The sequence below is a fragment of the Amphiura filiformis genome, chromosome 1 (genome assembly GCF_039555335.1).
Source record: "Amphiura filiformis chromosome 1, Afil_fr2py, whole genome shotgun sequence".
Lineage (NCBI taxonomy): Eukaryota > Metazoa > Echinodermata > Ophiuroidea > Amphilepidida > Amphiuridae > Amphiura > Amphiura filiformis.
Window position 1 is genome coordinate 4,543,548 of NC_092628.1, and position 139,456 is coordinate 4,683,003.

Here is a 139,456-nt window from a genome sequence, read left to right on the forward strand (position 1 = left end):
ATTTCTGAATTTTTGAATTTTAAAAACAAAATTTGAAACTTGTCATCGGCTGTTGACACCAGCGTGGAGAGGGTTAAATTCTAGATAGAGATCCACTAATGAGTCAAAGTTATAATGAGTGAAACTAACATTGTCATAACCATAGGGGTGGGCAAATTGCCCACATGGAGGAAAAATATGAAGAAAAATGGGGATGTAAAAATAGAAGGGAAAACAGAACATATATGGATCGAGAGAAAAGGGGGAAAGAGAAGAGACAATGGAGGAAAAGGTTCAGAGTAGAAGGAAAAAAGAGGATAGAGGAAAAAGAAAGGAGGGGAAAGGAGGAAAGGGAAGATGAAGACAAAAATATAGGCCTATCTACTTTGAGGAAATATACCTACCAGGAGCCCCTGCAAAGTAACATCATCTGTAGTTGATGAATAGCATAACAATATAGCTTGACTCTTTCAGTGATGTTTTCAGTGGCAGATGTCAAGGAAGAGGTCCTAGTCGCCAACCCAATCCAAGCGTGAAGACTGCTTGGTCCAAGTGTGAAGGCACATCCTTCATGGTAGCGTCAAGCACTACGCTGAAGCGTGTGATTGGCTGCTTGGGCTTGGCTGAAGTAAATTTTGAATGTGATTGGCTAAGCACTCCTTGCTCCTACCTTGAAGGATACTTGGTCCTACCATGAAGGATGCTTGCTCCTACCATGAAGGCTTCATGCTTGGACCAAGGGATTTGTCGTATTTGGCCAGCGATACCCTCTGTAAATTTGCAAAATCACACTCAAACTCAGCCTGTTACAGCCAATCCCGGTAATTTGACATTCTTCTGATCCTCAATCTGCCCCTGTATTTTTCATGCAACAACAGGGTGGCATCATCCGTATCAATTAGGTACCTGTAAGAATAAATGGTAGGAAACAGGGCCATTTTAGTGACAAAAGTAGTATCATTTGGTGATTTTAAAAGTTGTACATTTTCATTACCATATTTTGAATCAGCATGAAAAATGCATTAAAATGAGTACAAACAAGGCAAGTATTGGTTCAGTGCTGTGGTTCTTGAGATAGCTCTTGATATTTTGAGAAAGTATCTCAAAACTTGGACTTTTTATGTTGAAGCCTATGTCGAGCATGCAGAGCATTAATGACCGTGGATGACATACTGATAACATTTATAATTTTGTTCCACCCCCTGCTCCAGTGCCCACTGCACTGGTGGACATCTGATAGTCAATAATATTCTTTTTAGCATGAAAGAATAAATAGCAGCAATAGCGATCAAAGCTAAAATCACTTCACTTGACAAATTCATCATTTGAATTAATTTATTCCAATCTGTCTCCAAACTCAAACCAATTTCCTTTGATATCTAACAATCATGTCACTGTTGTAATGTGAGCTACCCATTCCATCTATGTCACTAACCATGCTAACTAAATTCATTAAAATTTAGTCTATTTACTCCTCATGAGAGGTAAAATCTGTTATTTTCAGAATTACTTGCGGGAGTTATCCACACTGAAGCGCATTATAGATTGACAAATTATCTGCCTGTAAAGCAACCCATGTGTTTCAAACGGGCATTTTATAATTCAAAAAAACATTTAATAATACCATACCATATGGACAATGTAAGTTATTAGTGAACTAATGCATGACATACATCTATGTTTGAAAAACAATATTACATTGTTTGAATTCAAATGAAATTGGGTCTAAATTCAAATATCTTAATGATTTCATCAATTGACGATGTCTAAAACATAGAAAGTGCAATAGCATATCTTACTATTCAACTTTTGCTCTTTCAGATGTAATTGAGCATAATGTTCACATAAAGACATAACTAAGCAACTGATATTTGATGATAAATTTGATACACTTATGTTTCCTGCAATTTATGAACAAGAATGAAATCTAAGAATCTATGAATAAAATCAGATATATAAGACAGAAGTGAGAATGAGTTTCTACCACTGTGTGTGGATAAAATTTGCTGCTAGCTATTTCAGGGAGAATGAGAGAGAACTCATTTTGGAGCTTAAGGTGGCTGTGTACTCTCAGACATGCATGTAGTAAAAGTGCAATAACTTTGTAATTATTCGCGCAAAACATATAAAAGTATACATTTTTATGAAGGCAAGACATCAATAAATCTTAATATAAATACAGATTTGGGGTAAAAACAACATTTTTGAAGAAAATCACAAAAAGTGAGTTTTTGGCAATATTTGTTAGGTACATCATAACAAAAAACACTCTTTCCAAAATATTTTATTTTGTTTTTAGCTCAATCTTGAGGCTCCATTTCAAAAACGGTTTTTTTTTTTTTTTTGTCTTATTTTTTTTGATATTGACCATATAAGGCATCAAAATGAACTTTTTTTTTTTTTTTAACGCCTATTTGCACAAAATGATGCCCAAAATCGGAAATAGACCAAAATATAAAAAAATGAGAAAACCGTTTCTTGAGTCGATCATGCTTTTTACGATGATCATATTTGCTTACCTATAGATGCTGTATTTATTGAGTTATCGTGTACCTAAATCGTCATTTTACCGAGAAAATGAACATTGAAATAATGACCGTTGAAGTTTAAAGTGGTCACATTTTGCACTTTCATCGAATCTCACAGGAGAATGCGACAGTTTTCGTTTTTGTAACTTATATTACGTGAACATCGGGTAAATCCACAGCCCCTTGAGAAGTTTGAGCGAAATCCATTCATAATTTGATATTTAAATCGGGGAAAGAACTTGAAAAACCCACATTTTATCAGCTAAAACGGAGCCATTTGACCACTAGGTTTTTGTGAAATCAGTGCTTCCGTGGTGTTTCCATAAGATGCGCCGCGCATGCAGATAAGCGTCGCGTATGCGTCGCGTATTTGTGCGTTAACAAATTGCGCGATACGCAACGCGATGAGTTGTTGCGCGCGTGTACCTTGCTGGTACAACAAAGATTTTCTTTCCTTTTCAATTTCAAACACGAGTGGAATAGTGAAATAAAATCCTTAAAATATTGCAGTTGGAGTTTACAAATCTGGATTTTCATTCCTTGTATTTATAAAAAACATAACAAGGTACAAACATATCATAAAAACTCAATTTTGAGAAAGAAACAATGGCTAGAGTACACAGCCGCGTTAAGGGTTTGCTATTTGAATATGACATCAACATTCTATATGAATTGCCTTCAAAACACAGACAGGCTGATGGAGTAATTTAGTGCTTTCATCTTTGATATACTGAACTGGAATAAAAAAAGTACAAGAAAATAAAAGAACTGGATTTACAATTGAACTATAGGCTTACACTGCTAACAGTATAAGATTAAGTGCTTTTCTTGGACATGTAGTTGAGGAATTGGACCAAAAATGCAAGCAAGAAATGAATTAATAATGATATTGAAGATCGCTTTCCTGTTTATCCATTTTCCAATTTTTACTGCTTATATATAAGTGATTTTTGCAGTGTTGTATAATTAAGAAATAAAGGGTAATGCATTATCCTTTACACGCAAATAATGTGTCCGAGGCAGTAAAAACGTAAATAATTTAAACGTTTTTACTGCCGAGGATACATTATTTGCGTGTAAAGGATAATGCTGCACCCTTTATTTCTATTCTATTACCAGAAAATAGTGCGATTTAAAGAGAAAATATCATTTTTTGGCACAAATATTTTAAGTTGTTTACTTCAAGGTGGAGCGAGTACGCGTAAGTGACAGCGCGTATCGAGGAAATATTGCACGCGTAACCAAGCGTAATGATGTGTTTAGAACGTGTTACGGCGCTCGACCCATTATTGCAGAATAATGGGCTCTCACGTGACGCGTTTCAACAAATCACAGTGCGCGATTTTGAATAATGGGTCGTGGGGGTAATAGAATGTATTACACAAAGCTCATGTTGCACATTATGAAATACATAGAATGGTACTTAGCTACATTGTATATCTGGAAAATTGCTTTGATTATTTAAGATTGTACATTTACTTTTTGCTTCATTGATTGGTGATCAGATTTATAGATCAAGTTTTACATCAATTGGTTATAAAACCTGAGATTGGCACCGTCACCATGGGCGTCAATCCTTTTGCCAAAATCTCCCATGAAGGATACAGATGGGCACTATATATGGGCTATTCCAGTTGAAATCCATACACCCCCTATGGAAAACTTAACCGTAGCCTCTCACACAGGGAGTGTGAATTTCATATGGGGCTACCTGAATGGGCGACTCCATTTGAAATCTACAACCCCTGTGTGGGAGATTAAGGTCATGTGTTCCATAAGGGGTGTATGGATTTCAACTGGAATAGCCCTATAGGCCTACAGCTGGGGAAAATTGTAGTGGGGTCTAAAATGGTAATTGAGTCAGAGCAGACTAACACCAATGGCACCCCCTGCTTTTACCCCAGGGGAGGCTCATGCCCCAAAGCCTCCCCCCCCAAAAAAAAATAATGATACGTGCATGAACACCCCATCCATCAAGCCATGTTCTGATCAGCTGATTTTGTTGATCCAGTTTATTTCACCTACAATTTGTTAAATTACAATCTCACCTTGCTCAATATCTCAACATAATACCAAAATCCTGACTGAAATAGATAACACAGAATTGTGCAATAATACCTACCCCCATTCACTAATGTAGGGCATGTTATTAGTTTGATGTAGGTCTGCGGATGTCACTTTGTTGTAGTGTACTTGCAATTGAAATCAAATCTCAGGGATTTTCCCTCTACGGACATGAGGCAGGTACCGATATCATGATTAATATGGCTGCCCAATGTAAAATGAGAGATTATGTCATCAATATGTGACCTGATCCCACAAAATCCAGAACATGTAAAAGTTACAACTTTTTTCAGATTTTGATCAACTATAAAGGTTAGGAGTAATATATACTTTTTGAATTGAAGATAAAATAATTGCCAAGAGCTTTATGGGTATTTAGTGATGTCATGCAGTTCAGAGCTAACAAGTAACGAATTTCGCCTAGCACAGCATGGGTGTCAATCCCGGGGGACAGGGGGGACTTATCCCCCAACTTTTAGCAAAATGGCCCATTATTTGTTCTTTTAAGCCATTTTTGACAATTGAGGCCAATTGTTTCCTCCACATATCAAGACGGATAATAATACTGTACTGGCAGTAGGAATTAATGGGTAACATAATCTTTTTTTTCTTTCCAGATATGGTGATGCACAATATGTGAGGGAAATGTGGACTTGAACTGGCAACCTTGGATTATAAGAGCAACCCTAAAATAGAGGCCCTGCACATGTGTTCCGATAACTCTGGTGGCAGCCTGTGGATGGCCCTTCTGACTGCTCATGTTCATTGATTGATTTGAGTTCAAGTGGTAAAAGTGCCATCCCAATAATTCTAGTATTAGACGTACTGTACCAGGTTTTGTGGGAATGGGACTGTTCATTTCTCAGCTTGAGTTCACCATCCTTCACCAAAAGGCAGACAGCCATATCATAATCCAATAGCTGATATCCATAGCAATATCCGTGATGGAATTGAAAACCTAGCCATCAAATTGAACTACATCCCCCAAAACACCACTGACAGCATGAACGAACACATCTTTTGATAAAGATGAAATAAATTATAGGCTATAATGTTTACACTTGATGCATGCATGGAAGGAGTAGTAATGGGGATACATCAGTGTGCAGAGGATGATTTAAGGAAGCCCCATCATGCACTGTAAAAGTGTTATCACTAGAGTTTCAACTGCCACTTTACTTTTCAAATCCCATTGAACTCTGTGCAAAAGATGTTGTTTTAGAATTGCCCGTGTGTCATTATTACTTGGTCGATTTCAGATCTAAAGTGATGTATGCATGAAGGATAATTCACCCCTTCTGTAGATAACATAAAATGTGAAATCGACCAACCTTTTGAAGGTGTTTTTATTGTAAATATATCTGTCAAAATTCAAATTTCACCATGCACGTGTGTATGCAGTGGGCGGGCAGTGGTGTCATGATCACTCACACAGCTGTGCTAACCGCAAGACTTGCTGGGAAGTGCTTAAATCATCCTCTGATCAGTGTGATACATATTGAGAAGAACACAATGTCACAAAATTAAATATCTCATCATCAAGCATCCTCATCATAAGTCTTCACTTCATTATCATGTTTTGTCATAAATTGAAATTTTAAATTAAAGGCAAAGAGTAGTGATTTGCTAAACAAGAACATCCTAATTCGACCTAAATTCATCAAAATTCAGATTTTGTCAATTTGTGAGCACATAACTCCAGGACACAACCATTTTAATAATGATCTAAAGATCATATGTGACCCAATCTGATCCACTCAGGCTAAAGTAGGAAATTTTGACAATTGACTTACTACCATTACTAACTTGGTCAGTACATAAAATTACTGATGTTGAATCCCCGGGTCTCTTGAATACTTGGCGACAAAGTTATGAACCTTCCATTTTCTTATGTTTTTTCTCCACCCTCTCTCCTCACATTTCCAAAAAGGTGGGGACGTGAACAAATTTTTAATTTTATGTGGCCTAAACATTAATTTTTACGTTTAATATTGTACACGCAATTTCATGATTTGTCAGTCAACATGGTCAAAAGCCTATGCACTGAATTACATACTGCTTGTAAAAGTGCACTTGGACTTCATTTGTTGCATGGTTGTTCTTGAGATTTGCTAGAAATGCCATGTAGAAATTTAGATAATAAAAAAACATATGAATATAGAGGTATATTTATGTGACGTGTCATGTCAAAAGGAGACACTTTTGGGCATGTTTTGAATTTTGAGGTTTTACTTATCTTAAATATAGAGATATTTTGCTCCACAACGCCGTTTTCCCCAATTGAGATATCGGCCTTTAAAAATATTATTGACAATGTTCAGAGTAGGAATTAACTTGAAAAATGTCTCACAAAATACAAAATGCCATTTATATTCCGGTCTGAAACTATCAGACAATATTTTTAACATTAATAACATCACAAATTTGCAACAAACCCAAATTGTGAAAAAATCCCCCACTGGCAGATTTTTGGCTATATCTCAGTTTACGATTCTGCCCAAAAGTGTCTCCTTTTGACATGACACGTCACATATAGTTGCCTATCTGCTCTTTCAATAAAGAGTTTGGAGTCAATATGCAACAAGTCTTATGTAATTGAAACAAGTGAATTTGTACTGGTTTGTCATACAACGTGAACATAAAATAAATTATAAAATATGGCGTTTTCTGTCTGCCATTATTAATTATGAACATAAAAATCTTAATGTTTTCAAAGTCCATGGTCATTTCAAAATTTCATACTGACTTTAATAATAATTGCATAATTGATCAACTTTATAAAATATTAACTAACGCACCTGTCATAGTGACCTAAGCAGTGGTAAAAATCTTTTTAAAATTACAAATTGATGGCAGTTGAACACTTAATGATATTGATTGTTTTAATTAATTAGTAATCAATGCAGGTGCATATCCATTCAGTATTACTGAATCCATGATTTGACATGTATTATACCTGTAGGGTGATGTGAGAGGATCTTTCTCAATTCTTATAATACTGGGAATATTTAACGCAATGTTGGTCCAACTAAACTGTGCACATTATTATTCACTTAAAACAAAAGCAATATAACATATAAAGTAATCAATAGATGGAGAATATTTTTCTATGCATTTTGATAACAGTGCTTCTTATAACACACGTTGCTATCTTCAGTAGATAGCACATATTCGCAACATGTAGATAATAACACACATTGCTATCTTCCGTAGATAGCTCCTATTTGCAACATGTAGATAATAACACGCATTGCTATCTTCAGTAGATAACACCTATTTGCAACATGCCGACACTAGTAACACACATTGCTATCTTCAGTAGAGAGCACCTATTTGCAACATGCAGATACTAACACACATTGCTATCTTCAGTAGATAGCACCTATTTTCAACATGTAGATAATAACACGCATTGCTATCTTCAGTAGATAACACCTATTTGCAACATGCCGACACTAACACACATCGCTATCTTCAGTAGATAGCACCTATTTGCAACATGCAGATACTAACACACATTGCTATTAGTATAATAATATAATATTCATACACCGAACTTAAAACAATACTCGGACCAGACACTTTACAAACACTGACTGGTGACCACTTGGGAGCTCCAGATATATGCCTGGTGAAACAAGTGAAGTCAATGGTGAAACGATCCCAAGCCTGAATGCTGACCAATAAAAAGTAGAAATAACAAAAAGACAATAACATCAGGTGTGACGCTGATGGTACTGTGACAGTGATCCCTGTAAGCACTCAAATTTAGCAGTGTTGAAGTTAAAAAATTCTTCTAATCTAATAAAACATGTAAAAAGTAGGATTGCATCTGATAAAGGAAGCATTAAATGACTTAGCGGGGTTTGCACTAACATATTGAGACAAATGAAGCTGACACACAAGAGGAATAGTATGGATTCTATAAAGGAGGTCCCAAAGCTTGATATAATGGGATGTCATTTCCGCTCCATGTGCGTGGTTTTTCTGGGGAGGGGGAAGATGCCCAAAACTTTTATTTGGATATATGTGACCCGGCAGCACAAATGAGCCGTAAATTCCCTAAATTGTATTCTGAGTTACGCTGTAAAATGTGTACGAAGGTCATATTCATCGGTAACTTAAGCTGGCCCGACATCCGTCTCATTTCGATAGTCAAAAAATAATCAATAATCTTATTGTTGAAGTGGATAATAAGCTTCTACCTTATAGCTATAGAACTTTTAATAGCTCTGGTCTTTGTTTGCTTATTGCTAAATCCTGTTCAAGTGGTGGGTTACCAGGCATTGTATTTTGTACAGGTATGCATAACCAACAATTAACAATGAGAGAACTTTCTTCAACCTCGTTGACTTGGGGATGATTTGAAATGACCGCCAATTATGACTGTTTGATATTTATTGCCAACAATGTGGAAAAAGAGACATAATTATGTAAAAACATAAAAAGCTATAATTTTGTTGAAGGAGCAAAGTTTAACAAACCATAACCCCGCTTCTGGATATCGTTTGAAGTCAAATGATATACCATTTTAAAGTTTATGATGTTTATTTTTAAACACGAAATAAAACAAAATTGACCGGGGGAGGAATTTACGGCTCATTCGCCGTGGACGGTCACATATTATTGGATTTAGAATGCGAGGGTTAAAAATTTGCCAACATAGCAGAAGAGATTCTTCTGAACATTTTGATATGTGATTTGTCCATTTATTTAAACATGTGCCCTACGAAACTGTTAAATAGAGTACTTTTGGATGCATGGCCTTTATACTGCATGTATGCAAATACCGCAGGAATCAAATTTAGGTACCATCTGCCATGGTTTATCCTTATGGTTAGGGCTAGGGTTAGGATTAGAGTTAGGATTTGTTTTGTGCTTTCTTACACATATACCTGTACCATGCCCTCCACATCCTTGGCCAATTGAATGATAATTTAATATTATATAGTCCTCTTCTCCTCATTATAGCTTCTTGTTTGCTGATGGAACACATTTGCTGCAGATTTAGGTGCTTTGAAAATGAATGAATCAACATCTCTCATTCAAATCAAAGTAATGTGGGTGTGTAATATTTTCTGATTTAGTAATTACTGATCAAGAAATATGATCTGCTTTTTGAAGCATACCGACATGTGGTGTATATATATACATTAGTATAAGAAGGGGTTATGGAACTAACCCAAGAATGCTTTCTACTCAATAATAAGTTTGTAGGCAGAATTATGAAACCCATGCAAGAAATTTGCAATGCAAAACAAGACCTGAGACTCACATCTAACCAGCAGTGCCTCTAACCATGAAATTTATAGTCATAATGCAACAAAATTGGTTTTAAAGCTACCCTAAGCCTGGCACTGATTTAACTAACCAATACCCTGCATTATGTCCATGTTTCTGTATTATTCAGAATTTCACTAGAATTTTTCAAAATGTCAATTTTGATATTGTCATGATTATAATAATATTGGACTGTCAATGACAATGTATTTATATGAGTGCAAACATGCCTAGTATTGGTTCAAAGGTTATTACCATAGAATTTTATGACCAGATAACCCCAATCTATAGTTTGCAGTAATTCTTAACCTCATACTCATAATGATGTTCAGAGTACATGGAACTGATGCATATTTTGAGATGCAAATCAATCTGCATCAAAGCCCTCCCTGTGTGAACCTAACCTATTCTTAATAATCTCTCACTCTCTCTCTAGTTCTACTCTCTTCAATCCTTAAAAAGAGTGAACCAAGAGAGTAATGCATTCCAAAAAGAGTGAGTTTCACTCCAAACGAGTGGAATTCCACTCTTGTATTGAGCCACATATAACTGACCACTCTAAAATGATTTTCACTCTTTTTGGAGTGTATTAATACTCACTCTTTTCGAGAATAGATTTGGGCAGGTCACTGCCTTCCACCACCAAGCCAATGTCAAATGACTGCAAAACTCAAGCCAAAAGATGAGATTGCTCTTTATAACCAGAGTCAATCACTTTGGTATAACTTCTGTTGTAGACATGGTACAAACTTATTTACTTACAAAATAAAAAAAATATCATGATGATCAAGATATCTCAGTAGTTTTGTTATTTATACTGGGAATTATTGTAAGATTGGTGGAAAATACCCTTGTTGAGGTTCCAGGGATGAGGCTTTTGAGGTTATAATACATAGGCCTAAAACATAAAGGAATTCCCCAAAAGTCATATAATGTCTTTCTTGGGGTCTGACAGATCATTATTTTTAATAATAAAATTACACTCTGGCAAGGGCTGCTGCTTGTCCGTGCTATCCCATGTGGCACAATACCTAGTTATAATGGCCATGAAACCATTGGCTGTATCCCATCAGTAAATGTTCCCCGATTTTATCCATTTCTGAACCAGTTGAAAAGTCCAGATTAGTTTGGAATAAAACCTCCACCAAAGACCATCTAAAACATCGCACGCTCAGCCTCCAGCATGCCATATGTTACTACACTAACTAAAACATTTTACAAACATACATGCCCAACTGTTTTATTTTATATCTTACAAACATGCTGTTTGGGTAAATAAGTGATTTAATATTAAATGCATTGGTTTTAGTAAGTAATGGATAAAGTACAATAAGCCTATGATCCTATTTGCCAATCTCACACAAGCCTATGGGTTCTGTTTAAGAGCTTTTATTTTTGTTGCATTTTGTCTTCGTGGAGAGGCAAAGTGCTTTATTTGTGGCGATAAACCTATGTGAATCCAACCTGTTCTTTCTATCTATAATCTGTACTTTTTACTACTAATTGTTATAATATTACATTTAAATTTTATTTAGTGAACAAATTCTTTGCTAGATTTCATAAAATTAAACTACACAGTATTTTAGACCGGATAGTAATATATAGATGTAGCTTATTGAAATGTTAGTGAATTGAAGGATTTGATGTTGAATTGATGCCTGCATCAGCTGGATTTGGTCAAAATAGTGCTCTAAATGACGACGGGAAATGTTGATAACCAATATGGAAGCTTCAAGGCTTTGGCCATGAAAAAATATTGTTTGCTTGTCCAAACCCGACCGACCATGATTTTGGAAATCTGGGAAAAAGTTTTATCTATACAAACAATGACAAACGTCCATACCGACCCTAATTTTGAGAACCCCTTTTGTTTTTCCTTTCGCAATACAGACATTCTAAAATTGTAACATAAATAGTGTCAGAGTAGTTTCTTAAAACATGTTAGTTGGTTCTGTAAAGAGCAAAAAGGCATTTTTGAATTGAGAATTAACTTGTTTTAAACATTTTAACACTTTTTCACTTTAATTTATTAATACAAACATGTACATATTAGGGTGGTTTGCTATTGACAAAAAGAATTAAATTTAAAAAAATCTTTCCCGGCCGACCGACCCTTCTTCTGGAGGGGCATATATGAACAGGCAAACAATTTATTTTTATGGCCTTAGCTATTTCAGTTTTACTTTAAACAAGATTTCACTACACATGATAAAAACGTGTATGTGTAGCAGCTTCTGCATGTTAAAGACTCATGGGTTTTAAATAAAATAAGTTAACTTGAGGAAGCATGCTTTTAGTAAGGTTTAGTAAGATTTTAAACAGTTTGTTTATCGTTCTGATACCATCTTCACGCTGAATATGAATATTTGTGCAGTTTCTACACGTACATGTCGTCGGTAACTTGTAGCCAAGTCTCCCCTACTATCAGTGATTCCTATGAAGGTTTGTAAATTTGCAGAGTTGGCTAAATACACATGAAGTACGCCCTATGTAGTAAAGGGGGGTGAACAGGAGCTGACTACAAGGCGACATGATATCTCAGATATGAATAATTGTAGATGCTTTTCTTCCATGATAGGAACGCATTCAAATGACATTATCAATTGAATTTTAAATTTTATTTAATGCTTTATAGTGTCTAAAAGACACAGGATAAATGAGAAGGTAAGGTTACCTTCAACGGGAAACGGTTTTCGCCTGCGCGATAAAGCCAGGCTCATCAGCCGCACAGTTTATAATTGGATGAATTATATTAAAAGCATAAAAATCTCACACAAGCAATCCCTGAGTTTTTTTGATATATTTTGTTCACAAGTTTCCTTGTGAAACTAATTTGTAAAATTAATCTATAGGGTAGTTACTTGTTTTCATTATATTTGACAGCTAATGGCTTCTGCGGATGTACCGTCATGAGTTATTTTGGCAACAAATTCTTTCTACATTGGATATTTCTATAAGTTTTTCAGAAATCATTGTCTCAACGAACCAATTTTCAAGTCATCGATTGATTATTTTATTAAATTATGGGATATCTGACTTGTATAGACCATTGGTTATTGGGATGATGTTATATTTCAACGTTCATGTACCCCGTTGCTCCACTGTGATAAGTTTTGGTCTTTTTTATTCTTTTGGTGGCTCTGAAAAGAGCCGTTTGATTGGTGTGCAGTGACTGATTATTTTCTTTCGGGCGGCGCGGTCACTGGACTTTCGCGATTCGTCTTTCTTGCGCCATAGATATGAGATGGTCATAGTCTGAGCTGAACATTGTCTGGTAAATAGAAAAAAAGGTCCTACACGTCGGACTAATGTTGACTGACAGTATTTCCTCTTCATTCAAATGAACACAACCGTTATTTCTACTTCAACAGTCAATCATTTACTATCTACAGAAGACTTCTTTATAATTTACCAAACACTGCCATGTATTGCTGTCTACATGTAGACAGCAATGTCTTCTGCATAATATAGTATTCCTTATTAGCCAATAAGTTTGGTAATCTTCTGTGTTTGATTTCAGAAGCATGCATTATTTTCTCTAGGGAAGATTAAAACCCAAATATTTTCGAGCTAATTTGATATGCAATGCAAGAGCAACAACCTGTGTGATATGACTGTCATTCTCTTCGACTGTAAATGGCATATCAATGAATAAAACTATTACATAAATACTCTGATCCGTCTGCTTTCAAAAGAGACGAAAACCTGACAGAGACAAAATATCCAAATGATGTTTGTACTGTTTTATAAACGCAGCCCGTATAATGTACAGGGTGACATATAAGTGACAATGCAATCATTTCTATGCGCGTGTAGGTGAATTGTAATGAATTATAGAGTGTATATTAATGCATCTTCCTATTTAAAAACAGCATCTTTCAATCACCCTTTCCCTCTTATATTATTCATAAAGTGTTATTGGTGTATGTATAAGCTGAGAGACTGTTTTTGTTTTCAAAAACTACATGAGGCCGAGCACTGGGGCGAAGACAAGTCGCATACTTGACAGTGGTGTAACCAAAAGGGGTAACAGTGCCGTAACAAGTTGGCAAGTTTCCCCCTCTTGCCCCTTGTAGGATGTTGACCGATAGGATATTTAAGATTTGGAGGCATTTTGTTTTGTACTTTTTAGCCCATTTTAAAACCATTTTCGTCAAAGTTGGCCCTCCCTTGAAATTTGCATTGAAAAAGTCCTGTGGAAAGAGCTGCAAGTGAAATAATAGTTGCTCGGCAGAGAGTGTTAATAAATTTCATAGTCTGAGATGTTAATTTAAGTATTATACCACACATGTTAGCTCATATTAACACGTTAAAGCGTTTTTTGCTAATGGCATTGTCTCCAGTCTTCATATTTTCATGGTTCCTATCATTTTAAAGGAACTATCAAAGCAATCAGAAACATTTCGTCGTCCTTGTAAAGTCGTCCTGGTTTTGTGGTACATATCTGTGTAAAATGAACAAAATGTTTAAGAATAATATTTTAAGTGTTTTAAAAAAGGTGTTATTTGGTTATATTTACAGAAATGGTGTAAGAGAGATGGAAAATTAGTAAAATATTTACGAATTTCAATTTCGGTTGCTTGAGAAACTAAAGAAATAAAACTGATTATGACCTTTTCCTAAAGATTGCTGTTCTGTAGTTACTTTTGATTAGTCCATACATTTGATATTGTTCATCTCCTTTGCCTGCCTTAAAAGCCCACTCAGAGATCCCAGCGAAAGTGTAAACAAATTATAATTGTTTAGAAATTGTCGAAAAGCTAAGGTATTTTTTAATTGACAAAATTGGCAAAAACCAAGGAAAACAGCACTATTAACAAAGTTAAAGCCCCATTCAAATACATGTAGCTAATTTCTCTACTTAAGTAAAGAAAATACAGATTCATGTAAAATGTCTTATTTTGTCTTTAATTCTCGGCTTTTGGCTTAACCACTAGCAGGCCATGTTAGCAATTTTTTATGCCAAAATAGGTGATAAGATCTGAATTTACAAATGAGCAATGAATCACTGGATAGGCTAATGTTGATTAGCTGTGCAATAAAGTTAGAATATTCTAATTTAGTAATATAAATACATTTGAAAATACTTTCCTTTCTCATTTTGAAGACGTTTTGATCAGTTTCTTATGAAGAAAAGGATAAAGTGTTATCAAGTACAAGAAATGTAAACTTATCTGTGTCAAGTACCGTATCTCCTTCAGTAGATGATATAAACCCACCTACCACACAGCCCACTTGACTTCAATTCATGTGCGATGAAATTCCCTATCGCTTGTGTGTTTTTTCGTTTCTTATTCATTTATTCTAGCATTTTCTGCCGGAATATGTTACACCTGGAACAGCTGAAACCTACATATGTTGATTTGAATGTTATCAATGTACAATTGTTATTATGTTTATCACATTAGTTTGAGGTACCAACTAAGTTATGAAGTAGTCTATTCTAGTTGAAATCCACATCTCCCTGTGGAAGACATGACTTTAATCATCCACACAGGGAGTGTGAATTTCAAATGGGGTTACCTAAATGGTTAAACCTAAAAGTTAAAAATAGGCCTATATGTAGAAAGAAGTGTTCCAGATACATTAAACGCGGTTTAAAAAGTTAAGTATATAGTAAATTCAAGAGAAGAAAAAAGATCCGGATACTTCTTTTATTTGACAGAAAGAGGAAACGGAAGCCGGTATAAGTTTGATTTGCTTATTTTCAAGATAGCAGCACACAATATAGTGAAACGGTGACAAGAATTTCGTGTTTAATATTGAGTGGTCCTAATTTGTAAGCAAATCCATCCGCACTCGGTCGCGCATACAAAGCGAGATTTTGCATATGGTGCAAAATGAGGATATATATATACGACGTCTTTATAATTCTCACATTCGAAGTAAGATGCATAACCATAAGCACCTCCTCTCTATACTCTCAAACATCAGAAGTAGGGTATTTCATGATTTTGCCGCCTCGCTTTGTCCTTCGGTTTGTCAAAAACCTTGGTTTGTTGGTGTTTTGCTAAACACACTTCCTCTCTCTGATAACGATCATCACCAGTGATGCAAATGGCACTGTGCAAATGGCAAATGCTTATTAAAAATGACTGCTATACCCCAAGAATCAGACCACAAACACTTGGCATGTTTGTACTCGTTTAGTACATTTGTCATGTAATTTTACAAATATGGACATTAAGATGACCATTAAAAACATTTTGTAAATGTTTCACAAAATGCCGACAATGCGCTTTAATCAAACTGGTTGCATGCCTATCATCGATATTAAATAGACTTCGGTGATGCCTATACACTCTAATTTCGTACTATTCATTTTTGAATAGAATCCCTACTCATTTATTGTTGATCCCGTAACTATATTAGTTTTGATGAAATATACTGTTCATTTTGCTTAGGTATATTATCACTTTGAACCGACAATGTTATCAAATGAATAGTTTCCGTTTTATTTTAACAAATAGGCCTTTATAACTATTCAAATTGACAAGATCTCCAACTCATTATTTGATAAGATTACCCATTTTGGCAAGATGCTGTCAAGCCCCCCCCCCCTCTGATAAGACAAACTATTAAAATTTGAATGGTGTGGTCATTTTGACAAGACAAAGTATTCAAATTTGATAAGCTGGGTCATTTTTTACAAGAACCTATTCATTTTTTCAAATGGCAAGGATCTTATCACGTTTGATGATTTTTTTCATCATTTTGATGAGAATATCCGACCCATTTTGAAGAGATGTCCTCATCTAAATAGTTTCCCTTATCAAATTTGACATGTTTCTCTTCAAAAATAAGTAGATCGTTTTAAGAGTGTTTGATCGAGGTGTTTTAGTACGCCTATCAATCAGAAACGATGTCAATTATTTGAGTTACCTCTAATATTATCTGTAGTGAAATTTGTACGTTTTAAAAGTCTCATAGTAACATTTGCTTTTTCGACAAACGCCAAGCTCCCTCGAGTGCTACTTAAGACAGGACGTGACTCAAAACTTAAAATAGTATTTATCTTGGTTTTCTTTAAAGCACAACAAAAAATATATGAGTTTTTCCATTCTGTTCACAAAAAAACTACAACTTATCTTGGTTGGGTGGTTTTAGTTTGTAAGACTTTATCTCAAGCTCCATTTCCTATCCACTTGTGCATAATGTCTTGCAAGCACGGAAAATACAGTAAGCCAAAAAATTAAGGTACCAGTTGTGTTCACCCCTGTATATCCTATATAAAGAGAAATGTGTCAAAATTAAAACAAGCAGCCAATACCTGTACTCTTTAGCTCTGATTTAACACCTCATTTGTTGAAATTGGTTGAAAATTAAAGAAACGGTGGTCTAAAACCTAATAAAGCAACGAAATCAAAAGTTGCACTTTTGTGTTCTAATCAATGAAAGCACGACGCTAATTTTAACGTGGAAGCACGGCACTGGTTCTCTTGTTCGTGAACGCATTGTGTGCAAATCAATAGGGCACGCAATGTAGCAGCAAACTGCAACTTTTACATTGGCATCTTCCTTGGGTTTTTGGATCGCCATATCTTTATTTCTTAAACAATTTCAACAAATGAAGTCTTAAATTCGAGCTAAAAGATGTAGCTATTGGCTGCTGCTTCCAATTACGACATACCGTATCTGTCTTTGTTTAGGATATGCAAGGGGTGAACATATCTGGAACCTTAATTTTTTGGCTTACTGTAGAAGTATATAGAACATATTGCTGGGGATGTAAATACTTTTTTTACAAAATATGCAAATGAACTCATTAATATTCATTAATATCTTAATGAGCGCAAACTAAACAAGCAGGACTCATCATGCTTCATTGTTTATAACCAACTCTGTTGTTAAGCTAATGGTGTAAAATTAAAGAGGTGAAAATTGCCCTTAGAATATTGTCATTTTTGCAAGTTGGAAAACGTTGTAAGATGTATTAGGATAATAACAAAATAATGACAATTCAATACCGGTATTTGAAATTCGCTCTCCATGTGTGGCAGATTTAGATCATGTCTTCCATAGGGGGTGTATGGAATTCAAATGGAATACCTCATATCTAGACTGAACAGAGTGGATAGGTCTATTTGAACTCGAGCCGCTCAGCTTAAAACTTGCCAGTAAAAACTTTTAGCAATATTTTGTGAGTTTTAGATCTATATTATATAATCTGTCCTCAACCTCTGGGTAAAGCAGGTTGAAAGCTCATATGCTGCATTGTTTCCTGTTTCACCAGACTACTGCTAACTCATAAAACCTTTCTATTCACACACTTCACATATTATAACCTGTGAGGATCCCACATGCCCCAATCTAATTTCCTTTTTCAGAATAAATTTCCAAAATAATCCTCTCACGTCTTATTGATTTTCACTCTGCAATATTATGAAGCATTTTCCATAGTTTGTGCAAAATAAAAAGTGCTTTCCAAAATAAGAAGTACTGTTATATTTTCATGTTCTTCTTCAAAATAGCTTGAAGACATAACTTCTGCTGTTTATACCATTGGTACACATCACTTAACCTCAAAACACATTATTTTTTTAGAATCAAACTTCAGAAGAGATTGTTTATGCTACCATCTCTGGCCATCATTTGGGGTTTCCCCTCTCCAGAGGACAGAATTAATATTATCTTCAGAAAACAACATCCCCATGCCTTCTTATATAGTATCAGCGTTATGATATATTCAGCTTCAGAAGACAAGAATGTGATATCTTCATAAACAGCACTGTGATTTCTTCAGAAGACAGGATTGTAATATACTCAGAAGATATTATGTATGCTATCTTCAGTAAACAGCATTGTGATATCTTCAGGAGACATTATGTATGCTATCTTTAGTAGACAGCATTATGATATCTTCAGAAGACATTACCGGTATGTTTTCAATAGACAACATTGTGATATCTTCAAAGGACATTATGTATGCTATCTTCAGTAGACAGCATTGTGATATCTTCAGAAGGCATTTACATATGTGAGTTAGACGGCATTTTGATTTCTTCAGAAGTCATTTACACATGTTATCGTCAGCATTGTGTTATATTTAGAAGTGAAGATAGCATTAATGCTATCCTCAGTAAACAGTATTGTAATATCTTCAGAAGATAGTATTAATACTATCTTCAGTATAGACATCATTGTGATAACTACAGAAGATATCATTAATGCTCTCATAAGAATATCGCATTAAGTATAGACAGTATTGTGACACCTTCTCTTCAAATTCAAATGTTTTTTATTTTCAAGTACCAGAGATTTATTAGACTTTAAAAAATAGAATAAACACTAAAAAAATGTCCTTTAGATTTTGAATTACACATTTTAAAGTTTGAAGTTGAATTTGTAATTCAATTGGACTTATTTTTAAGTTTTTCTCTATATGACAGTCCGTGAAAGACTTAAAAATAAAACTTTGGAATTTAGTGAGTTCAGATGATAGTATTAATAATAGATAATAATGTCTTTAATAGACAGCACAGTATTTATTGTCCTAGCATAAATTGGCTATCTTCAGTAGATAGCAAGTTGTATGCATGCAGTGGACAGCAATTTTGCTCTATACTAAGAACTAATAAATACAAAATTGGGATTGATAATCATGATAATGCATGGCATATTATCTAATTATAGATCCCATGGACTCTGTCGTGAAGTGCAATTGTATCACAGACTAGGCTAAAATTTGTAAAAAGATTTGTTTCATGGGTTCGTGTAGACGCATTTGAAAAGTGGTGAATTTATACATCTTAAATTTCAGATTTTTGTCGGTATGTCATAAACAAATTCTAAACAAAAGTGGACTAAAAACGTAAGACCAAAAAAAGAAAGAGAAATATGAGTAAAAATACATCAAATACACCGACCTACATCTGGTGAACTTAACGGAGAAAAAGGAGACACCTTACTGGATTTGTTTTCATTTTTGTCAATTTTTTAGAAATTGAATATTAATGCACTTTTAGAATGGGTGAATAATTTTTTACACAACACGCGCTGTTAATTATATGAAATACACGTTTTTACCCTACTTGTCTTAAATTTTAAAGGTTAGGTCAAGTCTTAAATAACAATAGTTATAGGACTATATCGTAAAAAGTGTTTTTCAACATGAGAAATGTGTCAAGAAACGTGACACCATTAACCATGTACGGTCAGAAATGTCCGGTGTTTAAAAAAATAAAATAAAGTCTATATATTTAGCGATTTTGCTCATTCAGAAAATCGTAAAAATCATCAACATTCAGTTTTTTTGCACATTTGTTAGTAAAACAGATAAGCTAGCCTATCATAGCTTGCTAGTGGTTAAACCGAAAGCAAAAGACAAAATAGGACACTTTACATGAAATTGTAATATCTCTACTTTTAAGGAGAGAAATTAGTTCAACTTTGTCAATACTGCAATTTTCCTCGTTTTTTTTTTTTTTTTTCAAAAATGACAATATTTGTTTCAAATTTATTCAGAACAGGGTCCCCAAGCTACTATACATGTGGTATCACCAAATGGTCAAATGTTACAAGAAGAAGAATTGGGCTAATGTCATGCACACTGTGAATGCATATGTGGCATGAAATTTGTCCAATCAATTAGTATGCAAATTATGCAATTGTATCTCCGTAACCTTTCCACAATAGTCATTATAATTTGATCAATCTAGTAAGGAGTCAACCCCCTTAGATCATACGTAAACAATGGGTCTATGCTCTGAATAATAGTTATCTAATTAATTACATCAACATACACTCCTGTCAAGCAAACCCTAGTGCTATGAAGATTTTAGTTAAGTGCCCTGAAAGAAATATTAACTGTTAGCGGAAGCACTGAAACATATTAATAATTTTTATCTCATACCATATTCGATTCTCATTATGTCTCAGATTGAAGTTATACATTTGAATATCCAAATTTGAAAATCAAATCGGAGCATATTCGGTGGCGCGCATCCCTCAAAAAATTGTAGGGGGATTTCAATCGGATGAATTTGGTCAGTCGAGGAGAAAGTCAGAAAAATGATCGGTTGGGGAAATTAAGAAACCCGATTTTGTTTCAAGAAGTCGGTAGTAAAAAGTCTAAATAAAAAGTAGTTTTTTACTAAATATGATCATGGATTAAACATGTTGGCTATGTTTACCCCTCAAAATAGCCAACTTTTAAGGGTTTTGAAAGGCCAAATTCCAGGAACTTCAGGGCGGGGTCGCTGCCCTTTGGCCATCGGTATAGGCACCCCACCCGTTAAGGGCTTCGTCAGGGTTGTATAGCTATTGGTCACAATTAATTTTCGTACACTGCAAAAACGAATGTTTATATTTAAGTTGAAAGACATAGAAATAATGTCCAAACGAATTAAATTATTCTTGTTTATACCATGATATTGTAGTATCTTATAATATTGTCACAACTTCGGCTGCATAATAAATTGCCGCTAAAGAGCAATTATTTTCATTTTAGTAAATAATTAAATTTTCTCTATACACTTTGATATAGATCACACTTTACACTGTAGAACTACCTTTTTTTATTTTCTTTCCAACCAAAAATGAAAAAGTTGTGAGAATATAAGTTTGACAACATGCAAAACTTGGGTGCTGAGTGATTCAAAGCGGGCTGTTTTAGGGAGTTTAGGTATAAAATAAGTTTCTGCCCTCTGTATTGTCTGTTAATTAATATGATACAAAACCAAGAAAATAAATGAGAGAGGGCAGCAAGATCTGTGGAGTAGTTCTATCATAAAGGCTTGCTTAAAAGTTGACGGTGGCGCACTTTTGTTTGATGCACGCTGAGTCGATTAACTTAAAAACACCTAATTAATGAGCTTTAATGTGTGCATTGGTGAATTATTTCAGGCTTTCAGAGGTATAAAAAACATCATGGTAACCTTATGTCTATTCTTTTTCTTTCCTTTTTTTCAGTCCTTTTCTTTTTTGGTCACTCTTGCTAATCGTCTGTTGGTAAACTTGTCATTTACACCCCCATCTGTTTTAAATGTCCGGATAATTTTTGGGTGCAGTAAATACTGTAATAAATATACGTGCTATCAGCAGTAGAAAGCACACACAGGGAAGTTAACAGTCGTGGCGTTCACCAGCCGGTATGGCACACGAATATTATTACCAGAAAAGGAAAATGTAGTATTTTAATATTTTATCAGCCTTCCATGCATAGCCTATTTTTACCCATAGTGTAATGGCTATTGATTACCCTACATCTGGCCCGTGGATAATGACTGGTAATGTAAACTATATCATCATTAACATGATGCAGTCATGGTCCGTGGCAAAGGCGATTCGACCTTTGTGGCATTAAACCCAGTTAACAGGAAATTAATCCAGTAAATCGATTCAGTAAAGCAAATAAGCTCATGCATTCGATCACTAACGGCAACAAGCTTCGGTCGATTACCCCAGCTGCAGCGTGTGTAAACTCTAATTTGCATAGAGGCTGTACGTGAAATTATTGATTGGCTCCAAACAAAGGATTTGAACCGGTGCACGTAATCATGGCGCAGTGCAGTCCATTCAATCAAATGTTGTCATCAACCTATTTGATCGCAGTGCATTGTTATGTGTGTGAGACGAACTGTCGCGGTTGATTGCAATCAAACAAACGATGTCTTATGTATTACTTTGTTCCGTGATGAAAATCGTGATGTTTTATTCAATCACTCTTGAAAAATGTATTTCTTTTGTAGGCCTATTACTTTGTTTTGTGATGAAAATCGTGATGTTTTATTTCATCACGCTTTAAAACAAACGATTTCTCATGTATTACTTTGTTTCGTGATGACGATTTTGATGTTTTATTTCATCACTCACGAAAAATTGATTTCTTATGTATTACTTTGTTTCGGGATGAAAATCGTGATGTTTTATTTCATCATCACGCTCTAAAACAAACGATTTCTTATGCATTATATTTGTTTTGTGATGAAAATCGTGATGTTTTATTTCATCACGCTCTAAACAATAATTATAGTTACATGCATTTCAAGAAAAAATCTTATTAAAACGGTAGGCCCTATGTTGTTTAGAAAAAATGTAGAAAGTGATGATGATGATGATGTCGATAATGATGATGATGATGATGATGATGATGATGATGATGATGATGATGATGATGATGATGATGATGATGATGTCTCCAAAAGTGTCCCGGTTTGTTTTTCTTGCCCTAAATCGTGCGTATCTATTAATAAGGCACTTCAATAATCAATAATCAGTCCCGTGACGGCCTCCACTAACTAGCTACTAACTTGGGTTTATGGGCGCTGATATTTCATGTTCACTGTCACTTATTTATCAGAAAAGTGCGACCATTTGTCAATCACCTACAGTACCCAATTTCGGCATACTATATAAGAAACTCATCATGATGATTGCCAGAGAATAGCTAAAATGTAGCTTGTACCGTTTTTTGTGGCATCCTTCAGAAGTGAGCGGTCCGATACCAATATTTTCGGTCAAATCTCCATTCAATTAACACGGGAGTTGGCTAGCTATGCCTTGCCCTCACTCATATTTTACAAAAGTGCGACTATTTCTGAACATCTAACCTAGCTGTAATTTTAGGTCATGTTAGAGAAATATATTTGCTAGAAGTTTGGAGAATAGCTAACATATTGGCTGGTTATTTTTCACACAGTGATGTTAACTAGGCAAGTGCCCATTCGTCCAACGTAGGTCATTTGTAGGGGTCACGCGTCAATGGTGAGAGCACTGTGTATTGTGTATAGGAAAACGGACAGTAACTGCAGTATGATCAGGTCGGAGTGGTTTTAACATTTTTGCGCTCAATAAAACGAATGGATTATTATCCCCTCCGAAGGACGGTGTACTCACACGGTTCATTTATCCAAACCTAATGCGAGGGTAGAGTAGGAATCAATAATAGATGGTATAGATTCCCAGTTAGGGTTCAATTTATATACAATATTTTTTGTACTTCCCAATATTACAGATATAATAAATAAATAAATAAATAAATAAATAAATAAATAAATAAATAAATAAATAAATAAATAAATAAATAAATAAATAAATAAATAAATAAATAAATTAATTAATTAATTAATTAATTAATTAATTAATTAATTAATTAATTAATTAATTAATTAATTAGCCCCCGTGGGAGCGGCCACGGTACGCCACTGACCACGTTATAAGAGATATGACAAGGTTCTATTCACGACGTATGACATTGACTGATCACCTTTGACCTATTCAACATTTTAAATATCAAGAACTTCGTAGGCCTATCACTAGAATCTTCCCAGCATGCAATTTGTAGCTGATCATTCATGAGCGGCTCGCCATATTGAAGACCACTGGAATAATTTCATATGGCTCGAAATTAATGTGAGCAGTGAAAACTAACATTTAAACAGGAATAATTATATTCTTTATGCAAATCACACATTATGGCTTTAATCTAGAGACAAAAGTCTAGTTATTAATTTATTTGAATTAGGTCCTCAAATTTGTTTTGCAAACTAGGACAAAGTGTTAGAACATCAGTGATTTTATTTTATCAATCAGTACGCTAATTCTCTTTCTTTCTGGTATTTTGTATTTTAATTGTAAAAAGACCCCGGGAAAAAGACTTCATATTTATGAACAAGTTGCCAAATGATCTTGCCAAGATCATGGCAATAGATGATATACCCAGTTCTTTATTAAAAAGTTGACATTATATTAAGTAAATTGTACTTTTCGAACAGTGGCTTGGTGTGGCAAAGGTACGATAATTCTTATTTCTCTTTTTTGGAGCTTCACAATTCTGTTTAAATATTATTATTCTGTTTAATACTTATTAGCAGAACTCCATATTAACATAAATAACTGCGCCCGATATTGACTTTTCAGTGCAACAGCTAGTGCGGTCTCAACGTTGTATACATGCTTTTTGTATCCTAATTCAGTTATGCACAAGTAGAGGGCGTCAAGCAATGAAAGCTAATAGTCAGGCGGTGGATGCCACGATATCCTAGATTTGAACTTGTCGCTATTTATTTTTTTATGTAACTATGGCTATAATAAAAATATAATACATGTCGGGTCGCCACACTTATTGTATAAATCTAATCTAATTGTGTTAATAGAATAATAGTATCTTATAATATTGTCGTTTAGATCAGCGACCATCCCAACAGCTCAATTGGTAGAGCGCTGGTCTTGCAAACCAGAGGTCGTGGGTTCGAGCCCCATACATGCCAAAAACCTCGTGTTTTTGTAGCTCAGTGGTTAGAGCACTGGTTCTTGTAAAATCCAGCTATGTGAAAATTTAGTCACATTTATGGGTTGGAAACGTTCTTTTTTTCTCTGAGTATTAGTGATGGTGTTTCTAGAAGATGTAATGTTTCTAGAATTGTTCTGGATCAAATGGTCATGTGACTGAGGTTGATCTACATCTTCTAGAAACACCACCAGTGTTACTGGATCAAGTCATCACTAATGACTAGGAAACCAGACAAGTAGGTTTCGAAACGTCGAGTCTCCATAAAATGTATTTTGTACATAGATATGTTCTATAGAACTTAGCTACAAATTGAACATTGAACTATCCAAATGAGCCTCTTCCAGAATGTTGCTACAAAACATTCTAACATGATGTTAGGCAAAAATGATATTGTGTTGCCCTCAGGTTTTATGAGTTTATTATAATCCGACATTTAAATGTTAATAGAAAATATTATAAACGTTTTAATAATAGTGTTTACAATGAAACGATAATATATATAGATGATATAAAAGTACCACATTGGCCAGTGACCAACTCAATAGCTCAATTGGTAGAGCGCTGGTCTTGCTAACCAGAGGTCGTGGGTTCGAGTCCCAAGCCAGCCAAAAACCTTGCGTTTTTGTAGCTCAGTGGTTAGAGCACTGGTTCTTGTATATACCAGATATGTGAGAAATTAATCACATATATGGGTTGGAAACGTTCTTTTTCTCTGCAGAAAAGTTTCTTGTAAATTAATACCAATAAATGATGGTCTCATAACGCGCTTCCGAGAATTTGGAATTGGCACCAATATTTGAAGAGCTTTCTTGCAAAAGCCCTTACACCCACCTCTAAGTGAAATTGAGGTATTGGCATGCCATTATAGTGTGGGTAGATCTTCATCCCTTCCGGAGATATCGTATATTTCAGGTTTTGGAAATCTTACGAAATTTTCGGAAATCTGAACTTAAAATGAGTATAGAATATAGTTTTGTTTTAATTTTTTTGATGTATAATAGTAGCCTTGAATGTTCGTTAATTATTAAAACCATAAGGAACTTTTTTGGGGTCACTATGTTTCAAAAAATCATTTTAATTAACAAAAGTTGTCGCTTCGGAAATACTCAAAAAATGCCATTTTCCCGGAAGTGATTAAAAATTCATAATTAAAAAAGCAAATGAGATATTTCAATTTTTCTTTTTGATTTTGAAAACATTAGTCAAGTTACATAAAGTAGTGCAAAAAATCGGCTCGAATTTGATTGCAAAGGTGGTTTCTAGAAAAGGGGTAAATTTATTTTTACAGCCACAAAAGGCGCGACATAAAAGAAATAATGAAATAAAATGTAAGGCTTGAAAATTTCTATTCATCAATATTTTATTCAAAAACAAAATGAATAAAATCGAACAAGTAATAATTGCACAATTAAAAAAAAGCTGTTTTTCTCAAAAAGTGAATGTAAGGGCTTTTGCAATACAGTACGACAGCAACTTCGTGACCTCTTTTGTTCGACAGAAAATTTATACGGGTTGGTGAACACGGGTTACGTAACACAATGTTGAAATTTTAGCCGGCAAACGCTTTTTATCAAAATAGCTCCAGAAATGGAAGACACGGGTCGTATATTGCGCCATTCATGTACCCTGACCACAGATAAGACATCAAACATTTGTTATAAGCAACAAATAACGTGTAAAAGTTGAATTAAATGGAAAAAAAGAAGCTTGAACATGTCCAAAGTAGCTCGGAAAATGAGAAAAATAGCATGTCACGAACACAAAAATGTTCATATCATCAAGCAAGAAAAAGCGCCGGAATCAAAAATGGGTGTCATGTTATAGAATAACTTAAGTTAGCTTGCCTGAAAATTTCGTGAATTTTGGTTGGGTATATTCGTAGTCGTATATTGAACATGTTGAAATGTTTATCTTTGTGCGTGACTACTGTCACGCCATATATTGTACGGCCGATGTTTTTCCTGCAAAGAAACTTTCATTGTCAATTGTCCATTGTTGGTTATTTAACTTGAAAATAATACTCCCAACGTTCAAACTATTTTAAAAGTCAGCATAAAGGTTTGTGTTACATTATTTGGACGGTGTTAATTCACTCCAGAAATAGAATGCACGAGTGAGCCACTGATTGGGAATAACATTGCTATTAAGTATTATTGTCACCGAATTAATCATATCTCAGGTATGGCTTAGTGGTAAATACATGTATTTGGAAGTTCGATCTTGGTTCGAACCCCGCAAGCACCTCTCTTTGATTTTTGATTTGATTTTAACTCATATTTTTTAATCCTAGTTTTCATATTTTTATTAAAGCCATAATATACGATTTCGGGCAAATTTGAAGTTTTGTTATTCCAAAAATTATAACAATATTTATAATATTAGTAAATAACTGTCAGGAAGGTTTTCACGTTACATTTGAAGCATTTGTAGCGAGATAAAAATGAAAGAAAACACTTCATATCTTGACCGCTATAACTGTGGTGTTCTATGGGGGATTAGTCTTAATAAGACATCAAAGTTAGTTGCTCTATCTAGACAACGAACTTGACTGATTCCAATTAGGTGTAATCCGAGGTGTAAGTTGGACATTGTGTAAAAATTACAAATATGCCAAAATATTAGGTTTGAAATTCGTGCATCTCATGATTTGATATAATGTAGGCCTATGCATAAAAGCTCATAAAATATGTTGCCGATAGGGGAGGGGTCTAGTCCAATTAAAAAATCGTGAAAATCTGTGTTGACGTTCCTTTATTTGATAGGCCTATATATATTCTTGAACTTTTAAAAATTACTTAAGTTTGACATGTTTTATTTGATTATTTCATATTGAAAGCTACTGAACTTCAATGCATTTTTTTAAAAAGATATGAACTCGAAGGTAGGATTAGGCTTAAACATGAACAAGAAATAAATCATGAAAAAAGTGGGCCTTCAAGCTGACATTCATTAGGCCTATATTATTAAAGACAAAAGGGAGAGGAAAAAAGAAAAGAAAAACGAACTGAAAAATTCCACATCATCGATAAGATGACATGGGAATCGAACTCTCAACCTTCCGCACTGCACACCTTCGCTCTGTCCACTAAGCCATCGCAACTTGTTCGGGTGAAGCGTATTCTTTTGCTATCTTATTTCTCGTTCAACATGTTCAAGGATCTCACTCAACAACAATCTTTTCAAAACTGCTTGTACTTCAGTTAAATGAGATGATACTACCTTCTTTGACGACTACAATATTTTGTTACACAATAGAGTATTTTGCATTCATAAAATATATAACAATAGACGTTTTTAATTGCTATATTAATCAATATAACATGTATAATAGACAGCGCCGGCTGGGATCCATTTCGTGAAGCATCGTGACACTTGCAACGTGCGCTTACCGTCACGCGGACTCAAAGAATGCAACTTTTCAACCTACGACTAGGTTGTTCCACCGCTCATTTTTGCTGAAATTTTAATACAAGCTGTGATTAATTAATGTTTATCACAACAGAAAAGCATTAGACCGGCGTTTCCTCAAAGCTGTAGATATAACCATTTTAGTGATCGTGACATGCATTTTCTCTCATTTTTTAGGCTACTTCGCGCACCAAAAGTATTCATTTTTCCACAATAATTCAACTTTTACACGTTATTCTTTGCCTTATACTCATGTTTCATATCTTATCTATGGGCTCAATATGGAAATGAAGGGAGAAACGACTGTTGTATTCCATTTTTTTTAATGTTTTCTGAAAAACCGTATTTGCCACCTGATTTTCAACATTGCGTTACGTAACAGCAGAGGTCACGCCGGTAAAAAATACCGGAAGTGAGCTAAGTTGCTGTCGTACTGAATACCTACTTCGCCAAAAATGTTACCCGAGGCCATGTTTGACACAAATCGGAGAATAAATTGCGTACTTTTTCGGATTTTCGTTTTCATAAAGTAGTCTGATAACATATTTTACTATTGTTAAAGCATAAAACCACGACCTGAACAAAATTATGTGAAAGTAAAAAAATTATATGAACGAATTTGAAAGTTATAAAAAGTTTCAGGAACAATCTGATATATTTTCCATAGAAGCCTGCAGTAAAAGTGGGAGACAACGCCATTTTTTGCTTAAAATCTAAATCATTAACCAACTTTTTTATTTAAGATTTGTTATCAGCGCATATGAAAATAGCAATGTATTAGCTCAAATAAAGGTTTGAGAAAACTTGGATCGCCAAAAACGCTGCATTTCACATTTTTTGTAAACATAGGCGTTTTATTAGGCCTAAAAAATGTTTGATTGGCGTAACATATAAAAAGAAAAATAGGGTAGGTCGGCCGGCAATTCTTTTTACACACATTTTATACTGTAGATTGCATATTCTTAAAGTTTTGGAACTTTTTAAAAAAAAATTTGCAAAAAATTAGAAAAAAAAGTCTTATAAAATAAATGCGCTTTTATAAATACGCACGTGACATCTACAAGTCGCCATACCATAGTCGATAACTCAATATTGGAAATAAGATTAAATCACTGAACTTAACATGCAGCAGGCAACATTCGTAACATGAAGGTGATCAAAAGCTATTACAATGCACACATCAACTATATCTTGTCGTATGTTAAAATTGTGTGCTAATTCCATCAGCCCTGTTCTTACTCGTATTTTTAACATGTCTATTTCCAGTGGTACTCTTCCTTCTTGTTGGAAGACAGCAAATGTTGTCCCTGTATATAAAAAAGGTAATCGGTGTGATCTTAAAAACTATCGCCCGATTGCTCTCACATCCATTGTTGTTAAAATGTTGGAGAGCATTGTTTCCGACCATATTCGCAGTCACCTTTTGAATAATTGCCTTTTGTATTCAGACCAGCATGGTTTCTCTCCGGGTAAATCGTGCACCACTGCCCTGAGTGAGGCTGTCTGCGAATGGAATAAGATCCTGGACCGTCGCACAAGCCCGACTCCGCGAGTTGATGTAATTTCTGTTGACTACAGTCGTGTTTTTGATTCCATCTCTCATGCAGTTCTTTTAGAAAAACTCCACCGCACGTATGGTTTTAGAGGTCCACTTTTGAACTGGATCTCTTCTTTTATTTTAAACCGCAAGCAAAGAATTGTTTTTCGTGGCCATATGTCTGATTTTGTTCCGGTTTTATCTGGTGTGCCCCAGGGATCAGTCTTGAGGCCACTTCTTTTTAACATTTACACCAATGATCTTCATCTGCATTTAAATTCCAAAGTTAATCAATATGCTGATGATAGTTTCATTTCCCGCACAATTACTTTGGAACTCACTTCCCTATAATCTGAGACAATCAATTTCTGTTGATCAGTTCAAATCTGGACTCAAAACTTTCTTATTCAATGCTGCATATAATGTCAACTAATGTTTGATTTATCATGCTCATATACTGCTATGTATTTTGTTTAACATGTATTAAGGATTTTTGGTTCATGTTGGTTGTATTTTGTACATGTTGTATGAATTTGTATAGAGCTAACAATTTGGATAGTTGATTTGTTTTATTCAGCTATCCTTTTGTTAACTCTGTTTCATGCATACATGATTATGTATTCTTGCTTGTAATTTGTATTTGTGTTTTTGCGCCTTGGATTGGATTTAATTTTCTAGATAAATGGCGCATTATAACTGCTTATTTATTATTATTATTAACAATGATTCCGATGTTGCTATTCTCCAAAATGATTTGAATACACTCGATTGGTGGTCGGAAAACAATGCTCTTCAGTTAAATCCTCTGAAATGTCAAGTTATGTGTATTTGCCGTCGCAGAAAAAAACCATCACCAGTTTATTATGTTTCAAATACCCAGCTTTCAGAAGCTTCTAGTTTACGTCTCCTTGGGGTTCAGGTATCTTATGACCTCTCTTGGAATGAACATGTGTCCAATGTTACAAAAAAGTGCAATAGACTCATAGGCTTCCTCAGGACTGTTGTTGGTATTAAAACAAAATCAAAACATCCTGCTCACACTTTATCGTTCTCTTGTTTTACCGGTCATAGATTTTTGTTCACCAGTTTGGTTTGTATATCGTAAAAATCACATTAATAATTTGGAACTTATCCAAAGGAGGGCATCAAGATTTATTTTGGGTCAGAGAAGGGGGGATCAATCTTACAGGGAGCGTCTTCAACAACTCAATCTTATGGATCTCAATAACAGGAGGAAATATTTATCTATTTGTTTTGCTTGCCAGTGTATTTCAAATTCAAATTCTTATGTCTTTCATTTCAGCAACTGGATTGTTAACATTCGCCATCTTGACAATTTGCTTTTTAACAATCACATCACCCCAAAAACCGATAGTTTTAAATATACCATCAGTGTCAATTTTCCCCGTCTTTGGAATGCACTTCCAGTGTCCATCAGGGATCAGTTTATTTTGCATAAAAATATGAGGCCATTCAAAAGCCACCTTAAAACACATTTTATTGAAATGACTATGCAAGAGCTGGAGCTGGACTCCTAAATTTTATGTTATTGTTGATGAAATATGTGTAATGTGTAATATGTAACTTATTATAAATGTGCAATATTTAATATTTAATATTTATGTTTTAAGTTCACTTGTCTCGGTGGATTGGAGGGGTCACACCCCTCGGGTGATAGTGTTCACGCTCATGGCTCCTCCTGGCTAGCCTACCAGGACATCTTTTATAATTTTTATTTTATGACATGCTTTGTATGTGTATTTTAGATGTATTTTAGCCAGTTATGTAAATAAATAAATAAATAAATAAATAAATTCAAAAATTTGGATCTATTTTTATGATGACATGAATGTTAATGCCTGTAATGATTTGGTTATGTTACTACGTATATCATCAGTAAACATTCACTTCTTGGTTTTAACCGTGCAGCAAAATACAAAATAATAGATTCAGAAATGGTTAAATACCACTAATTATGTATGTTTCAATGGGAAAATGGCTAATTTCAGGTGGAAATTTCTCATATTCAGAACTCTCACAGTTCAATGCCACTAATATGAGGTGAAACTATATGATTTAGATGCCAAATGATCAAAAGCTCAACATAGGTTGACCTGAGACTTTTCTTGTTTTAACGCACTGACCCGTAATCACCTTAAAATGGCAGTGCGCCCTGGAAGCTGAAAGCTACAATATTGTAGGGCGAATATTTACTAAAAACCGAAGCCGTGCGTATGAAGTTTGGTACTATAACAACAAAAATGTCATATAATGAGAGAAAATATACCATTTTGAAGCATCAAACCCTAAAAAGTACTTTTTTGGCTATATAACTTGATCAATTTCAGCGATTTTAATGCAGTCTTTTCAGATGCCATGCAAACAAATAGTTACTTGTCGTATTTCCAGGTCTATTAGTGGTATATAACCTAATGACGCACTTGGGCTCCTTTGTGTTGGAGAGAGCTCCCTCCTCTGAAATCCCAAAAAATAAGGCTCCGTGCCTTTATTTGCTAGTGGGAATTTTACGGGAGAGCACTTTTAGGTTGTGCCTAAAATTCCATTTATGTCAAGGGAGCCCATAGCGCCATTGGACGAACCTTTACGGTACTATTGTTTTGGTTTTTATTTATGTGTAGGACTGTAATATCATAGGTTTGTTTTATTTGTACTTTTTGAAAAATAACATTTCTCGAAATTTTGCTTGTTGTTTTGTATACTTTCATCTTCAAAACAGTTAGTTATGCATTAATCTATAAGTTGCGAACGTCGGATGTGTTTGTGGGCCACCAGACCACATAGCAATCCGTTGCATGTGGTGTGTATGTGCGGGGTGTTTGTGTAACCCTAAAAGTATTATTAGTCATATATGCTTCCAACAACCTCATGTCATCCAAACTGGTGTAATAATATTTGAGTATAGAGACAACACGTGAGTAGAGATATTTGAGGTCAAATGTCATCTAGGAGTCAATGAGGTCATTGTTGATTTAGAATCAGAGATGGAAAATGCTTTCCTTTGATATTTCAATGTCAACCTTTACTCAGTGATAATAATTTCTGGGTATAAGGGAGCATCAGGTTCATAGCAGTGAAGATGTTTTAAGGTCATAGTTCATGCTAGGGGTCAAGGTTGACTCGAAAGTGGTCAAATTTTTAAATTGTTCGTATTGGACTTGTGATGTGGCCTGAGTAATTTAATGTAATTATTTAACGTTGTTTACAAGCTGAAAGTATGTCATGAGAAGTGTGAGACAAGGGGAAACACCTTGGAAGTTATCATGCAAGAGTTTGTGTGTTACGACATGTTTTAGGGGGAAAACCTTAAATGCTGTGAACAAACTGAATCAGAGTTATTGATATCATAGGGGATTTTCCATATTGCTCAATGCTCAGTGCATAGTTGCACCATCAGGGGAATCCCTGATAACAGATTGTGAAATAGACATAATTTTGGAAATTCCCCAGGAAGTAAATGTGACAGAATGGTCTATTAATAGATTGTGTGTATAAAAGGTGAAGATTTGGAGTTTGGTTTTATAGAATGTCATGGGAGATTGTAAAACTCCACATGTGTGTGTTGGTCTTCGTTCTTCAAAAAAGAAGTACATTTTAACCAGTTTCCATAGCCAATAATTGAGCTATATTAATACAGCAACGAAGGAGATTTATGAGTACGCGAATGTGCTCCTCCTCATCAAAGGATTAAAGTTCTTCTGTCGACTTGCTGGAGTGTGGTATTTTAAAACAACACATCTGTCAAATACAGCGGAGCAGTGTTAAAGAAGCCTGTTCTCTGGAGAAAGAGTGATTGGTGAAAGAAACACCATTTTTAGAGAAAGCAGCGAGGATTTTATACGCAAGGATAAGTGCAAGTGTACAGGACTTCGCTGATTTTGGCAGGACGAGTGATTAAGGATATTTACATCAGCCGTCTAGAACATTGCAAGAACTCTGTTATCTTCAAGGAGAAGAATGCTGACTAAGTAATTATAGTTAAAGGAGTGATTACTATTATTTGATTATTTTTGTATGTGCATTTGTTGTCATATATTGTACCAATCATATTTTGCTTTCAATTAAAGACTTAGATTTTTTTAGCTTAATCAAACAGTGTATTTGTGTTGTGCATTCGTGTGAGTTCGGGTAAAAGGTGATTTTTCGCCTTGAGTCCAGTACGACTCGTAACAAAAATTGGGGGCTCGTCCGGGAAATACACTGTAAAAAAGTTGACGTTAAATTACTGAATCTTAAAAGTGAAAGTACCCTATGGCAGAGTTCAATGCAGATTAGATATGGAGAAACAAAAACTAGCAATGGATGATAAGGCGCGCCAAGAAAAGATGGTGCTTGAACAACAAAGATTGGCTACAGAAGAAAAGGAAAAGGTAACAAAATAGGAAGTTAGAAATGGAAGAAAAGGAAAAACTAGCTAAAATTGAAATGGAAGCACATTTGAAAGAAAAAGAAATTGAGTTAGAACAAGTTAGCAAAACTAGGTGACAAATACTCATCAAGTTTCTCCTCAAAGTCAAAGTCAGGCTTTGATGTTACAAAGTATGTAAAGCTTGTGCCTAAATTCAAAGAAAAAAGAAGTTGATGAGTACTTTCAACATTTTGAAAAGGTAGCTACAAATTTGCATAAAGAGCATTGGACCCTACTTTTACAAAGTAGTTTTGTGGGGAAGGCCAGGGAGACTTACTCAGCTTTACCAATAGAGAAGTGTAATAATTATGAAGAAGTCAAACAGGCACTCTTTAAGGCAAATGAACTAGTGCCTGAAGCATACAGACTAAAGTTCAGAGATTCAAGAAAGCAAGCAGATCAAACTCATGTAGAATTTGCCAGAGTAAAAGAACAAATGTTTGACAGGTGGCTTGGTTCAAAAGAGGTCAAAGATGATTTCGGCCAACTTAGGCAATTTGTTCTTATAGAAGAGTTCAAGAAATGTGACCACGCTGACATTAAAACCCATTTGGATAAAAGTGCTAGCAAGATTAAAACACTGAATGATGCGGCGACGATGGCTGACGACTATGGCTTAACTCACAAATTGAATGCGAGTAAATTTAGTCATAACAGAAGTTATTCAAACAGATTTGGCCATAACCAACCTAGAGCAAGGGGAACCTCAGTCTAATTCACAGCATAGTGCTGGTGGTAGAGGGACCTCAGGAAGTTCAGGTAACAAATCAAAAGTTGGGACTGAATTTAAAACCAAAGTAACTTGCACCTATTGTAAAAGATCAGGACATACAATATCCCAGTGTCATTTCTTGAAAGACAAACAAGACGCACAAAAACAGCAGCAAACTGCTAGTAATACTGTAGGTTGTGCAGTGGTACTTGGGTCAAAGAAACAAGTCAGTCAAGTCAAGAAACAAGAATTCCTACAAAAGGGAAGTGACATAGACAAGGTGTGTGAAGAATTTGAACCATTTGTGTTAGAGGAAGTAGTATCACTTGGTGATAATGGTAGTCCAAAGCCCATTAAGATTGTGCGAGATACGTGTTGTGCACGGTCTATGATTCTGGAAGGAACTTTGCCCTTTAATGAGGATATATAGTTCAGCTGGTAATGCTTTGATCCAGGGTATTGGGATGGAAATACTTAATGTACCTCTCCACAAATTTAACTTGCCATCTGACTTGGTTTCTGGTCCGGTAACCATAGGAGTTAGACACGAATTGCCAGTCAAAGGAGTGTCCATGTTGCTAAGAAATAACTTGGCAGGGGGGAAGGTTTTTCCTGACCCAATAGTTACAGGTAAGCCCTGTTTACAGGATGATATTACTGAGGAAAAGGAGATATTTCCTGCATGTTCAGTTACACGGACAATGAGTAAGAGGGCCTCTGTAGAAACAATTGAGGAGAATGACCCTCGTATCAAGAGGGTTGAGGCACAGTTTTCAGAATGTCCCTCGTATCAAGAGGGTTGAAGCAGAGTTTTTGAATGACCCTCATATCAAAAAGGTTGTGGCAGAGCCTTTTGAATTAACCTCGTATCAAGAGGGTTAAGACAGAGCTTTGTGAATGACCATGATATCAAAAAGGTTGTGGCAGAGTTTTTTGAATGAACCTCGTATCAAGAGGAATCAAAACATCAACTAGAGTCAACAGACGCTGAGTACAAGCCGCAATTTGACCCCTCTAACTTGACCCCTGGGTCACGGATGGGGTCAACTGCTCTTGCATTGTGCTTAGGATGTCATAAGAAATATTCCTGGTCAATTTCAGCTTAATCGGAACTTATACATGGATTTTGATTTTTTTAAATTTTTGATTGACCTTTTGACCCCCTTAATGACCTTTGACCTCAATGAAAAAAAAATCTTATGTACACCGACAAAATGCATTGTTCCAATTTTAATTAAAAAATTCTAACCTGTTCAGTTCTTGAGATAAAAATTCTTGAAGTTATTCAGCTAAAAACAGGCAGTGACCCCTTAATGACCTTTGACCCCCAAAATGAAAATACCATGCATACATCAGGGAACACTAATTCATGTATGTTGGTTATATTATTCTGGTCTGTTTACATTTTGAGATAAAAATTTTTGAACATTTTTGATAATTTTGGTTTTTGACCGGAAGTAACCCCTTAATGACCTTTGACCCCAAAACTGTAGGCATCCTAAAGACCCTGGCTAGTAGCAATGCATGTGTGCTAATGGCGACTCTCTGATATGTAATTTGTAAAGACAGTGATTTTTTGAATATTTTTTAGACTTTGACCGGAAATGACCCCTTGATGACCTTTGACCCCTTATCTGAGCACACCCTATAGACACCGACTGAAGTCGAGTCACATGATATAACCATGTCCTCATCGCATGAAATTTGTGGAAGGAGTAGCATTTTTGTGAAATCACATTTTGACCATTATAGCTAGGTCAAAGGTCACAGCAAGGTCAAAGTGAAATGGAAGGTTTGGCCTAGCCCAGTGGTCTTTTGGGTAAGTTTGGTTGAAATATGTCAATCCCTTGCGGAGCTAGATGCAGTTGATTGCGGTTGCCAGAAGAAGAAAGAAGAAAGAAGAAGAATTGGAAAGAGACAGCACAAGCCGACGTTTGACGTCGGCTTGTAACAAAATAAACAAGTTTGTGCATTAGGCTATTTAATCGTCACTGAGCGCAACCTGTTGCACATGTAGAACAAGCTTCGAAGACAACAATACTTGAAACCATCTTGTGGGTTCAAAAGGGGTCAGCAGAATACAATGCTTAATTTGATATGTATCAAGTAGCCCCATTGAAATAAAAATTTTGATTTCAAATTGATTTAAATTTGACAAATTGATTATAAATGTCATCATTTTAAGCGGGCGCCGAGTTTAACTTCAATATTCATTTGACCTTGGTTCAGTGTGATGCAGACTGTTTTGTTCACAGATATTTTTTAAACCTTTGACCCAATCCACTAATGCAATTCAATGTATGGATATACAAAATGTGCAGTCAGTGGTTTTGTTTTTGTTGCATGGAAAGCTTGTCATGCATTAATGATATAGGTACCTGTGTTAAGTTGAGTGTAAAACTTCCTTCGGAACATATTTAATAACTATTACATTCTGAAATTTCATGCAGTTGAGATCTGTATAATGTAATTTCTCTACTTAAGTAGAGATATTAGCTCCATGTATTTGAACGGGGCTTTAACTTTGCTAATACTTGCTAATATGCTTTCGTCGTTTTATTTTGCCCATTTTCCATTTTAAAAATACCCAATGACAGTCTTAATGACCTGTCCTTCATGTTTAAGGGCTCGGATAGCAAAGTTTGCACAGTATGTTTTCTGGGACATGAGAGCACAATCAGACATAACGAACTACATTCTGAATACGAGGGATGTCCTTCTGATATCAAATAAATTTGATTTTTGTTTAAATTTATGATTTAATACAAATTTTATGGTAAATTATTAAAAATTTACATTTGTGATATTTAACAGTCCTCAAGGTAAACTTAATAAATGATATGTACTTAAAGTGTATGTAGCTGGGAGGAAAAGCCGACGATCATTTAAAAATGTGGACCTTTCGTATAGAAGAAATTTATGATTTAATACAAATTTTATGGTAAATTATTAAAAATTTACATTTGTGATATTTAACAGTCCTCAAGGTAAACTTAATAAATGATATGTACTTAAAGTGTATGTAGCTGGGAGGAAAAGCCGACGATCATTTAAAAATTTGGACCTTTCGTATAGAAGAAATTTATGATTTAATACAAATTTTATGGTAAATTATTAAAAATTTACATTTGTGATATTTAACAGTCCTCAAGGTAAACTTAATAAATGATATGTACTTAAAGTGTATGTAGCTGGGAGGAAAAGCCGACGATCATTTAAAATTTGGACCTTTCGGATAGAAGAAATTTATGATTTAATACAAATTTTATGGTAAATTATTAAAAATTTACATTTGTGATATTTAACAGTCCTCAAGGTAAACTTAATAAATGATATGTACTTAAAGTGTATGTAGCTGGGAGGAAAAGCCGACGATCATTTAAAAATTTGGACCTTTCATATAGAAGATACACATTTTTTCCCAAAAGACCTGACATTTGAATTGAGATAACTTGGTGGCAGATTGTTGAGACATTTGAAAATAGAACAATACATTGCAATTTTCCATGTTTTGTTAAGTCTAGACTAGTTTAGACCATTTAACATGTCATCAAAAGGTGTTAAATTATCTGCACCAAGTATGATCATAACAAGTGTATTATGCTTAATTTGGGGGAGAAGATTTACAATAATGAGAGGAACCGAAAACCATTATTTGGTTTTTTAATGTTTTATGTTAATTCATTATTAATATTAGAGAACCAATTTGCAATATTAGATTATTTGGATCATTAGATTTACAGAGAAAAGACGTGTCTTCTGCATAAATTATGACATTACAATCAACAGAGCTGAGGAGGGAATTTATGTATATCAAGAAAAGTACATGTCCTATGATGCTTCCTTGTGGAACACTAATTTCAACATTTCTAAAACTATAAAGAAAGTTCAACTCATGGAACCTGTTTTCTGTGACTATGACTGAAACCAGGTCTTTACCATTTATACCACAATTGTAAGTTTATTATTTAAGAGGTTGTGGTTTACCGTATCAAATGTTTTTTTCAAATCCAAAGAGATAACAAACGTAGCAAAACCTTCATCGATATTGTTAAGAATGCAATCATAAAAAACAAGCAAGGTTGTAGAAGTGGATTGGTTTGCTCGAAAACAATATGACAATCAGTTAGAAAATACTGTGCAAACGTTGCTATCCGAACCCTTAAGTAATTTACCCAGGTAATTTATACTTAGTTTTAATTTTTTTTACTGGGATCACTGAATGGGCCTTTAACATGTTTAAGCATGTTAAGCAAAGTAGTTGTACGCATGCCCTTGTTAGTGTGCGGTGTGACGTGACGTCAATGTCACGGGATATCAAGATATCTAATTGTTATATAGATTTTTTACCTCTTCTGATCCATATAGCTCGGTGGGCCATCCATATTGCACATCACTGGACAGGTCTATCTGCAGGGAATCGGTTGATACAAGAGTGTATCGATACAACTTGTAGTTTCATCTGGAAGGACGTGTAGGACAAACTTTAAGAATCACAGGTATGTATGATTTATATAACTATAAATCATGGGCATTTCAAGAGGAGCCAATGTTGCATAATTGAAGAAGCAGGCTTGTAAGGCCTACCAAAAACTGATAGGAACCAATCATATTCATACAGCTTGTATCTGACCAAACCTACTACTTAGTTCATGAGTTAGCCTCTCAGCCACGCGCAATTGGGAAAAGGTGTTCACTTTATGTTTGAAGTCGATTCTAGACCAAAATTTTCCGAGGAACACGATCCCGGTGGGCCTTTTTTGAAAAAATGTGCCCAAAGTGCCCTTTTCCGGGGGTGCTCCCATTTTGGGGGTCAAAATTTGTTTTTAAGCATTCTCTGGCCAAATATGGTATATTTGGTGTCTATTTAAATGTTTTCGAGCATGAAAAATCTATTCTGATAGTTTTTAAAATCAAAAATAGCTGCCTTATGCTCAAAAATCCAAAATGGCTTCCAAAATGCCTTTTTCCGGGTGCTCCCTTTTGGACGTCAAAATTTGTTTTTGAGCATTCTCTGGCCAAACATGGTATATTTGGTGTCTATTTATGTTTTCGAGCATAAAAAATCTATTCTGATAGTTTTTAAAATAAAAAATAGCTGCCTTATGCTCAAAAGTCCAAAATGGCGCCTAAAATGCAATATTTGTCCAAATTAAAATATTTCCCCATGTAGGAACATTTTTAAAATGATTTTAGTACCTATTTGCATTGTGTGGGCTACAAAGATCACAATCAATCTATTTTCAAAATTCAAAATGGCTGCTGCATACCCAAAACTCAAAATGGCGGCCAAAACGATGTAGTAATATGGCCAAAAGAAAACAATGTTTAGTGTCGAAAATTAAGTGTTAGTTTAAATATAATTATGTAGAAATGTGTTGGCAGCAGTTTATGAAAGCTCAAAATGGTTGGTATTGGCTTGAAATCATACTAGTAATGTCCGTCACATAGCTCATAATGACTGTTTGTACTAGTATATGATAATGATCTTAGGTTCAATTTGCATTTTCTTGATTTAAACTTATATTACAGTACCCTTCATTTTGGTCGCCCCTGCTGTTACGCCGGGGTACGCGCATGAATGCTGCAAAAACAAAAATTTTCGCACAAATGGCCACCATTTTTTGTTGAAGTTGATCAAAATTCAAAAACATAAGAAAACGAGTCCTAGATATTTATATCCAGTTTTTTTATAATTTTTTTTGTTGTTGCCAGAAAAAATTTGGGTACAAACTAAACTACGTATTTTCACCCAAATTTGATCTCACAAATGGATTTGTTAAGTCTTTGCCATTTTAAATAGGCATATCTTTGCAAGCACACATCATTACCATTATTACTTGAATTTATTGATGTTTAATATTTAGGAAAGAATTTTGTCAAAAATAGCAACACACGATTAGACATTTATGTCGTCTGCGAATTTACAACAATAGTGCAAAGTTTACTTTATGCCAGGTGGAAAAATGAGTATGAGTATGAGTCACCAGTGAAGTATGATTTAAACAAAGAAGTCAGCCAAGAAGTCTAAACAAAACATAACAAAATGTATTTGAGTCTAGATTTTCCCACACTTGACATGCTTGACTTGTCGCGATTTGATGTGTTCACTTTGCACTCTTATTTCATACTATTCATTTTTTTAAATAGAATTCCTAATCATTTATTTGTTACTATTCGTTTTGATGAGATTTATTGTTTAGATTAGGATCTTTATCACTTTGAACCAACAATCTTATAATTATAAGTATTATAATAAGTACCTATTCAAATTGACAAGATGTGAAACTCATTATATTTGCCTTGTCATTTAGACAAGATTCTGTTATATCTCCTCGGAAAAGTCCGAATGTTTAAAAGTTTGAATAGATTCTATTCATTTGTGAGAAGTTACTTTTAAGAGTGTGTATCTATTCATTTTAAATAAAATGTATATCTGCGCTTAAAGGAAGTCTCCGGCAATCACAATATTATTCCTTAAATGTAAGATAGATAATTATCAAGCACGAATCTCGTGGTTTTATATAAAAGCAAACGCATACCCAGCAAACACAAAACGTTTTCGACATCATTCGCAAAAGGTTATAAAAGGTTGTCAGAAAACGTTTAAATGTCGGGTTATATAAAGGGTATATTAAGGGTATAAAACGTTTTCATAACATTAAAAATCATTTTTGATAATCTACTGCTCAGCAAACAAAAATGTTTTAGAGAAAACGTTTAAATGTCGGGTTATATAAAGGGTATAAAACGTTTTAATAACATTTCAAAAACATTTTTGAAAACTTGATACAAAACATTCTAAACAGAATGTTATTTTGGGGTTGAAAAAATATTTTGCGAAAAATGTTTGCCCAAAATATTTGCAATAACGTTTTAAAACGTTTTCATAACCTTTATATAACCCGACATTTAAATGTTATTAAAACGTTTTGAAAAGAACATTTTAAGAACATTTCTGTGTTTGCTGAGTGCAAATATTTTAACATAATGTTATTTAAGTGTTGACAAAATATTTGGCAAAAAATGTTTGCAAAAATAGTTTACAATAACATTTTTGAAAACATTTTAAAAATATTGTTGTAGTGTGTTTTCATACAAAACGTTTTAAAACGTTTTCATGACCTTTATATAACCCGACATTTTAATGTTATTAAAACGTTTTTATGTAAACCAAAAGCCAAAATATAACTTATTAAAAACGTTTTTAAACGTTTTTGTGTTTGCTGGGTAGTGACCATAAAAACGAATAAAAACATCCGTTTCTAAACACGCGATATTCAAAATTCCCGGGCGCTGAAATTGTCTAGTGCAATGATGTCACAGTAATACAATGAAGGCTGACGACAATTGAGCACAAATAACCATTACGTCATTTCGGTGCGTGAATATTTGAATATGGTATAAGTTTGTTTTAAAGAAAACCATGCGATTCGTGCATGATAATTATTTTTCTAACATATAAGGCATAATGTTATGATTGCCGGAGACTCCCTTTAATGAAAATCCATTTCCTTCTAGGCCTATGGAAGAAGATTGTTTAGTTAATATTTTTGAGTTTTAAAAATGAACCACTTAAAGCCGTATTGTAACATTTTCAAACAAAATAGATTAGCATTTATTTGCCATAAAATGTTAGCTTTTACTGTCAGATAAATCCCCTTTTATTTTTGAGCCGAACAACTACGGCAAAGCAAAGAAAATTGAAATTTACTCCCAGCGCACATGTCGCCAATACGTACCACTCCTTCGGTCATGTTGTGGTACGACACTGTATTGTGTATATCACCGTCCCGCACGCCGTGTACGTACTGTGTGTTAGGAACATCGTGTATGCGTTCGACTAATAATTCCATCGTAATAATAAAGCGCCGGTTCCGGCGTTTTATTCAAAATCTCGGATTTTGACAAAACTACAGCACCCAGAGTCTTGATTTTTGCAGGGTATATTGGTTTAATAAAGTACAATTTAATCGTGTAAAAAAAGGAATTTTAGTGAGGGCGTCTTCCTCAGCCAGCAAATGTTATAATATGGCTTTAACTATCAAATAATTGACCGAGAAATGTAATGGTATGGTGGAACTTCGCACAAAACAAAATTTGAAGATATTATATAATATCAGTATTTAGTTACACTTATACATTTTTTGCAAATTACATCTAGCCTATAAGATTAAAACATGTTCTTGTAGTAAATGTCTTTCAGAGGTAACCCGGAACAGTTTTTGGAGTAATAATAGAGGTGGTCGAGGATGAACGTGGTGATGGACGTAGTAGTAGGGGTGCTATTAGTAACACTCAGCTTACTCGCAACACAGCCCTTAACTCGTGCACAAGGTATGTTCATTACTTTCTTTAGATTTTCCTATTTCTTATATTTCAATGGTCATACACAGCCTGTCCAACAGCCAGTTTGGCGTGACCTATCCCTAGATATTTGAAGCCGAGCGTGGGGGTACATTCGCTTTTCGGGTATGGCGCATGGACCAGTGGCGTACCGTGGCCGCCCCAACCCCGGGGGCTGAAGAAAATTCAAGTTTGCCGTCCCTTCCTCAACACTAGCCCGAAAAGGTTGACCAAATTTTTTTCTCGGTCGTTTGAAAAAGTGAAGAGCAAAAAAAAAAAAAAAAAAAAAAAAAGACAGGCGCTAGCGCCCTAAAAGCAGTATATTTTGATGTATAGTACCATTTTTACCAGAATTTTTATGCTTTATCAAATTTTTCCGCCCTTTTTTATTTCCTAATTCTTTTTGTCGCCCTCTTCGTTTTTGACGCCCCTGTTTTTTCCGTCCCTTCTTCTTCCGCCGCCCCTTCATTTTGGCCGCCCCCTGGCTCTTACCCCCCCAAATACGCGCATGAGGGATTCCTAGATATTTGAAGCCGAGCGTGGGGGAGGGGGTACATTCGCTTTTCGGGTATGGGGTATGGAGGTCTTGTTTGTTTTGTTTGTTTTGTTTTTTTGCCGCCGAAGGTATTGACATTTTTCGATCATTTTGTGATATAATTTTCTCTCTTTCCAATTTCATTGTATTTCTTTACAGTGGGTCAGTGGGGAAATATTTGTCTCACTAGTAGGCGGAGTTTTATTTTCAAAATCTCCCACGTCCCACTGCAAATCAAATAGTGTGCCCCTATGGTCTTTCCATTCCATGTCCTTATCCTATGGGTGTCACTGTGACTACATCTATTGCATTGAAGGGATGCAGGCAGTACCGTCTGGGTACGCCCCTACCCTATTGATTACGCTACTGAAAATCACCTAATGATTTTGCATTCAAAGAGATTAAAGATGGTTAAAGATGGTTATTTCGTCACTGGGTGGGAAAAACCTCATACTTTGGGCCTTTGAACATGGATAAAGCCTTGCAGGGGGGGCCGGCCAAGATTGGCTGAATTTTGACGTTGTCATTGGTTTTACACGTAAACACAAAAATGTCTCAAATTATTCCAAAACTGTACGTATGTTATTAAGCACTATTTTATCAGTCTAAATCCGTTGAGGTTCGCCAGTGAACCTCATTGTAAAAGTACTGTTTTTGAATGTTTTGTATGAATAACGCACGGTATGTTTATGATATATACCTAAAATTTCCCCCATTGTGTATCACGGTTCGCGTGGTCTAGTGGTAATGGGTCTCGCCTGCGGTGCATAGGGTCCTGAGATCGAGTCCCGCTCACTCCCGGCTATAATTTTTTTTTTTTTTTTTTTTTTTATTTTGAATCCAAAAATATTTATTTTTATGTGAAAATTTATACATTCACTGAGAAATATATTTTGTGCATTTTTTTTCTGTAACGGGGCCAATAGAGCTAAAAACACAACTCAGCACGGGGCGTCCAATGTCCAGGCAGTGTTGCCGTCATATTGTCTGTTTTGTTTACGATATTGGCTGTTGCCACAGTGAATAATGTAGTCCACCATCGTCTGAAGCCTTGTAGGTGTCGATTCTATATTGAAGAGGATGCTTCATCCATGTTCAAAGGCCAAAAGTACATGCAGGAAACACGTCATATTTGCTTTTGGACCTTGACAATTGATAAAGCTTTGTAGGTGTTGACTTTATTATTGAATGGTTTACTTCATGCATGTTCAAGGACAAAAAGTACATAATTTATGAAGTTTTCCCAGCCCAGTGTTATTTTAAATTTATCCTTTTGGTTTCGTTAGATGTAAACCCGTGTCGGTCTCAACCATGTCTTAATCAAGGACGTTGTGTGGATAAAAGCCGAGGCCGGTACAGGTGTATTTGTCGACGGGGCTGGACTGGAAGAAGATGTGGAACGGGTAAGAAAAATAAGCAACATTAAGGACAATTCACGCTCAGCTTATTCTTATAAACGTGAAATTCAAAGTACAAGAAGCCTTTGTGGCATAAAGGGCAGCTTCCGTGGTCTATCATGACAATGGTCAGATAGCTACAAAGAAAACACAAACATTCAGCCTTCCCCTTGTAACACATAGGTCAAGACATTAGTACAATACCTATTTTTAATGCTGCTGGAAGTTAATGTATAGTATGGTTTTGTTTATATTTCAGTTGCTGATGTTAATCAATGCTTATCCAGCCCTTGCCTTAACGGAGCAACCTGTAATGATAGAATAGGATCGTATACATGTACCTGTGCGCCTGGTTGGACTGGAGTTAATTGCGAAACGGGTAATTTACACAGAAATTTACATTTTTTAAAGGTTAAGATGATTAAAACATTGTTTCCTGATTATTTTCTCATAATTGTGATAAAGTGTCAGTTTCACCAAACTGCTGGTTCTGTCAATTCTTACAGTTCATGCAATGTCCAATACATCAGATCTTACATCTAATCAGTGAAGTGTCTTAATCTCAACACTCGTAGTACCAAGAACGAGATTTAGTTCATGGTCTATATTTAAGGGACATTTATTCATGTACATTGATACCGGATGATAAAAAATAAATCAAGAAATATGTAAAGTTAATATATATACATGTAATTTAAAAGAAAATAAACGTTGACAGAAAAATTCAGTTTTGGGCCTTACAGTAAGCCAAAGAATTAAGGTACCAGTTGTGTTCACTCCTGTATGGCCTATTATAAAGACAAGTATGTCAACATTAAAACAAATAGCCAATACCTGTACTCTTTAGCTCTAATTTAAGACCTTACTTGTTGAAATTACTTGAGAATTAAAGAAACAGTGATCTAATTCCTAATGAAGAAACGAAATCTTTTGTGTTCTAATCAATTAGTGAGGCACGGCGCTAGTTTTAACGTGCTAATCAAATGAAGCACGGCGCTAGTTCTTTTGTTCACGAACGCTTTGTGTACAAATCAATAGGGCATGCAATGGGGCAAACAAATCGTGTAAGATAGGCATTACAGACATCTTCAAAGTTCAAAACCCAGTTTAGATTACGAGCCTAAATTTAAGGGTGTGTCATTTGATGTTTATATAACTCATACAAAGATTCTTATTATTTGATTGGTCAATTACTATTGAATATTTTTCTCTTTATAGAAAAAGACTAGTACAATAGTCCATTTTCCTTTGCACTGGCGCGCAGCTACTATGGCAACGCTGACAGACGCGCGAGTATGTCGCGAACGGTGACCACCATTTTCTATAAAGAGCAAAGAGAAAAAATTAGTGCTCTCTATGATTGATAAGTGCCGTATTGCAACTAGGTATATGAATTCGACAAATGTTTCTTTCCTGTGCATCATTCCTTTCAATGTTGTATTACATAGTAACTAGTAATTAGTAAACTTACTTCTATTACTTCAAGATATTGATAAGTGCTCTGCAGAACCATGTCAAAATGGAGGGACGTGTGAAAATGGAATTCTAGAATACTCCTGTCAGTGTGTTCCAGGTTTTACGGGAACCAACTGTGAACAGGGTAAATATGCAAAGTACAAAATCAAAAAACAATACAAAAATTCGATATAATAGCCATATTGTTGTAAATTTAAATTCTAAAGAATTTTAATGTATTCGAATACAGTAAGAGGATATGAGACCTCGACCATGATGGAAAAATGGAACAAACTTGTGTATTATGGATCTCGTTGAAGTGTTAAACAAGAAAAGACTTTACGGTTCAATTGACATCAACACATCTAAATACAGGCTACTTCTTAAAGTGAAACGAAACGCAGTTAGTAAAACTGTATCCTCCATACATAAACTCCCATGTGATTTTTTGATTATTTGTAGAAATTAACGAGTGCATGTCTCGACCATGTTTAAATGGCGGCAAATGCGTTGACGAATTAAATCAGTACAGCTGTGTTTGCCAACGAGGATGGACTGGAATTAACTGCCAATCAAGTGAGTCAACGGATATTGAGTATTATCTGATAGGTTGAGGTATCAGAAAGACATAATTTATCAGGAGAACCATTTTCTATTGATGCACACCGAATTCATTATTACCAACCCTTAAAACAACACAGGTTTAATGACGTCATTAGATGATTCCAATATCTATAATGAAAGACAGAGATAAAAAGACTAGTTTGCGTCTGACGTCACTGTCAATCAAATTCCCTACGATCCATGATTGGGTAATAGCGCGTAAAAGGAAGGTCGATTTATCTGGCGCCGATCGGAGAAAAGGAATAGCAGAACATGGCGAAAAATTACGTACTTTTACAAGGCAAAAAGCAACTTTTCTAGGCATTGTTGACATGGTGCCTTCGCAATAGAAAGTTTCCTACTATAAAGACCTAACTTTTGAGACGGTTTGTATGTTTCAAAGTGCAAAATTAACAACAAGGCGACCGGTTTTCAGCAACTCATATCATCACGAGATTTGTAAACAAACCGTGCTCGAGTTTGATTGACATATGACGTCAGACGTAAACTAGTCTTTTTTTATTTTTATCTCTGTCTTCCAGTATAGGAGAAAGTAGTTATTAATGAAGCTGCTGCAGAGTACAATTTATCTACGGACATGTGTAATCCTTTTTAAATCAAATGACCAGAGTGATTAATCACGTGATTAATCTTACTGTGTACCATACTTATTTTTTAAAATTTATTTGTCAATACGTTTGAATATGTAAGTGAAACAATATTTCTGATGTCAATTTTGAATAATCCTTTTATGTTCTGTTTTCCTCTTCAAAAGTTACTTGTGAAGAAAATGAATTTCTGTGTGATGATGGCGTTGGCTGTGTACTGGAATGTTACCGATGTGACTATATTCCTGACTGTAATGACAACAGTGATGAGTCCGGATGTACTTGTATCCCAAGCATACAGTTTCAATGCTTAAGTGGTGGTTGTGTGCACAACTCGTGGTTATGTGATGATTTCGAAGATTGTTTTGATGGAAGTGACGAATCAAATGATACCTGCCACACTATTGACAGTAAGTTATTATTCATAATTGTTTATCACTATTGGGTGATGCCAATTGTCAAAACAATATTTGTGATGATTGGAAACAACACAACTGTCATCCTCTTAAGTATAATTTATATATTTTTCCTTTATGGGGATATGAACCATTACATTACGCCGAGATGCAACAATATCAGATAGGCCTAATGTTTAAAGTGCATAAGAAGTATGATAATACCTTTGTTATTTTAACAGATATTGACGAGTGTGCCGCAGAACCCTGCTGGAATGGAGCAAGCTGTCAAGATTCAATTAATACCTTTGTATGTCTGTGTCCGCAAGGGTATACTGGAACACTCTGTGAACAAAGTAAGCCAAGTATGCTGGATGAATGCAGCTGAATGTCATGAGATTGTCAGACCAGTGTTTAATTCATAGTTACACTTTCAAAACGGTCACTAGAAAAATGATCAAATCAGATTTGCAATTTGCCTTAAGAGTGCTCTTAACCCTGGAATTATGGAAAAATGTGGGCCTCACAACTGCTAAATTGTTGGTATAAGAATATAAAAGTATACATTTTTAGAATGGCACCGGATTGATGAATTCATCTGTGAGGTCAGATTTGGGCTAAAATGGTCATTTTTGAAAAAAAAATCCCCAAAACATTTTTTCCGGTCAACATAACAAAAAAATTCTTGGCCCGAATTTTTCTTTTTTTTATTAATTTTTAAAAACTAAATAAATTATCTAGCAACTTGTTTTATTTTTGTAAATTTTGACCAACTTCACCAAAATTGTTTGAAATTTGGGCTTTTTAATGATTTTTTTTTGAAAATTGAGCATTTTTGAACATTTTTATTTATAACAATCTACGAGGTTGATGTACTACGCAATAGCCCCTGGAATAGTGCATGATGGGAATCAGGAAAAAAGTTTATATAATTAAAGACATAATTAAAAAGACTAGTTTGTGTATGACGTCCTTTCAGCCAGACCAAAAATGCCTAGCTGCGCCGGTCAGCAACCAATCATGCTGACGTCAGACGCAAACTAGTCGTTTAATTCGATCTTCAGTTATAAAGAGTAACAATTCCAGGGTAATAGCTTGCACTGAGTTAATGTGTTTGATTTATACCTATAGCCCCTACTTTTAGATTCACAAATTTCAGCAGATTTTAAAAGAAAATAAAACATTTACAATTTACAATGTGATTAACCTTTAATATTTGGCACTTATTTTGACCCCTCTATAATGGATTTACCCACTCGTAGAATTAGCCTATACTTTTGGTAGGGGAGAGACATAGAAGCTATTTTGTTCTATTTTATTTTATCGCAAGAAACCGATATGAACCCCAATCCTTCCTCTGCTTTCGCGGTCACGAAAATCTTAAACATGGACATGCTATTTGAAAACTTATTCATATATTTTTTCAATTTAAATTTCGCATCACTAAATAATAATTTCAGACATCAACGACTGTGCCCCAGACCCGTGCCTTAATGGAGGAACTTGCGAAGATGGACATAATGAATACCAATGTCGCTGTCCTGTGGGTTACTCTGGTCCAAATTGTGAACAAGTACAAGGTAAGTACAGGAACAAAGCACACGGTCGATAACTACAGGGTGACCAAGGATGATTAGTACCGGTCAATGCCCAAGTTTCAAAAAAGTGAGCCGAGGTGGGGCTTTTTAAACTTGCTGCATACTTTACGTTGTCAACGTTTTTGTGGATTGAAACAGACGACACGCCGGCACTGTCTGTTTGAGATTTTCGGTACCCTCAATGCGCGCAAAGTGAAGGCATACTATTTTTTGTGAGGTGCATTTTGGCTCTCTTACGCAACCATCATGACCATAAAGGAAAAAGGCACAAAACATTTATAGTGTGCTAGGCTCAGGCACATTCACTCCATAACCTAGCCATTGATTCATGTGTCTAAGCACACTTTACAGGTGACCACTACGGCCAAACAATGCCATATACACTCTCATATGAAAATAAACAATGTTGGGTTCAAAAACCGATGACGGGAACTCTCGCGAGAATTTTAACACTTAGAAATTCAAAATATATATTCTTTCTATCGACACAAAACATTCAAGAATAGTTCCGACTCCCGTCTCCAACGGATTTAGAATATTGTTTCATAACATACTACATACAGGGTGTCCCAAAAAAAAGAGGCCCCACATTGCGCCCTCTTTTTCTCCTATTTCTGAAACGTTGATCAAATATATTTTGGTATGTAAAGAAACCCTAAATCGTTAGCTTTAATAAACCAAAACAATTCTTTCAATCGGCTCACAATTTTTGAAGATATGCCCTCTTTAAGAAATGTACCAGTTTTTCACTCTGTCCACGGATGAGGTTTGGCTACATCAAAGATTTAAACGAAACACACGGTTAATGACATGGGTAAATAATAGCATTAGTCTTGGGAAAGCATTCACTATAAGCGAGGATCACCAGCTAGCTTCAAACATCTTCGCAACCCCGTATTACTGCTGCATTCGCAAGTATCCGGCGCATAAGGCCTTAAGGATGGTACGCAACGCAATTAATGCAATGAGAACTAGGGCTGAAACCTGTATTCGTCACGGAGGCAACCAGGTAGAGGGCAGAGCAGCACAGTAAACTCACTTCAAAAGCCCCAAAGCCAAACTAAACAGCCCTTTTCAGGGCTACCTTTAAAACAAAAAGAGAAATGACTTATGTTGTCAATAAAAAGAAAGCAAGAAACGAGAAAAACATAAGTAAAGAAGTCCCATCCCACATCAATTTTGCCCAAATTAATGACACTTAACAAAATCCATAACCCATAAGCCCACCGGTAAGGCCCATTCCCTTAAATAAAGTTGTTATTTTATAAAGTTATCATCGAGGAATGTTTTATATTCATGAATGGTATATGCACTTTTCAATCTTTGAAGTAGCCAAACCTCCTCCGTGGACAGAGTGAAAAACGGATACATTTCTTTAATAGGACATATCTTCAAAAGTTATGAGCCGATCGAAATAATTGTTTTGGTTTATTAAAGCTAACGATTGAAGGTTTCTTAACATACCAAAATATATTTGATCAACTTTTCAGAAATAGGAGAAAAAGAGGGCGCAATGTGGGGCCTCTTTTTTTTGGGACACCCTGTATTAATAATCAAATTAATGACAAAGTCAATCTTGGCCGGCCCCTGTTAAAATAGATAGAGCCCTGAATGTTCTTATTTAATGGCACACGTTTCGATAGGATCAAACAGTGGTTTAGGTTCCAGATCACTTAGTATATCCTCAAATATGCTGCAATACGAAGAAAAACCACTGAACAACTACGCCACGTGATATTAAAGCTTGAGGCTCAAAGTTTGGCCACAAATGATGACATTATAATTCATTGAAAAAGTCAAGAATGGGCGTTTGTAAGATCTTTAGACATAAGAACATTAGACGCTGCTGCGCGTAGCTTTGTTTGGTGCGAGAGGTTGCGGGTACGAAGCCTGGCACTGGTTAGTACGCTCTCGTGAAAAAATGAGTTAGCTTGCAATTCCCTCGACAAGGAACTTACTACTAATTGTTTCGATGTAACACGGACGAAACATGGGGAGCTAATCATGGCTGCGAAGGTCAATTATGGAATGTCCAGGGCGTGCGCTTCTAAGCTGCAAGTCTGTGTGTTGTTACGCGTATTTAATGGTTTGTTGAATGATATGGGGCCCGTAGTGGCCAATGGCTAGACAATGGGGTGAATGTGCTTGAGCCTAGCACACTATAAATCACTGCGCGTTTTGTGTGTTAAATTTGGGGAAACTCTGGGGTCTGTTGGTGCAGATTTGGTCATAGATTGATGAATGCCATGCTAAGTGATATTTGTTGTTGTTTTATATATCGTTGAATTATTTCAAATCAGTTTACTTCATTGTTCTTTTTCGTTTTTTTTAAAATTCAGTTTGTCCTCTAGAGCCTGAACTCATTATACAAAGAGATGCTAAGATCAATGTGATGTCTTCTAGATATCCTAATAATTACATGAATGATATGCGATGCTTCTGGACAGTGCAAGGCCATGAAGGTGGCAGAATACTGGTGCAGTTCATAGACTTCAATACAGAAAGGTACAATGACAACTTGTACATTGGAACTGCTCAGAATGGAAGACTTTTGAAATACACCGGCAATTCCCTGCCTGATCTGGATGTTTTGTCTCCAGCTGATGCAAGCGCCCTCTATTTTGAATTCTACACAGATGAAATTGTACCATCTCGAGGCTTTCATATTTGTTTGACGAACGTAAATGCAGAAGGTAATGCTAGGATAAAATAACAGGGATTAATAAATTGTATCTAAAAACAACGTAATAACACACTTGGTTCATTATGTACAAAAGTGGCCATTTTAAAAGACCATAAGAGTCCTTCAACTCTCAAACAATACAGTAGGCCACATTTTCATGTTCTTTTAAGGAAAGTTAACTCCTATGGACTCGGGTGCAACTTATATAACAGCTTCTTTGTAATTTTCAGACTTAGTGGTGTGTCCTGGAAATCAGCTTGAAGTGATTGATGTGTCAATGTTGTGTGATGGCTTCAATGACTGTCAGGATAGAAGTGATGAGGGCAATCTTGCAAATTGCTGTAAGTAATATGTATTCAAGAAAATACATGCACACACCCACACCCTCTTGAAGTCCAGTACACTATTCGGTTATTTGATGTGGATTATACTTCATCTGGGACTACGTCCCTTCTCTCTGTCTCTTCTTCCAGTCTCTCCCTCTTTCTTTTTTCGCTTTATATTTTTGTAGACTTTTATAGAGGTTTCAATACCTGTTTTAAAATGGAAACATTTGTATGTGTTATTCATTGTCTAACCATCCGTTATCCATCTAAGAAGACCTTTGTTCGAATGAAGATCGTACGCCCCTTGTCATTCCAAAGAACAACATACTGAGGCGACGGAACGTTCAGTGTCACTGGACCCAGAATCTGGAACAATCTTCCTTCATACATTAGGTCATCTGCCACAGTTGCTACTATCAAACGTAGCCTGAAAACTCATCTTTTTAACCATTGTTGATAACTGTTGCTCTTGCATGTTTTGTTATTATAACACTGGCGTCAGTTTTCTGCTTGTAATGTGCAGTGATCATTTTTGAAAATGCGCTATATAAAAGCCGTTGCATGTATTAATCTCTTTCGATATAAATTATAACAAAGAGTATTGTTACACTTAAAGTTAACATTTAACCCTAACCCTCCTGAATACTACAAAATACTACTTGATATATGCGCTGTTCGTGCATGCATCCCACGTGGTGTGATGACGCAATCGCCCTAAGTGATATATAGGCACGGTTTCGCTGGCCAGCGAAGCCCAAGACCCGTGGCAAAGTGTCAGAGCAAACAACTTCTTTCCTTCTTTTCTCTCTTTATTCTTTCCTTCTTTCCCGTCCCGTCACCAAAAAGCCCCTAGGCGGTTAGGATTAATAAACAGTTCATGAGATCTTTTCTAGAACTAGCCCCGTTCCACAAACCGCGACGCCTCTCGAATAGCGAGCGGAGCGAGCACCGAGCGTAGTTGGAAAATCATCATACAGGTATAATAACTTACAAACCATCTACTATCAGGATCAGCATTTGCAAATAACAGTCCTATTTTGCCACAGTGTACTGTAGGGTCTACCACTAGGTCCACAGTCACCAGCTTATCTTTACAAACCGTTTTTCTTTATTGAGCACGCGTTCTTTATTTTGAGCTGTTATAGTGCCCTTCGCAATGAAGTAGCAAGCTTAAAAAGGAATCATGTTAAAATATTAAAAGCTGAAGAAGCTGTCTAAACTGAAACAGAGCTATTAGATAGGTTTTTTGTGTTTCATCTTTATATGTTTTGCAATGTTTGCATTTGGCAGATGTTTGTGAAATTGGGCCTAACATAACTTTACCTGATAATGGCATGGTATTCAACCTAACATCATTAAACTACCCATCCAATCACTTCACGAGTTATGATAGTGATATCATCTGCCAGTGGTTTGTCACTACCTCAGCTGGGTCGGGAGAAATTCAGGAGTCTGAAGCTAGAAGCAGCATCTACATCCACTTTGTGGATTTCGACTTGTACACAAATGATGCTTACTTATATTTTGGACGTAATGAAGCAAATTGGAGAGAAGTTGCACTAACAGGACGTAGCCTGCCTCTTGATATGATATCACCTAATGGAACTGATATGATAGTGATCACCTTTGAGGTTCGCAGATATGCTTTCCCACGAAGGGGATTTTACATGGAGCTTTCTGAATATACTGATGCAATAGGTGAGTGAAAGTGTTCAGGTCTCTTTTTTTTTCAAAAAAGTTTAAAAAGGAATGAAGGCCAATGAGTTTAGAAGTGAGAGATTAGGAGCAAATGAGAACTTTATTAATTTACAAATAAATAGTATAGAAATAGTATTATGATACTATAGAAAATACCAGAGTTCACAAAATTAGTGCCCCTCCAATGTACACAATCTTTTCAATGCATTTGTGCAAATTTAGTCAAATGTTTTAATACAGGTAGCGGTTATCATGGTTTTTTACAGCATGTTTAGATGGACTGGACTTTTAATGTTTATGTACATGTATAATATATTAATATCCGACTTTGACTTTATTTGGCCTATGCATCTGATTTGTCATGGAGTTATGTTAAGTATCAATTGCATAAATAGCTTAGAAACACCTGAAACAGAGATGTTCTTGTTTTTCAATTACCATATGGGGTTTTCATGCTTGATTCCAGAGGGGGCAAGTTAATAACAGAAGCAGCCATGCAGAGAATAAACTCAAGCGCACTGGGGCGTAACGATATGATTGCTCAAGATATGAAACTTGGCGTAGCTCGTGTGTCATCCTGGGGGAGATGGATAGGGGGTCATGAGGTAGCGGCAACGGGCCTGATGCTGGCGGAGGGGCACGTTTTGGGGCAATATTTTCCTATGGGATTATCTCAATTTTAAAATCTATTGACGCTTCCGCCACCGTCGAGAAAATGTGTTGATTTGAAATAATCCTTGATATCTTTGATGAAATAAATCGATGCTGCTATTACCCTAATGATAATATACAACAATAACTAACAAAAATAATCTCAAAACGCTAGGCACGGCTGTTTGATGTATATAGAATTGGCTTCATTATTAACTAAATGCAAACTATAGATGGCGCTATTTATCCTGAATCATATTTCTTTATTTGAAAGGGTTAGGTGATTAATACCGCCATTAAAACAGCTGGAATAGGAGAAACAAGCAACAAGGAAATTTTATAAACATGTTTTATCAAACAATAAAAGAAATTATTTGTACTAAAAGCTTGAAAGGGTAATTTCCAGTAACTAAATAGCGCCACCAATTTTGGCATTAATACATACATTTTATACCCGAAAAAGCTTTAAAAAATCCAATAAAAGTGAATGATTTTGTAAAAGAGGGGAAATTAAAGTTGAAAATGACTCAAAAGCATCTGTTTACATGAGCACGATATCACTTTTAGCTGTTTAAGCCTAAAATTTGTTTATACATGTTTTGTTTGAAAAACTAATAAATTATCCTATCAAACAACCGTGTAGGCCTACCAATTTCTTTAATATATGGAAAATGAACAAAAGAAATAAAAAAAATATGTTTCCGAACCACCCGTGTTGATGATAGACGTTTCATTTTATAGAATAGACTCACCTTTTAATGGCCAGATACGTTGTCACGTAGGTTGATACGTAGGTCACGCTAGCAACCAATTTGTAGCCTAAATCTATGTCACCTAATTCTAGTCCAAAACCTTACTATATCTACAGCTCTAACCCGTAACTAATCATTTGGCCGACTTACATAACCCTAGTTAGGACGTACCCGATAGGGATATCCCTTTACCTATTATTGGTGGCTGGGGAAAATGAGACGCTAAAATCTCAGGAAAATGTTGATTTGTGAAGTTTAATACATAACCTCTGTTTTTAACCTCTTCAGATTATGTATTCTGTGACAATGATTGGCAGATTTTGGATCGTGATGACTTGATATGTGATGGCATTTATCAATGTAGTGATAGGAGTGATGAACCAGAGGAATGCTGTAAGTATAGACGCACCTACATTTACACAGTATTTCTTTTTTCAAATATCTCAAATTGCATTCTGAATACGAAGTTTGTCCTTCTAATATCAAATAATTTTGAATTTTTGAAATTCGCGATATTATTTAAAAACTGATTTTATGGCAAATTATTAAAAATTGATATTTTTGATATTTAACAGTCTTCGGAGTAAAATTTATAAATCTAATGATATTTATGTAAAGTGTATGTAGCTGGGAGGAAAAGCCGACGATCATTTGAAAATTTTGACTTTTCGTATTAAAGATAATACATTTTTGGGGAAAAAATGTGTATCTTCAATACGAAAGGTCAAAATTATTTACATGGCACGATCAAACTAAAAAATCATAATTATTTGATATCAGAAGGACGTTCCCCGTATCCAGAATGCAATTCGATATGTCTGATGTACCAGCTCCCACAAAAATACTGTGCAGACGTTAATATCTGATTCCTTACGTAGAATTCCTTTTGCAAGCAGTACACGTCTGCTCTCAACATTTGTCAAATCGTCGGCTTTAATACTGTTGTCGACTAGCGGCACGGTGTAATTAAATGCGGGAAGCTTAAGGAGGCCATCAAATCAGAAATACATTTAGAAAATGTGCCGCGAGCCGTAACTTCTTCGCACAACATGCAAAAGTATATATTTTTTTTAAAGAAAAGAAGTCAATGAATCTAAATGTTTTTTGAAAGAAAAAAATCTTATTCAAATGGTTTTGTTTTTAATGTCATTTTATGCAATGGTTTAATATTTTGAAGACTATTGCGGGATTGAGCTTAACATAACTTTATCTGATAATGGCATGGTATTCAACCTAACATCAAGAAACTACCAGTCATTATCTCAGTTGGGTCCGGAGAACTTCTGGGGTCTGAAGCTAGAAGCAGCATCTACATCCACTTTCTGTATATGAACATTCCTATGTGGTGTGCGTTTCGTGTGAGAAGGCCTATGGGAACGTAGTACTTATCAACAAACAGGAGTGCCCATGGCTTAGCTGCTTTAAAAGTATTAAAACAAGAACATATGTTTCAGCTGATGTAGTACCTCCCCTGTGAATTAGTAGGAACCCCAGAGGAGAGAGAAAACAGAGCCCGTACCACCAGTCAAAGTCTCCGCATCATCCGATAATGAGGGCCGATTGTTCCATGAAATGCGACAGGCGACACTGCTACGCAATTACCGCGTATTTTCACGGTCTATCGCGTAATCGCGAAAGCACGCAACGCTCTATCGCGTATACGCAAAGTCACGCAGCGCTGACGTGATTGTTAGACACGGCACGATCGAACAATCGGCCCTCATGAATATGCGAGAAATCACACTATACAATACACGGGGACTTTGACTGTTGATACATGGTCTGTAGTAGTCTGTGGTAGGAACACAATCACATAGCAAATGCTAAAAAGGAAGCATGTGAATAAATTAAAAGCCAAAGAAGCTATTTTAACAGACGTAGTTTACTTGTGTCTATCTATATTATTAAACAAAATATTAAAACTTCTTACCTCATAAAAGTAGTATAACAAAGACAACAGCTTTCATTGTTCATTTTTTTCACGTAATGGTTTTATTTTTGAAGATTATTGTGGAATTGAGCCTAACATCACTTTACCTGATAATGGCATGGTATTCAACCTAACATCAAGAAACATCAATGTCAACATCAAAACTTATGGGAATGAAATGATCTGCCAGTGGTTTGTCACTACCTCAGCTGGGTCCGGAGAACTTCAGGGGTCTAGAGTTAGAAGCAGCATCTACATCCACTTCGTGGATTTCGACTTGCATCCAAATAAAGCTTACTTATATTTCGGACGTAATGAATCAAATTGGAGAGAAGTGGCACTAACAGGAAGTAGTCTGCCTCTTGATATGATATCACCTAATGGAACTGATATGATAGTCATCACATATGAGCTTGGCAGATATGCTTTTCCAGGAAGGGGATTTATCATGGAGCTTTCTGAATATACTGATGACGTAGGTGAGTCGACGTATGTATCAAAGAAGTATAAATGCGACATTGATAAGGAATGAAGTAATGGATTAAGAATTGAGAAATTGGTAGCAAAATAATGCTCTATTAAAATGTAATTGCTTACAAGAAGACGAACTACTACTGGGTGGTCCAAAAAGAACTTTACCAACTTTGAAAGGTTAATTTCTCGGAGTTTAGAGTAGCTATTATCAAAACTGTTCATATTCTAAATAGATGTCTTTCTAAGAATATGCGGAGAAAATAGTAGAGGAAAAGAAGCTAAAGTAGAAGTGGGCAGTAGAAGTAACTATAGGTCTATTATATGTTAAATAGATGTAAAGGACGAAGTGGACGAAATAGAACTGGCTAAACGCCTGCCTAATACTCCGGAGTCAGTTATAATGTAGACGCAAAAAAAGTGCCTCACATACCACGAATGACGTTTCAATTTCAAATTATTGCATATTTTAGAAAAAATATCTTTATTATGAGTATTCGATAAAAGTTATATGATGCTTAATCGTTATTCTTAATAAATCAATATAAAGGGGAAAGAAGACTTACGCATCGCACACTAGCACAGCGAAATCAAACATGAAATTACAGATGGAAACATGACAGATACATCAGAGTAAAAACTCAAACATAATTGTCCGTGTGGGGACTTGAACCCCAGACCTCTCGATTGTAGGGCGAGCGCTCGAATCACCAACTCGAAACATGGTCGCCTAATACTATTTTATAAATTATATACATTTTTTTGTTAGTCAAGAAAATATTATATAAAAAATATTATAATAGTTTAATATAAAACCTTGCTTTTAACCTCTTCAGATTATGAATTCTGTGACAATAAATGGCAGATTTTGGATCGTGATGACTTGATATGTGATGGCATTTATCAATGTAGTGATAGGAGTGATGAACCACAAGAATGCTGTAAGTATAGACGCAAGAGCCTCATTAAGGATTGTCTTAACCCTGGAATTATGGAAAGTTATGGGCCTCATAACTGCAATTTAGTCTTAAGTATATAAAAGTATATATATTTAGATTGACATAGACTTGATGACTTTTGGCGCATTTTTTTTCGGACCACGTAACAAAAAACTTCTTGAATCAAAACAATAAAATATTAATTTTTAAAAAGTAGATAAAAATATCTAGGAATCGCTTTTTAATTTTCTATAAATTGATCAACTTTTCATGATTTTTGGGCAAAATTGAGCATTTTAAACCATTTTTAGTGCAAATTTCTCAAAGCTGATCAACTTTTTTTAATCAAGAATTATTTTGTTATGTGGTTTGAAAAAATTTGGGCAAAAAACGCAGCAATTTCTGGATTTTCTCCAAAAAATGAGCATTTCGCCAAAATTTGACCTCACAGATGAATTCACCAAGTGTTTGCCATTCTAAATATGTATACTTTTAAAAACTTTAGACCAACATTTTACCAATGTCTCTATAATTATATCGTTATGAGTTCGGCAGAGTGACGAATCGAGAATTTTGAGCAAATTGAGCTTTTATATGCTTATGATTATGTTTCAGGTTATCTTTTATTTTCACCAAAAATTTATGGTAAATCTTTCGGCAGAGAGACGAATCGTATACTTAGCTGTACAAATCATGTTGATCTATAGTATTTTATAGCGGGAAACCCAAAATTTTCCTATAATATATATTTGATACCAACGTATAGCTGTAGGTTTCTTCTATCTAATGATACCAAAATAAGTACAAACATTCCCCACATGATATTGCTGTGGTTTAATAATGTGAGTACGTGCCCGTGAAATGGGAAAATCCCGGAAAATCATACGCAAAATATAGGCCAATATTGTTATTTTTGCTTTAAAATCCTCTAGTTTTTGCTAAATATTACAGGGATGACTATTCATAACGTATATAGCAAGTCTACATAGCCTTAGCACAACCAGTAATTTCTACACAAAATACCCAAATCAAGAAAGCGTGCTATGGTTTACACGTAGTTGTATGCGTATTCGACCTCTCTCTGCGCAGTGGTAGAGACATTTTGGAATTTCAGAACACGCAAGTATTGCCAATAATTCGTGTACATTCACTTCTATAATATACATTTCAAATGAGTGCTAACGAATATTCTAAATATGGAATGGTGCCAAGATTTTCAAATTTTGCGTATTCGGCGCTCTACCGTGTTCATAACGAATTATGAACCTTCCTATGTGGTATGCTTGTCGTGAGAGAAGGCCTGAGTGAAAGTAGTACTTATCTACAAACGAACATGCCATGGCTTAGCTACTTTAAAAGAAGGCAACATAATGATGAAGGCAGCAAATGCTACAAAGGAAGCATGTGAACAAATTGAAAGCTAAAGAAACTGTCTTACTGATAACAGTAATAGTTACTCTGTTTACTTGTGACTATATTATTTCAAATATTATCTAAACATAATTGAATGATTCAGAAAACTGAGAAGTACAATCATTTCATTTTATGCGATGGTTTCATTTTAAAGATTATTGTGGAAATGAACCTAACATCACTTTACCTGATAGTGGTATGGTATTCAACCTAACATCAAGAAACTACCCGTCCAATTACATCGCAACTGGGAATGATATCATCTGTCAGTGGTTTGTCACTACTTCAGCTGGGTCGGGAGAATTTCAGGGTTTGGGAGCTAGAAGCAGCATCTTCATCCACTTTGTGGATTTCTTCCTGGATTATTATGATGCTTACTTATATTTCGGACGCAATGAAGCAAATCTGAGAGAAGTGGCTCTAACGGGAAGTAGTCTGCCTCGTGATATGATATCACCTAATGGAACAGATATGATAGTGATCACATTTGAGGTTGGCAGAAATGCTTATCCACGAAGGGGATTTTTCATGGAGCTTTCGGAATATACTGATGAAATAGGTGAGTGTGTCAAAGAAGAATGAGTGCGACTTTAGTCAAGAAGTATGCCGTATGATATTAGTATGAGTTTAGAATTGAGAAATTGGTAGAAAAATAATACTTTGTTATAATGTAATTGCTTTCAAAAATACGGACTACTAATGTGCAATACCAGAGGAATGGCGTAGTTGACGAAATAGTAATATATAGTTATAACCCAGCAAACACAAAGCGTTTTCGACATCATTCGCAAAAGGTTATAGAAGGTTGTCAGGAAACGTTTAAATGTCGGGTTATATAAAGGGTATATTAATAGTATAAAACGTTTCATAACCTCAATAATCTTTTTTTGATAATCTAATGCTCAGCAAACAAAAAATGTTTTACAGACAACGTTTAGATGTTGGGTTATATAAAGGGTATAAAAACGGTTTAATATCATTCCAAAAACATTCTTGAAAACTTGATACAAAACATTCTAAACAGAATATTATTTTGGGGTTGAAAAAATATTTTGCGAAAAATGTTTGCCCAAAATATTTTAAATAACGTTTTAACAACGTTTTCATGACCTTTATATAACCCGACATTTAAATTTTATTAAAAGGTTTTGAAAAAAAAGTTTCAAGAACATTTCTGTGTTTGCTGGGTTCAAATATTTTAACATAATGTTATTTAAGTATTGACACAATATTTGGCAAAAATGTTTGCAAAAATAGTTTACAATAGCATTTTTCGAAAACATTTAAAAATATTGTTGTAGTGTGTTTTTATACAAAATGTTTTAAAACGTTATCATACCCTTTATATAACCCGACATTATTAAAATGTTTTTACCTAAACCAAAATCCAAAATATAACTTATTTAAAAACGTTTTTGTGTTTGCTGGGAATTTGTAATCGGTCAATTTTTTTAAACCTGATTTTTTTGGCCTATTTGTAATGTTAACACATTTCCCAACTTGCACCTAAATGGAATCGGGCAAATTTGTTTTGTTTGTACGTCAACAGAGCAAAGTTCGACATAAAGTCATAATTCATGAATTATGAATTTATATCCTCCTATAGAACTACATGCTAGATAACGAAAATAACCAATAGGGTTTCTCTCACTTCACCTTATCATTTCAGCTCAAAATGGACAGAAACCCTTCCCTACACTTATTACTTTACTAGTATTATTTCAGCATTTCAAGTATAGAATAACTAATTTAGAATTCCAAGGAAATCGTACATTTAATAAGCGCCCTGTGCAGCTTTTTTTGAACTCAAACTGTCTAAAATGTTTCCGTATCAATGTAAGTATGTAACTAAATGGTCAAATTGTTTTAACTAAATCTGGTTCAGGACTAGAATGATTAGAACTTCAACATATTCATGTACTTGAATGATCCAACATGTTTCTGATTGTCCTTAATTTCAGACTATTTTAATCTAATTAACTTATTTTTTAGCATAATTTGAGCAAGAAGCTGGTTAAAAACATTTTCAAGCAGAATCATTGTGTCTCTGACATCTGCTATCTACTGAAGATAGCATTGTGATTACCATGTTAAAAGTTCACCAAGACTTAGGCTTTCAGCAATCTACAGTCAAGAGGGACAAGTAGCCAGGCAGACACACAGAAACAAAGAAGAACATGACCACAATGTCTGAATTATCAGTGTTGAATTATATGGCCTATTAGTGAAATCTGAAGTCTACCCCCCATAAGCTTACCTGATCCATGGACAGATTTTATGAGCTCCAACCAGTGCCCTAGCTAGCCCACGTTCCACGATATACTGATGTCTTCTACATATGGCACTGAGTCATTGCATACCATCATGATTGTAAACATTACATGGGTTACCAGTAGTGGAATCATAAGCTTAGCCTACCCCCCCCCCCCCAACACACACACACGCCCACACACAACCCGTAAGCTTACCTGATCCAGGCGCCTATTTCATGAGTTCCGACCAGTACCCTAGCACCATACTGATGTCTTCTCTATCTGGCACTGAGTCATTGCATGCCATTGATGATGTAAGCTTACAAAATATTATGATTGTAAACATTGCATGGGCCTAAGTCACTCTACGAAATGGAATCTTTCACTCAAACACAAATTTCGGGTCATAACTCACCTTAGCACTGGTATATTTGTAGCAAATGTTGTAGTTCTCTTCAATTTTAGCCTTTAATTACATAAATTCAGTAAATGCACTTCTTCGGTGAATGCAAACGCGAATTAGGCATAGGGCTGACTTGCTCAATTTAAAGGTGAGACTCACACACACAGCTCCATTCAGATCTCACACCACCAAATCGGAGTCCCATACAGATATGTGCTATATTTGCCTTAAGAAAACGTCGTTTTTTCTTCACAGGAGCGACTCAGTTTTAAGCGACAGCTATGATGGTTGAAATCAGCCCTTGCCTGATCCCTCTGGCTGGGAAAAATATAGGTCATGTAGGTTGACCGTCATTATTTTTTACGCACTGGCCCTCAAAGTCTACGATGTCCGGGAATTGCCTATGTTACAGGCAAAACCGTGTCAGTGTCAAGAAAAGGCTGCTTAAAATCATTAAAAGTTATTCGATCTCTCCCATCTGTGGTACACTTGCAGGAATTAATATTACTAATCACGACCAATCCAAATTTGGCTAAAATTATGCAAATTTCTGCTCATTTTAATGCTTAAATTGAGAATGCATGGGTTTTTCTGAGAAGTGAAATTAAGGGCGCACAACCATATAATTCTATTTGGTGGTGTGAAATCAGTATATGTGTACATGTTTGTAAATTTCCAATGTTTACATTATTCTTTATTCTATTTGAATAAACGCTTCACAAAAGAAACAACGGAGTATTCAAATTATATTCAAATTATATTTGTAGTTAATGGTTGATTTTTATCTGACATCCCTACACTATTATAATTGTCGTGTTTGATTGTTTGATAATTGTCGTTTTTAAATATTTGTAAATGTATAGCAGGGCGCCGTATGAGATCAGTACTCTGTTGAATCGTGCTAACTTGGATAAATATGAATAAACTATAAAAATATGCTAATAGCTGGTGAATAGGAGACTACTCGCTCTAAAAAAAAGTGTTAATTGGTAAACCTTAATATAAAACCTGTTTTTAACCGCTTTAGATTATGTATTCTGCGACAATGACTGGGAGATTTTGGGAAGTGAGGATTTGATATGTGATGGCATTTATCAATGTAGGGATGGGAGTGATGAACCACCAGAATGCTGTAAGTATAGAGGCTAAAGCCGCATTCAGTGTCAAGCAGAATTCCTTTTACGATTTACGAGCAGTACCTGTTCGCTGTCAGCTTTTGTCGATTTACAAAATTTATGACGTCCTGTCAACTTGATTAGTTCAAGTCAGTTTACTTTTTTCGTCCCATTTTCAATTTCTTTAATACAGTTTGTCCAGAGCCTGAACTCATAATACCAAGAGATACTAAGGTTAATTTAACGTCTTATGGCTACCCTAATAATTACATGAGTAACATGCGGTGCTTCTGGACCGTGCGGTGTCAGGAAGGTGGCAGAATACTAGTGCAGTTCATAGACTTCTATACAGAGAGGAGCGATGACAACTTGTACATTGGAACAGCACAATATGGACGACTTTTGAGATACACCGGCAATTACCTACCTGACTTGGATGTTTTGTCACCAAGTAATGAAAGCGCCCTCCATTTTGAATTCTCCACAGATAGTTATTTATCATATCGTGGATTTTATATTTATTTGATAAATATAAATGCAGAAGGTAATGTATAGATAATAATTAATGCTGGTTGCCCTAAAATGGCCCAGATTGTACATGGTAACCCATCCTAATTAACATTAACTAAACACGGATTCTTTAATGATACAAAATTGGACGACTTGAGGAAGACGTACGTGGTCTTAAGTTGATAAGTTGAGCTCAAACAAATATAAATGTGCATATCATCCCAAATACACATTTTTCCCATTGACGATTTAATGTTTTCAGAACAGCTTTCATGAGTATGCAAATGAGTGTGAAAGGACGCACGATTCTGAAAACGCAATAACGCGCATACACATATATTTAAGCCACATACCTTATATTTTAAGGGTTCTGGTATGAATAAATGTAGATATTTATTTAGCGCTTTATGCCGTAAACAGCCTCAAAGCGCTTTACATTCCGCCGTTTATTAGAATATGTCGGAACCACTTTTTCTGCCTACAAATGGTGCAGGGTTCATCAGTATAACGACAACGACTGTGACCACCACTAACAGCTTCCAATTGCACCTGGGTGGTGTGATGCAAGCAAGGCAAAGCGAATTGCCCAAGGACGCAACACGGTGGTGGGACGGGGACTCGAACCCACACACGTCGAGCAAGCAAGCATGAACGTGTGGACAGTATTTTTGTGGGACATAAGAGCGCACCAGACATATCGAATAGATTTTTGAATACGAGGAATGTCCTTCTGATATCAAATAATTTGGATTTTTTTTTAATTCGGGATATAATATAAATTTGATGACAAATTATTAAAATTTGATATTTAATTAAAATTTTTGATATTTAACAGTCCTCAAAGTAAACTTTCTAAATCTAATGAAATGTGCTAAAAATGTGTGTAGCTGGGGTGAAAAGCCGACGATCAATTGAAAATTTTGACTTTTCATATCGAAGATATTCATTTTTTCCCAAAAAGATCTAATCTTTTGATGTATTAGTAAAGAATCGATATCTTCAATACAAAAGGTCAACATTTTCAATTGATCATCGGCTTTTCATCCCAGCTACATACACTTAAGTGCATATCATTTTTTAATCATTTACCATAAACAGGCCGGTCAGGGATACAGGCCTTGGTTTTTTTTCTAAGTGCATCTGACTTGGTCTATCCTTTGTGAAAATGTATATATGTAGAGATAACCTTGTATTTATTAGATTTTGCAATGCTATTAATTTTCAAATAAGAAACGTTTTCTGGTTATTTTACTTTTGCGAAAATGAGTGAAGAAATGTGATTTTGGAACAAAATAGATTACTCAATTTTTGAGTACAATGTCGGGTAGTTTTATTGTTTAAAAGAATACCTCCAGCAGACAGCTTCTTCTGGTTTCTTTTCAGTGTACTTTACGTCATTCCGTTCCAAAAACGTTGCAAACGGTCAAATCCACGAAAATAGTTCGAAAAATGCAAATAAAATATTTTGTTAAAATTCGTCTGTATGGAAGCCAGGAATATTGCTTTTGTAGTGGACAAGGACATAGAACCAATCGTGCGTGGAGTATATACAGGTGCGTGGAGTATATACAGGCGCGTCAATTCAACCGATCGGTTTGACTCGAGGTAATCGGAAATAAAAAAATACTGTCCAAACGTTCATACCCCAGCCCTTAACATAATATTATTAATGTAACATAATTATTAATTTATATTTGTAAGTGTAACCTCACTAACTTACAATATAACACCATAGAATGTGTTTTTGAAATACATACATTATTTTGCCATAACGGTTTTTTACGTAAAGTGGAGGGCTTGAATTATGAGGAAAGTTATGTGCTAAATATGAAACGGAATAAACTGTATATGCATTAGGGTTATTATTATTATTATTATTATTATTATTATTATTATTATTATTATTATTATTATTATTATTATTATTATTATTATTATTATTATTATTATTATTATCTATCGTCTCGCATGCTGCAAACACGTCGAGCAAAATAAGTCAGAAGAAGATAATCTCAACCCTGGGTCAAGGCGGTTTTACAGCTATGGTACTTGCAATAAACACTTTGCCATGAGCGCTCAGGATATAACTTGTTCTCCGTAAGATAAACCTAGAGTTGTTCCACAGTAGTGTTATGATGGGAATGACTTCAGCTGTCTTGAATGTTGAAGGAAAGGAACTAGAAAGTAAAGAATCATTAATCAGACGTGTGGAGTGTGGCAGCAATACATCCAAGCGCTGCTTAACAAGGAATGTCGGCATTAGATCTAACGAACAGGACTTGGGAGGCGTATTGTCAATCAATTTGCTAACATCGTCTTCCGACTGATGGGCAAAGCACAGAAACATTAAATGTTTGAGATCAGTTTGAAAAGGATTGTTAATTTTACGTTTCCTTTTTATTTTCGTTTATTTTCAATTTGGTTTCAATATTTCAAAACTTATATGTAATTTTCAGACTTGGTGGTGTGTCCTGGAAATCAGCTTGAAGTGATTGATGAGTCAATGTTTTGTGATGGCTTCAATGACTGTCAGGATAGAAGTGATGAGGGCATTCTAGGAAATTGCTGTAAGTTATAGTAATGCACTTAGTATAAATGAAGAAATCAGTACATTCCGTAAAGGGACCGTTTGATACTCACGCAATTCCATGCAAATTAGAATAATTTATATCAATTTATATAATTTATATCAAACTAAAAAGTAAGATGTCAAAAATGATAAATTAGTCAAGCGCTTTCCCTCCACACTTAAAACAGGATAATGTGTTGCAAGGAAAGTAAATTAAAATGTTGCAATTTTTTAATCCCTACTTTTTGCCTGTTTGTCGACGAATAAAAAACTCTATTCCACATACCTGACCGACCAAAAAATGTGTGTTTTTAATTTTTTGATCATGTAAAATCAGCCGTTTTGGGGTTAAAATTTATTAAAAAGCCGGACATTTTTTAGAAAAATGTGTTTGCCAAAAAAACCTCTCGATGATTTTGGTAAAATTGAAGGTGTAGACTTCAACTGCTTCCACCCCAATATAAATAAAATCTGAAAACAGCGAAAAATCTTGTTTAAAAGCTTCATAGCTTGAAATATATTATAAACATCTCAAAAAAAGTAATTACCCCCTTAAGGGATCTGGAATGAGTGTTTTGAGCGTTTCGACAGTATTTTTTGTGGGACATGAGAGCACATCAGACATATCGAATTGCATTCTGAATACAAAGAATGTCTTTCTGATATCAAATAATTTTCATTTTTTGAAATTCACGATATAATACAAATTTTATGACAAATTATTAAAACTTGACATTTTTCACATTTTTGATATATAACAGTCCTCGAAGTGAATTTTGTAAATCTAATGACATATTCTTAAAGTGTATGTAGCTGGAAGGAAAAGCCGACGATAAATTTGTTAATTTTGACCTTTCATATTGAAGATATGGATTTTTTCCCAAAATGACTTGCTACAAATGATGTGTCAAAATGCGCAGAAATAAATTCTGCTTCCAACGATTACAGATTTGCAATAAAATAGCCCGTTTTTGAATAATGACCATTATTTAGGGGATGGGGGGGGTAATTTTTTATAGATGTTTATATGGGTGGGACCATGCAATGTGATAATTGTGGTAAGTTGTGGTAAGCACCATGTGGTAAGTAATCACTTATTGCATAGCGTATATATATTGTATTTGTCTTTTATATAAATACCAAGTCTCTTCGTTTCAATCTGTTAATCTGCAGCGGTACAAGAATGTGATTTTGATGAGTTTCAATGTTTTGATGGATCTTGCATATTGGGATATCAGGAGTGTGATGGCACATGGGATTGCCCATTTAATGAAGACGAAATTCAATGTAGTTCTACGTGTGTTCCTTGGGAGTTCACTTGTTCTTCTGATGGATCTTGCATACCAGGCTACTGGGAGTGTGACGGAACCTATAACTGTCCCTTTGGAGAAGATGAGATTCACTGTGACAGTAAGCTATGTTGTGTAAATTTACATTAATTAGAAAACAAGGTCAATGGCTTATGAAATAATATGCAGGTGTGTGCAGTGTTTTTGTTGTATATTAGGCTCGAAACAAAAGTGTATATGTCATACCGGTACATCAAGTGAGACAGGTACGAGTAAATGGGGATGATTTTGACAGAACGCAATTACATTTACGAACATGAATTAATTTCTCTCAGCGCAAACATGTTCAAAATTGATAGCATCAACTAAAATATTTTTAAATCCATTAAAGGCGCCGACACCCATAATAATTTTGGTGGGACCCAAGTACCCTAAGGCCTCCAATGATTTAAGGTAAAATGCATAATTATGTGATAAAGTTCATTTTGGGGCACAATTAAACATTTTAGGGTAAAGTTCATGTAATTTATGCGTTATTCTAAACTAGAGCCACTTAAGGGTCCGTAATCCGATCGATACCATAACCCCCTCGATGTTTAATGTGTTTTTGGTATCATGTATATAATATACCATATTTTCCTCATTATTATCCTGAAATTCTAAATTCTAAATCTATGAATTTCCAAAGATATTAAGATATTATGACAAAAAGGCAAATTGTGGTTACCAAATTCCACACGCTCAGTCATTCTGGGCCAGGCCGAATGAAACAGGTAAATTCGAGACGTTTCACTCCGATACCAGTTCGCATAGACAAATAGATCAAAACTTTAGAGGGTGTTACAATGATATACACTTAAAACAAAAATAAAGAAATTCGAAAATCGTAATATGGGGACACAGATTTAGAGAGCCTCCCCTACTAAAGAATTAGTTCAAAATATTTAGGAATTAATGGATGCCTTGTCTTATATAAATCTATTTGCTTTAGTTTCATGTATCTTTTTTGATGTAATGTATAAAAATGCACGGTGTTTTGATATTTATTTCTGTATACATGCAATGTTTTGACGATGTTATGTTGTTGAATATATTTTCCGGAATTATATTAAATCAATTTAAATCAAATCAAATAAGTTGCAAATAATACCATGGAAGATATTGAAAGAAATCGAAATCACCAATAATAAAAAGCAGAACATTTCATCTTTTGAACTAAAGGTTGCTTTTTATTTGTGTTGGATTGTCAGATTATTGGTATTAAGTGTTCGAACACTTTGAATAGTGCAATGAAGAATTGATACTATTCCATTGAAATTTCGCTTTGTTTGCCGATGTGTTATTTTATATAATTTGTTACAGTGTGCGGGAGTATAAACACAACTGTCATTGGTACCAATGAATCCTACACCTTGGAATACTTCAATTATGGTAACAACGCGGAATACTTTTATTATGGCTACAATGTGGATTGTCAATGGACATTCAACAGTACCGGAGAAAGATACATTTTTGTTCAATTTGAGACATTTAGACTTTCGATATTTGGGGACTTTCTCCAGTTTGGCACCTTGGAGGATGTTGATGCTTACGGTAGATACAGTGGGGCTCGTGTGCCACAAGACTTCCTTATTGCTGATAGTTTCGTAAGGGTGACATTTACTAGTGACTTCTTCAGACCTGATTTGGGATTTTCTATTACACTATCAGATGTTAATCCAGAAGGTATTCATGTCTGTTTGGTTTGTAAACAACATCAATTAGGGACACACACCGCTGTGTAACATTGGACACAGATGAACTATTAAGACGGACAGGATTTATATACATTTCATTATGAAAACCAATAGTAATCCCTTTATAATTACATGAAAAGTTTAGAAATGACCAAGAATTGAAGAATTCACGATGTAATTCTTTGACATTTGGCTCAAAAGAAAATGAAATAAAAGTCTTTTCCCGGTTCTTTTTCAATTGACATGACACTTATATCACTTTTGTTTTGTATTCTATTTTGTCAGATCTGATCATTTGTTCTGATGGTTCTGGGGCATTTTTGGAGGATCCCTTTTGCGATGGCTCTGTTGATTGTGATGATTCCAGTGATGAACGATTCTGTCGTAAGTTGTCCAGCTGATTCGGTGATTTTGCCTGTAGTTTATGCAATTTGATTTCCAATCCTGCATAATACATTATGATCATATTATGGTCAGATTCTTACGATGATACCCATTTGCATTACAAGCACCAATTTATATGCTTTAAAATACATATCTCAATATACATTTACCGAAAGCTTATGTTTCAAGGATTTAACTCAAATGTGGCATCAGGTAGCTGTACACTGTTAGTAAGGAAACATTTTTGGTAACATCATCAAAAATGTATGGATCTATCATCAACAATGTAGTAAAATATGTAGTTACTGTTAATACTGGCCACATCAGGAGCTTTAATATTGCTCTCACTGACCGCAGTCGGGATGCCATTGTGTGAAACATAAGTATTGTCATATGTCAGAAGTTTTTTGTTTTGTTTTACATTTACTTTAACAGTATATTTCTTGGATTTCTATGGAGATTTTTTTCTTCTAAATCTTAGGTCAGGAAAAGTTCCCAAATTAAACAATTTGAAGTGCCATAACAGACCGAACGTCTTGGCATTTGTATTATATAGTGAATTGAGATACAATTTGGTTCTTACAATAATACAAATCATTTTCCTATGACATGACTTATAATTCTCAGAGAGCACATTTGCAAACATTACTATTTTAGAAAAAAATTAATAGTGGTGAATATAAATGAAGGATGTATAAGCGTTCATTTCAGACTAAAAATTAACAAATGTCTTGCCTCTACAAAAGTTTCTTTAGATATTGTATATATACACCGCCGCTTCTCCACAGCTTTTCCTGAAGGTTTATTTTCGCTAACATTAAATATTGGGAAAGTAGAACAATCAGTCCGTATAATGTACCTCTACTTGTTTTAGAGGTACGCCATATTTGTAATTGCATTTGGTGTGTACCACAATAAGATAAATAAAAAAAAGCAAAAAAAACAAACAAAAAAACTAGAGCGTTTATTGGACCGCAAACTGGTGGACCGAGCTAGTGCACACTTCACTTATATGAGTTAGACCCCTGGTTTTCATTTAATTGTATTCTTTTTTAAATTATTTATTTAAAATTGAACTAGTTAGTATTATTAATTGTATTAATTAAAAGAACTAATATTAATCAACTTGATTGATACAAATTAAATGGCTACCCTTTTCCCAATATTATTCTTCAAACCATAGACTGTAAAAAAGAAATGTTCAAACTAACAGTAACCATGGTAATAGCAACTCCTAGCTTACACTATACCAGAAGGACTTAACTTCCCCCAAAACGAGTCACTTACATGTTTTGACATGGGAGGGGACGGAACTTTAAAAGTATTAGGAGTAGAACCCCGGTGCTTTTTTATTGTTTTTTTTACATGTTTCTCCTTTATGTGACACCATTCGGGGAGGGGGGGTTATACCTTCGTGGCATTTCCAGATATGCCCATTTAAGACCATAAGGTTGGGTTGTAAGTTAGTAAACAAGTAACATTCACTACTATAACTTTCTTTCTGTTTTAGAGATCACTAGTAAAGTGTAAGTTAGCTAATTGTTACGCCACAGGTTATAATCTTAGACTTCACTGTCTCGTTGTCGGTTAATAGTTAATTAATTTTTCATAATTATTAATTTTTATTTCATTTTTCATCAGCTCCCTGCGTTGATGTCCCACCAGAGTGTACATCGTTGTTATCATACAACCAGACATATTTCCCAAATGGTTTATCTTCTACTCTAGAAGAAGCACTTGGATTATTCTTCGATACACAGGATTGTCATGCCAATGCAACATGGCTGCTCTGTTCTATAATATTCCCTGAATGCCAAGGAGAGGCAAGTACTGCTTCACCGTGTCGTCAACAATGCCGGGATATTGTCGATAGCTGCACCAATCAATTTGAAGACGTATTGGATGATTGTGATTCCTTCCCTGCCGACCAGGAGGTGTCATGTTCTCTTCCAGAAGGAGGTGAGTTAGCGGTGATTTAGACTAGCATTTCGTCGCTGGGCATGACAGACTTCATGTGTAATTTGAAAGGTTAAATGAAAAACCTACTATGTAAAATGTGGGCAACACTAACAAGATACACCTTGTATGTGCAATAATGGTCAATTTTGTGATTGTCAACTTAAAGCAAAGTGTCCCAATTACATTCACTGTCTCACATTTAAACTGTCTGTAAATGTCTGTAAATATGAAACAAAAACGTTACATTATGAAGTTTGAATATTAAACATTTTTACTACATTTGATTTCAAATTTACTTAACATGTTTTACCTACACATGGCGACGACTTTATATTGCGTTTTTGAAATAAGTGCTATCAATGTTATTGGTTTAATGTTTCTACAAGTTCAAAATTGTCATTCCATAGTGAAAAATAGTAACTGTATAACATGCTGAACTATCTTAAAGGATGTTCAATGCTTTAGGAGGATACCTCCAACGAAATTTCTTTAGAACAGTTTATTTCATCCAATAAAATAATTGTGACAAATCCTATGTAGCTCGTTGAGGGCAATTGTTATAATCTGTTATTATTGCGCCATTATAATCTTTCTCCTACCAATAGAACAGTTAGAGAGGTCAATGTCATAAATTTGAGTGTGACGCTAATTTTGAAAAGTGGGTCATAAGATATATTGTATAGTATACTGTTCACCCTTTTCCAAATAGTAGAGAGGCCTCTATCTGTTTAACCCGGCGGGCATTTCTGAAAAGTGACGTAAACTTACCCAAAAGTGACAGATATTAAAGTAGCCATAATTGACTGCAACCTTAATTTTTGCTAGCGGGCATAATTATGAATAGTTAATATCTGTGAACAAAAATATTCCATCATACCACATTAAGGCGAAATTTGGGATAAAACTTGCTTAAAATTTATCTACATACTCTGATCTTAACATTTTACCCGGCTGGCATTTCTAAAAAGTGACGCGGGCTTCAGTATCTGGGTTGAAAAAAGCATTTTTGTGATTTTTTTAAACAATTTGTTACCAAAAATGTGAATATTGAAATAGCGATAGCTTTTAAACTAAATCACGGATGAACTTCATATTTGCTGCGGAGAATATATGTCATATGAATATTCAATATTTATAAACGAAAAATTGAGCGAAACTATCACAATAATACATTTCCTAAAAATATTGCATCAAGATACATGCACCTTTTTTTTAACGATTATTGTCTTTTCCACAGTAAATATGAAGCTCATACTTATTTTACTTTTTACTTTAAGTTATAGCTTGATATTTGCATTTTTGGTAAAAGAGGTAAAGATAATCGCAAAAACGGCATTTTTCAACTCCAATATCTCAGCTCACGTCACCTATCAGAAATGTCAGCCGAGTTAAACAGATTCTAATTGTTAATTGTAACTCGACTGGCTCCTTTGTTTAAAAATATTGCATGAAAATCTTAACTAGAGCAAATAGACCGATGTCGCCTCTTTACTTCGAAGAAGATTTCTCTCATGATTCAATTTTCAAGCTTGTTAAAGTCACAATGTGTGATTTGCTCCACATCGACGCCCTCAGTTTTGATTGCCCAGTAGTGGAGTAAAATTACACGTGAAAGACTAAGCCTAAAGTGCGTTGATTACAGTAAAATTTGAGTTTTTGTACGGAGATCCCCGGTTTTACTCAGAGTTCACCGATCGAGGGATGGCTAAACACATCGCGTGCATGTGTATCATTGAATCATTGACGAAGTGACGTGCAAACTAGTGCATATCGCCATTCCGCCAGTAATCAAGATAATAGTATTATTGGCGCTGGAATGTTTGGCTCAAAATTAAAAGGGGACAATATGGTCATTGAAAACTAGCATAGGAATCGATACCTATCTTAACTTGACTTGATGCTTCTAAGTTGAGTCCTGCGTTACTGATTGGTCAAACTATACTGTTTGTAGATAGTTATTTACCTACTTTATTAATATTTTAGCAATTTCTAACTTTGACCCTTGTTTCAAAATGGTCATTATTGACAGCCAGTCAGTTAATGGAATATTACGGGGTCTTAAGAAGAAAAGCCCATCAAAACAAACGCTTAACAAGATAAATATGGGTGTTCAGACGTATTATAGTATCTATTTGAAGATATATCACGTGGTTTTATTTCAGATTATCATGGAGAAGGAATTTGTGGAATCAGACCTGCAATAAGAGAGACCAGGATCGTTGATGGAGATGACGCAGTCCTTGGAGCCTGGCCATGGATTGGATCACTAAGACACGTGTCTTGGGGGCATAATTGTGGTGCTAGTTTGATTTCTGAAAGCTGGGCTGTTACAGCTGCACATTGTCTGTAAGTATAGGCGTACAAATGGCAACAGAGGCAAAATTGGCGACAGATTACCGCACTTTTTTGACCAATTAATTTGAACACAGATAGAGTAGAGCAGAAGAGTGCTGTACAAATGTCTCGAACACACCAGACATATCGAGCACATCAGACATATCGAATTGCATTCTGAATACAAGAAATGTCCTACTGATATCAAATATTTATTAACAATTGATTTTCAATTGGAAATTTTGACCTTTCGATTATACTTCTAATTATAATTGTTTTTAAACTAGAAATTATGTGCTATAATGGTGGACATATCGTGAAGATTATGAAAAAAAAACCTGTCAAAATGATCCCGGAATACTCCAACCACCACATCCATATTGTAAACGAAAACATCGCATGATATGGTCTAAGGCGCTTGAAACTCAAGGAATACCAAAATATTATGTGATCGTCAAGAGCATCAGTAATTTGATTTTGTACACAAGAGCGGTTTCAGTAATATAATTATTAGTCCTGGCCCTAGCTAGAACCCGGCCTACACCGGATAGGGCAGAGATTTTGACACTTGATTTGGGTTATTGGACCTTTGAGGTTAACGAATCACAGAGGTGCTTTTGCGAAAGCGGCTGCGAATTCGAGAAATCCAAGATGGCCGCCGGCGGCCATTTTGAAAATTTTAAATTTTAGTTTTCACTCAATATTCATGTGTAATACATCATTCTATAGGTTTTTGCATACAAGGAATCAATTTCTGACATTATTTTTATGATTGAAGGTCAGTATAACATGTTTACATTCAAAATGGCCGCCAAATGGTTGCCAAAAGATGGGGTTTTCATTAAAATGTATTTAGAATTCAATATTTTAACTTATTTGATGTTAAAAATAACCATGGGTTGCTGATATTATGGTCAGTTGTCTATGTCATTTCTATCATCTCCTGGATATGTTTAAAAATCAAAATGGCTGCCAAAATGGCCGCCAAAATCGTCTTTTTTCATTAAAATGTGTTACAGGAGTATTATGAAGTACCAGATTTACAATGAAATGGTGCCAAACATTGTGTTCTTTTTGTATTCAAAGTATCTCTCTGGTAAAGGGGTAACAATATGACATCAGCATCAATTAATATGATCTCATGGGCATGTAAACATTCAAAATGGCCGCCAAAATGGCTGCAAAAACATGATTTTTTCATTAAAATGATATTTAAAACAGCATTTTAATAGATGTTGTGTTAAATATTTTCATTGAACGCTGATATAATGTTAAAGGAGTATTTCTATCCAAATTTCTTCCTGCTCATGTGTTTTTACATTCATGAAAGAAACCTAAACCCAAATTTTCATGCAAATCGGACATTCAGTTGGCGAATTATGGGCTATAACATATATTTCAATGGTCCATAGGATTGTGTGTGATACTTTCGTTGTCGACAGAATGAAATTCAAAATCGAACATTTCGGCCCGTTTCTCTAGATATAAATTATAAATTTATAAGATAAATTTGCAAGATTCCTTTTGCACATGATCATTATGCACCTAGTAAGGAGACCGGGGCAGGTTGGCCCCTTTTTCCCCACTTATCTGGAGAGCTCAGTTTGTGGGTTAGGATGCTCTCAATTTGATACTTGAGAGCTGTTTACTCTAGGTAAATGCTAACAAATTTATATGGCTCTGTGACTTATACAAAAGTTATAGTAGTTGTAGGAGAGAGCGAAAAGAAAATTAACCAGGCCGGGGCAGGTTGGCCCACCAAACAGGGCAGGTTGGCCCTCTATGCACAACCGTGTGTTATTGCCATATTTCTTTCCAATAAAACATTCTAAAGTTACAACTGCGGTAAGATATCACCTATCATAGTTCCAAGATAATCAAAAATAAAATTCATTTTGCGCCATCATGGGTCATTCTTGAGGAAATAGCTAAAATCAAGGAAATAACGTTAACCAATCATCTTATAAAACCCATAACGAAAAACTGAAAGGCTGTGGATAACAATTGTAATTGACTTTTTGTTCATTATTAACTATTCTGAGTGATGAATTACTTTTTATGTACAAATTCCCAATTATAAAGAAATATGATATTGAAATATTGCTATTTCCAGTCAAAAAGTGCTCAAATAGGACAACAATATAGATTTTTTTGTACTATACTCCGCCTTTGAACAATTTTATCCATGTAACTGACTAGTGTTGGTGTGTAAATTGTATTTTGCTTCATTTGACACAAAATGGGTGAAAATGGAGAAAGTATGCATAACTCTTGCCCATAAACACAATGGGGGCAACCTGCCCCAGCACAAGTGGGCCAACTTGCCCCATAGTCTATTTTTTGTTTTCCATCAAATTCCGCAAAACAGAAACAGGATGGAAAGCTTTCAACTATATGGCATTTTAAGCAAGACCCATACCTTCCAGCAACTTACAATTTACATAATGTATTATGTGCAACAATAGTGCTTTCTTTCCTTTTTTTTTCTCCAAAATGACCATGCAAGTAGTTTTTTTAATTGATAATATTATGTCTCAACAACATGTAATTTATCTGATTTTTTTTTTTTTTTTGCCACATGAGTGCTTTCTTCGAGATCCAAAAATATCTTTGTGGCAGAAGGGTAACGTAAAATATGTCATTCAAAATTATCCCATGGGTAAGTTCAAAGAAATAAAAGTGACTCCCAAAATGGCCACCAAAATATTATTTTTTCATCAAAATCTGTTACAGCGACACTAGGTATCTGGTTTTCAAGGGATGGTGCCATAAAAGGAGAGTATTTTCCCACATAATCATTATAGCATAGCAGTAATAGGAAAACAGCATGGACTTATGGGTAATTGGGCATGTTTAAAATTCAACTTGGCCACCAAAATAATATTTTGATGTTGGTGTAACAGTCATTTAAAAGAGTATATTATATTCTTTTAAATGACTGTTACACCAACTTTCAAGATACCAGTTTTTACAGGAGATGTCATTTTTCAGCTTCATGGCATATGGTTAACATTCTGTTGTAAAATGATTCTGCCGGCATGCTCATACCAACGGGACCCCTTATATACTAGGTGCATAATGATCATGTGCAAGAGGAATCTTGCAAATATATTCCCTTTCCAGAGAAACCGGCCAACATGTTCGATTTTGAATTTTATTCTGTCGCCAACGAAAGTATAACACACAATCCTATGGACCATTGAAATATACGGTATGTTATAGTCCATAATTCGCCAACGGAATGTCCGATTTGCATGAAATTTAGGATTTAAGATTCTTTTATGAATGTAAAAACACATGAGCAGGAAGAAATTGGGATAGAAATATCCCTTTAACATTATATCAGCGTTCCATGGAAATATTTAACACAACATCTATTAAAATGCTGTTTTAAATACCATTTTAATGAAAAAATCATGTTTTGCAGCCATTTTGGCGGCCATTTTGAATGTTTACATGCCCATATGAGATAATATTAATTGATGCCGATGTCATATTGTTACCCCTTTAACAGAGGGATACTTTGAATACAAAAGAACACAATGTTTGGCACCATTTCATTGTAAATCTGGTACTTTATAATACTCCTGTAACACATTTTAATGAAAAAAGACTATTTTGGCGGCCATTTTGGCAGCCATTTTGATTTTTAAACATATCCAGGAGATGATAGAAATGACATAGACGACTTATGCTTTGTTGTCACCATAATATCAGCATCCCATGGTTATTTTTAACATCAAATAAGTTAAAATATTGAATTCTAAATGCATTTTAATGAAAACCCCATCTTTTGGCAACCATTCGGCGGCCATTTTGAATGTAAACATGTTATACTGACCTTCAATCATAAAAATAATGTCAGAAATTGATTCCTTGTATGCAAAAACCTATAGAATGATGTATTACACATGAATATTGAGTGAAAACTAAAATTTAAAATTTTCAAAATGGCCGCCGGCGGCCATCTTGGATTTCTCGAATTCGCAGCCGCTTTCGCAAAAGCACCTCTGTGATTCGTTAACCTCAAAGGTCCAATAACCCAAATCAAGTGTCAAAATCTCTGCCCTATCCGGTGTAGGCCGGGTTCTAGCTAGGGCCTGGACTATATACTGGTTATATGCAGATTGCATGTTTGAGTCAAGTTTATTTGTGCATAAATATTCACGGAGCTGACATCACGGTGGTTTGATGTGATCGTTTATTAATTTTTCCCAACAAAACATTATTACGAGGGCTGGTCAATAAGTTCCCGCAACTATGGTGTATCTCCGCTGATGCATGACTTGGATGACTGTAACTTACGCTAAATACAAGTTTGTACTTTGTCTTTCAAAACAAATATGTATAAGTGATGCTGAATATTTGATTACGTAATGACATTAGCATAAACACAATAGTGTATGGACACTGCCTGATTTATGGTGAAATATAGTCAAGAAAATCTCGCGCCAAATTAAGGTATTGTTACATAATTCAAAATATCTCGAGAATAAATGTATGGAATCTGGCGCGATTTTTGCAACTTTGTAGACCGATAACATAGAAATGATGCTGTAAAATCTATACCATTTTTATTAAAGAAAGGAGATCGTGTTGAATATCTTCAATTTTGAGTAGGCTTTATCACCCATTGTTCTTTACATACTAAGAGATAGAAAGATTAATCGATGACAAAATTTAACAAATGGTATCTGGTTTGATTGGGTATCTACTGATTATTAAAAAGGGAGATCCCAGTGGTGAAATCACAAACATTTCTTTCTTAATGAACCCTTGTTTTCAAAAGGTCTTGTTTTTGTAATCAAAGTAGCACACCACAGAGATGCTCTGGATTTAATAAGAAATTTGAATTTCGAAAGGTATGCCTAATTCTAGCATAAGACTTGGTATAGCAATTCACACACACAGCTACTGTTCCGCAAACCTTGTATTTATCATATTTTTAGCGCTTTTTTGATGAAATTTTACTTTTTTCATACATTTTTGGTACTTTCAATCATGCGTACCATCAACGCATGCGCATATTTCTATTTTTATTGCAACAAATTTTATTGTCCTGACTATGATCTCTCATACCATACCAATAATCATATTTTTTTTGGTTTCATTTTGGAGATAATTAGGATTCTTTCTTCTACCGTGTGGGCTCTTTTCTCCCGATTTTCACACCATTTTTGTTTGTCGTTAAGGCCTATTTTTGGTGAAGTTCAAAGACAGTCACTTTGCTGATCTGTTGACGGATACATTTCTTCTTTCACAATTATCAATTGAATATATTCAGATTACCTCATACCAAAAATAAGGCGTGTAAATTGCTTTGGTCCTTACTTCTGCTTCTTTTAATTACACGTTCCTCAACTACAATTCAAATTTCCCGCCAACGTTGACAATTGTCAGTGTACATATGACAATGTCTTTATGCAAATGAGATTACGTAATTAATGGTACTCTGTTGTGTGTTTTTGAAAGACAAAGGTACAAACTTTATTGATCGTAAGTAACAGTCATCTAAGTCATGCATGAGCGGAGATAAATAATGGTTGCGGGATATTATTGACCAACCCTCGTATAATGTCCAATTCTAGACCTGATTAATACCAACAGCTATCAACTAATAAAATGTATATACACATATATTTTGGAACAATTTTTAACATATATTTTCGTTTTTATATCAAATTATTCATCTTTTTCTGCTTTTCTGCGGTAATTTTAATTCTATAAACTGCAGATTTGTGTGCAAATCGAGGGCGCTATTTACATATATTTTAAATTTAAATTAGCCAAATGATAAGACTTATACCTTACATTTCATGATAAAAAGTTGTTTGGAAATTCCCTTGTCACTTGCTAGTCTGTTTGCTGATGTTATAACACCATTTTACAAATGTCTATCCCTTGTAAAGACGCAAACAAGATTTTGGATAAATAGCGCCATCATTATTCAACTTTTCTTAAAAATGACTCAGCTTTACATGTCATCAAACAACCGTGGACAGATGGCAACACGCTAAGCAGTCTTTGAAATGTATCTCATATTGTACATGGGTGGATAATTGAATATAATTCACGATCTGCATTTTTGGTTTTGAAGAACACTTAAAACTTCTTTTATGTGCTTAGCATATTATTGACTCATAATGGGTGGATAATTTGAATATAATTCACGATCTGCGAAGTGATAAGTCCACGATATCTCTCAGTACATTATTGGCACAACCAGAAGAACACAAACAAGCATGAACTTTAATTAATTTACTTTACTGGGCGTATAGCAAAGGGCACTCTACTTTCCCTTTTATGAGCTATATGCAAAAATAGCTCATTGAGTTGAACTTTGTATTGCATTTTACCAGACAGTTTGTATGGTATTATGCATCATATTAGTTTACTTAGCCTTTCTTAAACATTTTTCAGGGCCTATGGCGATTACTCAGATTTCTCTGTCGTTTTTGGAGACAGTATACTTGACCAAACATCAAATGATGAGCAAGTAAGAGATTTTGACGCTGTCATCATAGATCAAGATTTTTCAGGTCTTCCATCTGATCCACATGACATTGCATTGTTACATCTACGTGAGCCAGTTACATTTACTGATTTTGTTCGACCAATTTGCCTGACAAAAACTTGGCAAGAGATAGATTCGTTTGAAGAATGTTGGATTGCAGGATGGGGCAGTTTCAATAACACCGGTAAGCATACATGAGTGTGATGCAGCCATGAGTGTGATTGCTTGTTCAGAATATAAAGAAAATACGATATGAAATAATGTTTCTACTAGTCAATTTCGTGATATAATTGCTCTTATTTAAAACTTGACAATTTAGTATGGAATATGTTTTCGCAAAATTCCAAGACTGGTCTGGAAGGGGCCTGCATAAACAGCACGGGCTAAATATTAATGGGAGTGTTTCGGGAGATGATGTAAAATAATTGTTTAACAGAAAATGTGATTTCCATGAGTTTACATTATGGCGCTGATAATGTAGTGAATTAGTTTAAAATGGCGGATTTAAGGAGACTGAATTTGAGTTTTGTGTGTGTAAAATTTCTGAATTTTAGAAAGATTATTGTGATATTATCAAATTTATTGAGTTTTGAGGTGATATTTACTGAATCTGGAACTGAAATGAACTTGTAATGTACCAGTTTTGTAAGCGGGAGGAGCTTTAAAAATATGTCTCTTAAAGGTGGTACGCACTCAGAAAGTTTGAATGGCCCCCTGGGGCCAAATGTTATAAACTTACTGTACACAAAGAAACAGCGTGAGCCATATTTTTAAGCTCCTCCTATTTCCTAAAAATTGGTCAGCTGTGACGAATGCCACTTGCTGACGAGTTTAGGAAATATCACCTCAAACCCCAGTAAATTTGATAATAAAGAAAAATGTTGCAAAAAGTTCACCATTTTAGGTAAATTCACTACATTATGAGCACCATAATGTAAACTCATGAAAAGCACATTTACTATCAAACAATTATTGTACACAATCTCCAGACACGTCCCAATTAATATGTAGACCGTGCGGTTTATGAGACCCCTTCCAGATAGTCGTGGAATTTTGCGAAAACAAATTATATACTAAATGTCAAGTCAGTATATCGTGACTGTTTTTTCTATTGATTTTGATCTATACTGCGCCAAAAAGTATCCTTACACCTTACAAATAATCACAATTTCAAAACTGAACCGTATTTTCCGGTACATTATGACACCCCATTGAATCCATTGTGACTTTCAGAAGCAAAGTTCCAAGCATTTGATTAGACGAAGGTCCAGTTTTAAAAGTGGCAAACTGGTCTTTTCAAAACTCTACGGACTAGACATCTGTTTTGAGAGTAGTGAATGGCTTATTTGTGCGTGACTTTAATTCAAACAAAAGGAACAAAAGAAAACTTAACAAAAGGGCAGACAAATGAAATGAAAGTTATGAAAAGTACACAGAAGTAAAAACTGAATTAAAAAACTGCTTTAAATAAAGCTTCATTGAAGAAACTGTGTTGTCTCTTTGTTGCGCTTGTTGGAATCTTTTGGCGTCTTGTATAGGGCAGTTTGTCACTTTTAAAACTGGACCTTCGTCTATTCAATTGCTTGTAGCTTTACTTCTTGAGGTCACATTGGATTCAATGTGGTGTAATAATGTGCAGGATTAGTGCATCTATTAAAACACAAATGTACCCCAATATGGTTCAGTTTTGAAATTGTGATTATTTTTCCAAGTGTAAGGATACTCTTTTGGCGCAGTGTATATTCAAGAGCTACCCATAATGTGTGGTATCAGCACCGTTTTGTCATAACTAGTCTGCGACTTATATAATTTGCACACTTTTTTGCTTGTATTTTCTATTGTAGATTATTATGATTTTTCAAATATCTTGCAAGAAGTTGCAGCACCATTGCTGTCCCAGAAAGATTGTCGTGATTATCACATTGACAATGGCAGACCAGATTTAGCACCACCTGATATAGTGATATGTGCTGGCCATATTAGTAGTGGGACAGGTGCTTGCAGAGTAAGTCAGGCCCCCTAAAACTCCTACTCAGTACGAAATTTAGTAGACTATGCGGTGTTTGCTCGATCGCAGACCGACTTGAACTTGGCCGTTGACATAATTATTGGATTGTTTTGCTACCACGGGGAAGCCTATGTGAAATTTCAGTAATGCTGAAGATTTTACATTTTTCTTTGTATAAATCTTGTGCTTCCATCTGTACCTTATAATCATACAAGAGTTGTGTATGACACTAGGGGAAAACCCAGATGGTTGCAACAATTACATCATTTATCAAGACTACTTATGTCAAGGGGAAAATCCCCTGATATCAGTATTGTTGTAATATTTAACAATGATGGCAATGTCTATTAATAGAACATTTGGAAAATCCCTGATGGTTTACTATAAAAAAGAATTGTAAAGAAGAATTCTTTGCAGACCTGCATCGATATAATTGTAAAGTGAATGGATGTAGCTATAGCTCTCAAAGGAGAGTAAATAATGTTAAGCAGTTAAAATCAGGATACTCAAGGAGTTGTTTGTGAAGGAGTATTACTGATTGTGGCCATGGAGATCATGCATTTCCTACAATTATTTTGCGGCATGTCTCCGAATCAGTGGAAGAAACTCTAATTGGAACCTACTTATCTACGTTTGTGATCTGCGCAAGGGGTTAAGTGTTTGCAAAACGGCACAAGGAGTTAAGTGTTTGGAGATCTGCGCAAGGAGTTAAAGCCATATTATAACATTTTCAAACAAAATAGATAAGCATTTCTTTGCCATAAAATGTTAGCTTTTACTGTCAGATATATCCCCTTTTATTTTTGAGCCGAACAAATACGGCAAAGCAAAGAAAATTGGAATTTACTACCAGCGCACATGTCGCCAATACGTACCACTCCTTCGGTCATGTTATAGTACGACCCTTTGTTGTGTATATCACCGTCCCGCACGCCGTGTACGTACTGTGTGTTATGAATATCGTGTATGCGGTCGACTAATAATTCCATCGTAATAATAAAGCGCCGGTTCCGTCGTTTTATTCAACATCTCAGATTTTGACAAAACTACAACACCTAGAGTCTTGATTTTTGCAGGATATATTGGTTTAATAAAGTACAATTTAATCGTGTAAAAAAAAGAATTTGAAAAATTCAGTGAGGGCGTCTTCCTCAGCAAATGTTATAATATGGCTTTAAGTGTTTGAAGAACTGAGCAAGATGATAAATATTTGGAGAAAGCAGCATCATTTCCGTGCAAGGATTTTATACGCAAGGATTTTATACGCAAGGATTTTATACGCAAGGATATGCAAGTGTACAAAGGACTTTGCTGATTTTCACAGGACAAGTGAACACCAGGATCAGCCGTCAAGAACATTGTAAATGAACAAGATAATCATCAAGAAGAAGACTGCTGGTTAAATACTGAGTAGTTAAAATAAATCTTGTGATTGTGTGATTATTTTTGTATATGCAGTTGTTGTAATATATTGAATCAATCATATTTTGCTTTCAATTAAAGACTTAGATTTTGTTAGCTTAATCAAACAGTGCATTTCTGTTGTGCATTCGTGTGAATTTGGGTAAGAAGTGATTTTGGCCTTGAGTCAGTGCGGCTCGTAACAACATGGATCATGGTCACATAACTAGTCTCAGATCGGGCTGTGCAGGCGCAACTCCTTTGATCTTTACTCCAAGGGAGAGTCCCTGGGGACCGGGGGACCTGTCGCATTTGAAAAGTAAAAGTTTTTCCCCCACAAAGAGAGATAGGCCTTAGTGAAAAAGCACCTGCCTCGATGCGTTGACATCTCCAACTCACCGAAAGTAAAAATATTATAAAACCAATTTTATTGATACGAGCGTAGCATGATATTAGTCTATGGTCCAAATAAAACGACGACATACCAGCTAAATGAAGCCAATTATAGCTTTGCTGTGTTGAAATAAATCTATGAATACAACTTGGATATTTTTTCAGTAAAATAGCCTGCACGAAAAATATGCCAAATTCCAGGCCAAGATATAAATTGACTTCAAACTGGCCACTTAGCAGACATTTCGAATTCTCTTTCATCATGAACACAATAACTCTTTTGTTCATTTTTGATAGGGTGACGACGGTGGTCCTTTGGTTTGTCGTGACAGTGAAGATAATCGATGGCATCTTGTTGGAATCACCAGTTTCGTTGTGGAATGTGGTGAATGGCCTACTTTGTTTACCAGAGTTTCCCGATTCTATTCGTTTATTGAATCCACAATCAGACAATATGAAGGTAACTACTAGGTTAAGAAATGCATATCACTTGTTGCGAATTTGTACAAAGTAATGAACTGGACATTAATAAAAGGCAACATCTCCGAGCGCGTGCATTAATTTGTACAAATTCACTCACAACAAGTGATACGATTTTGTTAACCTATTACTCTACAAGGGTAAGAAAGAAAAAATTGATCAAAGAGAAGAAGTCCAAAAAGGTACAATTTTGAATTTATATTGCAGTGCTATATAAAATAACTTTTGCATGCTTTAAGTGCGCCCATTGGGTTAGCGACTCGCATAGTTCGACTAATAATACATTTTTTTTCTGTTTCAGAACCCGGTCCTTAACGGAAGAGAACCAAAAAAGAGCAAATCAAATGAATGTGATTTTTCTGTATGAGGGTACATAGTAGTACAACTATTCTCAAACTTAAAAACTACGAGGGTCGGTCAGTTGGTAATGAGAGTTGACTTGTAACTCATGTATGGATTATTTTCATGGCATTTCTCTTGTAACTCCATATATGGATTATTTTCATGGCATTTCTTTATGATCACATAAACACTGTACCTTGCAAACACACATGTAAAGGGAAATAAGAGGCTGAAATGAGGTATTGTTGTATAGTCTAGTTTTTCTCGGGAATTAAAGTAAATGGAGAGTGCTGCCTTTTGGAAAAGTAGAGCTCAGACCTGTAGCTGATAAAACCATCCTTGTCGGACTGGAAAGGTTTTAGTTTTGTTATGATGTGTGGTTAAATATTGTGTTATTTTTGACGAAAACAAGGCTTTCCTTTCTATAAATATTTTGATATTGCCAACAATAGCAAACGTGGAAATCTAAATTTTTGCTAGTTCTGTTGACTAACCTATTAACATTAAAAAGCAATATTTGAAACCCTGATTAAAAATATAACTATATTCTGTAATTGTTGCATTTATACAAAAGTAGTGGTACAGAGAGTTATGTACTGTGTACTGTGTACTTTTGCTGTTCTCGGACGTTTTAACCGCATGTCTTTGCTGTGATTTAAAAAGCCCGTCTTTTTGCGTGATGTGGCAGTGTCCCTAATAATATCGAATTGATGCTAATGCTGTTACGTAATCAAGTATATATAATTAATTACATATACATGGTTTGAAAGACAATGTATCTATTTGTGATCATAAAGAAATTCCTCCCAAATATTCTGTTATGGGGTCGAAGGTCAGCTCTTATTACATACTGACTGACCTCGTATACAAAATGTATACACTTTCATATCCTGATTTTAGGATTATTAGACTAAAAGCTATTAAGAAAACAAAGGATAAAGCTTACGGTTATCTGTACGCATATTCATAATATGGTCGTGATTTTAACATACAGAGGAATATCGGGTACGAAGCAGTACGTTACACATCCATTAAACACTTGTCGTATTTTAGCTGTCTAACCATTTGTCTCAATTAACCGGCTATATGACTGCTAAAACTGTTCGGATCTGTCAGATGTGTCAGTCACAACAATTGTTTCCACACAAATCGTTTTAGCTTGACATATTGATATCACATCGTAGACTTGTATCCGATTAGTTTTATTTGTGTAATTTATATCGCCAGGACACAAGCTGAATATTTTGTTAGATTGTCATTATAAAGGATATTATTTTTACTTTTTTTGTATTTGTCAAATCATATAAAAAAAAAGGTAATTGGTTACCGAGGGTTGGTTAGGGTTAGGATCAGTATGCGTAAATTACGACGATATATGTACTGTAAATAAACATCTCAAAAAAAGTAACTAACCCCCTTAAATAATGGCCATTATTCAAAACGGGACTGTGTTACAATCTGTAAAATACGTTGGAAGCAGAATATATTTCTGCGTGTTTTGACACCTCATTTGATACGATATCGCAGAAAACAATAAAACACCGGTCAATTTAATAAAGTGAGAACCAGATTTGAAAGTTGCACTTACATACAAATTTTTACAATACAAAAGCACGCTCAGATATCATTACACAGATTTCCTTCCATTACACTGAATACAAAATCAATACAATTTGTCAAAATGTGCAGAAATAAATTCTGCTTCCAACGCATTTTACAAATTTTCAATACAATCATCCGTTTTTGAATAATGGTCATTATTTAAGGGGGTTAGTTACTTTTTTTGAGATGTTTATTTATAATGCAACGATAACCGGGATTATAAGATGGAAAGATTTAGGGCAAGAAATATATCCTCAGTGCACAACAGCGAGCCAAAACAGAGTGAATGCTGCCCTCTCACGGTGAAGGTATCATAGATATAAACAATGTAATGTGAGTGTTTCTGTAAAGCCACACATTTTCATACGTTTGAAAACAAATCAATCGTCATGTTTAAAATTTCATAACAAAGGTAATGCTATAATTTAGTCTGCAATTTATAGATTCAATTCAGAATCAAGAATAGCATTAAAGCATTATAAAATGCGAGCCCTTTATTAAACTAAGCATATATTGTTTAGCTAACTGCTATAACAAAATTGCATCAAATTAAAATGGTAAAATACCTAAAGACGTGATCGTGCAACATCGCACCATTTGTCGTCTTTGCATATTTATATTATATTAAGCTTTATTCTTTAATGTATATACATCATATTATTTTTCTATTTTATATATTCTAAGTGATAGAAAAGCATTCTTTATGTTAGTAGTGCACTTTATCATACTGTGCCTATGCATTTTATAAACTGGTTGTATTTCAAAATGTCAACATGTGTTGGGCATTTTTGTTGATTTAGTTAATGTGGGAATGCTGAAGTCATATCTCTTGCCTGCCAAGCAGTATTTTGACACACGAAACTTAAAATCCTACAGGTTCGTATAAGGGCAAACAATTAATAGTATTTCAATTACGCGTTGAAAACGTCGCATGAGGTCGATTTACTAGTTGTCAAAAGTGAAATGTGCTCAAATTTTGTCAAAGTGTATAGCTTTAGCTAGCTCTGGGGACATTGTTGATCCCGGTCATATTTAGGGTAATAGGGGTTCAAATAATTATAGCTTGGCAGACACAATATTCGAATTCAATATTTTCAAATTAATTATAATAGTTATAATAACAAATATATCGCGCTGAAAAGTAGCAAAAAGGGTGGTTGTCAGATTTGACTATATAGTGTTAAACGCCTCTTAAAGGAGGATTTCGTGATCCTATCATCCTCTTTTCATGTCATTTATCAATAGATATCCACGAAAAAAACTTGTTCCCAAAATTTCAGTTGATTCGGATTATTTGTAATCTGTTGTAATTTCGTTCTGGCTGGTATACCAAAACGAATTAATCTGCAAGAAACTTTTGGTACATAAACATTATGTAGCCAGTGGTATAAAATCTCAACGTTTTTGGAGAAAAGTGGGGGATGAGGCTGTGGATCAGGAAATGCCCTTTTAATAAGCACATCCTTTTCCATATCGCTTAGATATGTAGTGTGCTCAGTGTACATACGGTGTGTATTTGTAGATCTTGCTATTTGTTAGTTGTTTTAGAAGGGGATAGCATATTCAAATTATAAGAATCCTTTTAATTCATATCCACGTCATCACGCTCGTTCACAAATTTCTCGCATTTCCAGCAGTAAATTTTACAGTTTTTAAACCCGGGATCGGATTCCTTTAGGGGATTATTGTTAAATGAGGAAAAAGTACGTAACATTTTCGTTTCCATCAGCTGAAACATCTCGTGGCTTTGGGAAAAACGGAATATAAAGATACCCCAATTCATTTTTAACGCATTTAAAAATGTTTACCAAAAATTCATTTTAATTAAGAACTTTCTACATCAATTTGGACACTTGGTATTTATCTTTGGACGACAATGTGACAAGTAGATCGGATTGCGCGCAAAGACAATTGTTTTGTTAGTGAAGGTTTCTATAATATTTTTTCTACGTGTGGTACTTGACAATAGACTGCAGTATAGGGCGCTATGTGTTTGAAATTTTATTTTCCTACATTAGTGGAACTAATGTTTTATGGCATCTTTAAACCTGAAAGGATAACAATATGATTAGTTCCATTTTATGCCACCCTGCGGTTCCAACGAGGGGTCGAAAGCCACAGTGGGGGCAAAATGTAAAAATAGTCCCATCATATTGTAATGTATCTTAAATTGGTCCTCTTATCATCAAAATCATGTTATAAGGTCAAATAGGTGAAATGCCAAAAAATCATACACAAAGGTCAAAATTTAAAAAATGGTCCGATTTCATCGAAACTGGTTTCAAATCACTCCCCTTAACATAAGAAATCTCAAACATAGACTTAGTTGACAATTTAAGTGCATTTTTGTATTGTCATGTCCCCCTTCAGAATTCATGAGTCTAATGTACAAGCATAACATTTGTCCCATAATTTCATCCGATTCTGAGGTTATAAATTTCTCAAATAAAATATTTTCCTATTTGGTTTGCCGAGAGGAGTAATTTAAGACAAATTTCGGTTGAATCTGTGAATTTTGAACATTTGGCTTCTATGCATGAGATATTTGACATTTTATACTCTATAACTCCTGAACTAAGCACCCTAGTGCAATATGACAATTGACTTTTTTTATTCCTAGCAATAAGAGGAAAAAATTGAGGTATTATATTACAACATGATAGAACAGATATTAACCTTTTGCCCCATTATGACTTGAGTTGATATGCTGTAATTAGTAAAATAGATAAATAAGTATACCTAATATTAAAGCAGTTAAATAAGTAAAACATCATCGCATTTATATGAATGTAACAAATTGAAATAATTACATTGATAAGTAAATACCTACATAAAGAAGTAGATAAATAAGTAAATAAATAACAATATCAAAACAGTGAGATTAATACAGAGGTTGTCATTTTGTGGTGTAATGATTTAAGGGATAATGTCGGTATCGGTCCAGGCGCGTAGATGCCCCCCCCCCCCCCCACCACCACCACTGCAGGACCTCCGATGCGCAGGATTTGTCACATTTTGTCACCAATGTCATCAATTCTGACTTCAACATCAATCCATGCAAGATTTAGTAATGTGAGTCCCAAGTCTAATAAAGTGTCAGTGGACAAGTGTAACATTTCAAATTCTTAGTTCAGGGGCGCTTTTTTGTTTTGTTTTGTTTAAAGCGATGGCCAATGATAATAGTGTAAAAATGATGCACCAAATGATTTCAATTGGAACTTCTCATCTCAGAAGGGAACATCCCCCATCAGACACCCTTAAACATACCCTTGGTATTCTTACCCCATCCTCGATATACCTAATGTTGTCTCCGGTAATACCCCATCTCTGGTATCCCTAACTCCATCCCTAAAAACCCTATAAGTCAATTCCTCGGGACCCATAACCCATTTCTTGGACCACTCGGTACCCATTACCCTGTTCTAGGACTAGGAATGAATGCCAAGAAGACCAAGGCAATGCTGTACAAGGAAACTCTGCCTTCAATAAAAACACTGGACGGAAGCGAATTGGAGATAGTACAAGACTTCAAATATCTAGGTGCATGGACTGCCAGTAGTGAGAAGGACTTCAACAACAGAAAGGCACTTGCTTGGAAAGCATGCAACAGCATGGACAAGATCTGGAAAAGTAATCTACCAAGAGATCTAAAGATCAAGTTATTTACCACCACTGTAGAATCGGTACTAACATATGGCGCTGAAACATGGACAATAACAACCAAAATGAGAAAAGCTATGGATGGCTGCTATACCCGTCTCTTGCGGAAGGCACTAGATATCTCATGGCAAACTCACACCACCAACAAAGAACTATATGGGAATCTGTTACCAATCTCTGAGAGGCTCAGGATTAGAAGGTTAAAGTTTGCAGGGCACTGTGCAAGAAGCGTAGAGGAAGCAGCTTCAAGTGTTCTTATGTGGCAGCCCAAACATGGAAAGCGAACAAGAGGTGCACCCAAGAAGGATTATATCAAGATGTTGGCAGATGATACAGGATTAACAGGCCCAGACATCAAGAATTGGATGCTTGACAGAGCAGTTTGGAGAGCCATTATGGGAGTCCGATTACAAGAGTCGACATAAGCAAGCAAGCAAGCAACACTGTTCTAAATACCCCTGAATTTCTGGCCAATGCCATGTCCCGGGGGGGGTCTTCCTGTTTGAAGGTGTACAGGAAGATGCCATGGTTGGGGGTAAATTTTTCAGCAATTTTGATATCAATGGATGGGTTTTCATTGGAGACCAATGCAACCAATTGGGCACATTTGGATAAAAGTGACGTTAAATGCGCCCAATTAGAGTAAATTTAGCAAACTAGCACCGCCAGCTGGTCTTGTTCTTATTTAAAGGATACACGTATGGGCCAAGAAATCGCTTTGGATACATTTTCTATGGCATTTAAAATGTTATAATATATAAAATGAAGTCCTCATCTAAATGTGAAAACAGATACAGATCACCTTGCACAAGGGGGTGGGTGGGTGTTTTTGTGTGTGTGTGTGTGTGTGTGTGTGTGTGTGGGGTGCGTTTAGTATGGGATTTGTGTGTGTTATTATTGGACATTGGAGAGTTGGATTTAGACCAAAAATATCAAGCTATATCCAGCGCAGTGATGGAAGTGACCGAAAAAGTAGCTCAACAAGAGAAGATGGTAAAATCTGTTAACAACTGAGGAGGACAAAAAGATACCTGGGCAGAAGAAGGAATACATTGAGAGAACTTCAGGACAAATCAACACCCCAAAAGAGTAAATATAGAGAGCTCGTCAAAACTGTGAGGGAAAAAACGTAGACAGAAGAGCAGAAAGAAGAGAAGAGACCAAATAGAAATCATTCTTAAAAGTGGAAGAGGGCCTCAGCATATTGCAAAGCTGTACCGAAAGAAATCAAGAATGCACCAAATGAGACAAAAAGACGGTGTCATAAAATTATAGACAGGAGCTACTTAATGTATCACCAGACATATCAGCCATCCCATGCATAACCCAAAAAGAAGTGGAAATGGCTGTAAAGGAGATGAAAGACAGCAAAGCAGCAGGAATAGATGGCATTACCAGTGATATAATCAAGATTGGAGGAGAGGACATCACTCAACATCTAGTTAGACTTTATAACCAAATATTGGATGAAAAAAGCATGTTATCACATGTGTATAAATTTTTTACAAGGATAATAAAGAACAGAATAAAAGGAGTAAATGACATGGAGGTCCAGTTAAGTTATCTGTATAAAGGAAGTAAAAAAGATTGGACTGAACATACACAAGGATAAAACTAAATATATGACAAAGCACCAGTCAGAAGACTCCATTGTAGTTGATGGCGACATCATCAAAAAGATGGATGGTTATAAATTTCTTGGTCTAATAGTGAAGATGAAGAACAACACCAGGAAATAAGTTTTGATAATAATAAAGGCAGGTTGGAGTTGCTTTGCCAGATTCAAGGATATTCTATGTGATAAGAAATTACCAATGCATAAGGTGGGCAAAATTGCAAAATTGTCCAGCCGACCGACTACCAAAATTACTTTACTGGGACGTGTGTGCGCGCGAAAATAAGGATAATTATTGTGGCATAAAAAGGCCAAACGGATGATAAACATCAGAAATTTGCTCAAGTTTGTTCTGATATTTCGGCGTTTGTATCAATGGCCCAAGATACAATGTGATCCAATTCTCTTTAAATTACAAATATTGTGCAAAATTTTGCTATTTTCGCCTGTTGTGTCATACGGTTGTAAATTGAATGAACTATGACTTTGCTAAAGAGTGCTTATAAATTGATATGCTAGGCACTCGACTGTTGATTATGCTAAAAAATTATTTTGCTAACACATTTTCTCCAAATAAAATGTGCAGATATCGATATCGATATCGATAGGATATTAAGGTATTTGATCTAATAACACTTCTGACCTATATTGTACCAAACCAAAGTTTCTGTCTTTGTAAACACATTCATTTTCTTAAGATGAAAACATCAGTTTTTCGAAAAAAGTGCCACAGTTACAGTTTTGGTTGTTTGTATGGATCATTTTGTTTAGTATTACCTTTAAAAACTACAAGTTACTAATATTGTCGATACATCTGTAGTTTTGTATAGTTTACGACTGATATCCATTTTTCTAGAATAATTAAACAAAAATTCTTGTACTGAAGCTGTGAAAGTTCTATTCAAACCGGCAAGTTGCTGTTAAATAAATTAAAAAAAACGCCAATATAATAAAATTGAAATTAGCATACAATAACAAAGATGGCGTTGTACGTACATGTGCCAAATTATTACAGTGTAAGTGAGCAATTGATTTATAGATCATTTAACACGATGTGTATACATTTTTCTTTAATTAACCGTCATTTTAACTAAACCTCACATGTTGTTTAGTAAGTATTTTGTACAAAATAGCAATGTAAGTATAGTTCAATAAGAAAATTAAGTGCGTTTTCGTCTGAAAATTTGCAACAATGGTTCAAAGTCCACCCATGCAAAGTAAAAATTGCAGTATTGTAGTTAAGCAGGATTGTAACAAAAAAGGTCAAAAGTTTTGGTAATTATTACAGGGTTGATTAAGTATAACTTAAGTTTAGAATATAGCCTCACTGCAACCAGTGATTTTTTACCTAAAAGGCAAGGATGAGTGCCATAGTTTACTCATGGTTGAATGCGTATTCGACCCCGCTTACAACTCTTTGTGCAACGGTAGATACTTTTTAGATCTAGCATAAAGCCGAATATAGCTGTAGATACCCATTTTCAGGGATATATCGAATGTATTAGAACATGTAAGTATTGTAAATAATTAATGCACATTCACTTCTATAATATTTCAAAAATGAGTGCTCACGGATGTTTTAAATTTTAGAAGGACAAATGGAATGGTACTAAGATTTTCAAACGCCGTTTACTAAGAACAACAATTTTGTGTATTCAGCACTGTGCCGTGTTTTGATGTATATCTTATGAATGGCCAAGTGGTCCAAAAACGCGTAAGACAAACGTGTAAGGTTAAACGTGTAAGGTTGCATCTTACACGTGTAAGATTTCATCTTATACGTACAAAATTAGAGTTAAAATTAGGGTCAGGTTTATGTATAGTGGCGGTACTGGGGGGGGTGAAGTGGAAATATTTTTCTTGACTGCAAATAAATAAATTCATAACACACTCCTTCAGAAGAAAATGACAGTCCCTGTCCTCATGTGTAAGAATTATCAAATAACATCATCAGCAGCTACACAGTTCTGACCTCATGCTCGTAAGAATTCCATTACGTCATCGATATCCCCAATTGGCACACCCATTTAGCACGTAAAAAATGAAATATAAGTTTGTAAATCAGTTATATCTAGCATATCTGGTGTTAATCTTTTTCCGTAATGGAAAATGCAAAATAAGAGTTTATCTCAAATTATTATTAATTATCAAATTATTTAACCAATTGCAATAAATGCCACTATTTTCGCCTATACTTTTGCATGTGGAGTTTGTGTACATCCGGAATTTAGGCGCTAGCGCCCTAAAAGCAACTTTTGTTCAATATTTTTACGATTTTTCAATTTTTGCGCCCTTTTTCTTTGCTAATTCGTTTTGCCGCCCCTTCGTTTTTGCCGCCCGTTTTTGCCGCCCCTTCTTCCGCCGCCCCTTCGTTTTTGCCGACCCCTACTTTGACCCCGGGGGGCTGGCGCCCCCCCCGCGCCCCCCAAACAAATTACGCGCATGCGAAGTACACTGTTCAATATTTACGCTGGGTCTTGAGGGTCGAATCTGATTGTTTTTACTTGATCCAAGAGGAGGGAATGTTAAGATTTAAGCGGACGCGAGGAAGGAACGCAAAATTTGAAATATGATGATATGGTTGAAAAGGTCTATAATATATTAATATTTAATTACACTTAATATATATTTATTTCTGATTAAATCTATGATATTTTAAATATGCTCCTGTAGTATAACATTCATAGGTAACCCGGAACAGTTTTTGGAGTAATAATAGAGGTGGTCGAGGTTGAACGTGGTGATGGACGCAGGAGTAGTGCTGTTAGTAACACTCAGCTTACTCGCAACACAGGCAGTTACCCGAGCACAAGGTTTGTACGTTACTTTTACAAATTAAACAGGTTTTCTTATTTTTTTCAATTGTTATAGTCAGTACTGTTTGTCTGGCAACCAGTTAGGAGTGACCTCCATAGATTTTTGAAGGGGCCCCCTGTTCAATATTTGGGTGAGGGATAGGAGGGTTCACCCCCCAAACTGTAATATATTTCCACTTTAGATGTTTTCCTTTATTCAGGGTTGGGTGGGGAAATCTCTTTGCTGCTAATCACTTTTCCTCACCAGAGGGCGATGATTTAAAACAACAAAAAAACACCCCCTGTAAGTCAAATTCCCTGCCTTATCCTACGGGTGTTACTGCGGGCAAATATATTCCTTTAAGGGGGTGCAAACATTACCGTAATGCCAGTGAGGTGTCCATGTTCCGAATCATTGTGCTAAGTACATTCACGTTATGGAATCCAGTGACCAGCTTAAGGTCCCTGTAAAACCCTCGGTATCACAAATTTTAAGATGTAGAAAGTAAGTCAACCTTTGTGACAGGAATAGTTATAAAATACCTAGGGTCAAAGAGTTTGTTGTCTGCTGTAATCAACTGAAAATGTAAATGTGATAATAATGAATGCCTAAACAAGGAGGCCTATGTGAGTGTGTTCATAATGCATGCCATTATCAAGGAGGCCTATGTGAGTGTGTTCATAATGCATGCCATTAACAAGGAGGCCTATCGTCATGATCGTTGTCTAACATTGAACCATACCACCATATGTCAACAGAAAGGAATTATAGCTTATTCTTTAGCACCACTGTAAAAGAGAATATAAGCGGGAAGCATTTTCACTCGCCACGACAAGTGGTGCGGAAGTGTTGCGCTACTGACTTTTAAGATGACTTTTTGAGCAAAATTAATTTAAAATTTCTAATTCCTGACCATAAAGTATTTTACCGTTCTACTGAACTGCAACAAAGTTAAATGGTACATACCCAGACATTATTCTGGGTAAGCCCATTCCCATTGCTTATGATTCCAACCCTATCTATCACAACAATAATATCCGTTTCAAATGTTGAGTACAGATTCTTTTAACTTTATCCTTTTGTTTTCATTAGATGTAAACCCGTGTAGGTCTCAACCATGCCTTAATCAAGGACGTTGTGTGGATAAAAGCCGAGGCCGGTACAGGTGTATATGTCGACGAGGATGGACTGGAAGAAGATGTGGAACGGGTAAGAAAAATAAGCAGCTCTACTGAAAATTCACGCTCATCTAAATTCAAAGTGCAAAATGCCTTTGTGGTATAAGGTTCAGTTTCCGTCGTCTAATTTGACAATGGTCAGATAGCTACAAAGAAAGCACATATGTTCAGCCTTCCCTTTGTTACACATAGGTTACGATATTAGTAATACTATGAGATCACCCGTCTTTTGCGGTTCGTAAATGCATAGAGTTTGGACTTGATTGCTCTCAAGTCTTTGCATGTTGAACCATTAGAGGATTTTAGTTGCTGAAGGAGTCTGGGGAATAAGTCCCCACTCCGTAAAGAATGAAAGTCCCCCGTACAACCACACAGTCACTAAAAATAGGGCTACTGTTGAATCTTCTCCCCTGTAGGACAACGCAGTAACAGAATTCCAATGTAGGTCTACACTGACAGTAAAAGAAATACAAAAACGACCTCTTCTTAATAGTAGTCTACACAGTAAAACAAATTAGCTCGGTAGGATTTTGTAAGGGTACACATTGAAAATAAAGAAATACAAGAACTATAGTATTTCACGGCAAAACTTGTCTCACACATGATAACAAAATCAAACACAAAGACTCCACATAAGTGCAGTAAAAAGTTATCAGCACCGAACTAGCATCGTATATTATTGTCACCATATTATGTAGACTAGATGACCGCAGATGTGTGGCTAATTAGGTCATTATTTGAGATGTTCATAATACTGTTTGATTTCTTGAGGTATAATAGGTACTTTTTCAGATTCACGATTACAGGCATATGATCTTCAGACAGATGATAGGACAAAATCCTTATGTTACAATTATTGTATTGTGTTGGAATAAAAATATTTAGCTCAGAGTGAGCTTTCAGTAACTTATTTGGACACCCACAACGTAAACAAAAAACCAAATTTGATGTTTTATTGGGGTGCGGACAAGCTTGTTCTTCATATCGCAAAAGTCTGTTTTTCAAAATAATGTAAACTGTAAAAGTGTTTAGCCTTACCAATTCGTCAAACTCAGTAATTCGTCAAACTCAGTAATTCGTCAAACTCAGTAAAAGAGTAGCAAAATGGGAGGAGAGATCTACAAATCACCCACCAATTTTGAATATTCATGTTGGCGAAGAACTACCACCTGGTGCAGATGCAACTTGGGTTGAATGGAAATGCCTTAATAGGTTAAGGTCTGGTGTAGGAAGATGTAAAGTCAACCTCAGCAAATGGGGATATCGAAAGAACACAGATGTAACCAGCGATTGTGGAACAGAACCACAAACAATGGATCACTTACTGTGTTGCCCTCAACTGGAGCAAACATGCACAACTGCTGACTTAGCAGTTTACAATGAGAATGCTGAAAAATGTGTGCAGCACTGGCTGAAACACATTTAATCTTGTGCCGTGGACACGCTAAAAAGAAGAAGTAATATTATGTCGAGTATGGTTTTGTTTATATTTCAGTTGCTGATGTTAATCAATGCTTATCTAGTCCTTGCATTAACGGAGCAACCTGTAATGACAGAATAGGGTCGTATACTTGTACCTGTGCGCCAGGTTGGACTGGAGTTAATTGCGAACAGGGTACGTCTCACAGTAATTTTGTAGGTTATTTAAAGGTCCACAATCGTTATCCAGTCTAACTTACTCTTAAAACAATCAAAACCTTAAAAATACGCACACAGCAATTTTATCAAGCACTGTCTTTAAAAAAAAGATAAAGTTCACGGATCAGGTGTACAGGTTGTGTCAAAATGATACAGCCTGTACTGCGTTCATTTCGTACGTGCAAAATCTTGGCTAAATACGCAACCTCGCTTCGAATTTGGATAGATATTTGTTTTTGAATAGATATAGTTTGAAATTGCAAGCGCTCTACATGTATTATGTAGTAACTAGTAATTTTACGTCCATTACTTTTCAAGATATTGATGACTGTTCGTCAGAACCTTGTCAAAATGGAGGGACATGTGAAGGCGGAATTCTAGAATACTCCTGTCAGTGTATTCCAGGTTATACGGGAACCAATTGTGAATAGGATGAATATGTAAAGTAAAAAACAAAAAAATAAAAATCATTTGTATCAAATATTAGGATACAGTTAGAAGACATGAGACCTCAACCATGATTGAAAAATGGAACAAACTTAATATGCATTATGGATTTAGTCGAAGTGTTAAACTAAAAAATCTCTTTACAGTGTTAAGTGAATGGAATGTATACAGGCTACTTCTTAAAATGTAAGGAAATATAATCAGGTGCAAACCTTCGACAATGACTGATGGTAAAGATGAAATCGCATAAACTTTTAAAAACCGTATCCTCCATACATAAACTCCCATGTGAATTTTGTTGTTTGTTTGTAGAAATTAATGAGTGCATGTCTCGACCATGTTTAAATGGCGGCAAATGCGTTGATGAATTGAATCAGTACAGCTGTGTATGTCAAAGAGGATGGGCTGGAATTAACTGTCAATCAAGTGAGTCAACGGATATTGATTATTATTCATATATCTGAAAGGGTGAAGTGCATCTTGAAATATCCAGTTCTAGAATCAGAAGACGAAATTATTTTTAAAATAACAGCTCCTAAATAGAGATAAATAGGGATCACAACGGATTGATCAATAACAAGCTTTATATTCCAACATCTAGGAGTAAGTAATAATTAAAGTAGCTGCTGTACATGAGTACATTTGCCCATGGACATGATTAATATAACTGTGTACCACACCTATTTTAAAAAAAAATTATTTTTTAGAAATTTATTTATATGAGAAATGAAACAGTAATTCGGATGTGAATCTTGAATAATCCTTTATGGTCTGTTTTTCCTTTTCAAAAGTTACTTGTGAAGAAAATGAATTTCTGTGTGATGATGGCGTTGGCTGTGTGTTGGAAAGTTACCGATGTGACTATATTCCTGACTGTAATGATAACAGTGATGAGTCAGGATGTACTTGTATCCCAAGCATACAGTTTCAATGTTTAAGCGGTGGTTGTGTGCACAACTCGTGGTTATGTGATGATATCGAAGATTGTTTTGATGGAAGTGACGAATCAAATGATACCTGCCACGCTATTAACAGTAAGTTATTATTCATAATCGTTTATTACTAGTTGAGTGATGCGAATGTCAAAACAAACAATATTTGTGATGATCGGATACTCTGCAACTGTTATCCTTTTTAGTACAATGTAAATACACCTGTGTTTTTTAAATCTTTCATTTGTAGGCTTCTTTTGATTTTTTCCTTGATGCGAATATGAACCATTACATTACGCCAAATATGCAACAATATCAGATACTGCTTAAAATGAAGTATAATAATACCTTCAGTCTTTTAAGTTACGATGTGCTCTTTTTTCTTTTCTTTGAAAATACACATTGTTACTAAAAAAATTTAAAAAACAGTCATGAAGGACAAGGTAGGTAATGGTGTCTCAAATGGACGCTAAAGATCAAATGTAAAAGGTGCCCCGTAAGTGTGTGCCAAAATCGCTTGCCCCTCGGTTCGATCTTCCAAAATTGCGTGCCTCCACCCTGGCTCATAATTATTGCACAGCCTCTCACCGTTGTTGTATTGACAGATATTGATGAGTGTGCCTCAGAACCCTGCTGGAATGGAGCGAGTTGTCAAGATTCAATTAATACCTTTGTATGTCTGTGTCCGCAAGGATATACAGGAACACTCTGTGAACAAAGTAAGCCATGTCTACTGGGAAGCAGATGTATGCTTTAATGTCAATTATTGGTACATATATAATTGGAAGTTAACAGATAAATGCCAATGAGATTGGATGAAAATTGAAAGTTTTAAGGTCAGACCAGTGTTTTATTCATCTTTTCACATTCAAAATGGTAATTATGACCATTCAGATAATTGTAGAAATCGGTTTTTTTTTGGGGGGGGGAGGGGTTGCAACATTGGGCCAATGTTGGAACGCCATTCCTGTTTCGATAGTTTACAAGTAGCGACGTACTGAATGGCTGGACATTATCAGCTATCAAAGAGATACCACTTCCAGCTGCCAATCACAGAGGTTTGATAAGATTTTGTTACAAAGTGATATAAGGACAAAACTGTGCATGTTGGTACTTCATTGCTTGGAATCTTATGTGCTAATAATCCCTAAATATTTTGGTAGCTAATAAATATATCCAATTTAAATTTCGACTCACTAAAATACTTTCAGACATCAACGACTGTACCCCAGACCCATGCCTTAATGGAGGTACATGCGAAGATGGAGTAAATGAATACCAATGTCACTGTTCTGCTGGTTACTCTGGTCCAAACTGTGAAGTACAAGGTAAGTGCAGGAACAAACCGCGTGGTCGGTACTACAGGGTAACCCGGAATGATTAGTACCATTCAGTGCCCATTTAGTACTTTCAACTTTTTAAAACTATGAATGTCATTTCTGTTAGCTATATTGTTTTAGATCTATACCTTTTCCATTTACCAGCATTCTCGGCCCTTATCAATGCAGACGTTTGAAACATGATCTTTATCGTGGCATTGTCTTTTTTAAGACAGTTCTTTTTGAAACTATGAATATTATTTCAGTTGGCTATATTGTTATAAGATCTACCTTCTATCTTTTACATTGGACATTGGACCCTTTCTTATTGGAAAAAGCTTATGTTTGACCGAAACGATCTCTGTTCTGAATAATTATCTGCAATATCATTGACCATGTTCGACACAAAATGTAAATATTGTCATATTTTCGTTGTGCTTTCTTATTATTATGTTCCTCTAAGACGACGAAAATGCCATTGAAGATTTCCTTTAGAAATGGTGGGATTTTTTGGAAGTATAGTGAATGCAGCACCTTCTGGCGACAAAATAAGTTAATGGTACAAATGCGCGCGACGAATGAACAATTTTGCCACATTGAAGCTAACATGGCCAAATATGAGGTTAATTTGGTTAGAAATCCATATACATGCGAAAATATGGGGGATGGTTGTATGGACCATCAAAATATGGGGGATTTATTAAGGCGCCATTGTATTTGCAAAGTAATCACCTTCCATGGAAACTATCCCATGCTTGTATAGCCTCATAGTAAATTTTGTCTGTGGGTGGGGTGGGGTTGAGATTGGTTGTTTTTATAGGGCACTAAACATGATGGTTGAGTTTCGCATAATTACCAGCATGTTATCGACCATAATAATACTCAAATTGTAATTTATTGTTTTCATTGTCTTTAATGCAGTTTGTTCAGAGCCCGAGATCATAATAGCAAGAGATAGTAAGGTCAATTTGACGTCTTATGGCTACCCTAATAATTACATGAATAACATGCGGTGCTTCTGGACTGTGCGGTGCCAGGAAGGTGGCAGAATACTAGTGCAGTTCATAGACTTCTCTACAGAAATGCTCTTTGACAACTTGTACATCGGAACAGCACAAAATGGACGACTTTTAGGATACTCGGATAATGCCCTGCCTCATTTGGATGTTTTGTCACCAGCTGACGGGATCCCCCTCCATTTTGAATTCTACACAGATGAAATTGTAACAAAACGTGGCTTTCATATTTGTTTGACAAATATAAATGCAGAAGGTAATGTTTGGTTAATACTACCCTACCATGGTTCGCCCTGCATAGTCCTGTATATGATAACCCTTCTAATTTGTGTACTTATACACACTCATTTTTTCTTGAATTTCTACTTTTTGTATGACTGTCATGTCCAGTGGCGAACTAAAATATAAAGTTTTCATATTTAAACCCGATATTACACATTAACTAAAAGCAAGGACTCTTTAATGATGTCAAATTAAATGGATTGAGCAAAACGTGGTCCTGCAAATATAAGTTAAGCACACTTGATTATTGGTATTAAAACTTACAGCAAGGTCACTAAATGTGTATTATTTAGAACAACTTTCATAAGTATGCAAATGGAGCTACTGTCCAAATGGTTAAATGGACAGTTAGGTTGTGTGAAACGATGCACGATTCAGAAACCGCAACGACGCACATATACATAGATTTAAGCCTCATACTTAACATATTATTAATGAAACATGCTATTAAATTTAACATATTCTTAAATGGAGCCGACTGATGGACACGTCAATGTCATTGGGATCTTACGTGTCATAAAGCTGGGATTCATCAACATAGATCATACCATTAACCTTCTATCGCTTTACAATGTCTTTGACTGGGAAAAGTATCGTGCACAAATCTGAAGGCCAGCTACTTATTTTAACCATTTGTTTGCAATATCATGTAGGAGTAAACCATTAAGGTTCAACACATGTGACACCGAATTTATCTTATGCCCCTAGATGAGAACATCATTATCTATGTTGTCGAAAGCGGCATATACGTAGTGTAAAACAAGTATCACGCCCTTTTACTATCAATAGACAGGAGAAGATAATTGAAACCCTGGATCACGGCGGTTTCACAGCTGATACTTGCGATGAGCACTTTGCCATGAGCGCTCAGGATATAACTTATTCTCCGTAAGATAAACCTACAGTTGTTCCACAGCAGCGTGTTTAGATGAGGGAAATTACCTCAGCTGTCTTGAATGTTGAAGGGAAGGAACCAGAAAGCAAAGACTCATTAATCAGCTGTGTGAAGGTTGGCAGAAATACAACCAAGGACTACTTAACAAGTCATGTCGGCATTGGATCTAATTGACATGACTTGGGAGGCGTACTGTCAATCAATTTGTGAACTTCATCTTCTGGTTGACGGTACTCATAAAATGAGTGAGATCAGACCCATCAGTCTGAACAGGATTGTTAATATTATAATTTCGTTTTTATAATCAATTCCGTTTGAATGTTTTTAAACTTGTTTGTCATTTTCAGACTTCGTGGTGTGTCCTGGAAATCAACTTGAAGTGATTGATGATTCAATGTTTTGTGATGGCTTCAATGACTGTCAGGATGGAAGTGATGAGGGCATTCTTGTCAATTGCTGTAAGCTATACTAATGCACTATTTATGTGACCGTTTTATACCTCATGCAATTCCATGCAACTTGTGCAAAATACAGCAATTTACATCAATAAAGGTCGAGCTACTCCATAGCGCTTTCCCTCCATACCTGGAACAGGATAGAGCGGCGTGATGGTTTAAGAGACTGTACGCTGCGTTCATTATTGGTGTGCTTGAAGGAAAGTAAATTGAAATGTCAGCCATGTGGAAAACAAACTTATCTTTCCGCAGCACTCACATAATGTCTTATTAAATGTTAATTTATTCAAGAAACTGAAACTAATGTAATGATACTTTATCGTACGCAGTATATTGTGTACCGTGTGCAATAAGCAATTATTGATTACCCGTCTTAATATCTACCATAATTAAAACATGTCTAATTCCAAACCAGGCTATTCTAACGGTATCATTCTTAGACATGTTTTATAAACTTTATTTAAAATATCTGCTTGCAATAATATCGCCGTTACCAACATGTTTGAGCAGAGTATAGGGCTGATAATACATGGGCTCAGCGATTATGATCTTTGGGGCTTTCATTCTGGCAACTGATTTTACCTTCCGTTAAAGCTTAACAGCCAATTCTATTTCAACTTTACATGTTTAGTGTACGCCATCCCCTCTTTTCCTCTGGAACCATGTTTAAATATCCTCAACTGATTCCAGGCCAATATAAAGAATGTCTGAAAACAGCTTCCGTGCAGTTGTTGTTAGTTCAGCTGTTGTGCTCAGCAACTAAGGAGCACCATATGGTAAGTAATCACTTATTGCACACGGTATTATGATTGTCTTTTACAAAAGTAATAAGTCTCTTCGTTTCAACTTAATAATTTGCAGCGGCACCAGCATGTGATCTTGATCAGTTTCGATGTTTCGATGGATCTTGCATACCGGAATACTGGGAGTGTAATGGCATACAGAATTGCCCCCCATTTAATGAAGACGAATTTAATTGTGGTTCTACATGTAAGCTACGCTCTGTTAATTTACATTTCGACAACAAGGTCAATGGTTTATATGCATGTGCGTGCAGTGTTTGGACAAAACACAATTACACTAAAATACAATTATGTATTATATTCAATGGGCGCAAATTCGACAGTATCAACTAAAATTGTTTTATATCCAAGGAAAGTCTAGATTTCTTATATGTGCACATATAAATATATAGCTATTAACAATGAACATGATTTGGTTAATACTAGTTACATAATTCTTGTTTCCAAATCTCAAATACTCACTAAGTTCTAGAGACAAAAATGTGTACGTATGTGTATCGAGGTGGAAACTGTGCACATGATGGTTTATAATTCAAACATTTTGCTGGCAAATCCAATGAAAAAGTAACTCACTACTTAAAATTTTCGCCATCTGGGTCGAGGACTAGGATCACAAGTGTATTAGTCCACTGCTTTTCTCGAGAAACTGCTATTAACACTTTTATGCATTTAAAAATGCTTATTTTGATGAAACCTCCATCTTATGGTTCCAGAGATATGGCCATTTTTAACACTTAAAAGTATAAACAAGGTATCGTCTCTCTCGATCACATATACGAGCCACTGCTCAAAACAAAAACATCATCACTGATAGAGCAACCTTAATTTTACATCTAATGTAGTCTTAAAGGAATAATAAACAACCCAGCATCAGTCAAACTATTTAGATTCAGTCAAAATATGAATCTTAAAAAAAAAAGAAAAAAAGCGCAATGATTTGTAGTGCGCTACGCACATGTTGTCGTTGACCACTACGGCGTCACATCATTCCATAAATCATTTAACAACAAATTAGGGACTTTGCTGCTTCAAGATCGCACACCCTAGACATTCCACAAATAACCATCGCAACCAGGATCAGCTCCCCGAGTTTCGTACGGGTTGCAACGATACAATTAGCAGTAAGTTCCTTGTCCAGAGGAATTTAAATCTAACTCAATTTTTCCACGAGAGCGTACTAGGCATTATTTTTAACTATCTATTGTAATTAATTTATTGTATTTAATGTAAAGGCCACAATTCAAAAACTTCTTTTTAATTTTATTTTTTTGGTAGCCCTATAATATTTGCCTAGTCTTATGTGTAAATATATTCGCTTCAGTTTCATATATCGTTCTTGATGTAAAGTATGTATTATGCAAGGTGCTGTAAATTAAACAAAGTACTATGCCAGTGTTCGAACACTTTGAATTAAATGTAGAATGTAGAATTGACACTATTTCTCTGATCAAAGGTAAATCATGCAAATTTCGCTTTGTTTGCCGATGTATATATTATTACATAATTTGTTATTTACAGTGTGCGGTAGTACTGTCATAAGTACCAACGAATCCTACGCCTTGGAAAACTTGAATTATGGTAACAACGAATACTGTCAATGGACATTTAACAGTACTGGTGAAAGATACATCTTAGTTCACTTTGAGGCATTTAGACTTGAGGAATGTTGTGACTTTCTACAGTTTGGCACCGTGGAGGATTTTGATGCATATGGTAGATACAGTGGGGCTAGCGTACCACAAGACCTCGTTATTGCTGATAGATTCGTAATGGTGACATTTACTAGCAACGACTTCAGAACTGATTTGGGATATGCTATTACACTATCAGATCTCAATCCAGCAGGTATTCATGCCTGTTTGGTTATAAACAACATAAATTAGGGACACATACCTGCAAATCGCTTTGTGATATTGGGCACAGATGAACTGACACGATTAACATTTCAGTATGAAAACCAAAAATTATTCCTTAATAATTACATGTACATTAAGAATACAGTAATGTAATTCCTTGACATTTGGTTTAGAAGTAAAGCAAATACGAAGTCCTTTTCTTTATGCATGACACTTTTTTAATTCTATTCTGTCAGATCTGATCACTTGTTCTGATGGTTCTGGAGCATATTTTGAAGATCGTATTTGTGATGGGTTTTTTGATTGCGATGATTCCATTGATGAACGATTCTGTCGTAAGTTATTCAGTTTACTTGGTAATTTTGTGTGTAGACTATACAGTTTGATTGCATTCCCACATAAAATATGATCACATTTATATCAGATTGGTACTTTGGTACCAATTTGTGTTACAAGATTCCGTACATTCAGGAGGAAAGTTGGGAATATTGCCTCTTTTGACTAGTGACGGTTGTCATGTTGCTTTCTGTAAAAAAAAAAATATACACGTCGTTAAGAACACCTGCCGAATATATTCAAAAAATTGCTGTTCTGAGTAAACGGCGTTTAAATTCTTGGTACCATTCCATTGGTCCTTTTAAATATTGAGAACATTCTTGAGGAATCATTTGAAATATATGCTATAGAAGTGAATTGGCACCATTGTGAGAGTCGGTTATTATGTAATGAAAGTTGACCTTTGACCCCATTATATTGCATATTTGGATATAATTTCTTAATTAAAGACTGTGCAATTTGTCTTTAAACCACTTGTGTAAACAATACAATATACTTGATTACGTAACAACAATACCATAAAATCAATAGGCTAGGGACACTGCCAAATCACGCAAAAAGGCAGGCTTCTTAAATCATATCAAAGGCAATTCCGAGAGCAGCCAAAGTACATGATGCATATAAATTTAGCTAGGACGCAACATTATTCTGCAAAAATGGCCATAATGAAAAAGCTGTTATTACAAATGACATTAATTATCTCCAAAATGAAATAGATTTACAAGTAAATGACTAGTCACATATGAGAGCTGGTACTCAATACACTGATTAGTGATGCAAATCAAACAATAATCTGCGCATGCGCAGGTGGGATAACCGATACAGCATGTTAAAAACTTAGTGTATGGAAATGGCAAAAAGTCATGTAAATAGGGCTTAAAATATTACAAATATGCTATATAAATAGAAAATTAATATTTTTTTGTGGATGATCTCAACATCAAATGAACAGAAAATTAAAAAAAAATCTCATTGAAACGATGAGCTCTCCCTCTGTACCACTACTTTTTGTGTAAATATAACAATAATAGAATAACTGTTATATTTTAATCACGGTTTCGAATATTTTCTAACTGGTAAAAAATAAATTTTACATATTTTCATCAGCTCTATGTGTTGATGTCCCACCAGAGTGTACATCGTTGCTATCATACAACCAGACATATTTCCCTAATGGTTTATCTTCTACTCTTGACGAAGCACTGGGATTATTCTTCGATACAGAGAATTGTCATGCCAATGCAACATGGCTGCTCTGTTCTATAATATTCCCTGAATGCCAAGGAGAGGCAAGTACTGCTTCACCGTGTCATCAACAATGCCTGGATATTGTCAATAACTGCACCAATCAATTTGAAGACTTATTGGATGATTGTGATTCATTCCCTGCCGACCAGGAAGTATTATGTTCACTTCCAGAAGGAGGTGAGTTAGCAAGTTAACGGTGATTTAGACCAGCATTTCGTCGTGCAATTTGAAAGGTCAGATGAAAATCTACTATGTAAACAGTGGGCACCATTAACATGATACACTTCATACGAGGGTCATTCAAAAAGTTCTATCGCCATCGTATGTACAACGTTGGTGGCACAAATGCAGAAAGAAGTAGATGAACAAACTCTTACACAGACCGATAACAGAATAGCCTGGAGAGCAGTAGTAGTGTGCGCAATTGCAACATAGCCGGAAGCGTAGACGTTGATGATAGTGCAAAATACTATTCTCAACTGCCTAACTGTCTAACATGCTGAGCTTTCATTAAGGATTAAATTAGGAAATGTTCTTGTCAAGATAAACTGGTACTCACTCAGAAATATTTCAATTCCCATCTGTTCGGCACACGGCTTACAGAACACAAAACAGAAACTGAAAAAATAGTGCAAAAAGTTTAACCAGGGCCCAAAGAAAAGCTTCAACAACAGATAAATTATTCACAAATCAGCCATCGCTGAGCATGTAGCAGCACAAAATCACATAATTGGGTGGGAGGAGGCTCAGGTCATCGACCAAGAAGCTGACAAAACAACCCGTTGGCTGAAAGAAGCAATTTGGATCAGAAGCAGGGGGCGTAACACCATGGACAAAGACGAGGAAGAAGAACCTTTCCTACTTTTATGAACCATGAACGATCCTGATGAAATTGTTTCAAGAGTTTCATTAAGGATGCTTTCAGGAGGACTCCTCCGAAAGAAAAACAAACGCTGAACAAGATAAATAGTCAGGCGTGAATGTAATATCTATTTGAAGGACATACTGCAGTTACTGTCCGTTTTCCTATACACAATACACAGTGCTCTCACCATTGACGCGTGACCCCTACAAATGATGTATGTTGGGAGAATGGACACTTGCCTAGTTAACATCACTGTGTGAAAAATAACCAGCCAATATTTTATTTATTCTCCAAAACTTCTAGCAAATATATTTCTCTAACATGACCTAAAATTACAGCTAGGTTAGATGTTCAGAAATGGTCGTACTTTTGTAAAATATGAGTGAGGGCAAGGCATAGCTAGCCAACTCCCCGTGTTATTTGAATGGAGATTTGACCGAAAATATTGGTATCGGACCACTCACTTCTGAAGGATGCCACAAAAAAACCGGTAAAAGCTACATTTAAATTATTCTAAATAGGTTCTAGAAAATAAAGTTTTGTAACATGTCCTAAATTTTTAGCTAATTTAGGTGTTTGGAGAAGGTCGTACTTTTGTGTTTTAGGAAGGACATGTAAACGACAGATAACACCAAAAATATGAAGAAATTATTTCTAAACCGTGTTAAGTCAAAAATCATTATGTTGCTCATTTTCAAGAATGCTGGTTTACAAAAAGCACGACATTGTCTGATTTCGTGAACAAAGCCACACATAACATTGTTTCCTTTCGTTTCCTTTATAATCGGTTACCCAACTGAAGCTATGAATACCAGCTTTATTGCGATATCGCACATGAAAACAGTCACTTGTGCACAACCAGAGAAGATCCGATTTAATCAGTTGAGCTGTTTCAATGAGTGTTATCTTGGTTTAATAGCTTTTAATGGGGTTAAGTCCTGCAAAGGTCGAGATGAATTCTACTGTAGACATGACTGCATCATGATTAGTAGGAGCTATGTGATTTTATTTCAGATTATCATGGAGATGGAATTTGTGGAATCAGGTCAGCAATAAGAGAAGAGACCAGAATCATTGGTGGAGAGGACGCAGTCCTAGGAGCATGGCCATGGATTGGATCACTAAGACATGTGGCATCTGGGCATATATGTGGTGGTAGTTTGATTTCTGAAAGCTGGGTTGTTACAGCTGCACATTGTGTGTAAGTATACAATTAAAACAAATGACATAATTGGCAAGATTAACATAATTGATTGGTAAACAGTGATACCTCAAGCACATTCAAATATGTAATATTCAAAGTAAATCATTTCTTCTTGGAGAAAGACCTTTAAGAAAACTGGGTTTGGATGCTAGTGTTCACCGATGTCATTGTGTAAGCTTAACTGATGTGAGCCTACATGTTGCACCGTAATTGATAAGTATCATGTCGAGTTTTTCAGCTTCAAAAGCTGGGAGATTTTTGAATTATTCCACAGTCAGGTACTCACATAGTTTATCATATAGATCAACCTGATTGATGTAAACAAAGCTGTTTAACATAACAAACGAAAATAAACGAGGAAAAACGGAGAACAAAATCATGTTGGTGGCATCAGTAATAATAATAATAATAATAATAATAATAATAATAATAATAATAATAATAATAATAATAATAAAAATAAAAATATCACATATAAAGTGGGTATGAACATACCAGCACACTGGCTTAATAACCTTTGACCCCAAATCTATGCACACTATATATGTGTATTATGTGCATGTGTGCAGGTGGCGTCACTCTGCTATGTTGTTTGTGGCAGAAGAAGTATTTTGAAGATTTTTTGTCTTGGACCAGAAGTGACCCCTTAATGACATTTGACCCCAAATTGTTAACGCCAAATATACATGCTTATGTGCAGGTGTCTCCCTGTACTATGCAACTTTAGAGAGATTAAAAAATTAAGACCGGAAATAACCCCTTAATGACCTTTGACCCCAAATATGTGAACACCCTACAAACACTTATGCCAATGCATCTGTGCATGTGGCATCACTCTGCTATGTTATTCGTAGAAGAAGCATTTTGAGTTCACACTAACATATTTGACCGTAAACCGGAAGTAGTTACCCCTTAATGACCCCAGTTCTGTGAACACTCCATAGAGACTGCATAATAGCGTAGCCGATGCATATGTGCAAGTGACGTCATATTGCTATTTAATTTGTGCCAGTATAAGCATTTTGATGATATATGGTTATATACAGGAAATGACTCCTTAATGATCTTTGACCCCAAATCTGTGAACACCCCATAGACGATCCGACGAGCCACATTCCTACACCTTACTGGCGGCCACAGCTAGGACCATTCATCCATTTTACGCGACGCCAGTATCATAGACGTGTAGAGTTTACCGCTCCCGTGACGCGGCGCAAGTGCTACGCGCCCGATGCGCTCGCGATAGTGGGTGTCTTGGATCGCAATACAAACGAACTAAACTAGTTGGCGCAAACAGCCCCAGCTATGGCCGACTTAATCCTGACCATCACGTGGCTAGATACTGGATAAAGCCGATGCATATGAACAAGTGACATCATTGTAGGAGGTAACATGTAAGAAGAAACATTTTGCTCTCAGAAAGAGATAAGAAATAGGTATGTCGTGATATTACAAAACATAACATAGCGCAATACCAAAAATATGATCATTGCGCCTTACAAACAAATTCAAAAACAACAACAGCAAAATAATACATTAATACATTAGAAAATATATGTTTTAGGATCCTTACTGAAAGAATTAACTGGAGAGAAGTCCGTAGTGTAGCCGGTAACTGGTTCCAGAGGGTAGGACCAGACACACTAATTGAACCACCACCAATGTTTCTATTACTCCTGGGGAGGCGAGTGATATCCAGCTCAGAACGGACGCCTTTCCTAGGTGGAATGTAGGTAGCGATGTAGTCAATGAGTCCGTTTAGTAAATGAAATGAACTCCGCAGACCTTGTATTGGACAAAATTCACTTTTTATGTTGAGATAGTAACATTATTAAACATTTAACACTAAATATACTACAAATAGTGAATTTGAAAATGATTTTTAGTAATCAACCCTATTTGACCCCTGCATGACCTTGAACTCAAAACCTGTGTACACCCCATAGACACTAGCGAAAATGTCAATGCATATGTGTCAGTTGTATCTCTGTACCATGTTACCTGCAGGAAAAGATTTGAAGGTATTTGGTTAAGTACCAGAAATACCCCCTTAATGACCTTTGACCTCAAGTCTGTCTAGGCCCTATAGACCCCGGCTATAGCTAAGGTCAATGTCCAAATCTCATTACTGTATCATCTAATCTATACGAAAAGAAACATTTTGGTAAAAATCCAACTGGACAAATTTTAGAGTTTTGCCCATTTTGACCCCAAAACAGACAGACTCCCTGTCCCATGTTTAAGCATTATCTGATTACAATTCAATATTCACCTAACGCTAGAGCTATTTTGGGATTATTCTAATGAACACAACACTATTAATAATTCGAAAAGTGACATAGAACTAAAGACAAAAAAACAAAAGTAGAGTAGGAAAGGGAAGTTGGGAGATGAAAAGATTAGAAAGAAAAGAAAGCGTGAGGAGAGAAATGGAGCAGAGAGGGGAGAGGGAGGGTAGTGAGACATGATGTTTTGCAAGTCTTGAGTCTTTTTGGGGGGTCACATTAATATGGACCAGTATAACATTAAATTTGGGTCGACATGTTGTAGAGTGTAGACCTATCCTGCCTAGTAAAACCTAATTATTACGATCAGACACATGAGTAAGAGGGCGCTTGACCAGTGTTCCATAAAACTGACTTATCCAGCCTTTATTGCAAGATAAGAGTGTCAGTATGATTGAGCACCCATTATTGTCACTCACATATTATATTAAAATCAAATTTAGTGCATTGATGACCTTGAAATGATCTCGGATGACCTTCAAATGCATGTACTAAATTTCATTAAAATCACCTGACAATAAAATATGACATTTGTTTGAGCTCCGGTGACCTTGAAATGACCTTCATCATATTTTGTATCATATCGACATCACATATTTATTTTCATTCAAATTGGACACACTTTAGAACTTTATCACTTTTGACCCCAAAAAGCCCCTCCCCATGTTTAAGCCAAATCTGATTATAATCCTATATGCACCCAATGCTATAGTTATTTTGACGTTATTCTGATGATCACAGCACTTAATATGCAGCAAATAGTGAATTTTAAGGTTATTTTCAGTAATCAATCCAATTTAACCCCTGTATGACCTAACTACTGAAATACAAGAGTCCAATTAAAAACAAGCCTGTTTGGCCGAATCGTCATAATAATTATGTAATGTATTGTAGGATAAGCTATTTCTAAATATTTAACTCCAACTACCTGCGAACATGGAGCTGCATGTTTAAAGCTCACTGAATTTTTGAACGTAATGAATTACAAATCTAGAAGTAACAAAATGCTTGATTTATTTATTATGAGTGCTACAAGTTTTTGTTGTTTTTTTCATTCAGGTAGCGACGAATTTTACACAATTTTGGATTACCATCGAATAATATATAATTTGTGTTTATCCATGGTAATAAAAGAATTTTAGTTTGAAATTGCTAGACAGATTGTATAGTGTTATTCATCATGTTCATTTGCGGGTTTTTTGTGTGTGTTTTTGAACATTTCTCAGGGACGTTTATAACGGCGATTACTCAGGTTGGTTTATCGTTTTTGGAGACAGAATACTTGATCAAACATCAAATGAGGAGCAAGTAAGAGATTTTGACGCTGCCATCATACATCGAGATTATAAAGGCTCTCTAGATGAATTTCATGAAGACATTGCATTGTTACATCTACGTGAGCCAGTTACATTTACTGATTTTGTTCGACCAATTTGCCTGACAAAAACTTGGCAAGAGATAGATTCGTTTGAAGAATGTTGGATTGCAGGATGGGGCCGTTTTAATGTCTCCGGTAAGCATAAATGTGTGCGATTCCGGTAAGAATACGTGAGTGTGATATCCATTTATTGTCTGAAAATATAAATTATTATATATATTATATATATTTATTTACTGAAAATATAAATAGAATGTCGTATGAAATCATGTTTCTTCTAATCAGTTTCGAGATATAATTGCGCTTATTATAACGTGACTATTATTTTCTGTCATTTTAGATCTATATACAATCAAGAGCTACCCAGATGTGATATTCATGTGACTTATAATTAATTTGCACCCTTTTTTTGCATGTGTTTTCCATTGCAGATTATGCTGCTTCAAATATCTTGCAAGAAGTTGAAGCACCATTGTGGTCCCAGAAAGATTGCCGTGATTATTACATAGATAATGGCAGCCCAGATTTAGCACCACCTGATACAGAGATATGTGCTGGTTATTTTGGTGGTGGGCCAAGTACTTGTCAGGTAAGTCAAGCCCCAAGAAACTGATTAGTATAAAATTAAGCAGATCCGGCCTTAATTAAGGCTTCAGTTCAAAATCCATGTCAACCAATGTTTAATACCACGAGTTGTTAGAATAGACCCTCTTTATTACGGCTGGGGGTTGTAGATAGTACAAACTATACATTTTTAAATCCTTGTCGTCAGACGAGTAATTGAATACATGAATCCAAAACCCATCCAAGTCCATAGGAAGTGATTTTGAGAAAAAAACCTGTGTATCATTTTAATTCATTCAGTTGGATTTACCTGGTCAATATGGTAAGTTGTACGTGCAAATGGGTGGGTTCAACTGTATTAGGTATGACGATTAGCATTTCAGGGACTTCGTGGGGTTCATTTTAAATTCTGGACTTGGGTGGTTTTTTGAATCATATACTAAGACAAAAATGTTGGAATGAGATTACCACTAGTAAGATAATACAAAATAAAGCACAAAGTTATGTATAATGTTGATAAGCATTCTGCCATGTAATATAAACCACACTCTTTCCATGATTAAACACTTTTTTTCCCAAAAGTCACTCTCCAGCAATGAATGTGTTACAAGTGGACTTTTATACATACTGGATTTCAATCAATGTGTTACAAGACTCAAATCATGGACTTGGGTTGATTCTTTCATACATGCTATTTTTCACATGCTCAATAGACACAGAGGATGAATTTGAGTTGTTCTTTCATACATATGACAGGCCTATGTCCCAGCAAACACAAAACGTTTTCGACATCATTCGCAAAAGGTTATAAAGGTTGTCAGAAAACGTTTAAATGTCGGGTTATATAAAGGGTATATTAAGAGTATAAAACGTTTTCATAACCTTAAAAACATTTTTGATAATGTACTGCTCAGAAAACAAAAATGTTTTACAGAAAACGTTTAAATGTCGGGTTATATAAAGGGTATAAAAACGTTTTAATAACATTCCAAAAATATTCTTGAAAACTTGATACAAAACATTCTAAACAGAATGTTATTCTAGGGTTGAAAAAATATTTTGCGAAAAATGTTTGCCCAAAATATTTGCAATAACGTTTTAAAAACGTTTTCTTGACCTTTATATAACCCGACATTTAAATGTTATTAAAAGGTTTTGAAAAAAACATTTTAAGAACATTTTTGTGTTTGCTGGGTTCAAATATTTTAACATAATGTTATTTAAGTATTGACACAATATTTGGCAAAAATGTTTGCAAAAATAGTTTTCAATAACATTTTTTGAAAACATTTTAAAATATTGTTGTAGTGTGTTTTCATACAAAACGTTTTAAAACGTTATCATGACCTTTATATAACCCGACATTTTAATGTTATTAAAACGTTTTTACTTAAACCAAAAGCCAAAATATAACTTATTTAAAACATTTTTAAAACGTTTTTGTGTTTGCTGGGGTATAGCAACACTTTCCCATGCTTAACTCAATTTGGCCAAAGTATGGACTTGGGTGGCTTTTGTATTCATATATTCAATTTGATATCTCTTCAACAAGATCAAAATGTTTTTGAGTTTTACGTGGTGACATTTCGTGACCTCTAGCGAAAAATGTACCCTACAATTTGAGCCCACTACCCCCTAGCAGTGCTTTAGAGGGTTTATGTTAACCACTCATGGTATCAAAGATTGATTGACATGGGTGTTGAACCCAAGCATTTTTTTTTTTTTCTTGCTCCTAGACTAAGACTAATAACTATGTGGTGGTTGATCAATCGCTGACTGACTTTAACTTGGCATATTGGATTGTTTTGCTACCTTGGGAGCATTTGTAAAATTTCCGTTATGCTGAAGATATTTACTCTACCTCTTTCCAACGTGGCAGCTGACGTGGTAGCTACAATTTGAAATATTACAAGACAATAAATGGTCCCATATATAAAATCACACATTAAATCACACATTTGGTGCGTATTGCAATCATAAACCAAGCATCATAATCATATATTAACCGTAGACAAGTCGGGTGGAGCTGACAACAAGCTGTACATGCAAGCCAGACAAAATGTCAGACATCGTGAATTATCCATTTTGTAAATCTTGTGTTGCCATCTAACCTATGATCTAACATGAATTCATGGTCATGTGACGAGTCTCAGATCGAGATGTGCAGGCGCAACTTCTTTGACCTTTACTCCAAGGAAAAGCTCCTTCTGGGGTTCTGTGGCATTTAAAGAGTAAAGTTTTTCCCCAGAAAGAGAGATAGGCCTCAGTATGGAAACAGCTGCCTCAACGTGTTGACATCACCATCTTTCCGAAAGCAAGAGTACTATAAAACCATTTCGATATTGAGTTAACCTTACAGCATGATAATAGCCCTATGGTTCTATATCATGAGGACATAGCAGCTAAATGAAGCCAAATATAGCCTGGATATCACAATATATATATAGGTCTTTTAATATCGTTATTTGTTCGGAATATTAAAACAAACCGAGCAAATCATTGCTAAGTGGAACCAACTTCCCACCCCTGAATTTCAAGTCTTGAATCTAATGAATATATGAATAAAACTTGGCTATTTTTTCAGTAACATAGCTTGTCCAAAAATGGCAAATTCCAGCCGAGATTGAAAATGATCTTCAAACTAACTGTTCAATTAGCAGCCGACGTTTTGAATCCTTTTAAATGATGCACACAATAAATCACTTGTTCATTTTGATAGGGAGACAGCGGTGGTCCTTTGGCTTGCCGTGACAGTGAAGATAATCGATGGCATCTTGTTGGAATCAACAGTAAGGGCGTGAAGTGTGGCGAATTATTGCCTTCTTTGTTTACCAGAGTTTCCAGATTCTATTCGTTTATTGAATCTACCATCAGACAATATGAAGGTAACTACTATAGTTGAAATGTTAGCAGCTATAATCCTCTGTTTATTCATGCTATTCAAACCCGTCATTGAGGTTGTGCATCCACGTACATGTGATTCAAGCTGTTGTATCGCATATTAAGCGCAAACAGGGCACAGGAACAGGACATAACGATAATAGAGACATTGCGATTTCCAAACGTAGACACAAAATTTGTCCATTTCACATTATGTTAAAGACAGTCAAAGATAATGACAATACGAAGGAAAGTCTAATTATTATATATTATGATCCTTTTTGTTTGTAACAAATCATTATAATAAACTATAATATTTGGGGAGTACAAAAAAACAATTAAGTTTAATCAGCATGTTAAGTCAAAATTTTAGTCAAAATCAAATTAGGCAGAGACTCAGCTTACTGTTAATACTATGCCCTCTATCAACCTAGATTAGATTAGATCAAATATTATAGGCTTTATTCCAGCTGACTTGTTCTCCTTCGTGACGAATGAGCACAATCCAATTTGGAACCGAAACTATCAATAAAAGTAAGTGAAAACGTAAGTTCCACGTAAGAACGCAATCTCTCTATTATCATTCAGTGGAAGTGAGTTTAATATGGAAGTCAAATCAATTTTCCCAAAGACTCCTACGACACAAAGACTTAAAAATGCGCGACACACTGTAACACATATATCTGCAATCTTTGGAACACTCCCATAAATCCATCCATTTACCTTTCAGTTATATAGTAACAACAAACCAGTCAGTCCCATCCCTAATTACAGACATTACCATGTCATATTGCAGCACTTTCTGGGGAATGTTTTAAGATTCCAGAAGTGATATCATCTCCATTTTGCAACAGGGTTTCCATGATGTAATCCAGTGGTCACGTGCTGTTATCTGGGAACCCCAAGATAATAATAGATCTGACTGTCTTTGTTAGTGTGATTACCCTGAGGTTTTGCCAAACATTATCACATTTTGATCCAAAGATATTTTACGTTCATGTATTTTGCATTACTAATAATCATAGACTGCGGGAGTAACAACATAACGGTCATTTGTTTTAACGAGCCATACGCCTTAGAATACTAGAATTATGATAATGCATGCTGTCAATGGACATTCAACACTACTCAAGGAAGATACATATTGTTGTAATTTTCTACTGTTTGGCATGGCACATCGCTGTATGTTGATGCATATCATTATGAATTCGGCAGAGTGACGAATCGAGACTTTTGAGCAAATTGAGTTTTTGTATGCCTATGATTATGTTTCAGGTTATCTTTTATTTCCACCAAAACTTAATGGTAAATCTTACTCACCGACGTTTTTATTGAAATTTTGATTTGGACGAATCGCGCCTAAGTGCGATAAATGAATTCGGCAGAGAGACGAAAGTACTTAGCTGTACAAATCATGTTGATCTATAGTACTATATAGCGGGAAACCCCGAATTTTCTATATTACACGTCCTATACTAATATATTTGATACCAACGTATAGCTGTAGGTATCTTCTATCCAGTGATACCAACATAAGTACAAACATTCCCCAAATGATATTGCTGTGGTTTAATAATGTGAGTGCGCGCCCGTGAAATCGGAAAATCCCGGAAAATCATACGCAAAATATAGGCCAATATTGTTATTTTTGCTTTAAAATCCTCAAGTGTTTGCTAAATATTACAGGGATGACTATTTATAACTTATATAGCAAGTTAAGTCTACATAGCCTTAGAATAACCAGTATTTTCAACACAAAAGCCCCAAATCAAGAATGCGTTTACAGGTAGTTGAATGCGTATTTGACCTCTCTCTGCGCAGTGGTAGAGACATTTTGGATACAGCATAAAGCCGAATAAAGCGATTTGAAGGATATATCAGAACATGCAAGTATTGCCAATAATTCTACTATAATATACATTTCAAATGAGTGCTCACAAATGTTCGTAATTTTTAGAAGGACCAATGGAATAGTACCAAGATTTTCAAACGCCGTTTACTCAGAACAGAAATTTTGGGCATTCGGCACTCTGCCGTATTCATAACGGATTATGGTAGATACAGTGGGAATAACTTTTAGTAAAGGTGACATTTACTAGCGACGGCAGTGTAAATTTTTCGGGATTCGTTATTTTACACTGTCAGATGTCCAACCAGCAGGTAGATCTGTGTTGTGTATGCACATATGCACATGGGACGTTATGGTTTCTAAATCTAGAAACACTTACATTTTAGTAACATTTGCATTTTGCTTTTGTTATCCATGTTATTAAAGTTTAAAACCTTACTCAACTTAATAACCAGCTCTATAAATGAAGTATCTAGTTGAAATAATCACGTATTTCGTTAATATTACAATACTTTCAGCTTTGTAATATTGCTTAAATACCATATAGAAACACTGTATTTTCTAAAAAAAGCAACACCGCCCAAGATATTCTAATTACTAACCTTACTCAACTTAATAACCAGCTCTAAATAAAGTATCTAGTTGAAATAATCACGTATTTCGTTAATATTACAATATTTTCAGCTTTGTAATATTGCTTAAATACCATATAGAAACACTGTATTTTCTAAAAAAAAGCAACACCGCCCCAAGATATTCTAATTTGTTTCCCACAGCCACATGTTGGGTCACTCTAATAACACCAACAAAAATTCAAAATTTTGATGTTTATTTTTTATATTTGCATTTGAATTTATCAAATAAAAATTCAATTTTTTAAGACATTTTGAGGGGGTATGTTTAGACACCCCCAGAGCCAAATGATAGGGGTTGGTTGAATGTCAATTGTTCTCTGTAATGCCCGGGGTAGATGTTTCCTACAAATACTTAATTTACTTAAATAACTTCAACCACTTGTGAAAAAATGAGAATACAAAATTGGCTTAAATTCAGGAAAAATTCATCCATTTTAAGGGGTAGATTGTAACAAAACAAATAAGGGCTATAAACCCTTAACAAGGGGGTCAGAATCCTGAAAAAGTTTCAGTGAGAATGTTTCATCAAACACCCCTACTGCACCAAATATGGGCAAATTCGGACAACCTTGATGTTCCTGCCACTGCCTGGCTTTCTCCGGCATGATCAATTAACATCTTTGGTGTGTTGCTTTTTGTTTCAGAAACCACGCCTAGGGCAGAGGTGACAGAAGAGAACAAAAAATGACAAATCAAATGATATTGCTGTATGAGGGTAGTAGTAAAGCTATTCTAAAACTTCAAATTATATAATCCAAAATGTATACTCTTTTTTCTTTTTTCAGGAGTAGACTAAGAAAACAAGCAGTAAAGCTTATGGTTAGCATAAAGAAGGTAATGCTATAAGTCTGCATTTGATAGACTCAATATAAACCTTTAAACTAAACAGATAATATACAGGGTGTCTCAATAAAAATAGGCCCTGTGGATCGGGGGATATAACTTAAAATATCAGCCGTAAAATTAAAAGTTTATTGCAGATTCTAAATCATTGAAGTGTCTTCTATAGATTGGTGCATAAAGCATCAAAATTCGTTCACGCGTCACTGAGATAATTGGGAAACTACAAATAGACTAATTTTTGGACCTTTCCAATGGGACAATACACATTAACAATAATGTGCTGCATTATAGTTTAGAATTGAAGAAATTAAGGGTTGACTAAGTATTGTTGGTCGAAACAGCCAAAAAGATCGATTTTCATTATATTAATCAATATATTATTGAAAAATAACACCTGGATGTTTTGCAAAACTTCATACTTTAATAACTTGCTTGATTTATTGTTGTTAATGAGTTATGTGTGTTTTACAAAAGTGATGTTGTTTCATCCCTATTTACAACATAACTCGAGAACCACAGGACCTACAAAAGTATATCTGTAATATCAATGCAATTTTTGCCAAAGCTCACTACCATTTGCAATATGATGTGAACTACCAAATCACAATAGTTTGAAATAGTGTAAAACCTTAACTCCCAATGTTGCTATAATAGGAGATAACTTGTTTTCTGTTATTGATGTTGTTTATCAATTTTGTTTATTTCACCACCAATACTATCACTTAGACATTTCATTTTTAGGGAACCAATTTCTTTTGAATCAAATATTTCAGCCACTTCAATATAAAGTTCAGCCCTATTGTATGGTTAACAGACGTATGAACAGCGACATTTTCACGTATTTTTGTGGGACCTGAGAGCACATCAGACATATCGAATTGCAATTCGAAAACGAGGAATGTCCTTCTGATATCATTTTTTTTAATTCGCGATTTATGGCAAATGATTAAAAATTGATATTTTTATTTAATTCAACAGTCCTTAAAGTAAATTGTATAAATTTAATGATATGTACGTATACATAAAGTGTATGTAACTGCGACAAACAGCCGTCTATCATATGAAAATTTTGACCCTTCATATTGAAGATAAAGATTTTTTTCCCCAAAACACAAAACAAAACAAAAAATGGGTCTTTTTGATATATGAAAGGTGTACATATCATTAGATTTATGAAGTTTACTTTGAGGATGGTTAAATATTAAAAATACAAAAAATATCAAATTTTAATCATTTGCATAAAATGTGTGTTATATCGAGAAAAAAAAAAAAATACAAAAATATTTGATATTAGAAGGACATTTCTCGCATTCAGAACTCAATTCGATATTTCTGATGTGCTCTCAGGTCCCACAAAAATTATTGCGCAAACGTTGCTATCCGAGCCCTTAACACAAAGATAAACGTGTGAAAAACATTCTTTGGGAGATTGATTGATTTTGAACTCCTACTCAGCAACACTTGGCGTTTCCTTTTACTGTATTTCTTTTATAATAACCTACACATTTCTATTTATGTGTATTATCTCATTGGAATGGTCCAAAAATGTGTATGTTTGTACAAATTTAATTAGCTCAGTGACGCGTGAACGGATTTGGATCGTTTTTGCACCATTGGTAAGCAGACACTTCATGGTTTTTGAATCTTTAAGAATTGTTTTATTTTACTGCCGATATTTTAAGTTATGCACCAATTTCCATAGGGCCTATTTTTATTGAGACACCCTGTAGTATAATTATAAATTGGACAAGTGTGGTGTGGTGTACCCATGGAAGAAAGAGATAAGAAGGAACCACAACGAACGCATACACTTTGTCCACTCCCTTTACCGACATTTAGTTGACATTGTTATTCATGAGGATTTACTTTGATCAATACCCCGCGTTAAATAGGTGATTGGTATTGTATTCCATGTATTTGCATGTCTTCTGGAGCGTGTGTGAAGGATGATTTGAACTAATGACCTTCCGTGCAAGCACCCTATAGGATTTTCTTTGGTGACGTGATCATCGGTCATTGATGGCCTACATGTTTTTCTTCCATTTTGCCCAATTTTTCCGAACTTTGATGACTTTTTTCTCAGAGTTGGCAGTCTTTGGCACTGAAACGAGTTAGCTAGTTACGATTATACACATATAAACTATTAAATTAAACAGGTTTTATGTACCGGACTCAACCGGAACATTGTGCATTATTTAAGAACATTTTACATCTATTTTTCATCGAAAAAGTCACCAAAATCTTACCTTATTTGCTAAAGATGAAACTCAGCAAAAAACGGCCGATTTTGATTACCTTTTCGATGTTTTATAGGACATTTTCTACACAACACGATCAAGAAAACAGTTTGACTGTAGATCCCAAAACAAAGCTACTATACATGTTCAGAGCATCAGTGAAATTCCATAATCTTACTTCTGGGTAGCGTTTGTTTGTTCGTGGATGGGTTTGTTATAAATTTTTTCCAGTAATGATTTTGCCAAGCATCGATCGCGGTAAATGGATCATACATGAAAGTAAGTACCATTGATAGCTTTTCTTTTCATGCGTCAATAGATAAGCGGATTAAAACTTGGCCGATCGAAGTCGTTGTGGTTCCTTCTCATCTCTTTCTTCCATGGTGTACCACATCCCCTGTGGTGACTGTACTTCATCTTACATCGGTGAGAGTGCCCGCTCACTTCGGACGCGACTCGTCGAACATGGGAAAACGCCATCATCCCCAGTCAATGAACATGTTTCTGGCTCCACCCACTCTATTGATTGGAACGGGGTCCAAATTTTGGACAGGGAAGAGAACTGATTTCGCAGAGGCGTCAAGGAAGCAATCCAAATCAAACACAATGAGAGTGATCTTAACAGAGACAAGGGCACCACCACCTCCCACCCACCTATGACTCGGTCATCCATTCATCTGACCGTCGGAGGTCAACATCAGTTGCTACTTCTGGTCAGATGACCCAATCTCCCGCTACCAACAAAACCAACATCAGTCGGCATTGAAAACCAGTGGATGCTGGTCGCAGGCTACCAACCTCCACAATGTACGTCGTGAGAACTTTGTTAAATTTGTACTTTCTCGATATATAATTATATTGTTTAGCCACTTGCTATAATAAAAATGCATCAAACTTAAAACTTAATACCCAAATACGTTTGATCGTGCACCATCGTACCATTTGCCGTCTTTGCATATTTATATTATATCAAACTTTATTCTTTAATGTATATATTCATCATAGGTAAACGAAGTGCTATTCAATGTCTCTATGTAGTATATTCTAGGTGATAGAATAGCATTATGTATGTAGGCTAGTGTACTAAATACTGCACAAGAAGTAACGCAGCTGTTATAAATACGCATATAGCGTCAGAACTAATAAAATATCCAAATCTAAAAGTTGCAGCTAATTGTATTGATTCGAAGTCAGCGCGAAGATAAATGGAGAGTTTTACGTGCCAAAATGCTTGCGTAATAACCATTGATCGCTGTTAACTGCAACTTTTAAATTCGGGTATTTTTCTTTAAAAGCACTACTGTGTTGTTACTATTGAACGACATTAGACCAAATGGGTATCAAAATGCGCGTAAATATATCATCCTTCTCTCTATGTAGAAATATCGTGGATTAGTTCTGAAGCTATATGCGTATTTATAACAGCTGCGTTACTCTTTGTGCAGCTTTTATATCAATACTGCGCCCATGAACCAATAAACTGGTTCTATTTCAAACTTTCAACATGCGTTGGACAATTTTAGGTAAAAGTTGGTATTAAAGTAATCCAATTTAGTTAATATGGGGATGCTGAAGTCGTATTTTGACACACGAAACTTAAAAAACACACAGTATCGTACAGGGAGCAAACAATTAGTACTATTCCGTTTTCGCTTTAAAATCATTTAACCGATTCATACAAAAGGTATGTTTTCGATTTGCTACTATTCATGCAAATGGAGGCAATTATTTAAGTGTTCGTAAAGCTATTTGACGATGTATGGTTAGTATGTTACACAGAAAAAGAGTTAAAAGGACATTAGGATCAAACACAGACTCTATGATCTACGGGTCAAATGATCTTAGTCTTTAATATTTGGTATTCATAGCCCTCAAGCCCTTTAACACTGGGGACATATTTGGTCCCGGTCCTTTTGTAGGGTAACGGGGTTCAGATATATCTTAGCAGACACATTCGAATTCAACATCCTCAAATGAATTGTTATAACTGAAAAGTTGAAATACCCAAAAGAGTAGTTGCCAGATTTCGCTTATATGTAGTGTGTTCAGTGTACTTAATATGGTGTGTATTGGGTGTCCTTGCTATATACTTTTGTTGCTTTAGAAGGGGATGAAACACTCAAATTATAAGTATCAGTTTAAATCATATCAACTTGAGTGGCCAAATCAAGCTTCACGGATCCCGCTCGTGCATCAAAGTCGCATTCTTGTTGGCAACACTGCACATGAGCAGACACACATAAGCAGAGCTCTGCATTTATATCATCTAATTAGCTGAATTGTGGATTTTTATATATTGTTTTATATACCATCATCAAGAGTTTTTCACCAGGATTCTTCTGATACTAATTTCATCTTTGACTGTGTTATATTTATCAAGAAAATTGCATATTTTGTTGTAATTTTTGTTGTTTATCTACAAATGGACTAGTATATCATCTTGAGAATATTGATTTTTCTTGATCTGCACATCCTGACTCCTATATGCTATAACAATGGTGTTACCAAGTAATGCAGTCATCACACTATGGGATGAGTCATTCAATGGAACTTTCAATGGAACTTTTAATGGCTTTACCAACAGAGACATTTTTGACTCTTCTATGTTGAAGATAGAGCCAAAGAAATTATCAACAACTATTATTGTTAACCCACAAAATTATGATGAACTCATCTTTGAACTGAATTCAAGATATGGACAGCCACAAAATCACAAGAAACATGGACTTATCTACAGAGCAATAATTGCAGAGTCTTTACAACAAGTGACCATAACTTGCTATTCATCAACATGTACAGTCTCAGTTCAAGGAATCCCACATGAAATTTGGGTAGATACTGTACTTCCAGAAATACTTGAAAAATTATCTTGTGATAATACTGCAACATCAACTCCAAATAAATGTGAATCAACTACTACTACTTTCTCCCTGAACTTTGATGATTTCCCCCCTCTGCCTACTCCATCAAGAGAAATTGGAACACAAACTGCCGTTACCATGGTTACTCAAGGAACACAAACTCAGAGCTCTCATTGCAATATTGAGACTCAAACAAATTTGGACTCTGATCAAAGCCCAACTACAGCTTCTACCTCGCAAAATACACAACCACTGAAAGAAGCCACTCATAAGCATGTGTGTCACAACCCAGTTGTTATACCCACCATTCCAACCAGTAACCGATTCAGCAGCTTGGAAGTTGAAGAACTAAACCCATCATTGCAATCCTCAAATCCAGCTGCACCACAACTTTCTGATATGACCCCTCCACTGGATGATGAAGACTTACCACCCATCCCCCTTCCATGGATTCAGTCTACATCTAGTGCTAGTGGACCTAAGCAAGTGCCAAAACCAAGAACTTGTAAGCCTATCCCTAAGACCACTATAACCAAATCAACAATGCAATCTGAACATAAACCTGAAGTTATCACAAATTTTGCAACTTCTTGTTCGTCAAATCCACCTACCTCTCAACATACTCAACCAGAGGAAGTACCAAAACCTACCTCTAAACCACAGGAAACACCAAAACCAAATCATCATAAGAAGAGAATCCTCATCCTAGGATACTCCATCACAAAAGGTCTAGTTGGCAGGAGAATGTCCAGGCGACATGTTATCCTTAACCGCTCAATATCTGGAACTACAATTGAGCACTGGCTCCGTCTAGCCCCCATTTTTATTGAGGAGGAACGTCCAGACCTTGTCATTTTTCACCTTGGAACGAACAACATTGATAAGTCATACACTAATGAAGCTTTTGCACTTATGGAAAAACTTGTAAACTGTACTCTCCAAGTTAATCCAGACTTAATGATTGCAATTTCTCAACTTACTTCACAAAAAGACATTGGACATCAAAAATGGATACATGAATTTAATGCTAGAACTAAGAAATTATGTTTCACCAGGAACTTGTTATGTATTTCACATGATAGTATTAGTAAACGACACCTCACAGAAGATGGGATTCATTTAAACACTTCTGGAATTATTCAACTCGCGAAGAGCTTTATTGATATTTGCAAACAGACTGATCTGTTTTTTCGCGACGTCATAAATCAAAAAGCAGTGAAATAAAAATAACTGATGACTCTAAAGTGAACTCATGTGAAACCAAAAACACAAATGAACTTGAATGTGACCATGTTAATGTTAACAATGTATTTGATTGCTCACCTTCTTATAATATTGAAAGTAACAAGTGTAATTCTGATATTTCATACTATATGAAGAATATGAATGCAACTTGTAATGACATGTGCAATAATAATGTAAATAATATCATTGACACAGGAAACACTGATCCCATCAATTCCATTCATTCATCTCAATCATCTCATCATCCTGTCTCAAGTACTAACAATATATGTGGTAATTGTACTTGTAAGATAATCCCATCTCATCAAACCATTTCATGCATTCAATGTTCATTGATGTTTCATATTAATTGTGTCACTGATTATAATAACAATGGCTCCTACTGGTGTAATTCATGTTTCTATAGGACATGTACAAATGAACTTCCCTTTTGTAATGAGCCATTTATTGATCTCAAATGTGTTCTCAATAAAGGTCTGAAAATTGCTCATCTTAATGTACAAAGTTTAAGATACAAAGTAGATTACCTCAATATTCTGCTTCATGACAACAAAATTGATATTTTATGTATAACTGAAACTTGGCTTACAGATGATATTGATGATGGTGAAGTCAAAATTAATGGTTATAACTTGTGTCGAATTGATAGAGTATACAATACCCATGGTGGCATCGTTTGTTATGTCAAGGATAGTTTGAATTATCGTGTAAATAGTGACTTGAATATAAATGAAGTTGAAGCTCTTTGGTTAGAAATTTGTCTTCCACATACTAAACCAATAATTGTTGGTACTATATATCGTGTTCCTGATGCCAAGGCTGACTATGTTGATAAAATTGATGCTATGTTTCAAAATTGTTCTTCTAATTATGATGATGTTATTATTTTAGGTGATTTTAATCTTGATGTAGCTAAACCTGCTGATGCTAAAAAAGTTTCACGTGTTGCTAATCATTCTCAACTCACTCAACTTATTCATGATTTTACTCGTGTCACTGAAAAAAGTAAGACAATTATTGATCTTGCATTTGTGTCTAGACCTGAAATTATTTGTGCTTCTGGTGTTCACAGTCTTGGAATTAGTGATCACAATCTTATCTTTGTTGTACGTAAGATTAAGCAAATCAAGTCTACACCTAAGATATGCAAATCTAGGTCTTTCAAGCATTTTAATGAACATGAATTTGTAAATACAGTAAGTAGTATAGATTGGAATGTAATCAATAATTATGAAAATGTAGATGATGCTCTCCAAACATGGACAACAATGTTTAATGAAGCATGTAATACTCATGCTCCAATCAAAGAGAAGCGTGTGAAAACCTCTCAACCTGAGTGGATAACAAGTGAATTTTTATCTATATGTAAAGATCGTGATTATTATTATTCTAAAGCACATAAAAGTAATGAACCTCATGACTGGCAGATGGCCAAAATGTATCGTAACAAAGCTAATAATTTACGTCTTAATCTCAAGAGGAAATTTTATTCTGATTCCATAGCTAATAATGTAAATAACTCTAAAAATTATGGTCTACAATAAAGAAACTTTTACCATCTAAATCGTTATCAACTACCACTACTGTTAAAAATGATAATGGATTAACATCTACTGTCAAAGAAACTGCTGATGTATTTAATGATTATTTCACCTCAATAGGTTCCACACTTGCAGAAAAATTTGAGGATGTTCATGTTAACAGTAATATAAAGGATTCCAATAGTTCTTTCAATTTTAATTCCATTACTTCAGATTTTGTTTATAAGCAAATTTGTGATATTCCTAACAACAAAGCTTCCGGTATAGATGATATTAGTGTTATTCTTATATATGTCATTCTCTTTCTTATATTTGCAATCTATCTCTTTGTACATCTATGTATCCAACAAATTGAAAATTGGCCAAAGTTACTCCAATCTTTAAAGCTGGAGACAAATTAGATGTTGGAAACTATAGACCTATTTCTGTTTTACCTCTTATATCAAAAATTATTGAAAGAGCTGTTCACAATCAACTTTATTCATATCTTACAATCTCTGGTATTCTCTCCGATAATCAGTCTGGTTTTCGTACAAATCATTCTACTACAACTACTCTTATAGATGTTGAAGATTATATACTGAATAATATGGATAGTGGACGTGCTACTGGAGCAATCTTTCTTGATCTTAAAAAGGCATTTGACTGTGTAAACCATTCTCTCTTGATAGAGAAACTGTATTGTTATGGTGTTCGAGGTAATGTATTAGAGTGGTTCAAGTCTTATCTTAATAATAGAGCTCAAGCTGTAAATATTAATTCCACACTGTCTAACTTTAAAAACATCAACATTGGAATTCCTCAAGGGTCAATACTTGGTCCGCTTCTGTTTATCATTTTTGTAAATAGCTTACCTGATACTGTTAATTGTAAATGTACTATGTATGCTGATGATACCACACTTCTTTTTACTGCTAATGACCCTTCTACTCTTCAATCAGAACTTCAGACTAACTTTGATCATATTGCTGATTGGTTCAAAAGTAACAATCTTACTTTAAATGTTAAGAAAACTAAGTTTATGGTCTTTGGTACTCGTCATACATTGGAAAAGTTCAATAATGTTCACATATATTATGATAATGATAACATTGAGCGTGTAGATGAATACAAATACCTTGGTGTCACATTTGACCCTATCTTGTCTTGGTCAAATCACATTAACAAAATGTCTTCATGTATTTCCAAGCGTTGTGGTATTATTAGACGTATTAAATATTTTGTTCCAAGAGATACTCTCATCATGCTTGCTAATGCACTTGTCATGCCAAACTTTGATTATTGTAGCTCTGTTTGGTCTAATTGTGGTACTGAGCTTTCAAACTCTCTTCAAATTCTGCATAACAGATTAGCTCGCATTATCTTATCTGCTGATATTAGAACACCTGTTAATGATATGATGAGTATCCTTCAATGGAACAAACTAAATGATAGATGGACTAACCAAATGTTGGTTCTAATATTCAAATGCCTTAAAGGTATGGCTCCTAGTTACATTTCATCTCATTTCAATTTCATGTTTAGCATGCATTCTAAAGGTACCAGGAGTCAAACCAACTTTAATCTCCATGAAGTAGCATGGAATATTAATGCAGGGAAAAGGACTTTTACTTCACGTGCTGCCAAAATTTGGAACAGTCTTTCTGCTGATATAAAATGTAATTATGAATCCATGAGTCTTTATCAATTTAAGCATAGGATTCTTACTTCATAAATTTGTTTATTCCATCTACATTATTATAAGAACATCTGTGTATTTGTTATGTAATTTTATAATTGTAGCATAATTAATAAAATCGATGTACTTGTATGTAATTTTATCATTTTAAATTGTTTTTAATCTCTGTTTAAGAATCTTATACTTTTTGCTGCAGGGCCTCCTTGGAAATCAGTGTATTAACATTGAAGGGGCTACCCTGCCTAAAGAAAGAATAAATAAATAAATAAACTTCCCATAGCAAAAGAAAAGGTATCGGTATAGTTCCGATCCGGCTACTATACCTATCTGGTAGGTATTCTGGAGCTATCCGAAAGTATCTGCTAGCGGATACTAGTTGGATACTAGTATCGGTATAATGAACGATACTATAGTATCGGAATAGTACCCGTTTTCAGCTGGCGCCAATCCATGTCACATGACTAATTAGAATAACTGCCATATCTGATTGGAGCCTGATTGCTATACAGTCAAGGAATGAGTTCCTCTGATTCAAAGGATAATACTGCTGCACAAGGAATTGTACAGTGTGTTTTATTTCTGGACTTAACAATACAGGTATGATTGTATTGGGTGACAGTTTTTAAACAGAACTTTATATTTTATCTGAATTTAGTATAAGCTTAAGAACATCGTACAATGTAGGCTATATCAAACCAAGGAGTATGTTGAATTCTGCACCCAGGACAGAATGGTGCTCATTGCATGTAATACAAGTGAATGTGTATATTATATCTTTTGAGCATGCAATTGAGCATTCATAATGTACATTTTCAATTGTTTTTTGCCGCAAATTTCAATGCTGCATGTATGTACAATAATCAATTGCTACACATTTCACATTTAATGTATGTACAACTATAATCCAGAAATTTTCCAGTGACCTTGTCCATACAGGCTGTATCAAAATGATTGGTACCCATCAACTTTGTTGTCTAATAAAATGCCTGCTTCTCCCAAATTCAACATTTGATCCTCTTGAAATAACTACAATTTATTGTTTACTGACCTTTTATGACACAAATGTATCAAAAAGATGGGTCCTATACTGCATTTTAATGTGGCATTCTTCTCCATACTCATTGGATAATGATGGGTACCAATTATTTTGATACACCCTGTATACCATGTAAATCTCTAGACATATCTCTATGACCATATTTGGGCAAAACAATTTACATATGAAACAAATAGTATCTGACACTATCCCGATACTAGTATTAGGTACTATCCCGATACTAGTATCGGGCACTATTCCGAAACTATTTATCAGTGTATCCCAGTACTATTATCGGATACTATCCCGATACTATTATGTCAATATATCGACAAAAAATTTGCATGTGCAACATATCCGGATACTATACCGATACTAATATCCCACTAGGTAGTGGGTACTATTCCGGTATTAGTATCAGAGACTCTCCGATACCTATTATATTTTGATATGGGTTTCTCAAGTTTGGCCGTATTTCCCTTTGTAATATTAAGTTGTTTTTTTAACCCGAAATTGGATTCCTTGGGGAAGCGATAAACGAAATAAAAACTTCACATCTTGGTTCTGATATAAGTATGGGCTTTATGTGCGTGTTAGAAGATCTTATTTCGTCAACCTACTCATTAAGGAAGTGATTTCAGTAGAACATTATGTCCATGAAATCGTAAAAAAAACCCGGAAAGTGATCGTTTCAATCAGCTGATACATCTCACGGCTTTGGGGAAAACGAAATATCAAAATGTTTACAAAAATTCATTCTTCTACGTCAATTTGGACACTCGACAAGTGACTGGTATTTATCTTTGGGTGATCTCTGTTTGCAGAGTTGACAATGACATTGGACAACTGGACTGGCATTTATCTTTGGGTGATCTCTGTTTGCAGAGTTGACAATGACATTGGACAACTGGACTGGTATTTATCTTTGGGTGATCTCTGTTTGCAGAGTTGACAATGACATTGGACAACTGGACTGGTATTTGTCTTTGGGTGATCTCTGTTTGCAGACTTGACAATGACATTGGATCAGTGGATTGGATTGCGTGTAAAGAAAACTGCTATGTTAGTAAAGGGAAGGGGTGTGAACGTTTGGACAGTATTTATTGTGGGACATTAGAGCACATCAGACATATCGAATTGCATTCTGAATACGAAGAATGTCCTTCTGATATCAAATAATTTTGATTTTTTGAAATTCGCAATGTAATACGCATTTTATAGCAAATCATTAAAATTGATATTTTTTATATTTAACAGTACTTGAAGTAAACTTTATAAATCTGATGATTTATACATAAAGTGTATGTAGGTGGGATGAAAAGCCGACGATCAATTGAAAATTTTGAACTTTCGTATTGAAGATATGGATTTTTTTACCCAAAACACCAAAAAATAGGTCTTTTGGGGAAAAATCCATATCTTCAATATAAAAGGTCAAAATTTTCAATTGATCGTCGGCTTTTCATCCCAGCTACATACACTTTTAAGAATATATCATTAGATTTATAAAATTTATTCCGAGGACTGTTATATATCAAAAATTTGAATAATATCAAATTTTAATAATTTGTCATAAAATTTGTATTATATCGTGAATTTCAAAAATGAAAATTATTTGATATCAGAAAGACATGCTTCGTATTCAGAATGCAATTCGATACGTCTGAGGTGCTCTCATGTCCCACAAAAACTACTGTCGAAACGCCATAAATGCTCATTCTAGATCCCTTAAGGTTTCTTTAATATTATTCTAGTACTTGACAACTTCAATATACTTGAGTTGATATGCTGTAACGAGTAAAATAGATAAATAAGCATACCTACTATTTGTTAAATAAGTAAAACATCATATCATTTATATGAATGTAACAAATTGAAATTAGTATATAAATAAATACCTAAATAAAGAAGTAGATAAATAAGTAAAAACAGTGAGATTAATTCAGTGCTTGGTGGTTGTCATTTCGTGGTGTAATAATTCAGGGAATAATGTCGGTATCAGTTCCCAAAAGAAAACAGACCCTTTTGGTAATTCCCGAATGCATTTTCATAAGTAACCGACACTAGGGCATCAACGATGCGCAAATCGTGACTGCGCAGTTAAAGTGCGCAATGACGATCTGCGCATGTATGAAGACGTACTTTGCAAATCATTCAATGCACGCTTTTTCAAAAACTCGAGCCGGTTTCTGTGTAATCTTCGGCATCCCCCCCCCCCCCCCCAAACCGCTCGCAATCAACATAGCTAATTTGAAGTAGCGCTATCGGACAGAGTCCCAAAGCCACGGGTATAAACATTTTCCTTTGCAATGATATATAATTCATCGGTATTTAAGTGGTTTAACATGAAATTCAATGTTTTGTCAAATTTCGCAATTATTGGTAGGGCCATTTTAAGTCATGTAATAGTATTCGGCAAACGTAGTCGCACTTACGAATACACAGTCTTAATTTGAGACTGAGCAAGACAAAGCCAAGGTGGAGTTCATATAACAGAGCTGGCAATGGCCCCTTCTCTTTGCGAATAGCTCTGACACTTAGACGTGCACCCGAGCACAGGGTAGGCTCCTCTGTACAAAGGACAATCAGCTGTACGTTATCTCCAAACCAAGAGATGTCATTCATACACTACCTATATCTGCACGTGCTAAGCTGTGTATGGACGTGAGAAGAAATTATACCATTACATTCTGTATTGCTTCACAATTAGATAATCTAACGTACCTCCAGTAACAATGACAGGATTGTCGACCTTATAGGACCATTTTGGGATAAGCAAATGCATTCCCGTCCCAAGGCAAGCCGAAGATTGACTCGAATCCACGTAGAACGTATTATCCCGGCCGACGACGCAGGGCCTTTGACCACACAGACATCTCACCCTCATCTGCTGGTTCACCGAAGAGCCTCAAGATTGTGTAACAATCGAGGTTGGACACGCGTCACGTAATGTACGAGGGTCTCAAAGAGGTGGTGCAGTAATTATATGTACCGGGTGATGAATTTATAGGGGGAAAGATTTTTGGCAGGCCGAAATGGGAGTGCCAAAAGGGGCGCCGTCGATTTTTGACACCTAGATATTTTGGTATTGTTTCTATATTACACCTAAAAAGCTGCTAGGAAACTTTCAAATATACAAAATTTTCTGCTCCCATGATTAGACAATTTCAATATTAGGCAATTCTTGGCAGACCATTTTGAGAATTCACCACCCCGGGGTAGCTTACACATAATTATTGCACAGCCCATAGCCAAATTAATAAGCCAGTTTAAAATAATTATTATTCAAAAATTGAAATAAAGCAATACTTCCACGGGAGGTTTCGAACACAATCGGATTAAGATTGGAAAAATATTTCACAACATACTACATTATTAGATTTTTGGGCTTTGTATTTCAAAATCACGTGTAAAGTCCGGTTCTTGCTCCACATCGCAGCGCGATGCGATGCAATTGAAACTGTAATCAGAGCCAGGTTTTTACGAGCTCAGCGGTGAAAATTCTCATCGCGCGATGGAAATTTCGGTCCGCGATGGAGTTGGATTTTGTTCAACTTTATAGCATCGCGCTGCGATATCGCAGCCGTGCACGCTTGTGATTGGCTGCTGGAAAATCAAGTTCGGCAGAATGACCATAAATGGAAACGCAGACCCCACATGCTTTTAAAACATCGCAGCATCGCGCGATGAAATTAAAATGTACATGCTAATTTTATCGCACGATGCTGCGATGTTCTAAAAGCATCGCAGCATCGCATCGCGCTGCGATGTGGAGTAAGAATCGGCACCTGTGGAAAAGGGTCAATGCGAAGGGTATTCTGATGGATAGTCACAGCGTTTTTCTCGCAGCGGCAAATCGCCGCGATTTCTCGCCAACGTGTGCGACTTTTCGGCGAAAGTTTGCGACTTATGACGCTGTCAATTGCGAGAAAAAATTATAGGCTGGCGTTGCCAGTCTATTATGGTGACATATGTTGCCTAAATAATAGCGTCTTGTCCGTTTTATGCATTTTATAACAGTGTCATTTTCGTATGAAGTATAGTGCATGATAGGAGACCAGTGATTTTTGAAGGACAATTTCAGATTTTCTTTCTTTCTCTCTCTCTCGCTCTCTCTCCAGTCTCGTGAGCTTTGAATATTTACCGCGAAATAGATTACATGCAAGAAAATAATTGTCTTGAGTCTTGCACACTGTACTGGTCATCACTCTGGCGGAGTCAAACGGTCAGGCTAAAAAACCGAATAACTAGTAAAACTAAATTTATTAATGATAATTCTACAGCGGTAATGATAGATAGGCCCCTATACCACTGAGGACCATGAAAGTAGCCTAGATCACCGCACATCACCATGCACACCCGCATACAGACCTATTAAATTTTGCTCAAAACATAAAGATCTAGACTTAACACCTTCGATATTGAAGCAACGGATTGGCAGGAATTCTTTTTCTGGCATCACGATAATCACCCCGACGCAAAATATAGAAAGGATTTTGTTCCACATACGCTGTTCAATTTGTTCGTCGGTCAAGTTCACCATGATGTCTTTGATTTCTTCATACTTACTTGGGGCAATATTATTTCCCGGTAAAGTGATCACGTGGTGAAATAATACGACCTGATTGGACAAGCACAGAAAATCGCCAGCTAAAATCGTTTCCAGTAGAAATAATTTCTACTGGAACTTTTTCTATCGCAACTCCGTCGGCGGCAAAAAATGGACTCGCTAGCGTTTTCCGCTGAACAAGTGCGACAAAGTCGCTGTTCGTCGGCGGGAAAAAAAATCGCGGCGATTTGCCGCTGCGAGAAAAACGCTGTGACTATCCACCAGGCTTAACCCAATGGGGAATTAAAATTTGAACAGATCGCGTCCTATATCGTCTGTTTGTAACCCATTTCATTTTACTGGTACGATGTGACAGTGGCATAGGCATATCAAAGCGCGGTTGCACAATATACCTTGCCATGTGTAACCCAGTATCAGTAAGTGACACGATGTGACCTGGAATTTGATGTTAAAGGGCCAAAATAATAAGGCTGGTAATGCCGGGGGTGTCTTCCTAGTTGAAAGTATACGGGGCTGTGCGACGATTTGGGGGGACATTTTCAGCGATTTTGGAATATCAATGGGTGGGTTTCCTGTGGAGACCCATACGCCAAACTGGTCGAAAGTACCCTCAATTTTGGTGCTTTTTTGGTGTTTATTGTGAAAATGTCGGTATACTTATGGGTAGCAAAAACAGCAAAAAGTTGGTATCGAGAAAGTTTTAAGTCATTCAAGCATACGAGCATATAAATGTCTACGTGGCACATTCCCGTACCAAGTTTTCGAAGACCCCCTCCTCCACCCGGCTGTTAATCTAACAAAGATAGCCAAGTCCGCAACTGACGCGCAGGTACTCTCAGCGTCTTAGATTTGATTACCCCCAGTAGCTCCCTATTTTACATCTGGGTGGAGTGAAACAATTGGGAATCAAGCTATCTTGCTCAAAAATGCAACACATTGGCCGTGGTAGGACTCGAACCCGCAACCTTTCGATTATGAAGCCTGCGCCATAACCATTGGGCCACCATACATAAGCTGCAGCATTCAATTTAATGTATTCATTGAACCACAAAAACTGTTTTTGAAAGTGTGACACCTAAATCAGGAAAAGCTTAAATTTAATTAAATTAAAGATGCTGATTTTGATTAAATTACTCACTAAAAGGGAAACAATTGTCAAACACAAAGTGAAGCATAAAAAGCAACTTTTTTCATTTTGCAATGAAGATGATTCATAGCAAGTAGAACAAAAACCCTCACCTGATGCATGGGTTTCCAATCAGACTTATGAAACTATTAAAACATTAGACATTCAACACAGTGGACGTAGAGGAGGTGTACATATAAAGAAAAAAATTCCTGTGTTGTACAGGAATCGTACTTGCTATGAACAGAATGCCAACAGTAGCACTGTTGATTTTCGGCCACAAATATTGATTCCTGTGCCAACAGTACGCAATCAACCACAAGACAATCCTGACAATGTATCTCAGTCTACGCAATCATCTCAGGTTGAGTTACCAAACATTTTTCTCAGTAATACACAATCATTGATGAACAAATTTGATGAAGCAAAAATCATCTTTGAACAGCATTGTGTCGATGTGGGTGTGATAACAGAGTCATGGTTCAAATCCAGCTTTCAAGAAAACCAGTTAAACATCTCTGGGTATGTACTGTTTACTAAAAGCAGAGACAGCATGCGTGGAGGTGGGGTTGCGGTGTACGTGAGAGACTCTTTGCCTGCGTAGGCCATTGATTACATCGAGGTCCCTAATGATTTAGAATGTATCTGGGTGAAAATTCGACCAAATAGACTCCCACGAGGCATCTCTGCAATCGCTGTATGCGCAGTATACATCTCCACTGATTCACCTTATCAAAATCTGCTGGAGGAACATTTTGATCCAAAGCATTGATCTACTGCGAACCAAATATCCTGAAATTGGCATAGTGATTCTTGGCGATTTTAATCGAATGAACATATACCTTGTTACTAGGGGTAATGACTTGAGCCAACTAATTTATTTCCCTACTCGTGGTGATGCCATACTTGATTTAATTCTCACTAACCATGCACTTAAAACTCGGTATAATAAACCCATTCCAATGTCACCCTTGGGGTTTAGTGATCATGTTTGTGTCTTGTGGAAACCCCAGTTTCAGGCCAAAACTAAAAACACTTTTAAGATCAACAAGTCACGCCCTTTGCAGAAATCTGGCATGAGTGCTTTTGGTCAGTGGGTTCAGGATCAAGATTGGCATGAGGTTCTTGAGTGTTGTGATACACAAAATAAAGTTGATGTGTTCTATTCAATGCTTGAAATTGCTATTGATTCCTGTTTTCCTGTTAAGAAAACAAAAATGCATAACAATGACAAACCGTGGCTAACTCCACATATTAAGAAGCTTATTCATGAGCGTCAAGTTGCATTTGCAAATAAAGACCAGCAGCAGTGGCGCAAACTTAGAAATTTAGTTAAACGTGAAATTGAAAAAGCTAAACTTCACTATCATGCCACCAGAATTAGGAACTTGCAAACAACAGAACCAAGAAAATGGCATCAACAAATTAGAACTGTCACAAACTCCAGCAAACCTGATCTCAAGATAAACATCCAGGGTATTGAGGACAAAGATTTGAAAGGCATTGTCAATGCTATTAATTCCAATTTCGCTCATGTGTCTGATTGTTTAGATCCTCTCGACTGTAGCAGGTTACCATCTTATCTTCCTGCTGAAGAACCAGTCCCTCAGTTATACCCATGGGAAGTTTATGCTGAGTTACGTAAACTTAAGTCTGCCAAATCTTGCGGTCCTGATCAAGTTCCGACCAAACTGGTCAAAGAGTTTGCATATGAGTTAAGTGTGCCGCTTACCGATATTTTGGATAATTCTTATAGTGAGGGTTATGTTCCTGAGCAGTGGAAAAAAGCAATTGTTATCCCTATTCCTAAACAGTATCCACCAAGTATTGATAAGTTGAGACCTGTTTCGCTCACATCAATTTTTGCCAAAATAGCTGAAGGTTTCATTACTGATTGGGTCCTAAACGATATTCAAAATGATATAGA

At 35.4% G+C, this 139,456-nt stretch overlaps 2 protein-coding genes across 4 annotated transcripts; both read left to right on the top strand.

The window, feature by feature from the left end:
- The first annotated feature begins 39,468 nt into the window (after positions 1 to 39,468).
- On the top strand, positions 39,469 to 91,141 carry LOC140163193 (uncharacterized). 3 transcript variants are annotated; one of them, XM_072156894.1, is made up of 28 exons: positions 39,469 to 39,665; positions 43,375 to 43,503; positions 45,334 to 45,450; positions 45,704 to 45,823; positions 46,931 to 47,044; positions 47,362 to 47,475; positions 48,278 to 48,520; positions 48,748 to 48,861; positions 49,966 to 50,085; positions 52,443 to 52,796; positions 53,017 to 53,127; positions 54,403 to 54,810; positions 56,502 to 56,606; positions 58,218 to 58,622; positions 59,451 to 59,555; positions 61,120 to 61,524; positions 64,648 to 64,752; positions 64,929 to 65,279; positions 67,702 to 67,812; positions 68,988 to 69,224; positions 70,466 to 70,828; positions 71,125 to 71,223; positions 72,865 to 73,182; positions 75,345 to 75,528; positions 81,937 to 82,214; positions 83,875 to 84,035; positions 86,130 to 86,292; positions 86,614 to 91,141. In XM_072156894.1, the coding sequence occupies exons 2-28, from the start codon at positions 43,419 to 43,421 to the stop codon at positions 86,625 to 86,627; spliced, it is 5,304 nt and encodes a 1,767-aa protein (XP_072012995.1). In that variant the 5' UTR covers positions 39,469 to 39,665; positions 43,375 to 43,418; the 3' UTR covers positions 86,628 to 91,141. The 3 variants fall into 3 exon arrangements, with proteins under 3 accessions (XP_072012995.1, XP_072045956.1, XP_072019597.1); XM_072189855.1 differs by having other exon boundaries at positions 39,470 to 39,665; positions 43,359 to 43,503; XM_072163496.1 differs by lacking the exons at positions 58,218 to 58,622; positions 59,451 to 59,555 and having other exon boundaries at positions 39,470 to 39,665; positions 43,359 to 43,503.
- Positions 91,142 to 93,258: 2,117 nt separating this feature from the next.
- On the top strand, positions 93,259 to 121,148 carry LOC140154573 (uncharacterized). The gene is made up of 19 exons (XM_072177143.1): positions 93,259 to 93,357; positions 96,403 to 96,478; positions 97,420 to 97,536; positions 99,001 to 99,120; positions 99,903 to 100,016; positions 100,382 to 100,624; positions 101,128 to 101,241; positions 101,734 to 101,850; positions 102,763 to 103,113; positions 104,382 to 104,492; positions 105,351 to 105,479; positions 106,811 to 107,137; positions 107,385 to 107,483; positions 108,592 to 108,909; positions 110,612 to 110,798; positions 114,313 to 114,599; positions 114,896 to 115,053; positions 117,748 to 117,913; positions 121,037 to 121,148. Exons 1-19 carry the CDS (start codon positions 93,259 to 93,261, stop codon positions 121,078 to 121,080), a joined length of 3,177 nt encoding a protein of 1,058 aa, XP_072033244.1. The 3' UTR covers positions 121,081 to 121,148.
- The last annotated feature ends 18,308 nt before the right edge of the window (positions 121,149 to 139,456 follow it).

What these genes read in the sequence shown, in the direction of transcription:
- LOC140163193 (XM_072156894.1), top strand. Translation starts at nt 43,419, where the DNA reads ATGAACGTGGTGATGGACGTAGTAGTAGGGGTGCTATTAGTAACACTC. An exon ending in GGAATATACTGATGAAATAG is followed by an intron (nt 61,525 to 64,647) that starts GTGAGTGTGTCA and finishes TAACCGCTTTAG; the next exon opens with ATTATGTATTCTGCGACAAT. An exon ending in GGGCATTCTAGGAAATTGCT is followed by an intron (nt 67,813 to 68,987) that starts GTAAGTTATAGT and finishes GTTAATCTGCAG; the next exon opens with CGGTACAAGAATGTGATTTT.
- LOC140154573 (XM_072177143.1), top strand. Translation starts at nt 93,259, where the DNA reads ATGGCTGTAAAGGAGATGAAAGACAGCAAAGCAGCAGGAATAGATGGC. An exon ending in AGGACATCACTCAACATCTA is followed by an intron (nt 93,358 to 96,402) that starts GTTAGACTTTAT and finishes CAATTGTTATAG; the next exon opens with TCAGTACTGTTTGTCTGGCA. An exon ending in GGGCATTCTTGTCAATTGCT is followed by an intron (nt 104,493 to 105,350) that starts GTAAGCTATACT and finishes AATAATTTGCAG; the next exon opens with CGGCACCAGCATGTGATCTT.